We start from the raw sequence: 144,179 nt of genomic DNA, 5'->3' as shown, positions 1-144,179 counted from the left end.
CTGATGGCTTTGGGAATAACTGAGAAGGAATTACATGGTCACGGAGTCTGTCACATGAGAATGACCTCATATATTGATCCTGAGGGGATTAGTCTCAGGAGTGTGATGAAAAACTTGCATAATTCAATTGTCTTGCCGCATAATGAATCTCCTTTTTTATTGAGACAGAATAATCAAAACATTAAATTTACTATCCTATCTGGTTTTAAGTGTTTGTTTCAGTGGCAGGAAGCGAGGCATGCTATTGTACAAACATCATCACTGTCTATTTCTGGAACAGTCTCATTTCCCAAATTGAAACCCCACCCAGTCAGTCCCTGGACCCTGGAGAGCACCACCTTCCTTTCCCTTACCCCCTTACTGCGTGTGTGCATATGTATGTGTGGACACTCACGTTTGAGTGTGGGTGCACACATGCCACAGTGCACATGTGGAAGTCAGAACACATCACCAGGTACTGGCCCTGGCCTTCCATCTTGTTTGAGACGGCCTATGAGCTTCCAGGGAATCTTCCGTCTCCTTCCATCTCTCTGTAGCAGTACTAAGATTATAGATACAAACTACTGTATCTAACTTTACATGGGTTCTGGATATTTGAACTCAAGTCTTCATACTTCTTGCAGGGCACTTTATCCACTGAGCTGTCTCCTCCCTACTCCAACATTCCGTTTTGTTTGTTTGTTTACTACATGGGAACTCCATTCAGAGAAAGCCCTCATTTAGCCTTTGAGTAGGGAATAGTTAATTTAACCTAATGCCCTCAAGTTTCTTGTGCCAAAATCTCCCTTTAAGGCTGTTCATTTTTGCCTTACACTATCCGGTAGATAAGCTGTGAGTATGTGGACTGGAGAGTTCAAGCTGAGACAGCAGAATCCCTGGTACTTGATACAAGCTGTCTCAGAAGCTGTCCCTAAGCACCTATATCCAGACTGCTCCAGACAGTGTGTGGTTCCAACAGTAACAGTGAGCACATAGTAGGGACTGCCAGTCTAATAACTTGAAAATAGTTGAGTATAAAATTGGGCAGAAAAAGCTCTTTTGTTGTTGTTTCAGAATATATTGTTTTCTAAAGTGACGTTCTGAAACCAAGGATATGAGAAACCACATGAGTGTTATTAGGCTAAAATTGGGCTAGGTAGCACATGCACGTGCAGGCACGCACACACACTCACATTGGCCACAGCACAGGATGGACTGAAACTAAGAGCTGTGTGAACAGGGACTGTGGTTCTTAATTGACCACAAGCTCAGTCTGAGTCAACAGCGGGATGTGGTCACCAAATAATTGACGAATGTGATCCCGGGGTACATTAAGAGTTGCAGCATGCAGGAAATAGCTCCTCTGTACCCTGGATGTCTAGGCCACACCTGGAATGCTGCGTTCAATTCAGAGCCCTGGGTTATGAGGGATAGCCAGCCAGAGGCTACTTGGCAGAAGGTGAATGACATGGCAAGTATGTCACCTGAGGTACAGGAAGCGAGTCTGGAGATCCAGCACCATAGCAGAGGAACAAGGGAGATGACCTTGAAATCAGTGAAACTTGCTTTGGTGCCATGTCAGAAATCAGAATTATAACTCAAAGACTGAAGCTGTCAGATGGGACCTGTCTACTTAACAAAATAGAGTGTCCTTATCGTTACACTTCTGAGACAATCACATGCTGCTTCAGAGTGAGTTCCCTATGAGTTGGGACAATTAAGAATTGTTTTAGGGATGGGCAAACATAATTGGCACATGTCTGTAAGTCCAGTATTCAGGAGACAGAGGCAGGCGGATCTCTGTAAGTTCAAGTCCAGTTTGGTCTACATAGTGAGTTTCAGGCCAGACAGAGCTGCATAGTAAGACTCTGTCTCAAAAAAAAAAAAAAGTTGTTTTAGGGGTCTGGGGAAGATGACTCAGTACTCAATGCAAAATCATGCGGACCTGAGATCAGATTCCTAGTGCTCATTTAAAAGGGTAGACAGCAGCAGTAGCAGCAGCAGCAGCAGCAGCGTTGGAAGGAGGAAGCAGGAGGATCCTGGGGCTGGTCGGCTAGTCTGACTCTAATTAGTGAGTTCCAGGTGATAAAGGAAAACACCCAGTGGTGACCTCTGGCTTCCACAGGCTCGTGCACATTTATACACATGGGCAGGCATGCATGCATGTGCACACATGAGCACACACAGAGTTGTTTTAGAAAGGTGAGTCTGGGGGGATTTTTGCACACCTCTAGAGGGTATTTGCTAAGGTCTGCAGACATTAGTGACTATTTAAGGAAAGATGCGTTTGGATTGTAAAAGGAAGAAGCCAGGATATTGCTCAGCGTCCTACAAATACAAGGGACAAAGAATAAGCTCTTGGGCTAGTAGAAGCTCTAAAGAAACTTAAAATCCAGTAGGTGGAACTTCCCAATAGTCAGATAATGTAAGTGGTCAGATAGGTAGCTCTCTCCAGAGAGATCCTAACTTTGCAATATTTGAAATGGGCAAAGACTGAGCCAAAGCAGCCATGCCTTCTTCTGAGTATGAATAGGCATTGTGTGGGGGGCGGGGGATGGGATGAGCATTCCCAAGTGCTCAAACCTAGGTCCCTTCCTGGAAGACCATAGTCCAGTCAAGCCAGGTGGAGGCTGAGAATGTGTTAGTTAATTTTTCCTCCCAGATGATACTGGCTTGTGCTACTACGGAAGAACCACGGAGTGAGCTAAATGACCTCTACAAGTCTGAAACCTCAACCTTGGCAATGACTCATTCCTGTCCTCAAAACAAATCTATGTAAATCCTCAAATATGCACTGAAATAGAAACAGATGACCTACCCTGGTGGGATGGGAACAGCTCCTTACGGGCTGAGATGGGGTTATACTGAAGCGGCAAGCTTCTCTGATTCAAAGGGGAAAAGGAAACAGGCTCTAGGTTCCAGCTCTTTTTTTTTCAGACACAGTCAACATGTGATGTTTGCTTAAATAAACCCAGAAAGCAGCTTATGTGCTTGTGTGAGAGTTCTTAGTGTCCAGCAACAGATACCAAAGCAGCCCGTCTAAGCTCGAAAGAAACCTATTAAGTGGATACTGGGACAGTGTAAGAAGGTTTGAAATATGCCTGCCTTCTGGTTACATCAGTAAAACGACTTATTCGACAGCTTTTAGGAACTATCAAACAGATTAAACTTGTATTAAGACACAAAATATAATATATGTTTATGTATATTATAGTATATGCTATAACCTTATATTGTATATCTAAATATAAATACTATATATAATATAGTATAATAGGCATAGTACAACTATAATATAAAGGCTTATGAGAAAATTAGGTTAAGCAACAGGACTGAGGTGTGATAGGATTTATTTTTCTAATATCATACATTTATATTTATTTGTATGGTTAGATAAAAAATAAAAACAAAACAGAACGGAACACAGCTTTAAATATCAAATGTATTTTTACCTATAAAACTCTCAGAAAAATATGAGTTCTTAGACTCAGCACTGTCAAAACATGGTCAAAGGAATGACCATGCTGACAAGGCCTTGGGGAACTGTAAGAGACGCTGCAGGAAAGATGGCACAGGGGCTTTTTCCTTAGGTGTGTTTGGTTCCCTGGATTGTTCCTGGATGTGATCTCGTGTCTCCTGTGACAAGCATTTACGTTCAGTTTATAAGACATGTTTATTCTTGTTAGATGTCAGATCATAGCTACAGAACCCAATCCGGTTAGCATGCCCTGAGCCTGGATATGGCCTCTGCCTGGCTTTCATGCTTCCCAGATACAATCTATAGTATGTTCCAGGCAATTGTGTTTAAATTGGTCTGTCCCGAGAAAGTTCTGGGAAAGGGATGCTCAGTCAATATCTAGTGTATGTTTATTGGTTTTTAGTTACATGTTTTTCTGATCATGTCTTTCTGAACTCAAACAGCCTTCCTTGGAACATTGCTTTCTTGGCTATCTCTGTGTCTGAAAGTAAAATGGAAGCTGGTTTATAGCAGTAGACTGCAGGCTGCTCTGTTCCTTCCGGTCCTCAGATCCCAGGTCCTGCAGACAAATCTGCACAGCTTCATGAAAGTCAGCAAGCACCAAAACCCATTTGTCTATAAAAGGAAAAGTTGTTAAGTTTGACCTGCCCTGATGTCTATTCCTGGTTGTCAACTTGACTACATCTGGAATGTACAATCCAGAAATGGAGGGCATGCTTGTGACCCAGATCTTGAGCCTGAAAGACACAGGTTTCTGACCTGGAACTTGACATGGAGATCTTGAGGCACAAGACCATGAAAAGCTTAGGCCCAGACAAGGTAGTACACACCTTTAATCCAAGGAGACTGAAGCAATCAGATCTCTGAGTTCGAGGTCATCCTGGGACAAAGCAAGTTCCAGATTTAGGTGTGATGGTATTCATCTTAATTTGGGCCACACCTTCTGCTGGAGACCTACATAAGGACATTGGAAGAATAAAGATTCACTCTTTTTCAACTGCTTGCACTCACTTGTCAGCACATCTATTGGAATCTACTGTTATAAAAGACCAGTTTAAGTAACTAGCTAGCCAGAGGAACACTCCCCCACCACTCTGGAAATCAGTCTGGCGGTTCCTCAGAAAACTGGGCATGGCACTTCCAGAGGACCCTGCTATACCACTCCTAGGCATATACCCAGAGGATTCCCTGGCATGTAATAAGGACACATGCTCCACTATGTTCATAGCAGCCTTATTTATAATAGCCAGAAGCTGGAAAGAACCCAGATGTCCCTCAATGGAGGAATGGATAGAGAAAATATGGTATATTTACACAATGGAATACTACTCAGCAATTAAAAACAATGAATTCATGAAATTCTTAGGCAAATGGTTGGAACTGGAAAATATCATCCTAAGTGAGGTAACTTATGGAATGCAGTCACTGATAAGTGGATATTAGCCCAGAAGTTCTGAATACCCAAGACACAACTCACATATCAAATCATTCCCAAGAAGAAGGAAGGAGAGGGCCCTGGTCTTGGAAAGGCTTGATGCAGCATTGTAGGGGATTGCCAGGACAGAGAGTGGGAGCGGGTTGGTTGGGGAATGGGCGGAGGGAAGAGGGCTTATGGGACTTATGGGGAGGGGGAACCGGGAAAGGGAAAATCATTTGAAATGTAAACAAAGAATATAGAAAATATTTTAAAAAATTAAAAAATAAAAAAATAAAAATAAAAATATCATTAAGAAGAAAAAATAAAAAGTAACTAGCTAGCCTCATGGGACCAAACAACTACTAGGTTCTTGGACTTCCCATTCACATCTGCCCATTGTTGGGTTAGTTGGACTGCCGACTGTAAGTCATTACAATAAATTCCCTTAATATATAGAGACATTCCATAAATTCTGTGACTGTAGAGAACCCTGACTAATAAACCTGTCAAAGTTTAAAAGTCTTGTTCTTCAAGAAACTCTAGGAAGGAGCTGGAGACATAGCTCAGCACTTAAGAGCACTAGCTGTTCTTGCAGAGGACCTGGGTTCAATTCCCAACACCTACAATGGTGTCTAATAATCATCTGTAACTCCAGTTCCTGGAGATCAGATATCCTCAAACTCCTCTGGCCTGCTCCACCCCCAGGTATACATGAGGTACTCAAGCAAAACTCCCATATACATAAGATATAAATAAAATTAATTGTCCTGTAAAAAGACAAATTGCAGACATGAAGAGACATTTGTGGGCCCCACATGTCCAGCAAAGGCCACTAAAAAGACTGTATAATGACTTCTTAACACTAAGAATTTAAAAATCAGATCAGAGAATTTGTGAAAGACATGAAGATACGTTTTTACCAAAAGAGCATAAATTGGGAGAAGCAAGCACAGGAGAAGACACTAAGCATTGTTAGTCATGAGGAAAATGTGCCCTGACAGTAAACGTGTGTCCCTACATACCTGCTAGAACTGCCAAAGTTTAAAAAAAAAAAAAAAAGACAAAACAAAACAAAAACAACAGTGGCAACAAAGTTGTGGACATGGAGACATTAGATTGCACGCATGCTTTTGAATGGGAAAGTCACTCTGCAGGAGTCTGCCTGCTTCTTTTGAGGTAAACATTCAATCACTATTTGATCCATAACTGAGCTCTTGGGCTTGTATTCATTCACAGAAATGAAAGGCTATCTCCACACAAAAAGCTCTACATGGACTCGTGTGGCAGCTTCATTTGTAATTGGCAAGGACTGTGACTAAAGAAATCACAGGGTAACCATAACACAAACAGGACCAAACTGCTGACACATGTAACGTGAAATTATGCTGAGTGAAAAGGGCCAATTCCTTGTATGCCACGTGATTCCATGTGTGCCATAGTGCAATTGGAGAGTGTGTTGCTTGTTAGGGTAAGGAAGGCGTGGCAGAGAGGGAGGAAGGCTCATTAAGAGAAATGAGGACACACTGCTAGGATGCAGCTGATGGGCTTTACTTGGGTAGTGGTGGTGGATAGCTGACATATAGTAACACATATACAAATAAATCCACACTCAGATGAGCACAGACAAAACTGGGGCAAGGGGTCTGATTAAAAATAAGGAGACCCCAGCCCAAAGGATGATGATGCCATATTCAGAGTTAGTCTTCTCACCTTGATCAGATCTCTGGAGGTGCTTTCATAGGTGTGCACAGGTGTCTGTCTCCTGCGTGACTCCAAGTCCAGCCACGCTGAGCATTCACCAAAGTCCATCGCTTGTCATCTTGACACCCAAATGAATCTTGTTAAGCCATAGTCTTGTTCCTGGAGTCTTTAAACCAAATTGTCTCTTCTCTTCCTCTTCCTCTTCCTCTTCCTCTTCCTCTTCCTCTTCCTCTTCCTCTCTCTCTCTCTCTCTCTCTCTCTCTCTCTCTCTCTCTCTATCTGTCTTTCTCTCAGTGTGTATGTGTGTATATGCACACACATTCAAGCCACATGTGTGGAAGTCAGAGGCCAGCTTGCAGGAGTTGGTTTTCTCCTTCTGCCATTTCAGTTCTGGGGACTAAACTCAGGTCATCAGGCTTGGTGGCAAGAACCTTTACCTGTTGAGCCACCTCCCTGGCTCACAATAGTTTTTAACAATTGCCTCTGCCACTCAAGACAATCCTGCAACTGTAAGTCCTTGTAAAATAAAAATGTACATATATATTCTCATACCAAGAGTAAGGAGCAGGAGTATGACAGGGAAAGAGCAAAGAGCAAAATCTAGCATGGGAAACGCTAAAGCCTGAAGTTCCACCTCCACCACCTGAGGCTCAAGATGGAGTCATCTGGATTCCAATGGCCTTGGGCGCCCCCACCCCTCCATCTACGCTGTTTATGATCTGCCTCCACTTTGGACTAACTCCACTTGATCTGTAAATTTCCTGTGGCCATCCAACATCTGAAGTGGAAGTTGTGTCATGTGATGCCGACTAACTCAGTGTTTTGCTAAGGCAGACTCACATGGTGTTTTTCTGAGGCAAGACCCATGAGAGGACACGTGATGTTTAGGGAGAATATAAACAGGACTCAATGGACAGTGATGGCGGTCCGGGGGAGCTTGCATAGCTAAACTTGCAACACTCTGTTGGTACTGTATCTTCACTGATCTTCACTTTGTTGAGAGAAGCATGGCCGAGAACTTCTGGTTCTGAAGCACTGACTTGTGCTGATTCCGTGCAGACCTAGCTGTTTCTGCTGGATCGTGCCATCACTGCTGATTCATGTTTGGTATCCTGAAATGACTGAACTGGACTCCTTTTATCCTGACAGTCCTGAAGACTGGAGGGTCCTCAGGACTGAGACTGGAATCACCCCCCACCCCAAAGAACTACTTTTAAACAGGTCCACATCCCCTTGTCCTATTTACCATCTTTTCTCCTCTACCTTTGGACAATGGGCCAGAAAGGGGAGAAGGTATCAAAGCATTTGAGAATCCTTGTTATTCGAGAACCTTTATTAAAAGTAGATTTCAAAAAATCAAAGCCTACAAACATCCTTGGGTCTCCGCTGTAGCATAAGCTTCACCTTTTCAACTTTGTGTAACGTCACACTCTAGGAGCCTTCATGACCCCTATACCTCTTGAATTTTACATGACTGCAAAACCGGCTACATAGGGCCGATGCTGTCAAGTTCTGCTGCCAGCTTCAGCAATAGCCTGGCTCCCTTCTACCACACCTGTAACAGCCTCTGAGCAACCTGACAAGGGAACCCAGGGGAACACCTTGCTGTTGTCAAGCATGGACTTCTTCAAAGTGGTTCTCGTTCACCTTTCTTCCGAATTTGCATTTCTACAAGTTGAACACACTAATGGGTGGAGCCCCACCCTCAGGAACCTTTACTGTTCCAGTGCAGAGCAAACTGGTTTCCTCTTAATTTTGCTAATCTCCTTACCAATTATTGCTGCTTTTTGTGTGTGTGTGTGTGTGCCCATTTGTCACTCCATGCAAAACAACACAGGAAAACTTTTGAGCGTTCCTAGTTACAAAGGAGACCAAGAAAGTGAAATCTAACACAGCCCCCTTACAGGACCGGGTGGATTTTGTCTGCTGCCAACACTCATTGTGTAAGGAAGTCCATTCTTAAAGCTGGCCAGCATGGAATTAGCAGACATATCCACTGCCATGGCATAGCACTTAAATATTATTTGTGGTTCACTCAGATTCATGAATAGCAGTGCTGATAGTGACACCTGGGGGCTAAGCATTAGCTTCTGCCAAGCACTAGGCAATCTCTTGACATCCATTCTTATTTAACTTTCATAACAATTCCAAGATGTAATCCTCATTGCTATCATTACCCCCAACAGAGATTAAAGCCAATGACCTAAGAGACCCCATTAATATGGCTAGGGTCACCGGGGGAGTAAAATCAGACAGATTCTGAGCTCAAGTTGGCCAAGCTCTGCTCTGATCTATAGGCAGGAAGGTGGATTGGGAGATGACTTTGGTCCTGAACATCAAAATTTATGTCTGTCCCTGAGTAGGAATCCTGACCTATCATGACACAAATGCCAGGTCTGAGCTGGCTACCTGTTAGGAAGTCCACTGCATGGTGTGTCCTTGGGGAAGGTAGTCAAGACAAATTCAAGGTTATTTTAACATTGCTGGCCTGGCTGCTTTCTTCTCACCAGGACTTGATGATGATGATGATGATGATGATGATTCACAGAGGTCACATTTGGAGAACTAGAGCCAAGGAGTCCCAGTGAAATGGAAACAAGCATGGCAGAGACTGGAAAATAATGGCCCGTGCTGCTGTTAGGTTAGAGCGAAGGCTTCCCTCCCCTCTCTTCTCCCTTCTCCACATCTTGCGCATACATTGAAGGTCAGATCTTTCTTGGGGTCGTTATTCTAGGGAACACTTTTCAGTTGCCGTCATTTATGGTGGAAGTGCTTCGGACTTATTTGATCTCAGTTATTTCCTCATCTCTGTGACCAAATCCCTCAAAGAACCCAAAGGGACAGGGTTTCGTTTGTGGTTGCAGAGTTCAGCCCATGATCGTTGGTCCCATGTACTCGATGCTCTTCTCCTGGCAGTGGGACTGTACGGCAGAAAACTTCGCTTTATGATGGACAGGCAGCAGAAGAGGATACAGGAAGTGGCCTGAGAAGACACGCCCCCAGTGACATACTTTCTGTAACAAGGCCACACCTCCTACCTTTCTGCCACTACTTTACGATATTATCGTAGGAATGCAACTGTGGATGAATCAGCCCTTGGGATCTAATCGACTCTGGAGATACATCACAGGCATTAATTTTGTAGTTTCTCAGTTCCGTGGAGTCCTCTAATCATGACTAACAGTCCCTGGGGGGTCGGGGGGGGGTGGAGGGTTAATCCAGGGACTTCTGGGAGTGGTAGAGATAACTTATTGCTCACATTGGAATGCCTAAGAGAGCAGGTGCCTAGCTGGTCCTCACAGCAGGGTATTCTTTAGAAGCTCAGCACTGAGCTGTGATCCAGGCCTGCTGAATTAGAGCATTTCAGGAAGAGATTTTTGGTGCTAGATGACTGACTTGGCTGAAAGGCAAAAGAATCCCAAATCACATTCAAGCATACTTCTGGGAACAGCTAAGCAAGGGGATGGGCAGGTAGAAGCTCTAACTCGAAATAAAAGCAACCATTGGGCTGGCTTCTCCAATTGCAGAGTGTGCTTAGGTACCAAAAACAAAAACAAAAATCCCAGCTGTCTCTCTCACAACTAACTGCAAAGAACGTTGCTCTGTTAAAAACATCTTTCAGTCCTTGATTGCTTCACAAGATATTAACCTGGTACTAAAATATCACTTCTTTTACCTCTTACCCTTATTTACCTTTTAACAAAGAGAGCTGGAGTCTTGAACTCTGTGCCTAGCAGGCAGCAGTATGACAACACTGTTTTGTCTGTTTTGTCTGTATCATATATTTTTTTTTTAAAACTTACCTTAAATTTTGGGAAATGTCACTCGTCTTTTGCTTTTAGTAATACACACATGTATTAGTCCTAATCAACTGTAACTGTCAACTGGATAGTTTAGAGTCATCTGAGAAGGGAACCTCAGCTGAGAGAGCACCTATATCAGATTGATCTGTTGGCATGTTTATAGATGATTGTTAATTGATACAGAAGGGCCCAGTCCACTGTGGTCTGTTCCATCCCCTGGGCAGGTAGTCTTGGGATGTATAAAAAGCAAAAGGAAAGAAAAAAAGTTAACTAAACAGGAATCTCTGGACAAGGCAGCAAGCAGGTCTTTTCAAGTTCTTCCCTTAGCTTTCCTCAATGATGAGCTAAAACCTATAAGCTGAAATAAACCTTTCCTCCCCTCATTGCCTTTGGTCAGAGTCTTTTAGCCCAGCAACAGAAATGGAGCCAGAACAGTAAGTATAAAGACAAGACAATTGCTACAGTGGCATATGCCTGCAATCCCAGCACTGCAAAGCTCGAGAGAGGAGTGCTATGAGCTCAAGGCTGTCTTGTGCGACAAAATAAGGCTCTGTATCAAAACGAAAACCACAGATACAGAGATGGAGAACTGTTACAAAAACAATCACATAGCTGGTCCACAGGTGGGGCAGATAGGAGGCGCCCCGAGAATGTCTGAATTTTAGGAACGCTGTCTTGGGAACCTGGGATCCATTTCCTCTTTATTAAGGGGTCTTAGTGAGATGAAGTGGTACAGAGACTTAGATGCCACAATCAACATTATGTATATATCCCCCCCCCTTCTTTTTTTTAATGCCCAGCACTGGGCTCTACATGCTAACACACCCCTTCTTTGTTGTGATAGTAGCATCTGAAGAGAATCACAGTCTCCAGCTCACATCCATACACAGGGAAAGCAGGGTTGGAGAGCAGACAGGGATTATGGAATAGATAGTCACGGATGAGAACAGAGAAGCATTTTCAAGGTCTGCAGCTAAGCCTCAAGCCATCACTATGTGAGCAAGGGGGAACAAAAAGTTGTTTGTGTGAAATGGAGTGTAAACTGCCAACTTGTTATTGAGGTGGAGGAGACAGCAGGGAGGGTAGACATAGCCTACAGGGACAGAAGGAGGTACCCCCTTAAAAAGCAGTAGCTCCCCCCCCCCACCAGTGGGAGACTCTGGAGGAGTTTGTCTGCCTTTATTTATACAATACCAGATAACGCAGTAGCTCACGCTCTGTGTTTGCTGCCGCCGCCCCCATCAACAGATGGAGGTAATAAAGAGGCTAAAAATGGAAACTCGAACTGGTGTGGAGCTTCGTTATGGCAGTTTGTCACAGAACAGTCAAGAATGCCTCTCTAGTAAGTGTGCCTGTCAAGGTCACCCATGACCCTTTCCGTACTAAATCAAACAGACACTTGGCTGGTGGCACACTAGTGTATCCAGGGAAGCCAATCTAGTAGGGCATAAGGTTGGCCACTGACCATTTCTGATCAGCCAGGCTCAAGAAGTGGCCTGCCTTCCCTGGGGTTTCTGAAGGGCTGGTATTTTTGCAGTGTTGGTCAATAGCCTGTATAATTAATCAGCTTAAAGGCAGTTCTGGTTAGCAATGGATCTTGACCCTGGCTGCACATAAGAATCATCCAGGGAGTTTTCAAATGAAGACCAACTCCCCCAGGCCTCATCCAGGACCAATTGAACCAAGAGCCCATGGGACCTGGGATGCAAGTGGATTTTTTAAAATCTCTGCCGGTGATTCATAAATTAATTTCTCTTTTTTATCTATCTATCTATCTATCTATCTATCTATCTATCTATCTATCTATCTATCTACATATACAAGAACGCCAGCACTCCAGGCCCTTTCTAGCCAGTTGTAATGTGAATCTAGGACTGATAACCACTCTGCTGGCCTATTAATGGGACAAATTCAAATACACATGTCGAAAGAAATACTGCTCTTCTTTTGTCTCTAATCTGTGATCTGTCTGTTCCTGGCTGACTCTGAGCTTAAAGAGAAGAGAGCAAGGCTACAAGGCAGTGGAGTAAAAACCAGAGTGCAGCTTTGCATTAAGCATTAAGATGGCTTCTGATTACATATGCAAGCACATATGACCTGAGCAACCACCCCTTCTATAGGCAAAGCTTCTTTCATGTTTAGAATCTATTTTCTTAGTATTATTTTCTACCCTGGGGTAAAAAGTTGCAGATGTTTTGGTTTTTTTTTTATTCAATATATTCTTTATTTACATTTCAAGTGATTTTCCTTTTCCTGGAGCCCCCCTCCCCGAAAGTCCCATAAGCCCTCTTCCCTCCCCCTGTTCCCCAATCCACCCCTTCCCACTTCCCAGTTCTGGTATTCCCCCACACTGCTGCACTGAGCTTTTCCAGGACCAGGGGCCACTCCTTCCTTCTTCTTGGGCACCATTTGATATGTGCATTGTGTCTTGGGTAGTCCAAGCTTCTTGGCTAATATTCATTTATCAGTGAGTACATACCATGGGTGTTCTTTTGAGATTGGGTTGCCTCACTTAGGATTATGTTATGTTTTCCAGTTCCATCGATTTGTCTACGAATTTCATGAATTCATTGTTTCTAATGTCTGAATAGTACTCCATTGTGTGTATATACCACATTTTCTGTACCCATTGCTCCGTTGAGGGACATCTGGGTTCTTTCCAGCTTCTGGCTATTATAAATAAGGCTGCTATGAACATAGTGGAGCATGTACCCTTATTACATGCTGGGCAACCCTCTGGGTATATGCCCAGGAGTGGTATAGCAGGGGGCTCCAGAAGTGTCATGCCCAGTTTTCTGAAGAACCGCCAGACTGATTTCTAGAGTGGTTGTACCAGCTTGCAACCCCACCAGCAGTGGAGGAGTGTTCCTCTTTCTCCACATCCTCACCAGCACTTGTTTTCTCCTGAGTTTTTGATCTTAGCCATTCTGAGTGGTGTGAGGTGAAATCTCAAGGTCTTTCTGATTTGCATTTCCCTGATGACTAAGGATGTTGAACATTTCGTTAGGTGCTTCTCCACCATTCGATATTCCTCAGGTGAAAATTCTTTGTTTAGCTCTGTACCCCATTTTTAATGGGCTATTTGGCTCTCTGGAGTCTACCTTCTTGAGTTCTTTGTATATCGTAGATATAAGCCCTCTGTCGGATGTAGTGTTGGTAAAGATCTTTTCCCAATTTGTTGGTTGCCATTTTGTCCTTTTGACAATGTCCTTTGCCTTACAGAAACTTTGCAGTTTTATGAGGTCCCATTTGTCAATTCTTGATCTTAGAGCATAAGCTATTGGTGTTCTGTTAAGTAAATTTTCCCTGTGCCCATGTCCTCAAGGGTCTTCCCCAGTTTCTTTTCTACTAGTTTCAGTGTGTCTGGTTTTATGTTGAGGTTCTTGATCCACTTGGACTTGAGCTTAGTACAAGGAGATAAGAATGGATCAATTTTACATGCTGACCTCCAGCTGAACCAGCACCATTTCTTGAAAAGGCTATCTTTTTTCCACTGGATGTTTCCCCCTCCTTTATCAAAGATCAAGTGACCATAATTTTGTGGGTTCATTTCCAGATCTTCAATTCTATTCCATTGATCTACTTGCCTGTCACTGTGCCAATACCATGCAGTTTCTAACACTATTGCTCTGTAGTATTGCTTCAGGTCAGAGATACTGATTCCCCCAGAAGTTCTTTTACTGTTGAGAACAGTTTTAGCTATCCTGGGTTTTTGTTATTCCAGATGAATTTGAGAATTGCTCTTTCTAACTCTATGAAGAATTGAGTTGGGATTTTGATGGGGATTGCACTGAATCTGTATATTGCTTTTGGCAAGATGGCCATTTTTACTATATTAATCCTGCCAATCCAAGAACAAGGAAGATTTTTCTATCTTCTGAGGTCTTCTTCAATTTCTTTCTTCAAAGAATTGAAGTTCCTGTCATACAGATCTTTCACTTGTTTGGTTAGAGTCACACCAAGATACTTTATATTGTTTGTGGCTATTGTGAAGGGGGTCATTTCCATAATTTCTTTCTCAGCCTGTTTATCCTTTGAGTATAGGAAGGTTACTGATTTGCTTGAGTTAATTTTATAACCAGCCACCTTGCTAAAGTTGTTTATCAATAGGAGTTCTCTGGTGGAGGTTTTTGGGTCTCTTAAGTATATTATCAGATCATCTGCAAATAGTGATAGTTTGACTACTTCCTTTCCAATTTGTATCCCTTTGACCTCCTTGTGTTGTCTAATTGCTCTAGCTAGAACTTCAATTTTCTAAAGCAGGTGATACAGCCAAACTGTCTTCAGGAAGCACTGTTCTGATGTAAATGCTCATGTTTAAGCCCCACCCTCACATGCCTGTTGCTTGCCTTTTAAATGGTATTGCCCAGCTTGACAACTGATAAATTCTAGTTAACATTTATTTTGTAACTTCAGTGCTCTGTTTCCACTCATGCATTAGTCATTTCAGCTTTTCCAAAAAAGCTATTCCTGTGTTTTGGCTAATTTTTCTCACTGTGGTTTACTGTTTCTTATTTGTTCTTAAAGTGTTTATATCTTTAGGATATTAGAGCTTTGTTTGATAAGCGTGGTTGATATTCTCCTTGATGCTGTGGTGGTTCGGATATAAAGTACTTCCACAAAAGGCTCAGGTATTGAAGGCTTAGGCCCCTGCTGGAACTTCGAAGGTAGAGATGAGGCTGGAGTGTTTTATATCAGTGAGGAGAGAGGGCCATCCAACAGTCGATCTTGGACATTTGGTAAAGAGAGATAGTCATTTGTCAGTTGATCTTGGATAACTGTTTATCCAATTGGAAACAATTGAGAGAATTGTCTCAGATTACATGAAAACATAAATTTCAAGAAAATTGGCAAAGTCAGTGAAGAGAAAAATTTTAGGCAAAAATTTCCAAATGTTTAAAAACATATAAAAATGTTCTCATCCTTATAAATAGAGGAATACCAATAAAAACAGCAATTACATACAAACTTTTTTCTACATGACTGGATTTGCAGTTTGATTTTGAGAATAAAACCCAGAATCACACACATCCTTGGAAAGATCACCACCATTGAGCTATGTCAGGAGGCTTTGAGGTTCTGAGTCCAGGATAGCCTGAAACTTTCTATGTAGCCAAGGATATCCTTGGCTTTGAGCTCTCCTTGTCTCTCCTGCTTTGTTGTTGAGCTGCAGACATGCCCCCCCCCCCATCCAGCTCAAAATTATATTGTAAATCTAATCTCTTAATGTTCAGAGCTGAGATTGGATGGAATTGCTGGGGGAGTGTGGCTTGACATAGTTAACTTTGAGAAAAATTATTTTTAAAAACCATGCATTTCACACTTGGAGCTGGTAAATGCCCTTTACTGGGGAAGATCTCCTGCCGACTCCCAGGGTAAGCAGGGATGAGCAGCCTGGCTTCTCTCTGGTTGGCACACAGCCCAGCCCTCAGGAATGTGTTCCTGAGCTTTGTGTCCCAGGTCACTTCCCCTCAGCCTCAAGTCTTCATGGAAGCAGCCTCTGTGTTAGTGACCTGCACACAGGGAGTTCAGTGCTCAGCAGGGGTCTGGCCTCACTGGCTGAGAGTGCTTGACTGATCTGTGTGTCAAAAGAGATTCCCCAAAGCCTCCCAAGAGTTAGAATCGAAGAAACCAAGGCCGAAACTGCCACTTGCCTTCTAAATGTCTACTGTTTTTATTTAGAGAAAACAACAACTAAACCAGTTGATATTTTTGTGCTTCAAAAGTGGCTATGTTCTAGCCAGGAAGTGGTGGCGCACGCCTGTAATCCCAGCACTTGGGAGGCAGAGGCAGAGGCAGGCAGATTTCTGAGTTTGAGGCCAGTCTGATCTACAGAGTGAGTTCCAGGACAGCCAGGGCTATACAGAGAAACCCTGTCTCCAAAACACCAAATCCAAAAAACCAACCAAACAAAAAAACTGGCTATGTTCTAATATTCAGCCAGGTGTTGCTGTCTAATTAAATTCTTTAAATTAAAAAGTACATTTATGTAATCTATGTTTTTATCATCTATCTTTATATGCATCTATAATCTATGTATGTGTATATGAATGCATATATGTATGTATCTATCATCTATCTATCTATCTATCTATCTATCTGTGTGTGTGTGTGTGTGTGTGTGTGTGTAGGGACACAAGTACCACTTGGCAACAGTCACCTTTACCCACAGAGGCCTCTTTCTGGCCCTTACATGATTAAATTCTAACAAATGAAAAGTATACAGACACTTTTCTTCTGAAGGAGGTGACACTCCTTTTTCCAGCCTCTAAGTCATTGTTGCATTGGAGACAAAGCTTTTGGGAACCTTAGCATCTGTCTTCTGCTAGCATGGGATGCATCCAAAGCTGCAGAGAGCTAGAAGCAGCTTAGGTGGCTGACACCTTCACCAGACTCCACATGGACCCAGTCTGCCTCCTATTGGACAATCTTGAAATGAGGCAAATTTATATCTTAGTCAAACTGCTGTTGTGGTGGTGGTGTGTGTGAGGGTAGGGATGGGAGGGGGCGTTCTCAGTCACATGCAGCTAAATTTCATCTCAATTGTAATCAGCTAGAGGCAGCAGTTCTGTGGTAGAATGTCTTTCACAGACTGAGTTCGGTCTTAAGCGTCATCTGCAGAGAGCCATTGCAAGTGCGAGTGTCCTCCACTCTGTCCCCAAGCACAGAGACAATGTCCCATTTTTCTATATATGAAATTTTTTTTTTAAAAAGAGCATAGTTATCTTACCCAAACTGTGATGATATTAAAGAGTTCAAGGGACAATAAAGAGAATACATGAAAAAATATACCGGGAGGGTCAAAAACCACGTTTTCACTTAAGGAATGACCCATGGTGTGTTTGTACAGTGTAAATTAACTGGGTCTCCCACCTGCCAAACCCTGACCTCACTAGACTGTTTTCATGCCTGCTGCTCGCCACCTGTGGAGCCCCCAAACCACCAGGGCTGGAGACCTAGATGTGAAAAGCACCCTCTCTGGCAAAGAGAGATAGCTTAAGAAGTGCAGTTTGCTGGCGAAGTTCATGATTCCTTCAGACGTCTTTTGTCCTGCGCATTGCATTTTCACAAGACACAGTGTCTGCAAAAATGAAACAGAGGCATTAATCTACAGGGAGGAAAACTGAGCGGCACAACAGCAAAGACAAGATCACAACAGAGAGTTGGAAGCAGGAAGAATTGGAAGCCCAGCACAGCCAACAAAGCTGCCACTACAGTCTGGAAGAGAAGATATTTCCTCAGACAAGCCTCTGAAAGGGTCTGTGCCAGGAGGTATCATTCAGGGTAGAAGGCAGAAGAGATGTAGGCTGAGAACTGGGAGCCCACTTTAGCCATTTTTGCAATGTTGTGACCAAAAGAACCCAGGGAGGATTGTTTATTTTGGTTCTGGTTCCCATGTGCTTGGGCAGAGCACAGTAGTGGCCTGAGTCACAGAGGCACATGGCAGAGGCTGCCCCTCACTTAGCAGAGGACAGAAGCAGAGAGAAGCAAGTCCCAGTGTTAATCTCACGGTCTCCCTTTTCTCCTTTTATTGTATCCAAGTTCCCAGCCCATGAGATGGCACCACCCACATTCATGCTGGGTCTTGCCCTCTCTAGAAACATGGCAAAGACTCAGCAGAGGGAGCCTCACTAAGGCCCTGGGAGACAATGAGAAGCAGCCATCACAGTCCTCCCCACTCCCATGTAATCCCTGCCATGTGCAGTCACACGCAGGATGGCTTCCTCTCTAGTTCCTTATTCTATAGGAATGTAAGATGATCCCATTCTGGGTGACCCCAGACTGGTAGTAAGGGTCAAGTGTCAACATAAAGTGAGGGAAACTAGTTTATCATCATGCTTTGTATGATTAGAATTTTCTCAACATAGCAGGGGTGGGGGAAATTGTCAAGACAGCAAGCAACCTCATCGCAGTACTAAATGGTTTTCTTTTAGTTAAAATGACCAGACCTGCCTTTAAATTGGACAAAGTATTAGTTAAAAAGCAAACTCATCAAAATTCAGAGTGTCATTTTTTTTCTTGATACTTATGGCTACCTTTCAATTTGTGCAACGCTTTATTGATTTTAGCTGAGCAGGTAATATTTAGTTTATATAATCTGAAATAAAAATATCTTAAAGTGTCATGTGTGTGTGTGTGTGTGTGTGTATGGATGAGTGTGTGTGTATGCAGCTGTATGTGTGCATGTGTACAGGTGAGTGTGTATGCAGGTGTGTGTTTAGGTGTGTACATTTGCAGGCATGTGTCTCTCTGTGTGTATGTGTGCAGGTATGTAAGTGTGTGTGTTGGGGGTTATAGGTTAAAAGCCAAATTCAACTTTAAGCGTTGCTCCTCAGAAGATGTGCACGTTTTTTGTTTGTTTCTATCTTTTCAATGAGACTGAGTCTCTCACTGGGATCTATGGCTTTTAGATTAGGTGAGGTTGAACAGCCTACAAACTAAAGGAATCCTGTTGTCTCTGTTTCTCTAGCACTGGTCTGAGAAACACATGGTAGTACACCTGGCCTCTCAAAAAATTATTACATAACTTTGTTTAGTGTGTGTGTGTGTGTATGTGTATGTGTGTGTGTGTGTGTGTGTGTGTGTGTGTGTTAGCACGCAAGCCATGACACATGTGGACAGGTTACAGGACAACACTTGAAATTTGTCCTTGCCTTCTACCATGTAGGTCCTGGGCACTGAACTCAGACGGTCAGGCTTGGCTGTAAGTGACTTCACCTGCTGAGCCCTCTTGGTTGCCCCTCCCCTGACTTTTCACATGGCTACAGACAGAACTCTGGTCCTCACACTTGCCTGGCAAACACTTTACCAACTGAGCTGCTTTCCCAGCACACACTTTAAGTGCTTTCTGTATTTGTGTAATTCTATTAGATCAGTCAATTTGGTCTTCTTAAAAATAAAAGGAGAATCATTCTGTTTACTCTTGGGTCTCATGGCAGATGTTTCTGTTTTGTTTTGTTTTAATTTTTTGATGTAAATGCTTCTGAGTCTGCCGGTTGTCTGGGAGACAATTGGAAGTAGAGTGTGGAAATGACCTGGGAGTCAGGCAGTCCATTTGGCTTATTGTATCAGAGGACTTTGAGCTTTACTGGCAAATCTTTAGCCTCAAGAATGAAGTTTCTGAGTAAGCTCAGAAACCACAGACAGCTTTGAATAGACAAACCCACCTTGCTTTTGAAACTGGACTTAAGAACTCCTGGGGGGCACTAACAACATCTGTCCAGAAGACAGAACTGCTCTGGGTATTTCAAACAAAAGAATTCTGTGTGGGGAACTAAATTCAACAATGATGGAAAGGTCGGAGGAGTGGAAAGGAAAGTTACTTTATAAACATTCAGCACTGCAGGAATTACTCTTGGGCTGTGGGAACAGAAAGGATGGTGATGTTAAAAGCCCACAGTTGGTGTAGGATGTGATTGCTGGAGGATACACTACTGTTACCATGGTCACATTGTCTAAGAGAGTGTTACACTGATGGAGCAAAGCCTGTGAATTCTATATGGCTGAGTCTAAAGGTTTGCCCACTCCAAGTACCTGCTGTGTGACCATGAATTATAAGCCCAAGCCTAATCACCATTGCTGTTACTGATGATGTCACATATAAGCAAGGCTTCTCTTCTCCTGTCTGCCTATTTTCCTGTCTCTTTCCAGGAGTTTCTTTTAGTGAACCTAATTAGAGACCTCCTGACAGTAGAGTCTAGGAAATGCAGCAACTTTCAAACCAAAGGGCAGGGTGGGAGACTGGGAAAGGAAGAGAGAGAGAGAGAGAGAGAGAGAGAGAGAGAGAGAGAGAGAGGTGGTGAGGGTCAGCTATGTTTTGAGGGAAGAATAAACAGGACTTGTCAACAGATTAGATGTGGGGAATGAGAACTAAAAGATTCAATCCTGACTGGAGTTGTCTTGACAATGAAAAGATTATAGAGTTTCTGTTTACCTAGATGAACACAACTGGGACACGTTCAAGTACTAGATGATTAATAAGACCTCAGTTTGGGACTTGCTTAGTTTGAGATGTCCATCAGTCACCCAAGTGGAGAGCAGAGAAGTTGGCAGCTCGGAGGGGTTTGCTAAGTACAAAGGTGGTGTATCGAGCCTGGGAACTTACCATGTCACTGGGAGGGTGAGCCTAGATGGAGAAGAAATGGTGCCTCAGATGCAGTCTCTAGGATGCTCCACATTAGAGGTTGTAGAAACAAAAGGAAACTGTTGGAGACTTGAAAGGAGAAACAGGGAGGATGTCACAGACTGTGTATTCCAGGGGACACAGCTGGGAGAAGAGAGTGCAGGTATGCCAGATGTTGCTTATATGTAGGGTCAAGAAAGACCAATGACAGAGTGGAGACCTGGGTAAAGTGCTTGCCTAGCATGCGTGACACCCTAGAGTGAATCTCTACCTTGCACAGTAGCATTGAAAGGGAAGCTAAAAAGAGTTGAATTTATCTTTAGAAGACTCGTGGGTGACCTCAATGAGAACAGTCTTTTCAGACAGGCAGGAGCAGTAAAAGTCAGACTAGACTAGGCTCCTGTGTCAAGGGCAGGAGTCAGAGAGCAGGAGATGAAGCTTGAGCCCTGAAGGGAGAAATATCAACGGAGCAGCCCCAGGAAGGAAAGGTGAGGTCAAGACAGGCTAGTTTCCTTTTAAGATGCAATAAATAAATTGTATGCCATTGGGAACAGTCCAGGGCCAACGGGAAAGATGATGATGCAGAAGAGGAACAGATGTGGCTGGGGTCACATCCTTGGGAAGACAGGAATAGATTGGCTGTGTGCGCAAGCAGAAGAGTCTTATTTTAAAATACACAGTAAAATCACATTAGCAGCACAGAAAGTATCGTTTATGGATGTAGATGCTGGCAGGTGGAGAGAGGTGAGGGAGGAAGCTCTCATCTGATTGCTCTGATTTCCCAGTGAAGTAAGATCAAGGTCCTCAGCTGCGGAGCATGGGGAGGAGGTGTCAGGGCTGTGGGAAGGGGGTGGGTGGTCTTAAGGGATGTTCATGGGAGGACTTGAGATTGAATGGGCTAGAAAATGTAGCGTGATTGTGAGGAAGTGTGGAGGGGCCACTTGAGTGGAAATGATGAATGTTAAGTGGGACTAGTCAGGGCTCTTCTATTCTCGCCTTATTCAACGATGTTGCTGAGAGCACCGAGTGGGAAGAGAGATGACGTCAACCAGGAGATCCCGTCCAGGGAAAGAGGACCAAAGGACGCCACAACACAGGCAGCAAGATGGGCATCCTGTTTATTTCAGGTTTATTTATTATCCAGACGTAGTAAAGAGAGAAGAGGCTATAAGAGAAGAGACTGACGCACAGGCAGTGTGGTTCTTTAACGTAAGTGAAGCAGGTCCTGTGGCTAATGCACTTGTCCTCCCGACAGTGGGCTGTTTGGGGTATTGTCTGCCTCTTTATCCAGGAAGCACTTATTGAACACTTGCCATGAGCTGTGTCTAGGGAGGGTGTCTGGTTACTTCCATGGGGATATTAAAAGTACAGGGGTTGAATGGACCCGTGGAAGGAAAGATATTAGGTGATTTTGAAAGTTGAACTTGATTTAATTTTGTTATTGGCAAAGTTTTCAGGTTGGCTGAAAGACGCATAGCTCTCTGAAAAGTGTGTATGTGTATCAATCAAAATACCTCGAGCCAAAAAGAGTATTTGTCGACCTATGCCCCTGGCAGCTCTCAGTGCATTCATGGCCAGTATTAACTGAGGCTGTCCATTAGCCAGATTCCATCTTAAAGGCACTACACTGGTTGTTTTGTTTAACCCAGAAAGCATACGCACTCCGTTCTCAGAGAACACACCCCTAACCACTGGGCTCTAATGCCTCTTTAGACATCAGCTTCAAGCAAAGCTGGATCCAGGGGTCTCTACTTTCTCACCCAGACTTCTTTCACTTTGTTTGGTGCATGTACAGCTGAGGTTCCCTCCGCTCACATCAGCTGTGGGCTTATGCCAGCCCCACACCTTGTATTTCCCATAGAACGTTTCCTCTCTCTGATAGCCTTGTTACATACATCTGTGTTTAATGATATGAAAGGGATTCAAAATGCTATGAAGTAAAAGAGAAACACTTTACAAAGCAGCAGAAAATACCCAATCCATAAGCAAATAAACCGTTGATGGGAAGGATACAGACAAAATGCTAACAAAATTAACAATATACAAAATATTAAAAAATGTCTGTGTGTTGGGATGGTTTTCTTTGAGTCCCAGTATTTTTATTTGTTTCTACATGAAGAATGCATCACCTAATAAAAAAAAAAATAAGATGAAAGAACAGAGGAAGTTAGTTAAGCCAGGAGGACCAGCGTGACACTGAGGCAAGCCTGGGCTACACAGAAAGTTCAAGGCCACTGTGGGCTCCATAGTCTGACCTGGTCTCAAGAGGGGCTGGAGAGGAAGGGGAGGGAGAGGAAGGGAGAGGGGAGGGGGAGGGGGGAGGAGGGGGGAGGGGGAGGGGGAGGAGGAGGAGAAGAAGAAGAAGAAGAAGAAGGAGGAGGAGAAGAAGAAGAAGAAGAAGAAGAAGAAGAAGAAGAAGAAGAAGAAGAAGAAGAAGAAGAAGAAGAAGAAGAAGAAGAAGAAGAAGAAATTGTTGTTAAAAGAATGTGTTAAAATTCAATACAAACTGACAAGTGAGATCTTTGTTTTTCCCTGGAGTTACCCCACATTCATTCCTCCTGTACAACTGAGGTCTGTGTTTTGGGAAATCAATAATCGATGGAGTGAGACCTTTACCAGGAGTGGTGCCGTTCCCATCTGGTTGTGGGTAATGAAAATGGCCTTTCCTAGTCAGCTATACCACACTATTGAACAAATGAGCAGACAGAGCCTAGCATCTTCCCTGACATTACACTTCAGATACATTTTAAGATAAAATATTTCATTGTTGGAAGCCTGGACAGGAGCCACATTTAGTTTTTGATCAAAGGAGAAAAGACATGGAGAAACCAAGAATACCTTAACATGAATATACAGCCCAAATTCTGAGTACCAGGTGGAGCTGGAAGCGGCTGCTTAGTCTCAAGAGAGGAGACAAGATGAAAGAGGTTAAATAATGCAGGACCTGAGCGATGGCGCTGAGTGGCTGAGAAAAGATGCTCAAGTGACTGAGTCCTGCCCTCCCCACCCTGCTTAAGTTGTTTACTCCCCTGGGAGGCTGCACCTGGGAGGACATGGAAATTCAACTCCTTGGAGACTGCCTCTGTACTTTTAAACTAAGGGTCTTAACAATGCCTAAGGTATTGGTTTATTGAAAGGATTAAATTGGGTAATGCATCTAAATGCTTAGCCTTGTTCCTGGCAACAAATGGTGTCTATTATTAGGACTGTGATTGTCGCCAATAACAAAAGTCATGGACATGAGGGAATAGAGAAGGGTTTAGAATCTTAGTGCTTAAAGTCCTCAGGGTCCCTGGTCTTCTGGATGTCCCCCCTGTTTACAGGATCTGGAGCATCTTGAGCTGTTGGGTTTATCCAGACAGTGGAGCCAGACTGAAAGTTTCTCTTATCTGCATTCCCCACCCCCTTCTAAATGTGGAATATTTATGCCCACCCTCTGGGCTCAGATGTGAACTTTGTGTCTCCCAGAGAGGAACTGACAGATCACATGACTCTACTTTCCTGCCTGCTGCTGCTTCCTCCTAGGAATCACTCTCTTTGGGGATGGAGACACACACACACACACACACACACACACACACACACACACACACACATATATATATATATATATATATATATATATATATATATATATATATATATATATATATATATATATACATATATAAAATTTTAAAGAATTCAGCTCCCAGGAAAAGATTTGAAACTTACTCTCAAACAAAACTAAATAATAAGACTTGATTAGGTCCAAAAATGTAAGGGGAAGAGAACTTCCTTATTTTATAATTTCAAATTCAAGGTCCTCAGTTCAGGGCATTAGAGCGGGAGGGAAGGATTCTTCCAGCAGTGGTACAGAAGAGACAGAGGGAAAGACCGCCTTCTGAGGCTGGGCTGCCTCCACTCACCAGCCCAGTGCCCTACCCTTCTACTCCTTCCTGATAATGGCCTGCTCTGGAGTGGGTGTCCTGCGTGAGTTACTCACTTCTATGCTTGTCTTAGCCAAAGTCTGCTTCTGTTGCTCACGCATCAGAAACTCTTAAATTTCTGGACCTATGATGATTGATTGTCTCCAATTCATGACAGTTTCAGGTTTGTGGGGTCCTTAAAACTAAGTCCCTCTCAATTTCTGTTGGTTTTCACCAAAGCAGTCCCCAGATCTTAAGTGATTAATGGCGGAGATCGGGGATGCAGTTCACTGGTGGTGGTGTCACCCTTGGGCACATGGTCCTGGGTTACCTAAGACATCAGTCTGGACAAGCCATGGGGGAAGCAAGCCAGTAAAGGTTTTGCCTACGGTTTCTGCCTTGGCATCCCTTGATAGTGGACTATAATCTGTAAGATGAAATATTCTCTCTTCTCCCGAGTTGCTTTTGGTCATGTTGCTTACTGCAGCAATAGAAATCAAGCTACCACAGCCCCCTCGGTAGCACATGAGACTATTGGAACTGAAGCTCTTTTTGTCTCATTTGTTGTAAAGAAGGAAGAGTTTCCATAAAATTCTGTGACTAATTCTCACTGGAAAATTTTAAATTGTTTAGATTCATAGAAATGTAATTATAAGACATTGGGCTTGGTCACACATCTGGCTTTTTTTTTTTAAACCAGATCAATCCCACGCAAGCTACACAGGGGAAAAAAAAGATTTTCAAGGAAGTAGACATGATTATTTGTCACAACTGCTGTAAATTCTTCATTGGAACCAATACTTTCAAGTTTGTAGCTTGGAGAGGGATGTTTATTGCTCTTGTAGAGGACCTGAATTCAGTTCCCAGTACCCTCATGGTACCTTACAACTGTCTGTAACTCCAGTTTCAGGGGACCCAGCAAGGCCTCTTCTGTCCTCTGAGGGTATCAGGCATGAACACAGTCTCTCTCTCTCTCTCTCTCTCTCTCTCTCTCTCTCTCTTCCCAGGGGAAACACCCATACATATAAAGTAAAATAAACCTAAGAGGTGATTTCACGATTTAACTAGGTATAGTCACCTAGGGAAAAAGGTATCCTGATGCTATCAAGCACATGCCCAGGTCACTGCTCTATTGTGAAGAGACAGCACAGCCAGGGCAGCTCTTGTAGGAAAGCATTGATTGCTGTTCAGAGGCTTAGTCTGTTATCTTAGCAGGGATCATGTTGCATGCACAGAGACAGATCCAGTGCTGGAGCAGTAGTTGAGAGTTATATCCTGATCCACAGTCAGAGAGCAAGACTGGGTCTGGCATAGGCATTTGAAACCTCAAAGCCCACCCTTGGGGACATACTCCCCCCAACAAGGCCACACCTCCTAATCCTTCTAATCCTATTAGACAGTTCCACTCCCTCGTGACTAACCATTCACATATATTGTCCTACGGGAGGCAATCTTATCCAAACCACTACAGCACCGTGAGGACAATGATCAATTATTAGAGGAAATAATGCAGATGGTCCCGGTAGAACTGTCCTCACAGGGAGCTGGCATGCATCCTCCTGCTCCTTTTTGTCCTGACTATTGATCAGAATATGAGCAAGCTGACAGCAGGTAGTTATTACAGAACATGGGATAACTTTATAATGGAGAAGACATGACAAAGCACACGGCTTCCTGGGGCCACACCAGTGAGGAGTTTCCATGTCAGCCCCAAGCCACCTTCATCTGGTCTTGCATATGACAGAAAGCCAGCTGTTTACCTTCTCTAGGTGAGTATCCCCTGATGAACCACGTGACTCAGCATGATCTTACCAAGCACTTCTGAGGGAGAACGGGCACTGCCTCTCCCATTCCCTAAGAAATTTGTCTGTCTGTCTACTGGGCACTGCCTCTCCCATTCCCTAAGAAATTTGTCCGTCTGTCTACTGACTGCCATGGTCATTTTTCTGGTTAAGATTTGAAGAAGAAAACTTGCCTGTTTCTGATATGACTGAACTTTTAGAGCTTATTAAAGAATAAAATAATTTGAAAGTGGAAGCAGACTCAAAATGACGAGGAATAACAATGTTCAGGGCTCCTTTTTCCTAAGGAAAAGGCATGCCGTGGTGGATCACACTACATTCAATCTGGGATGTTAACAATGGAGTGCAGAAATAGCAGGCTGGTGTCATGAAGAACTGTTGAAAGCCTGCATTAGAACTCCTTTCAGCATACCTGTTTTGACATTTTTATTAACAATTTGAACAAAGAATTAATTAAATTGTAATGAGATGTGGAGGTGACACCGTGCCAGGAGACAAGCTCCTGCTTTGGGAAATGAGATCATATAACTACAGAATTACAACAGTAGGGCTAAGAGGCTTTTGAGATTGTTCATAGCTCCCCATTTTACAGATTAAAGAAACCGAGGCTCAGAGACAACAAAACACTTGTCCAAAATACACAAAGAATCAAAAATAAAGCCAAGAGCTAAAAATGTAGCTCAATATTGAAGTATTTTCCAAGCTATACAAAGACCTAGGTTCGACCCTTAAGACCCTTAAAAAAGTATGGATTCAACCTTTCTATCTTTCAAGAATATGAAAGCTAAATCATGACTTGAGATTCAAGCAGACATTTGAAAAAATATAACTGAAGCCATGAACTGATGAGAGGAGATAAAATTTAATCAGGTCAAATGTTACATGTTAGGTTTTTTTTTTAAGTCCACTGCTCAAGCACAGCAGGGGGTAGCTATGCTCCAATCATCAGCACTTGTAGGGAAACACTTAAGAGATCCTACTTGGCTTCCAGCTGGAGATGTTGGCAGCATGATGCTGCTACAGGCAAAAGGTGGTGGGGTCTTAGGTGGCATTACTAAAAACAGTTTATCAAAGCTGTGTGTGTGTGTGTGTGTGTGTGTGTGTGTGTGTGTGTGTGTGTACGTGGGTCCTGTTGAACTTTATACTCTATACCTAGAATTCTCATCCACTGCTCAGTATCAGATTTTCAGCAGCCATTGAGATAAATTCATCCACATCCCAGAGAAGAGCCTGCGATGGAGTCATGTGAATAATGCTCAAAGAAAGTTCGAAAGCTTCAGAGCTCTGTAATTAAAACCTTGAATCTTGGAGCCAGACTGTCTGGGTTTAATCCTGGCTCTGCCAATTACTGAGTATATGTTTATTTAACCTCTTTTCACTCTCTGTAAATTAGGACTTATAATAATGCCTATAATACCTATCTCCAAAGATAAGTGAGGTAAAGCCTTTTAAGTAGTTTGCACATTATGACACAAAACAAGCACTTGATACATGTCAGCTATTGTTAGAATTAAGATTCTAATGCAGAGATATAGGCATCGATTTGTGTGCTTTTCAACCTTGGTCAGAGAAGAAGATTCTCTCTCTCTCTCTCTCTCTCTCTCTCTCTCTCTCTCTCTCTCTCTCTCCTGCCTTCCTCCCTCCCTCCCTGCCTGCTTCCCTCCCTCCCTTTCTCTTTCAGTAGGCAGGGATTAATGCAGAGACTCAAAACTGTTCAAAGCATTGAGAATAAGTGACTGTGAGTGGCCAGCCCTAAAAAGGACATCTATAGCGCATGCTTCCCAAGGCCAGGGAACATTAGAAGATGGGGAAATACGAAAACAAGAGCTGGAGGATAAGAAGGAGAACTGTGAAGTGATGCTTTATGAACATGTCCAGGTCATTACTGTCACGAACTCACAGTAACAGTGGCACAACATCCACACAAGGTCAAGACAGTCAACCTCCTGGCATAAACTAATAGGGAGCTCATGAGGCCCCATTCCTGGCTGAGGAGCTGCTGGCAGTTGATGGCTGCTGGTGGAGTCCATTTTCTTTGGAGGAGTGACAACTGGTAAGTCGCTCATGCTGCAGTGGATGGACCCACACCCAATAAGCTATGGGAATTACTAATTGAATTTAGCAAATTGTTTTTTGAAGAAGAGGAGGAGGGAGAGAAGGAGGAGGAGGAAGACAAAGAGGAGTAGGAGTGGAGGAGATGAAGAAGAGAAGGAGGAGGAAGAAGAGGAAGATGAGAAGGAGGAGGAAAGAGGAGGAAGGAGGAGGAGAAGAAGAAATGGAATTGAGAGGCAACATGTTAGAGGGTTCTTGGAGTCACTGAGATTGGAAGTGACGTGAAATTCTCAGAATAAAGAAAACATTTTAAAAAAATAATCCAAAGAAATATGGAGCACTGGTAATATGATAGGCTTTATCAAATTACTTATCACATATTAATATGTATTAGAAACTAGTCCCTACAGTAGAGAGTTTGGCCTCAGTTTTCTAGGATGGGCTTGGTTTGGAAACAGAATGTTATTTCCAAGTTTGATCAAGAAGACATGGACCTTGTCCTGAAGTCATCATCAGCCTAATGGAAGCTGAGGGTGGTGGTGGGGTCATCCAGCCATCTTGTGAGGGTCTTAACTTTGGGAAGACTGGTCCAAGTTTTAGGGGATGGAATTCCCACTTGGGATGCAAGGTTCTAACCAGCTAGGGTTGGTCACTGGGAGCTTTTCTGCGGACAACCTCTTGGCAATCCTTAGACGTGGAAGTGCTCTGTCTTTTATTTCCTCCTGCATTGTCACTGTGAAGAAACCAGTTACACACTGACCCTTATAGAGCGTCTGGTACCCTGGACAGCTCCCTGGGGAGCAGGCCACCGCTAGGGGGCGGCCGCCTAGAGATAAATAAATCTGCGGCTCTGGGGCTAGCTTGATTTCCAGGTCAGTAGGGGGGCTCGAATGGAGGGTGGTGTGTGTGTGTGTGTGTGTGTGTGTGTGTGTGTGTGTGTGTGTGTGTGTGTGTGTGTGTGTGTGTGTGTGTGTGTGTGTGTGTGTGAAGTGGTGTGTGAATTGGATGGAGGTTTGTGCTCCATGGGTGCGAGACAGAGCGAGCCGCCTGGGTGTGAGTCAGTGCGCGGGTGCTAGGGGGCTCAGTAACTAGTCACAGAATCTCACTCTCGCTTCGTTCCTCCACCCATCCATTTTGCACTGTGCGCCCTGGTCCCAGGCGTGTGCGCACACTGCACGGAGCCAGATTCCAGGCTGTGTGTATTGGTTCGGCGAGATGGCTGGGGATGGGGTGTGTCCTTGTTGTGCTCCTATCCTCAGGTTAGGGGTATTCTTCTCTCCATCCTCTGTGGGGTGTTGAGGAGTGTCCGGATTAGAGTGAGCTTGCTCCTGTGTTTGTGTATGTGTGATGCATGTATGGGTAAGTGTAGTGGAACCCAGTATCAGGGTTGGGTGCTTGCATCAGCACCCGGGTCGATGTCTAGGATGGGTGTTGGCGTAATCTCGACTCAGGTGTCCAGAGGCCGGAGTGATGGGGATGTCCAATCTCCCGCAGGACTACACGATATACCTGCCCACCCTCCCCTCCCCTTCCCAGGCTGGCCAAGGCTCCGTAGGGAGCAGCCCGCAGGGGGAGGACCTGGGGCAGTGTTGTACCTGAGAGGAATAAGTGAGTCAGGGTGCAAGGGGCGGGCCAGGTCCCCGGGCGCGGCGCGGGCTCGGGGGACCCGCGCGGCTGACGTCAGGCGACTCCTTAAATAGAGCCGGTAGCGCGCTCCACTCGGCATTTCCCGAGGAGCCAGAACGCGGCCGGCACCAGCGCCACCGTCCGGTCCGCGCATCCTCCCGCCGGCACTGCCGCGCGGCCACAGAGCGTCCCCTGAAAGGCGCTCGGAGCATCCGGAATGGGGCTTCGGGCACTGGGCGCGCTCCGAACCCGACGCGCGTGAGAGTCGAACAGTGCCGGGAGCCGCCCCGCTGTCCGGAGCCCCCATCCATCGCTTAGTACCGGGAGATGCTGGCAATGCAGCCACCTGGTCCCCGAGGAGCCACCGTACCCGGGACCCCCGGGCACGGGGCTTGCCCAGGCCAGCTGCCCCCGGAGATGATATCCCCTACGCCCAACCCGAGCGGCGGGGACAGCGCCATGCGAGTCCTCTAGGCAATCGCAGAGCCACGCAGCAGCTCCGCCGCAGGTGCCACCTCGGAAACCATGACCCCCGGCGCGGGCCCATGGAGCTATGGCCTATAGGGTCCTGGGCCGCGCGGGGCCACCTCAGCCGCGGAGAGCGCGCAGGCTGCTCTTCGCCTTCACACTGTCCTTGTCCTGCACTTACCTGTGTTACAGCTTCCTGTGCTGCTGCGACGGTCTGGGCCAGAGCCGCCTGCTCGGCGCGCCGCGCTGCCTCCGCGGCCCCAGCGCAAGCGGCCAGAAACTTCTGGCGAAGTCCCGCCCGTGTGATCCCCCGGGGCCGACGCCCAGTGAGCCCAGCGCTCCCAGCGCGCCCGCCGCTGCCGCGCCAGCACCGCGCCTCTCCGGATCCAACCACTCTGGCTCCCAGAAGCCAGGCACCAAACGGCTCCCCCAAGCCCTCATTGTGGGCGTCAAGAAAGGGGGAACCCGGGCGGTGCTGGAGTTTATCCGCGTGCACCCGGACGTGCGGGCCTTGGGCACCGAACCTCACTTCTTCGACAGGAACTACGGGCGAGGGCTGGACTGGTACAGGTAAGAGGGTCACCTGAGCTTTGGGTTCGCTCCATCCTTGGAGCAATTCCTTGCCTTTCTTAAGCCGGCAAGTGGGATGTGGAGTGATTACTGTAGAGGGTCCACCCAGAACTTCTCAGAGTCTGGCTCTTCATGGGGTTCTTTTGAAGCACCAAGGAAAGGAGCAATCCCGCTTGTCCCCGGGGTCCCTGGAAGGAAGGGGACATTTCCAGTCAAAACCAGGTGCTGGCTGAAGGGCTGCCTTCTCTGTCCAGTTTTTAGGGCGGATGGGGCTGGTTGTCTAAGGCAAAAGGCTATCTGACCACAGCTCTGTCCTATCCCTAAGCTGATCTTCCCTGGCCTGTGTGGCACCTGGTGTTGAGAAAGGGAAATCACCACAAAGGCCCTCTGTGGTGATTTTTGCCTGGGTAGGTTCCCATATTTAGGGCGAAATGAGAGTGTGTCCTGAGTTCTTGAGGAGAATGCCAGTCTCTGCTGCAGATATTCGAGATTCTGGTCTGACACCTTACATTGAACAAGTTCCTCAAACTCTTCCAGCATGTCTTCCACTATCAGTCACAAGAGACTGGAAAAATAGCTCTTGCCCCATTGGCCTGCCCAGTCTTTTTCAAAGTGTTTGAAAGATGTAAAAATGACTGTTGGAGGTGCTTTTAAAATAGTGGCCAACAGGAGGGATTTGGAAGATCGAGGGGCACTTCAGGTGAAGGCTAGGTAGGATCCCAGGAGTAGTCAGGCATGCCCAGAACGCCACCCTTCCTTTGGACTTCTGCCAGCCAGAGTCCCTCCCTCCCCCCAGAGGGTGGTGTCTGGACCTACAGTGAGGCTTCATTGGGGTGGCAGCCTTCACTCTGCAGTGCCTCTGGTGTCCACTGGCCTTTACACCTTGTGTTGTGCAGAAGTGCAGGATAGGTCCACAGAGGGATTGAGTCAGGGCACCGCTGGGGCTAGAGTATAGTGTGTGAGCCTCAGAGATGTCACAGAATCTACCTGAAGACATTCTAGACAGTTCTGAACAGTAATGCGATTCTGGAGGGATACCACGGTAACTGCCACAGTTGCTGAGACTATTTCTTTTACTTTTCATATTAAAGGAGACCCTTTACTCACTAGAATCATAAGCATACCAGATAAAAGGATAATCTCATTGGAATGATGACCCCAATTGAGTCATAAGAGAGTGTTCTGCATTTCCGAAGAAAGGGGATCCACAGGAATGTCTTGTCACCTTTCTCAGCTAGCCCTGGCCAGTAGCAGCTCTGACTGTTAGGAGCAAGGAATGGGAGGTGCTCTCCCCAAGAGGCAGACACATAGTTTGCAGTGGAGCCAAGCAAGAAATTGCTGGCACACAGTTAGGTGTGGCTTCATGCCAATGCTGATGGCCCACTATGCTTTCTGGGCTGTGACCCGTGGGTGTTTCACCTAGTTATGTGCAAAGACTCTTTGAACCAGACCCTGGGGTACGGGCTGCGGGAGCATCGAACACCAGTGCCCTGCCTGAGGTTGTCCTGAGCCTGGCTCATTGCATGCCAGGGTTTCCTCGATGGAAAATACGAAGATCGTTATGAAACCTTTCCCACGGTGAAGTGCTTTTTAAGTGCAAAATAGCAGAATTCTGAGCGTCAAGCTCTTAGGTGGTGCTCCCTTCCATAAACACCTCTATGTTGAGCCCGGGCTCTTCTCCCCGTTTCTGTTTCTCCCTCCTCCACCAAGCAGCATACCTCAGGCTTCCTCTCTGGAGCCTGTGTCATTCAGGGATGACTGCTTTTTATTTTTAACCTTGGCATGTGTGATTCGAAGCCAGCTTAGCTGTGAACCTTGGAGATGGGAGCCATGCCTTTTTTTTTTTTTCCTTTCCTAGCACATTTGGATTCTGCTAAAATTCTCAGCTGAATCTTGGTAGGTTTTATTTAACATGAAGCACACTGACAGCTCCACTTCTTTCTGTCTCTCCCCTCCCCCTCTACCCTTTCCTTCTTGATATTTCTAAAGGAAAGATTAGCCTGGAGGTCTGGTCATAACTATGACATCTATCAGTTTTCCAGGAAGGCTGGGAGGTCTATGGCACTCAGAAAAGGACAGTGTGGTCTGTGCTTTTGCTGGGGGGAGGGGAGGCGCTGCAAACCAGCACCATCTAAAGTCAGTATTTCACACAGGGATTGCTATTTCCTCAAAAGGTAATGTACTCCCCTACTTGAGCACTGTTTCTCTATGTTTTGTCCTTAATCATCACTTGAGTAACATGCAGCAATTGCACAAACTACGGGGAGGCCTGGGATTCTTTACACTCTGTGGTCATGCCCACTGCTGTGGCTTCAGTTTCCCAGTGTGGAGCCCATGAATGCAATGGAGTCCATGATACTCTGCCCATTTTGAAGCCCTGGAACACTTCTTAGGCCAGACGGTCTAAATGCAGATAGGCAATGGGAAAATAAGAATTACCATCCTCAAGCGACAGGTGAGACTTCTCCATGAAGGCAGTTGATACAGCCAGAGACTCCATCAGAAAAAAGGAACAAGCCAACAGAGCCCTCCTCGTTGTCTTCTTTGTTCCTGGATCCTAATCCCTTCTTGGGAACCACCAAGCCAAAGCACCAGCAGAGAACCCAGCTCTCTGCAGAGGAATCCCTCTGAGTCTCTTCAGTGATCGCACCTCACCTGTGTGCCCAGCCTGAGTTCCTCTCTTCAGTCTTCAGATTTCCTCCCAGATGCAGCATGTGGACCTGTGGGGGCGCCGGGTACGAGCACTAGCTGCTTGGAAGAAAAGGAGACAGCATACATTGATGAGGGTCCCAGGGTGGAACCCACTGTGTCAAAGACCAGAGATGACCTCTTTAGATGCTGTGTGATTTGGAAAAAGACAATCACCTTGAGTCTCAGCTGCCTTCTCATGGGACAAAGGCCATAATTAATTATGGTCTTGGGTTTGAAGAATGCATGGAACATTGCATAAGAAAGTGCCATGGGGGGGGGGAGACTTGGGTCTATAAAGATAAGCCAATGACATTACTATTGTTGCCACAATTGCTGCTGTTCTGCTGCCAACACTCCTGTTATTGCCACTAATACTACTACTGCTAACACAACTGTTAGAGCAGTGCCTGCTGCCACCACCAAATGTGGCCAAAGAGTGCATCGCTAAAGAAAGAATTTCATACTCCCCCTTTTGCATGTATGTGATGTGTGTGTGTGATTCGTATGTCTGTGATATGTGTGTGTGATGCGTGTATGTGATGTGTATGTGTGGGGGGGTGCATGGATATGTGTGAGCGCATGCATTGAAGGCAGAAGTACAGCTGTTCTCCTTGCTTTTTGCAACTGGGTCTCTCCCTGAACCTGGAACTCGGTGAATTCTCTAGGGAGCGTGACCAGCAAGCTCCAGGGAAATGCTTCCTCAGCTAAGAGATTAAAGACACTCACTACTGGGTTTGGATTTTATGTGGGTTTTGGGACCTGAACTGAGGACCTTCATGCTTGTGGGCACTGCAAGCACTTTATAAACTGAGCCACTTCCTCAGTCCAATATCTTCCTTTTTCTGATTTCCTTTCTGTATTCTTCCCCCCTCCCTCCCTTGCTTCTTGCTCTCCCTGTCATCTTCTGTTTCTTAACTTTGCATTGATAGAATTTTGCCTCATATTTTTGACTATCTTTAAAAATGAGAACAATGCCTAACCTAATCTTTTACATCATATGAAAAACCATAGTGGTGGTGCATGCCTTTAATCCCAGCACTTGGAAGGCAGAGGCAGGCAGATTTCCGAGTTGGAGGCCAGCCTGGTCTACAGAGTGAGTTCCAGGACAGCCAGACAGAGAAACCCTGTCTCAAAAAAAAAAAAAAAAAAAAAAAAAAAAAAAAAAAAAAAAAAAAACCACCCCCAAAACAAACAAACAAACCAAAACCAAAACCAAACAAACAAAAAACATTTAGGACACCTTATGTGGAAACACACAACATACCTAAGATTTCACATAAGATACTGTTGTTTTATGAAAGTTTGCCTCTGATCCACCCTATTTGAAATGTTTGTCACTTATAGAGAAATATAAATGGTATCCTGTCCAAGTGTCTTTAGGGTTCAAAGGTTCTGTTTCAAGTGTCTCAATTCTACTAGCCCTATGGGTTGGCAGAGTGTATATATGGAGAGGAAGGGACTCTTTTCTAACTGAATTAAAATGCAACTGGAGCAAGTTAATACAGGATAATCGACTCTACACTAGTGTCCAAATGCTGATAGATGAACTTGTTACAAATTCTAGACATCATCTCTTATCTCTGCTTACTCTCCTGCTTAGTGTTGGTGTGTTCCTGGGACTGTGTAAGACAAGCAGGAACAGGATTTGCCCCAGAGGTGATGCTCTAAGTAAGAGAGGGAAAGGCACAGGATGAAATCTACCACAGTATTAAGCTCATGTAAATCAGTGACTCATATGTAACAGCAAAGCCAAACTCTGGCACAGCAAGCCTTAGGAGAAAGCCCACAGGCAGGAGACAGGGCCCTTCTGCATGAAGAAGAGAACACAGAAGGCTTCGCCATCTCATAACAAACTGAACCACACACAAAACAGACCAACCTATGCTCACTGTGTGTACCGGTGACCTGTGACCTGTGACCCCTGCCCCCATGTGTGTGGTCTTCTGTATAGCATCTTTGCAGACACATCTTTATAAGGAGGTTTTTTTTTTTTTTTTTTTGGTTTTTGTTTTGTGTGTGTGTGTGTTGTTTTTTTTTTTGTTGTTGTTGTTGTTTTGCATGGTTCCACAGGAGTGTGACACACAGGAGTGTGATACATTGAATCTGGAAACCCCACCCCACATCTGTCAACCTCACAGCACACTGAAGGTATATTAGTTAGCTCCGGCTTGTATACCGTTCTTCTCAATCACTGAAGGGGCCAAAATCACTGCTGGTACTCAGGGAAGGTTTGGGGGCGGGAGCTGGTCTCACTTCTCTTTGGAGCTTCTAGGGACTGGATGATCTGGGAATGAAGAATAAGATTTCTGCCAGAGATCTTTGCTTAAGGTTGTTAAGAAGACCCTGACAGGCCCCGAGACTTTCACCGAATACATGTTGTTAATACTGTTCATGGTGTTAAAATAGAAAAACAAAACACTTACTAGAGAAGTAAGAAGCATAGCTGTCTTTTGTTTTTGTTTTTGTTTTGTTTTAATTTTCTGAGGTGAGAATGTCTTACCATGAATGATTGATGCCCTGGCTTCCATGAAACACTGTTTCCACCTTGGTTGCAGAATCACACTCCTCACCAAGCTGTCCTTTGCCTTGAGGATAGATGCTTTTCCAGTCACCCTGAAATCTATCAATCTTCCAAAGAACCACCGACTAGATGGAAAAATACACAGCATGGAATCTCTGTATCCAGCAGTGGGGGTGGGGTGGGGTAGGGTGGAGGCAGAATTGGGGGAAGTCACTGTTGGGAGCTGTACTCATTTTGAAATTTCAAGTGTTACCCATGCCATCTCCCTGAAAGCATCTACTTTACTACGGGGGAGGGGGTGGGGTGGATGCCCACCAGAGACAAGCTGCTGTGATGTTCTCCATGGGCATCTGTAAAGAAGCACTTACATAGATTGGGAGCAACATCCCAAGAGCCCCTATCCATTCTGGTACACAGTCAATGCCAATAGGTGCCATTTCCTGAGGTATTGTTAATGCTCTCTGCATCCCGTGTTCAGCAGTGTTGAATAGTGTTCTTCCCTTGGTTAGCCCTCCATGAATCATTTCTGAATGATTGAGTGACGGAGTGGGTGTGGAGGGGCGGAAGCACACAGCTCCCTATTGATCCGGATCTGCTGGAGGACTTGGGAGGGGAGGCCAGCTCTCTGTGCGATGGCTCACAGCCAGTGGGCAAGGAAGAGGGAGGCAGATAAGCAGACACTCACAGGCTGTGAGTCAGGCCGAAGGGGCCTAAAAGGTCTTGCAGGCAGGCTAAGTCTGTGGCACTCACCGTTTCCCCAGGAGCTAACTCTGAGGTGGGTTAATCCATTTATTTGTCAAACGCCCACCATTGGCCAGGCTCAGTGCCAGGCTGCTGTGGGCTGGCTCTGCTGCCAGTCTTCTCTCCTAATGGGCTGCACTGATGGGCTGGAGAGCTTTGTAGTCCACGAGCAGTTTGACAAGGTGGGTAAAAGCCACCAGTGAGTGGAAATAACTTAGCATTTCAGAGGTAATTGCTGCCTGTCAGGCTACACAGCTGGGCTGTTGGTCCAATGCTTTACTCCCCAGAGCTTTCTCTGTGGGATAACGGGACGGGGTGGGGAGCTGAGGGCTCTGCATGAGCCCACTCTCCTAGGAGACATGGCCAGATGGGCTGGTTTGGTTGTGGGGGCTTTGGCATCATGTAGGGTTCCTATGTACACATTAGCTGTTGTGTCTTCTCAAACTTCCATCCGGAAGACTCTGACAATGGATTTTGCCCAGCTCCTGTCTCTGCTCTCGGTGGGGTCTGGAGAGATGTCCTCTACCATCTCCCAATCCATGGCAGTGCTCCTGTTTTTGGAGGGATAATGCCAGCATTTTCTAGACTTCAGTCATTATAGTGCACAACCTCTATTGTCATTTCTTAATATTTGTATCTCAGTGATCTCATTTGAAATTGCAAGGATGTTTAGCTGAGACTGAACCAAGTGCAGAAGAAAGAGACTTGATCAATGAGCACTAAGTTGTAGACAGGAGCACAAGGCTCTGGTGAGCTAGTGCATCAGAGTGAAGAGAGATAACACCAATGCAGTCCAGTTCAAAAACAAACAAACAAACAAACAAACTAGGAGAATCTGAGTGCGCCACTAAAAAGAACTGATAAATGTTTGAGGAGACATATTTAACCTGACATATGTGCAGCACATTGTGTGTTGAAATATCAGGTGCAATTAATCCCTTATGTTGGGCTTTGATTACTGCAACAGAATACCAGAGACAAGCAACTTTACAAAAGGAAAATGATTGCTTGGGCTCATAGTTTGAAAGGTTTCAACTCACCATTGCTCCATTCTTACAGTATGTGCCAAGGCAGTATACCATGCTAAGTGGGTGGGGGGAAGCCCTAACCTCATGGCTGGGAACACAGGAGACAGAAAGGGTCTAGATCCCTACTAGTCTCTCTAAGGACACATGCCAGGGACCTAACACCTTCCACAGAACCCAACCCCTTTTTAAAAATATATTTCTTTTATATTTTGAGATTATACTATAATTATATCATGTCCCATTCTTCTTTCTCCCTCCAGACACTCGCACGTGCACCCCTTGCTCTCTTTCAAGTTCGTGGCCGCCTCTTTCATTATTTGTTGTTATATACATATATGTATATACATATATATGTATGTGTATTACATAAATATAAACTAGTCAGTCTTTATAATATTAATTTTATGTATGTTTTCATGGCCCACCATTGGTATTGGATAACAAATTGGTATGCTCTTCCTCAGGAAGGAAGGCTATTTCTCAGCATTCATTAGTTGCCTACAGTTCTCTGTGTAGGGATGAGGCTTCCTGGGCTTTCTCCAATCCATGCCAGCATGTCTACTGCTGTTGTCCTTGTTGATGCCATGGTTAGGCAGTCATGCTGGTGAGACTTCATGGATGTAGCTTCCTGATGTTGTCAGGAGACACAATCTCACAGTAAACTGAGTCTACTGTAAGACTGGAGTCAAATGAATGAACATTGGTTTTGAATTTATGCCTCCTGGTTGATTTGGGAGCCTCAAAAAAGAATGACTAGACAGACAGACAGACAGACAGACAGACAGATAGATAGATAGATAGATAGATAGATATAGTGTGTGTGAGAGACAGAGGTAGACAGAGAGACAGACAGACAGAGAATCAGATTTAAGGGGTATATGCGATGAACTTAAAAACAAGAAGGAAACAGAAACTACAGTGTCCCCCCAACCCCTTAATGGCAGACTTTTCCAACACACCCTGTAGGTGCCCAAAACTATGGGTAGCGTGAATATATACATTATGGTTTGTCTCATACTCAAATATATAATAAAAATTGATATATAAATTAGGCACAGTTAGAGATGACTAGAAATAACCATGAAAACAACATTGGTAACAATGTACTACTGTCACTACGTGTAAGCTGTGTTCTCTCTCCCTCAGCATCTTCTTGCACCTTAAGTTTTTCATTTAAGGAAGCACTTCACAGCTTCTCCTTGTCACCTCCAAATCTCCAGCCCCACTACCCTTACAGTCTAGGCCTACGATTAAGTAAAATGGGGGTCACTGGAACACAGGTACTGAGAAACCGTATGCATTAGTTACCTTTCCTATTACTGTGACAAAATCCTGAGAGATGAGCCTAAGGGAGGAGGGAGGTAGTTTGGCTGAGAGCTTTAGAGGCCATTTGTCCCCTATACTTGGGCGGAACATCATGGTGATGCGAACATGGGCAGGACAGAGGGACTCCTTACCTCATGGCAAAAGGAAGCTGGAAGGGAGGGAGGAAGGGACCAGAAGGAGAGATTGAGAGAGAGTAAGAAGAGGAGGAGAAAGACAAGGTAGGGGAGGAGAGGAAACAGGAAGTGTCCAAGAAACTACTTCTAGCATCTGGGTTTCACTTCCTATAGCTTCCAGATCTTGTCAAATCAGTGCCACAGGATAAAAAAACAAACAAACAAACAAACAAAAAAACCCAAGCATTCAACATCTGAACCTGTGGGAGGCACTTAATATTCAATCAATAACTTTATTTTATTCCACTGATGACTGAAGCATTGACTGAGTGATGGGTAGGTAACATACACAGTGTGGCTACATTGCATAATGGGATGATTCATTTCCAAGTTGGAATACATCAGGATGGAAATGCCACAATGTTATTCATTGTAACAGACAGTCAAAACTAACAAATTATTTTATTCTAGAATTTCTTGTTTAATAAGTTTGGATTATACTGCACCAGAAACTGCAGATAGCTAAATTATAGACACAGGCATGGGTAGCTGTGAACAGAAATCAAAAGCTCAGACTCTGAAACTTGGAAGACTGTTGGCATCTCTGCTCCACCACCAGCTTGTGTGTGTCCACCGACCACACCAACCAGTTGCTTCTCTTTAGCATGGTGCTCTGCATGTGCCCTGGGGCTCAATCATACCGACTATTGGGTAGGGAAGCAGTGAAGATTCAATGGGCAATAAAAGCACTCCAAGAATTTCTTATACAAAACCTATCCAACAAGATTATCCAATAATCCACAATATTAACTGTGATTATTGACAACTGAGTCCTTCAGAGAGCTTTTGTTGATTTCAACACTAATGACACAAAGATGAACAGAGCTCAGGTCCTGCCTCTGGGACGTGCCCTCACTTGTTGATGGGTTTTGAGATGTTCGTGACACTTGCATACACAAGTCAGGAAGCGCCATGATAGGGGGACGCGGAGAACAAGAGTAGAATGGAAAGAAGATGCAATCTAGCTGGAGGAAGGAAGGCTTCCGGGAAGAGTCAGTGTGTGATCTGAGCCCCAAAGAGCAGACAGCCAGAGACGCTGTCTTACCAGCTGATGAAGAGGTGTCACTATGGGGACATGGTACCTAAACTACCCATCACACAAGTTCTCTTTTGGAGACAGCAAAATCAGAATTTAAGTGGCCTCTGCTGAGTGACTGGTCATTTGTTATGTGTCAAACACACATTAAGCCTCAGAAAGAAGGTCTTGTTTTAAGGAGCTGACTGGGGAAGACAAGCTAGGAAGATCTGAGCAATAGAAACCCCCAGACAGACCCTGTGTAGTCACAGAGGAGAGGCCTCCAGGCAGGACAGGGCAGTGAGAAGCTTCCCAGCTGAGGGAGTTTGCCGCAGCCATCCCTCTAGTGGGATTCGTCCTACATCCATGGCTACCAGATTTGGTTCTTTTTGTAACACAGGTCTCGGCTGATACACATGACATAAAAGCAAAGGAAACAAACCCTTGTTTCGCCATCTGCTGGAAGCCAGGTGACCTTCCTCATCCATCGGTGACTTCCCTGCCTGACTTTGTCTACTCCAGGATTCTTGCTACAATCCAGATGATCGCGATCACTCTCGTTTGACGTTGAAAGCTCCCGCTGTGCAGAGACCTTGCCTGTTTCATCTGCTTGTATCCCGGGAGCTTAGAGCTGGAGCCTGGCACACAGTAGGTTTCCACAGTCGAGTGTTAGTATTCTCAGGTGTGAGGCATGGCTGAGATCATGAGTTTGATCGGAGGCCACTAGCAATTTACATCTCTTTATTTGCATTACCTTATGGGCTCTGATGGAGTGTGGAAATAAAAAATTTACATGTTTGGGGCTTGATCATCATGTCATCAGATGCCTGTTGTACACCTACTATGTACCAGACTATCCAGTAGTCACAGGAAAGAGAGAGGTAAAACATGCAGAAAAAGCACTTGTCCTCTCTGGTCAACAATAAGATATGTCTGTGTCAGCAATAGTATGACAGAGAGAGTTGGGGGGAAGAAAGGTGTTGGTGGGGCAAGGTATTCAGCTGTCAATGTTAGAATAGACTTCTCTGGAATGGCGATATTTGAGCTAAAATGTGAAGAAGGCCCCAGGACAAAGAATATTGCAATTTAATGGAAAGAACCTTTGATTAAGAGAAAAACAAATGCAAATTTTGAATGGCATCAAGGTTAGTGGAGTGATGGCAATAACCCTCAGGACCAGTATGGCCAGAGTGGATCTAGTAAGGAGGAGAAACATGTCATTAATCAGTTCAGGGAGCCGCAGGAGAGCAGATCACACAGGGTCTTAGAGATCTAAGCCTTGACTCTGGCTTAGTCAATGAGAAGGAGCTGGGATGTCTGGAGCTCTGGAAGCCTGTGATCTGACTTCTTGCTTCTTTTTGCTCAGACAGACTCTCATGTGTTTTAGTCTAGCTTTAAACTTGCTATGTAGCCAAGAATGACCTTGAACGTTGGATCCTCCCACCTCTATCATTTGAGTACTGGGGTTACCGGGTCATGACACTGTGTCTGTCTTTAATGCAGTGTTGAGCACAGAATGAGAGCTTTGCATGCTGGCCAAGCACTCTGCCAACTGAGTTATATGCCTAGCTCCTGCCTTGTTTTAACAGGCTCTGCTGAGCTGCTCTGTAGAGAGGACAAAGCAGGAACAGGAAAGCAAGCCTCTGCGATGGTGGCAGATGCCCAACATGGTCTGAAAATGTGACTGCAGGATTGGTTGATGAGGGCAAGGTGTGGGGGACGAGTCAAGCAAGATGATGGCTGTGGCAGTTAGGGTGATGTAGGACATGTTGCACAAATGACTGAGCTATAGTGAATTTGTGGCTTCTCTCTGTTAAACTTTTAAAGTCCATTGCAAGTGACAAGCTTAGGTTTGAGCCTAACCCTTCCAAATCCAACCTCTTGTCTGACCTTTCAAGCATTCATCTATAAGGGTGGCTGCTATGTTTAAAGAACAAACAATGCTATGTTCAACGGTAACCGGGATTCTTCATTCCCAAATAGGTGGATGGTGGCGGAGTCACCCCAGGGGTATTTGGGGCCCATTTTAAAACATAGACTATTTGGATAACTTTTTGACATCCTTTGAAGGATCTTGTCCAACCCTAAAAAGACACATGTCACTTCTGTGAGTCACCCAGCTTCTCCTCTGCTCTAGCCCATCCCACAGGTATCAGGTAGCTGTCATGATGGCAGATTGGAGACCGATGCTTGTCATTTCTTTCAGCAGAACTGAACACTAGCATGGCTCGAAGATAGTTGGGTTCCAACTCCCAGGACTTCCCCCAAGCTGCCGAAGCACAGGGGTGTCTCTGCCTTGGCAGCCTCTTTGCAGTGTGTTTCTGCTTTGATGGCTTTAATGAAGATATGAAATCATCTAACAGCTTTCATTTTGCTCAGGCGAGATGGCTTAAAGTGGAGGCAGCGTTTCCCAGGATCAATCCCCATCTTCAGAAGTGGTTGGTTAAACTCTGCAGTTACAGCCACTCCTCACTGGAACGGTGTGGGATCTGAATTATTAATTCTGTGAAAAACGAGTTAAATCTCCCCAGAGCTCTGTAGTGGCACCAGCCGTGTTCTGGGTACCTTTCTCATATTTCTCTTGCACAAACACCTCAGTTAAAACCTAGGAAGCATGCTACATCTCTCTCTCTCTCTCTCTCTCTCTCTCTCTCTCTCTCTCTCTCTCTCTCTCTCTGTTAGTTATTTTGCTGAGGGAAAGAACTTTGTCAGGTTTCTAAGAGACAGGCATTTCTGTCAAAGGCACTTACAGGAGACTCATTCTAATGACAACTGTGCAAATAAGGTCATGCCTAAGCAGATCCGCCCCTCCCGTTTGACTGAAGCCAAGAGAAATATGTAGAAGGATTGGGACACCCTGAGCTATCAGAACATGGCATGAGGAGCTGGAGGTGGGAACTGAGCCTCACAGAGTTGCTAGTCCAATACTTCAAAAAATGGGCTATTTTGGCTCTGTGGGTCATAAATGAATGAATGATATTGTCCCAACAAAAATCAGGGACTCATCCCAAAGACTTAAGCCACATTTCAACCACTAAATCCATACTTCTCTCTCTTCTCCCCTCCCTTCCTCCCTTTCTTCCCTCCTTCTTTTCTTCCATCCTTCTATTTTTCTCCCTGCCATCCTTCCTTCCCTTCCTTTACTTTAAAAAATAATAGATATAGTGGTGTACATCTATAACCCCAGCACTGAGAAGGCTGGTGCTAGAGGATCATAAGTTACAGGCCTGTCTAGGCTAGGTAGCAAGTTCAAGGCTAGTCTGAACTGCACAGTAAGACCTTATCTCAAAAAACAAACAAACAAGCAAGCAAAGAAATAAAACCGATGGTTAGCTCCCTATTTGTAGTTGTATCTTACTGATTCAAAACTTATTAAAAAGCTAGTGTGTGGGCAAGGTGTTACTGGTCACATGTCTTTCAGCAACTGGGGGCGTGGCTCCAGAAGCAGACACCCCTGACCTTCTGCTACTGATACTCTGTGATGTTAGGACAATGTTGATCCACTGTCCTAAGCCTTGGGTTCTTTTATAGGAGATGAAGGTCTCAAGGGCTCTCACCACATAGCTCTCTGAAGTAAACTGATTAAACACAACTGTGTTAGACTTTACTGTCACTCCCATTGGTTCTTGTTCTAGAGTTATGTGTGGTTGAAGTAGGTATGATTATTGGTTACTTGTGGCCTTGCCAAGAAAAAGGAGTAGACTTTCACTGTCATGATGTGGACCTTTGTCAGTATGTGGAAAACTACAGTCTTCTTAGTTGGGCCAATGAAGAAAAGAATAATCCAGAGCCAGGATGATACCCTTGTCAGTTGCGTGCATGCTCCAAGCATCCTTGGTCACTCCTCAGGCTCATGCTGCGGTGTTTCCAATACCTGAGTTTCTCCATCCTTCCAGACTTCTCCTGGCACTAGCGTCTGGATGGCACGGGTGCTTAGAGGTTCATATTTTAGAGATGATCTTGCTTGTGGTAAATGTCAGAGTCCCTCTGATTCTGGAGGCTTAATATATGGAATCTATCCAGGAAAGGGAGAACTTCTCGACAAGAAGGGATGGGGACTATGCAGGGCAAAGCATAAAGATTAGCCTAGAAGAATCTCTGTTGACCACTGCTCAGTGTGCATGGGAAGATGGAGGAGCATTTGGGTTTAGAAGGGCAGATGTGGATAAAGGAAGAAGAGTCATGACAAGAAAAGCCGCCCACAGCTCAAGAACAGATGGCCTGCCAAGGTTACACATGGGCCTCATCAAAATCAAGTGGAGCGTTGGTGCTGAGGATGGGGTTGTGTGTTTAGCACTAGGAGCCAGTGATGGACAAGGCAGAAAGTCATCAGTCATTCTCAGAGGCAATGTCCACACATCCCCCGTTCTTGGGGCTTTCAGCAATCTTTCTAAAAGCTAACACCTTGTTTCCCAATCTTCAGCCATTTCTCTACCATCTTCATGACTTACTTTTGCACATGCCTACAGACATCATTTACTCTATTAAGGACTCCTCATAATTTTCACTCACCTACATTTACGGAAAATGAAACTTCAGGAGGCTGAGGAAAACTGTTGGCTACACAAGTATGAAGGCTTGAGGTCCAGCCACAGCGCTATGTAGAAAAGACACATAAAGTGGCATGCAGCCGTCAGCAGTCCCAGCATTAGACTGACAGAGACAAGAGGACTCTGGGGACTTGCTGCCCAGTTTATATGGCCAACTTGATGAGCTCCAGATTCAATGAAAAGCTGTGCCTTAAAAAATAAAAATAAAAAAAGAAGGTAGGGGCTGGAGAGATGGCTCAGTGGTTAAGAGCACTGGCTGTTCTTCCATAGACCTCAGGTGTGATTCCCAGCACTCACATGCAACTCAGAACCATCTATAGATCTAGTTCTAGAGGATCCAGTGGCCTCTTCTGGTCTCTGTGGGCACCAGACATGATCATGGTGAGCAGAGATACATGCAGGCAACACCCATATACATAAATAATAATAAATTTTAAAAAACTAATAAGGTGGAGAACAATTAAGAAAAAATACATGACATTAACATCTGGTTTTTACATGCACATGACCCTGTTCTGGTGTACACACACACACACACACACACACACACACACACACCCCGTAGAGTGTATGTGTATGTGTAGAGTGAAACTTTATGATACCATCCTTAATGACATTTCTTGCTTTTGCCAGAAATAGAAAGTAATTGAGAAAATAAACACAGTCATCACCAAATAGTGAGCTCTGTGCTATCCCAACCCCCCGGGCCACCATGCTCTGCTGGCTGCTAGGCTCTGCCTGAGGTGACCCTGCTCTGCTGAGGAGGAAAATAAAAAAACCAATTGGAGGTCTGGGAATATAGCTCAGTGGTAGAGTGCTTGCCTAGCACATATAAGGCCTCAACTTAGTTTAGTTTCCAGCACTCTCTCCCTCTCTCTCTCTCTCTCTCTCTCTCACACACACACACACACACACACACACACACACATACTCACTCACTTAGAGCTTTCAACACTATTCTAACAACTAAGACTTTCTCCATGATGCAAGTAAGAGACTCAAATAGAGTGGCATGGGAAAGCGAATTATTTGCTAATGACAGGATGGAGGGGTAGTGAAGTGACTGTGTGTACCATCTCATTCTTTAAGCCCTGGTGCTGCATCTCCCACACTTTGGGGAGTTCTAACCCACCCCCACCCTCTGGCTTTGGTGTCATTGTATTACTGTATCATATTTAGTTGTCATGGTCCATCAACAGCTTGGGAGGGACTGGCTGACATTACCAAGTCTGAGTGGTTTAAAAAGCTGTGATTCTGATTTAAATTGCAAATGGATAGGGCATCATGGGAAGGCGAATGCAGACGTGAAAAATGGGAGGAAAAGCTCCAGCTCAGCAGTATTTTTAGATCTCCCCCCGATCGGTTTTGCATAATTTGTATTTGGACTTTGGTTTTGATAAGTTCTGATCTTCACTCGCCAAGGGCTAACCCAAGGTTTCCTTCCAATCTCCCACAGCCCCTGAAATCACCTGTGTAAAACCTTTATGAACCGCTCCTTAAAAATACAGTGACTTGGATGGGGCTCAAAGGCATCACACCATGCTGAGTGAGAAGAAGGTTATGTACTGCCTGTTTCCAATTATACATGACACTCTCAAACAGGCAAACCAACGTGCTAGTGAAAAATCTAGTGCTTGCCAGGGCTTAGGACAGTAGAGAGGGGAGCCTAGAAACAGTCAGACCTGGGAGGCATTCTGCAGGGTTGCCCTGAGACAGTGGCTCTCAACCTTCCTGATGCTTCAACCTTTTAACACAATACCTCATGTTGCAGTGACCCCCCAACCATAAAACTATTTTCGTTGTTACTTCATAACTGTAATTTTGCTATTGTTATAAATTGTAATGTAAATATTTGATATACAGGATATCTGATATGTATCCCCTGAGAGAGGTTATTGCCCACCCCCACCCCCAGAGGGTCACGACCCACAGGTTGACAAACACTGCCCAAAGTGACTGACTGGGGTGATAGTCAAACAAACTGATACATGAGTTAAAATTTGTACATGTGTGGATGGAAGCAGCACTAAGGTCTAAGTAGGTAAGGGAACTGGTGGTCAAGAGGAATACCTAGGGGTTTGGGAAGATGTGCATGGGAGGGAATGGGGGTGGATTTGATAAAACACATTGCATACATGTGTGAAATTCTTAAACAATAAATTAAAAAGTATATTTAAAAATGCAAACATCAAGGCTTGGGGCATAGCTCAGTGATAGAAACATTAGCTAGCATGCACGAAGCCTTGGGTTTGAACTTAGCATCACAAATCAAACAAAATCACAGCGTAGAATACCCACAAAAGTACATTTTTCAAAGTATGTCATTTTCAAGATAAAATTATAAAAGAAAATATTAGCAGTGTCCCTAATTTAGGACTCAGAGATTGGTGGACACTCATACTCAGAAGAATGGGAATTATAATCGTCAGTGGAGTAGGTTTTCTCCTTCTGATTTCCAAGTTTCCTGACCTTTGTCCTGGCTATCTATTAGTATCAAAGCTGCAGGTGGCATTTAAATCTTCCTCTTTATTCCACTTATAACACAGAGCTGTGCAGCCAAAGCTGGGGTGAATCTACTGTGGTGAAGTCTCCTAGGCAGAGAGCCTAAGGGCTGAGCTAGAAGCATCCTCCTGCTCAGTCTATCTTCTTTCATGAGTCCGCAGAGCAGAGACCAAAACCTCTATCAATCTGACCTCCTGGCCAAAGCACTCCACAGCTAGGAAGGACATTGATTTTGTAGTGCAACCTTCCTAGAGCCCTGAGTACAGCCTAACTTCTCAACCCGCCTTTAAAGTGCTCACACAAGGTGCCCCGCACACGTCCAGCATCCCGTCTGTTGAAATGATGTCTTTGTTGAAATAGTTTGCTTTTCCTTAGAGGACTAAGCCACCATTCATATTATTGTCACTCCCTTCGGTGACGTGATTGTGCCCAAACTACCTAGACTAGAGGCAAACAAACTAACAAACAAGTATAAAAACAAACAAATAAATGAATGTATGAATAAAATATGGATGTTGTCATCTAAAAGGCGATAGTTACTCGGAAGAGTGGCTACAGTGGCCCCGGGAGTCTGCACAGAAAACAAGGGCAAGGTAGGGCGTGTCAGGAAATAAAGTGAGGAAGGGATGGGTGGAGGAGCAGGAAGATGATGTCACTTCTTAAAATATGGTGGAGCAGACTGAAGGTGACCAGGCATGGTGGGGTACCCACCTCTTCAGGATATTTCATCCCATGTGAATGTCTGTGGAAAGGCACCACGTGATTTCACTTTACTATCCCCTGTGCTGACCCCACCTACCTTGCACCTTGGGCTCTTGTAGGGTGTGGGATTTGTACATTTTAAAAATGATCATCATACCGGGTATCGAGACATCTGAGCCCTGATGCTGCCCTCATCGCTGTCCCCAACATAGAACTGCTTTCATTTACATGGGTTAAAGAGAAATTGATCTTATAAGTAAATGAATAAGTAAAGAACAGCATCCAGATAGAACTCAGCACAGCAGATAAAGAAAATTTACAAACACTCGCAAGATGTATTGCTCAATTACAAGAGCAGCGTGGGTTGTGGGCGTAACTCTGCAGTGGAGTGCTTGTCTTGCATGCACAAGACCCTGGGCTCCAGCCCCAATGATGTACACACACTCACCCCAAGGCAGCAAAGTGAAAAACATATGTTATCTTTTGTGCGAAAGAAGAAAAAGGGATAATATATTCAAGTGTTCTTATTTATGCATAAATTATGAATGATTATAGAAAAAAAATCTAACACACTAACAGCATTTTCCTAGGGGTAAAATTGGGTGGATGGGAGACAAGAGTAGGAGAGAGACTTTTGATCAACCCTTTATATGTTTTATGCTTTATGATTTCAGCCTTGGAAGAACTAAGGTGGAAATTGTCCACTGTGGGGAAAAAATAGGGAATGAATAAAAAGATTAAAAAGTCACCCAACAGTCCTTGGGGTTGCACTCACTGTTAAAATGTTGCTTTTTGCTGTTCTGGATAATCATTGTGTGTGCTATATGCCATTTTTCATGAGCATGCGTCTGTGTGCACATACACGCACCCCCGTGTATACAATGAGCTTACTGTGCTTCATAGGCCATTTTATAAGTCACAGTTTCATTTAACAACGTGACAAGGGTTTCTTCACACCAGGAAGGACAGAGCTGCAGAGTCCTATTAAAGTCCGTGCGGCCGTTGGTTGTGTACAGACTGCTGCCTACTTAAATAAACCACTGCTGAGCTCTTCAATTGCCTCCCACCTTTTGTTACTGAAAATTTAATACAAGGGCAGCAATGGGCTCTTTACCCAGTTCTCCCTCAGGATAAAACCTCTTTGGAGGAATTTTTTATCTTTGAAAATAAGTATGCTAGAAGATAGAAGTATCAATTTTAGTATCAATTTCCCATTTTTTCCACCCCAGGCTCTCCACCTCAGCAGAGGTGTATTTCTTCTCTGGGGATCTGAAGGAGGCCTTTGTCCTGTGTCAAAGATCGACTTTCTATCTTGTTAATACTCTAATATTGCCAACCTAGCTGCTCTTTGCAAATGTAATGTGTGGAACTATATCTTTCTAATTTGGAAGTTTTTGTAAGTACTACAAAACCACTTTAGTCCATCTGCATTTTTTCCTTACAATGTGGTTATGTTTACCCATTAGTTATTTCTTCATTTGCATTGAGAGAAGATACTTCATGCTCAGTGCCAGGCTGACCTCTGAGCTCGGTCCAGCTTCTAATGTGCTCCTGGTCGTTGGATCTGAATGCTTTTGTCTTTATGTTAAGCCTGGTGATGCTTTTCTTTTTTCTTTATTGAAATTTGTGTGTGTCTGTGTGTTTGGTTGTTTATTGTTTTGTTTGTTTTGTTGTTGTTTGTTTTGGGTATTGTGGGTTGAGCTCAGGGCTGGGGTCTGCTGGGTAAGCACACTTAGCCACATGCCTCATCCTCAGCGATGTTAACTCTTTAATTTGAGAGTCTTTCTAAATTGGCCAGGCTGGCCTTGGACTTGCTCTTTAGTATTGGCAGGCCTTAAGCCTGTGATCCTCCTGCCTCAGCCTCCCGAGTGCAGCTGGAGTTATATCCCCATGCCTGCAGGTTTGGCTCTATCTTGATAATTTTCAGCTTCAAATGTAAAAGCTTCACGTTTTAAGCTCTCTGGTGATTAAAATACTTCTTGTGACTCATTGTGTTCTCTGCCCTTTTGTGGCCTTGTTTGTTTTGAGTCAGGACCTATGTAGCCCAGGCTAGACTTGGCCTTCAAAGAGATCTTCCATCCTCCTCGCCCAAGTGCTGGGAGTACACGGATGCCTCTATGCTCAGCGTTTATAGCCATCTTCCCCATCCGCCTGCCTCTCCAGGTTAGTCGGGTTTGCTTTCTCCTTTTCAGGAGTGAAGGTTAGGTTATCTGTTTCTGGATTTTTAACTGGTGCCTTTATAGCTGATCAAACACTTGCTGAAGAGTAATACACAAGAGAGAGTGCAGGGAAGTGCAGCCCCCATGCTGTCCATTGCCAGCACTTGACTCCACTTTGCTTTTGGGATGTTAACATTTATGAGAAACATTGTGTCTGCAAAGTTTAAATAGTTAAACAAGGGCATGGCCCTTCCAGGACAGCAGCAGCCTGACCTCTGCGGATTCTGATTTCTGGTAATAAAAGCATTCCATTTAGGATTCTATGTTCTGCATATCACTAAATAACATGTTTATGTCACTGTGTCTTATAAATCATATACAAACTAACCTTGGGAATTAAAATAGCACCTGCTAGTCACTTAGTTAAAAACAAAACAACAACAACAACAACAACAAAACAACAACCAGTGTCCTAACTGCAGAATATGGAGCAAACAATGATAATATATACAATATCTGCAGAAACCAGACAGACGCGGCCAAAGCACCATCCCACAGCAGCTGGGCTTCTTTAGTAACTGGAGCAAATGCATTTACTGAGAATCCAACCCAGGTCTAGAGGAAGGAGGAAACAGCAAAAGGAAACCAGGAAACCAACCGAAGAGGCAAAGAAATTAGCAAATGGAGAAAAACAGTAGCATTGACTAAAAAATAAATCCAAGAGTTAACTATTTGATAAAATTACAAAACAGACAAAAATAGATGATGGGAAAGAAAGGATATAGCTTCAAGAATTCCTAAAAAAAAAAAAAATCTGTGAAGGGCTCAAACTTTATGATACTGAAAAAGAACTGTGTAAAAATCAAATATTTAATCCTCTCAAAGCATCGCAAAAGCGCTAAAGATATTTTAAAAGTATGGTTTTGAAAATGGTTTTCAGTGAAGAGGGCCGTGGGTGGGATCAGAACCAATGCGAGTGGCGACATCCACACCACTGTGCTGATAAACCCTAAAAGGACTGCTGAGTGGTAGAGACAGACTCCCACCTCTGCGGAGACCCACCGCCATCCTCCATCACTGTGTTCTAAGCCCCACAACCATGTTTTTATTTGATTGTTTTTGTTTGTTTGTTTGTTTTTTGTTTTTTTTTTCTTGATTACTTTTTGGGACAAGGCCTTACATAGCTCAGGCTGGCGTTGAACTCAGTGTGTAGGCAAGAATGACCTTGAACATCAGTACCTCCTATCTCTGCCTCCCAAGGGCTGGAATTACAGGTGTGGGTTACCCGCATTGGGTTTACAGGGTGCTGAGGATTGACCCAGGGCTTTCTCATTCTACCAACTGAGCCATAGACAGGCCCTCGAGGACAGTCATTAGCACTCCCGTCTTTGTTGGTGTGATTCTCAACATTCTCTTCTAATCCATAATTTAAAAAAAAAATGGTTTTCATTTTTTTTTTGGGGGGGGGGGTTTGAGACAGGGTTTCTCTGTATAGCCCTGGCTGTCCTGGAACTCACTCGGTAGACCAGGCTGGCCTCGAACTCAGAAATCTGCCTGCCTCTGCCTCCCAGAGTGCTGGGATTACAGGCGTGTGCCACCACCGCCCGGCTGGTTTTCATTTCTTAACCATCTTTTAAAAGATTTATTTTAAATTTCGTGTGTGTGTGTGTGTGTGTGTGTGTGTGTGTGTGTGTGTGTGTGTGTGCCTTTGTGAGTTTCTACCTACCATGTGCACGTAGTTGTCCTCAGAGGCCTGAAGACTGCATTTGATCCCCTGGAACTGGAGTTACAGGAACAAGTGAGCTACCTACTGCTGGGAACTGAGAACAGGTCCTCTGCATGAGCTAACCCCTTCACAGCTGAGCCCTCTCTCCAGCACCATGTTAGTGTTTAGTCTGAGCCTCCGGCAGACTGAAAAATGTTTTTCTGTTTGTTGTTGTTTTGTTTTTCATATAAAAGTTTGGCTGGCTTGGTTGGAATTCTTAGGAGAACAATCTTTTTTAAAATCTCTGAAAATATGATCTGATTGTCACAAGGCTTTTGCGTGGTGTGTGTGTGTGTGTGTGTGTAGCAGAGCAGAACCTGATGTCAGCTGGATCCTTTTTTCTCTTTGTAGGCACACTTCTTTCTCTTTGCCTAGGTCATGTACATGAATTTTCTCCCTTACTTAAATTAAAAATACGGGCTTGGAGCCAGGCTGCCCTGAGTTCAGGTACAGACTCCTTCACTCACAAGTAGTGTCCCTTCGGGAATCTCGCTCCCATGCTCTCTACTGCATTCTCTCCTGGGTATCACAGGTGTGGTGTATGTACTGACTGCACAGGGACAGCATGAGGCCCAGCTTGGATTAATGCGTGCATTGTGTTTAGAAGAACAAAGCCCAAAGTAAGGACTGCATGGGGATTTCCGTTCTAACATTATTTTATTGTTATAATTACTACTACTAAATATTTAGGTCTTCTCTTGCCATTAATTGTATTTTCCCCTATAAGTAGTCACGATTCCCAGTACCTATAAGGGAATTTTCCGTAGTTCTCTGTAAGCATATTACCTCCCAAGTTGGTTTATTCTTTTTACTTTTGGGACAGACAGGTGGCTGTCTCTGTACTTGGTGCAGACACCTATTGCAGCAATGTATCTTAGATAAGCGTTTTGTGGGATCTTTGTTCTGGGAGGCTTCCAGCATCTGGAGAAATCCCCCTGGACATCATAAGCTCAAGGTTTGCAGAACCCCAATCTGTGCTCAGCAAGTTCTTCCTCCACCCCTGTTTCCAAATTCTCGAGCGCTCCCTGGTCCCACTGAAGTCTTTCCACACCCCCCAGGCACACTGTTACAGCCATGCTGTGATTTACAGGTCGGCGGGGTCTTCCCTCTGTATGTTCTCATCTTTTATCTTGTAAAAACTTGTTCTGTTTATGGAAAGTCAGCTCAGTGCATCTCTAGTCTCCAACACAGATGCAGGTCTCTGCTTGTCACTACTGAAGGGAACCCAGGAGGCTGGGCGGAGGAAGCTGTCGGCTCAGGGAACCCTTTTAATCTGAATCTGGCTCGTTGTTTGAAACAGGGTCTCATGTGGCCTAGGCTGGCTTTGAACTCCACATGTAGTTTAAGAGTCTTGAACTCCCGATTCTCTTACTTCTACCTCTCAAGTGCTGGGATTGCACATATGCACCTGCATGTCCAGTTTACGTGGTGCCAGGGCTCAAGCCCAAGGCTTTGAGCAGGCCAGCCAAGCACCCTATGAGCCAGGCTGCAGCCCTGTTCTTGATATCCACTTTATCATCATGGTCACTTCAGAGTGGAATCCAGATTTTAAACCTAGGCCTCTTTGTCCAGTCTATGGTTATCTTTGTATTGCTGTCCATTAGGATGTTTTGTCTCCAGGGTAGGGCATGCCTTGTTGAAAAGCACAGGAACTTGTCCTCTAGTCATTCCCTAATACTGCAAACCCCTCCAATATTACATGCCTCTGGGCTATATCTAAATTGCATGAGATACTGACATATTTAATTTTCCTACATCGTGACGCCAAAGATATACAGATGTCTGCAGGCTGTTTATTTTTTTAGTTTGTTTGTAAAAGCAAGGGAGAGAAATGAGCTAGCAGAGGCTACTTGTCACCATGGTGAGTCAGATTCAATCCCGCTGGAAAGCCTGGGAGATCATGTAGAGCGTGGCCTGTTGGGAGAGGGTATTTCCAAAGGGTGATTCCACCCTACTCCTTCAAGTTTTCCCACGTGAGAGAAATGAAGCATGTATCTTTAGATAAAGCCCTGAACAATCAAGAAACTCCATCAAGTTTTGAGGGGTGCAGTTGGGGATCACAGGAATTGCTCACAACTGTATTTTAAAATGGACTAAGCTGGGAGTGTGTCTGTTCCTTATGTACAAGAGCTTTCTTCATCAGAAGGTTAAAAAGAAGTCTCAGTCTCTGGCCAGTCATTTCCTCTCCAGGAGCCCAATCCCTGGAGAAGATAGACAACAAAGTCTAAGCCCCACTCCAGGACCTGATCCACTGCCCGGTATGGGTAACTCAGCTATAACCTTCAATGTTTCTGTTGAACTTGATCTGAATCTGGAGTCTTAGCACCAGCCTTTAGTTCTGTTCTTGCTGTCTTGGCTAAAGTGTGCCTACGGGGCCTTAGTTCACTCTGAATCCTTCAGATCAGGCCATCTTCTCCAGAGTAGGGACTGGAGAGGCACCTGCGACAGAAGCCTGCCATTTCTAGGGCACTGGCATTCAACGGTGTTGATGAGAGCTGTGACAGATGTGTGAGAGATATCAGAGCTTCAGTAGACTGAGGAACTAAGCCTGCTTCTCCAAAGGGAATTGAACAACGCTCAGGGATCTTGAATGGGGGTGGGGGAGAACAGATGTCAAGAGCTCTGGTCCTGAGTCAGGAAACTTTCACTTTAGTTCCGGGAAGGTCATCAACTTACCTTTGACCTTTGGGCATTAACTTGCATGTTCGTGGGATCTTTGTCCCCTTTCATTTATAGAATTTGAAGGCTTCACTAATAGCTCTTCTACAGGAACAACAGTAACAGTCTAGTTCGAGTTTAACCTTTGTAGTCTTTCTCTGTATTTGCTACATTTACCTACTGTTAAAGGTAAGAGGTGTTGAGTTTCCAGTTACACTTCTATCAGAGTTTTAGAAGGAAAACAAACTTACATAATTACACACAGATTTAAAGAGTAACCCAGAGGGGAAATGTGTGCAAAAATGTGGGGTTTGGGGAGTTGTATGTGAATGCTGAACCACAGGGAAATGAGCTTAGAGATTCTTTGTCTAGCTCTAGAATCTCTTCCAGGCCAAATCATCTGCTCAGTCAGGGTGGAGGCTACACTGTTGAATGACTCAGAATTTTAAAAGATCCCTTTTGGAACCCTCCTGCTGTAGGCTCCTAGCTGTTACTGGGACCAGCATCCTTTGAATGCACCCTTTCTGGGATGCTGTATCATCAAGGAAGCTTTTCCTACAGTTAGGGGAGGCCTCTTTCCTGCAGCAGCCACAGAATGAGTCCGTAAAAAATCATAAATGACAAATTGCTTCTGTGGCTGCCTTGACGTCCTTGTTCAGTGTGGTCTAGGTGTGTTGTAGCAGAATAGTTGGTCTAGCGTCCAGGCTGGGGAGAAAATCATTATGAAGAGCTATCGATTAGGTGTCCACGGCTGTTGAAGCTCAGCGGTGGAAGCTTCTGGAGCTGCATTTATGAAAGGGCATGAGGTCACGGAGAAGGGCAAGGATGTGAGGAAGTGAGGAGGCAATTTGTTTAAAGGACAATGGCCTGTGAAGACAGGCAGACCTGGGTCCAGCAGTTCCTGTACTGGGGCACACCATCCAGGCGTCTGCTGGCCATGTCTTTCTCACTCCTGAAGCCAGAAGAGTTCTGCAGGTGCTGTTTCTTTCCTGAGAAATCTTTCTTTGACTCTCATTATTTTCTGTTTTCTTTCTGTGTCTGTTGGGTTATCATGTGGATATAATTACATACATGTGCATATGCATACATAGACCAGAGGACAACCTTGATTGTCACTCCTCAGGTGCTATCTAACTTGTTTTGTTCATTGGTGTTTAAAAAAAAAAAGATTCCTTTTTCACACAATATGAAAGAAGCTTCCTCTTTTCCCACTCCTCCTAGCTCCTCCTACCTCCTCTCTCCCACAGATCCATGCCCTCTCTGTTTTCTTTTCAGAAAAAGGCAGACCTCCAAGAGACAACTGCAAACAGGACATGCCATAAGACAAGACAAAAGCCATCATTTAGAGTCTGGACAAGACAACCCAGTAGGAAAAAAAAGGGTCCCGAGAGCAGGCAAAAGAGTCAGAGATATACCCACTCTCACTGTCAGGAGTCCTCCCCAAACACGCTAACAGCTATAACATACTGAGGAGAACCTGATGCAGACCCCTGCAGTTCCTGGCTTTGCTGCTTCAGTCCCTGAGTCCATGAGACCTGCCTAGTTGATTCGATGGGCCGTGTTCTGGTGTCCTCCATGTCCCCTGACTCCTATAATCTTTCCTCTACTTCTACAGGGTTCCTGGATCAGAGGGGGGGGGCTGATGGGGACATCCAAATTAGACTCTCTCTCTGCATAATGTCTGGTTGTGGGTCTCTGCACTCACTCCCATCTGTGGCCAGAGGAAGCCTCTCAGATAATGACTGGACAAAGCACCAATCTATGAGTGTGAATATCATTACAAATCACTAGGAGATAAAGTCTTTCATTGGCCTGGAACTAAATAACTAGGATGGACTGGCTATCTGGCTGAACCTAGGGCCCAACTGTTTCAACCTCCCTTGCACTGGGATCATAAGTGTGATTTCTTACTTGTGTTCTGCTGAGTCAATGCAGGTCTTTGTGCTTGTAAGGCAAGCACTTTACCAACCAATCTCTCCCTAGCCTCACATTCCTTTTTATTAACATGTGTGTGGATGGCGTGTGTGCATGTGTATTCTCATATGTATGCCTGTGTGTACAGATGCTGTGACCATGCATATGCTAGAGGTTGATATTGAGGGTCTTCCTCATGTACTCTTCACCTTCTACACTGAGGTTGAGTCTCTTACTTGAACTTAGAACTCACAAATTTGGCTACTTTAGCTAGCCAATTTGCTTTGGGCATCACCTGTCTCCACTCCTTGGGGTCTGGGATACAGGCAGGCTGTTATGCCTTCTAGCATTTATGTGGATGCTGGGAATATCCCCAACTCCCTATTTTCACCATGAGACCTCAGCTCTGCCCCACGCTGCCCTTTACTACCTAGTCACAAATATCCAAGCTCACAGGGCTTAGCAGAGCTCAGCCTGCAGAGCACAGGCCAATGTTGCTTCCTCATCTGTGAACTGTACTAAAGAGTGATTACCACGGTCCATCAGTGGTTGCCATTGGCAAAGCTGTGTAACCCGCATCTCACTGTAGTGAGCACTCTCAAACACCTGTGTGTGGCTATGAAATGAAGTACAGCCTTGTCTGGGCTTCTGTCTCTCACAAGCCTTGGAAAGCATCTGGGCACATAATAAGATTAATAAGTATTTGTTGAATGAATGCACAAGGGTTTGACCACCCAAGATCAGGGCTCAGAAAAGTTCGTGGGCGTCCACTGAAAGCCCTTTGGACTGTTGGCTCCCAGCTGCCAATTCACAAAGAGAGTGAAGCTGTGCTCAGGAAACCTGGAAGGAGCTCTTGACGAGAACAAAAGTATGAAGCACGAGGGAGGGGTATAACAATGTCCCTTCCTGCCTAGGGCTTTGAAATAGTTGTAATTTAGAATGATCTGTCAATCACACTTGATAAATTAAATCATACCTTTAAGCAGCACTTCTCAATTTTTCTTCTTGGCACAAAAGCTGAAATATAGGTAACTTCTGGGACTTATGGGACTTTCCTTTCCCTGGTAGCTATAATCTCATGCCTTTTTCTCAATGCAAGGTAGCATACTGTACTTTCTCTTAAGAAGACATGCAGTCTTCCCCCCTTTTCAGCTGAGATGCTCCTGTCTCTCCTTCATCATTATCGTACCCACTACCCTTGCTGGAACTAATGCCTCAGGTGCCTCTTGCTCTTGCTTCGTGTTCAGAGTCTTCTGATGAATACTTTCCCCAGACCCTCATGTTTACAGAGCCACACACCTCACAGTTTTCACAAAGCTCATCTGATTGCAATGGGTGCTTCAAGTCCATATAATATGGATGCGCTCTTCAATAAAGAAGAATTAGGCCTTCTCATCTCACCTTATAAATACAATTTTCTGGGGAAATATAGAAACCTGAAATTGTGCAAAGTAATAAAAAACAAAACAAGCAAACAAACAAAAAAACAAACCTAACTTTTAACTTGAGAAGAAATGTTAATAATGTCCTAATCATACCACACAGTTTAATGCCATCTTTGACAGTAGCGGATTCTGATGTTTGGTTTATTTGGACACCTAGTCACAAGGGCAAGCTGAGGCAGATGAGATGCGTCTGTAAGCTGCCATGGGTAGCTTTAGTTAATGAGGTTGGCCTGAAGTCAAGGAGAACATGATTTCTCCACTGCTCCCTCAGTGAAGCTCACACACTGTTATGCACTTGAACTGGCTACCACAGAGGTCAAGCTCATCTGCATATCCTGTGCCTGGTGGAGAACCTTCATTAAGTCAGAGGTACTGTCTGCTTTTGCGATTCACCATAAGACACTTTCAAAACTCGATGGTCAGTGTGCATAGAAGAGGAGAACAGGATGGCCCTGGATGACGGCAGCAGTCTATCTAGTAGCATGCTGGAGTGCACGCCGTCGAGATCATGTTCCTATGATCCATCACCAAATAGAGGAAGGAAGGTACTGCTGGTGATGAGGACATGTTTTACAACATCCACAGAGGCCCTGTTGACTGTCCTAATCTGCCTGGAGCCACAAGCCAGCTCACCAGCCTCGTGGACTGTGCAAGTATGCTGGCTGGCTTACAGAGGTTGTTCTTACAATGAAGCTGATTTGATCTAGAAATCATCCCCATTTTATCTTTTTCCTGAAAAAGACGATAACTGTATCCAAAAGTATTCATCACCAACCACCTGCCACGCAATTGTCTAGTATTTGAGTTACACCATGGGTACCACAACACAAATCACACAATCACCTTTTATTCTGTTTTAAAAACAGCATTCATGCCACCAAGAGCCCCAGAGGCCAGATAAAATTGCAGGACTTGGCATTGTTCTTGGAATGTTTTAGTGTTTCTTTGGTTTCATCATTCCTTGCTGTGCCTTTTTGTGCCCTGTTCCTCCCTTTGGTAATGGGGACATTTACTCTGTGACATTGAATACTGAAAGCATGTAAGTTGTTGTTATTGATATGTTCTTTATTGTATAGGTCCTCACAGTTGACAGATCGCCTTGAGTCTCAAAGGCGACTCAGGGCTTGAAGACTTTTGAAGTTATGAGCTGGCTACAAGGCTAAGGGGAGCAAGGTAGACATTATGGTAAAGTATGGCTAAGTTTACCAGGGTTATGGTAAAGTAATGTGTTTGGTTATGAGACTTACAAGGGGAAGACTTGTGATGGTTAATTTTAGTTGCCAGACTGACTGGATTAAGAATCACTTAACGCTTCAGTGGTGGATACCTCTGGGTGTATCTGTGATGCTGTCTTCAGGGAGATTTGACTGAGGTGGAAAGACTCAGCATGAAGTGAGTGTCACCATAAACTGGGGTGCTCGCCTGATTAAGAAGGGAGAAAGGAGAAAGGGATGTAAGAGCCGGCCTCCCCTTTTTTCTGCTTCCTGGTGGTGCCATGAATGAAGTGGCTCCCACCACCATGCCTTCCCATAATGAAGGAGCATGGTCCTCTGAACTGTCAATCAAAATAAAACATCCATCAATGAAAGCAGTACAGCAAACTTGTATAAAGTTAACGGGAGGGGGCTAGAGAGATGACTCAGCGGTTAAGAGCACTGACTGCTCTTCTCAAGGTCCTGAGTTCAAATCCCAGCATCCACATGGTGGCTCATAACCATCTGTAATGAAATCCAATACCCGCTTCTGGTGTGTCTGAAGACAGCTACAGTGTACTTACATATAATAAATAAATAAATCTTTTTTAAAAAAAAGTTAACGAGAAGTTTTCCTAACCCATTCGTCACAGATCATCCTTCTGAGTTTCCTGTGCCCATTGTTAAATCTTTACAGTTTGTTTTCAGTTAAAGTGTTGCTGTCTTGGACTAAGCACATAGCTCAGAGGGATGGCACAAGCCCCTGAGTGCAAAACTCAGCACCAAACAAAGAAACTTGTTATTTGGTGTTCGCTTTCAATGAAGATTAATTTAGGACAGAATTTTATTCCAGTGTCTTCTAGAACATTTTAGGTAGGATGACTTACTTTGAATGTGAACTCTCTTTTTCTCTCTGATTCTTTTCTACTGTATGTTTGATGTTCTGTAACTTCATGACAACGTTTATAGGGAGATTTGATTTTTCTTTTTGTTTTTTCACGTTTTGGGGATTCCATGTTTGGCTTCTACCATGGTATGCTTATTATGTTATTTTCCAGATGCTTAGAACTTATTCTTCCCACTTAACTGAAAGTTTATACCCCTAGCTCACTATCTTGTCAAACTTCCACTGAGCCCCAGCCTCTAGTTAATCACCATTTTCTTATTTATTTGTCCATTAATTATTTATTCACTTTATATCCTGATCACTGCCATCCCCTCTTCCCAGTGCCCCCATCCACAGAGAACCTTCCCATCTTCCCTTCCCTTTCTCTTCTGAGAGGGTGGAACCTCCCACTGAGGCAATATCAGTTAGGGGTACAGGTTCCACAGATAGGCAACATCTTTGGGGACAGCACCCCACTTCAGTTGTTGAGGGACCCATGTGAAGACCTAGCTGCACATATGGGGGGCCTAGGTCCAGTCTGTGTATATTCTCTGGTTGGTGGTTCAGACACTGAGATCCCCAAGAGCCCAGGTTAGTGGACTCTGTTGTTCTTCCTGTGGCGCTTGTATCCCCTCAGGGGCCTTCTATCCTTCTCTCTTCCATAAGTCTCTCTGAGCTCTGTCCAATGTTTGGCTGTGGGTCCCTGCATCTGTTTCAGTTAGTTGCTGGGTGGAGCCTCTCAGAATATTGTTACGCTACGTTTCTAACAAAATATCATTACTAGTGTCAGAGATTGGTGCTTACCCTTGGGATGGGTCTCATGCTGCGTCAGTTATTGGTTGGCCACTCCCTCAGTCTGTCCTCTCTCTTTGTCCCTGCATTTCATGTAGATAGGACAAATTTTGTGTCAAAGATTTTGTGGCTGGGTTGGTGTCCTTATCCCTCCACTGGGGGGGGGGGGGTACTGCCTGGCTACAGGAGGTGGCCACTTCAGGTTCCATGTCTCCACTACTAGGAATCTCAGCCAAAGTCACCCCATAGACTCCTGGGAGCCTCCTCCATCCCAGGTCTCTGACAGGTCCTAAAGATGCCCCCCTCCCACATCCCCACGAGCCAGTGATTTCTCTTCATTCTCTTGGCCCTCTGGCCCTCTTTCCTGTTTCTCTCCATACCTGATCCTGACATTCCAGACCCCCTCCCCCTCCCCCTCCCCTCTCCACCCAGTTCCCTTCCTCTATCTGCCTCTTAAAACTATTTTATTCCTTCCTCTAAGTAATATTCAAGCATCCCTGCTTTGGCCTTCCCTCTTGTTTAGCTTCTTTGGTTGTGTATGTAGAGTGTAGTATGCGTATTCTGTACTTTATGGCTAATGTCCACTTATAAGTGAGTATATACCATAAATGTCCTTTTTGGGTCTGGGTTACCTCACTCAGGATGATATTTTCTAGCTCCATCCATTTGCCTGCAAATTTTATGATGTCCTTGTTTTTAATAGCTGAGTGGTATTCCATTGTGTAAATGGACCACATTTTTGGTATCCATTCTTTGGTTGAGGGGCATTTGGGTTGTTTCCAGTTTCTGGCTATTGCAAATAAAGCTGCTATGAACATAGTGGAGCATGTGTCCTTGTGGTATGGGAAAACATCTTTTGAGTATATGCCCAAGAGTGGTATAGCTAGGTCTTCAGATAGAACTATGTCCAATTTTCAGAGAAAATGCCAGATTTCCAGAGTAGTTGTACAAGTTTGCGTTCCAACGAGTCATGGAGGAGAGCTCCCCTTGCTTCACACCCTTGGAAGCATGTGCTTTTGGTTGAATTTTTTTCTGATTGTTGTAAGGTGGAATCTCAGCGTTGTTTTGATTTGCATTTTCCTGTTGACTAAGGACATTGAACATTTTGTTAAGTGTTTCTTGGCTATGCAAGATTCCTCTGTTGTGAATTCTCTGTTTAGCTCTGTGCTTCATTTTTAAATTGGGTTATTTGGTTTGTTGGTGTCTAACTTTGTGAGCTCTTTATATATTTTGGATATTAGCCCTTTGTCGGATGTAGAGGTAAAGGTCTTTTCCCAGTCTATAGGCTGCTATTCTGTCCTATTGACAGTGTCCTTTCCCTTACAGAAGCTTTTCTTGAATTTTAATAACCCACTCTTGTGGTAACTAATGTACTCACTTAGAAAGTTATTAATCTCTTTCAGGGGTCACCCCACTCCACCATCCAGTACCATTACTTGGCAAGCAAAGATTCAGCCCAGGGCTTTGGATGAGAAAACAACATTGCAGCCATAGCATGATTCACAGAGGGTGGAGTTACAGTGTTACCAGAAGGAATGAGGGTTGACATGGGTTTATGTGAGGTTGTTATCTGAGATTGAGATCCAGCATAAAACTTGGTATTTTACAAAATCTGCTATAAATGTCAACCTCTTTCCTATCAACCTATAAAAATAGCTGGGGTTATGTTTCAGGGGGCTCTATAATTCTCTTTAATCACAGCAATGTGTGCTTCCAGGCACAATAGACAATTTAGCAGGATTTTAAGGGTAACTTGCAACTTTTAGGTAAGTTCCTGTCTCTGCAATTTGAGCTTTGGTCTTATTAACAAAAGATCCTTATAGTCTAATGTCATTTCAGAGTGTTCAGGCATGAGTTGGCCCTTCAGCTAGGTTGTTGTGTTGGACCAGTTAATACTTGGGCATGATCCTGATCTTTGGGTGATGATGTTGTTAGCAGAGCTCACTGCTAGCCCTGTGTGTGGTCTTATCTTTCATTTTCTCCCCATCCCACCCCCTTATAATTTGGCTACTTTGTTTCCTCCTGTAAGATTACTGAGGGCCCAGACCAAGACAGATAACTTGCCTTGTAAATCACTAATGCTGCCAGCACACAGTAAGCACACTAATAATCTACATATCAGAAATAATAAACTGAACATCCTGGGACATTGTTTCTTACCCACTAGGCAGGCAGAGACTCTAAGTCAGTGCTCAGTTATGAGAAGGTCAGAGAACTGACATGCAGTGCTGACGACAGGTGGGCTCAATGTATTGTCTAACAAGGCATATCCAATCCCAGAGTTCTTCTCTTGGGTAGGTAGCCCGAGGTATCTGTGGTGCCTAATCTTGGATGTCGACTTGACAACATCTGGAATCTACTAAAACCAAGCAGCTGGGCACACCTGTGAAGGAGTTTCTTGGCTGGATCATCTGAGGTGGGAAGACCCACCCTAAATCTGGGACACACCTTCTGATGGTAGCCCACGTAAAAAGATGCCGGAAAAGGAAGCTTTTTACATTTTGCCTACTTGCCCTCGTTGTTTCTGGCAAGTTCACCTACCCTGCTACAGAGGCATTCCTTTCTTGGTGTTAGAGCCTACCTCTTCAGGATTCCAACAGAGACAGATCAAAGTGCAGCCAAGGGATTCAGCCTCATGGACTGAACAACTTCAGGACAGCCATTATTGGACTAGCGGGACCACATCCTGTAAGTTTTGTAATAAAGGCCCCTTTAACACATATGCACATGCATATGCACACACATTTTCTTTAAGTTATGTTCCCTTAGAGAACCCTTACTAATACAGCATCCTCAGAAAACTTCCTAAGAGTTCACGGACAAAGGCAAGCACTACAGAGTACAAAATATTGGGGGTCATCTAGATCCCCACTCATCTCTGGCCATGGGTGGGCCAAAGGGACAGTACACAGCCCCAAGTTCTCTGTAGCTCCTGTGTCAGAGCCCACAGAACATGAAAAGATTGTAAAAAGCACAGCACTGAGTTTAAAAATGCACAGAAGGGAGAGCTGTAGTACAATAACACTTATGTAAATTTTTAAAACCCACATGAAGAACAATATACATATTGCAAGAAGCGACTCCAGCCAAAAGATAAACATTAAATACGTGAGAATGGATTCCCTGTGGGATAGGGGAAGGCCATAGACAAATACATTAATTAATAAACACGTAAGAGAGTTGTTGTGAGACATCCAACATTGATGACAAGCCACAAAGTCAGGAGGATGATTAACTATGGATGTGTGATACTGAAAAGGCACTGAGAAGCAGGCCAGGTGCATGGGTGCACACCAGTGATTTCAGTACCCAGAGGACTGAGGCAGGAGGACCATGAGTTTGAGGCCAGTCAGGTCTACCCCTACACCAAAACAAACAAACAACCCAGATAACAGAGAGGTCAAAGGAGATTTTGTTCAGTTGATACACATAACAGCCTGCAGTATAGAATCCTGTGCTTCTTACTAAGTAGCATCACATTCATGGTTGCTTGGGTGACAGATCAAGATCCCTGAGGATTGTCTCAGGAGCAAAAGGAGGAACTACAAATTATGTGCAGGACTGTGGTGAGTGTTGATAGTCCACGAACAACACTGTCCTTTCCTTGATTATATTGCCCACGGTCTCAGTCTGTAATACATGGTGTTCAGTCAACATTTCTTGAGTTGAAATTCACTGATTTTCAACATAAACTGGAGCAAAAGGTACTAATGTTGTCCCTAGCTTTAAATATAACTTTGACGCAGCATTTTTAAAAGCACCAGGGTTGTGTCCAAGCGCTGTGAAATACTCTCCCTTGAATACCTTCAAGAAAGGCTTGTCGCACCCCTCCACCATCCCCTCCCAGCTGTTTCTCTGCCTTCCTTCTGGAGGACTCTGTGACTTCTCACTCCCCTCCCTGTCTCAGGGAGAAGTCCCCTTAGTGCTCAAGTTGATTTCTCTTGCTTTTGTCCTCCGCTGTCTGTTAGAGAGACCATAGCTTACACCAGGCTGTGTGATTATCCCCACGCCTGCTGCCAGTGAAGAAACCCTGACATTGTCCCATGGACTGTGGTGATTTTCTGAGGCCTTTAGATTGATTGCATTCATCTTAGCAGCAGGTTATATGCACTATAAAATTATCCAGCTGTTTCCTGAAATCTCCCATTCAACCTAAGAGTCTTTAAAAGCTTTCACATTCTGAACATTTTCAATCCAGCAGACTCGGACAATGCAGTCGCCTCACTACACTTATTTAGAGCCTTGTTTTTCTCATCTAGGAAACGGGAATGATCTTTACACGGTGTATTTAAACTCCAGAGGACAGTGGAGCAGGTAATGGTCCTAAATAGCTGGGTTTGCATGTGTAGCCACACACGGGCAGAATTGGCTTTCCTACCTTCTAGGGAATATTTCCACACTGTTACTACTGTTCTTACTTATGATAGAATACAGTCATCTTCTCGTTAAAACTGGCCACCCCAATCAGAATCTGGGAGAATCAGTTACAGAAAACATAGGGATTTGGCTTTGCACCCAGTTGGTGGCACTGTTTAGGGGAGGTTGTAAGAATGTCCAAAGATGGGGGCCATGCGGGAGGAAGTGGGTCACTGAAGGCAGATCTCATGGTTTATTCTCTAGCCCTGATGTCCCATTTCCCCCAACCCTTGCCCCTGTTTCCTGATCCATAAAGATGTTAAGCAAGCAGCTTCCTGCTCCTGCTGCAAGCAGCTGCTGTGAACTCTGCTATGCCTTCCCTTGCAGTGACATACTGAACCCTCTCAAGCTGTGAACTAGAATAAACCTTCTTTAAAAGTTGCTTATTTTGTGTGTTTTAGCACAATGAAGAGAAAGTTGACTGATACGCATTCTTTACTAAAAGGTTCTTAGTGTAGATGTTACAGCTCAATCCTTATGTGTGGGCTGTGCTGCAGTAATAAGCAGCCCCAGTGTCTCAATCACTTAGAACTGTAAAGGTTTGTTCTTGTTTCTGCTACAGATCCCTTGAAGTCTGCAGCAGATGTGCATTGGCTGTGGCCAATCAGCGGGTGCAGCGGATAGAAACCATGTTGCAACATCTGCTTTCCAGCTCAGCACAGGTGTGGGAAGGGAACCCGGTGAAGAGTTCAATCACTCCTAACCTTCCTGCAAGGAAGGGCCCAGCATGCTCCTTGTAAATCTACTTTCTCTGGCTTACCATTCTCAGAGTCTGCTTGGCTAATTCAGCAAAGCACTCAATTCAAAGAGACAAGTCTCTACTTGAATAGTTACCACATAAACCCAGGGGTTTCGGCTCCCCTGACATTTTTAAGTGCTAGCCATGGGTCAGGGACTACAGCACATTACTGGCTTAGTAGGAGTCATCCCTACTCCTGGAAGTAGAGTCTGGGAGCAGAGTCACTCCTCCACAGTCAAGTGAGGATTGCCTATTAAGTTTGAATTTCAATATATGTAGTCTTAGTTAGGGTTTTACTGCTGTGAACAGGCACCATGACCAAGACAACACTTATAGAGGAAAATATTTAATTGGGGCTGGCTTACAGGTTCAGAGGTTTAGTTGATTGTCAGGGTGGAACATGGCAGTATTATGCAGCTAGGAGTAAGGTCTCTCTAAGCCTATTCCCACAGTGACAAACTTCCCCCAACAAGGCTACACCTCTTAATATAGTGTTCCTCTTTCTGGGCCAAGCATATTTAAACCACACACACACACACAGTATTATACATAATATATGCAAATTATTATTCAGTCATAAGGAATTAAATGTGAAAATCCAAAAACACATTGAATGAAAGTAAAGGAGAAAGAGAAGAAAGAAGGAAGATTGACTTAAAGGAAAAGAGGGATTACTAGGCCCTAGGAAAGGTTCCCGGACTTGATATGTGGGTGGGTGTGGGGGAGTTAAATAAAGAGTGTGTTGGGGTAGGGTTAGATGTACATAGACAGACAGGGCCAGTGCATGGTGTATATTTGTATTGAAATCTCATTGGGAATCCCACTCATCAGCACAATTAATAATACGAATTTTTAGGGTGGTGATTCATTTTGATTTCCAATTTGACAGGATCTAAAGAGACCAGCCTCTGGGTTTATTTTTGAAGTATTTCCTAGAAAATGTTAATGAAGGCAGGAGCACCTACCATGATGGGGGGGCACCATCTCCTAGTCTGGGAACCCTGAATTTAAAGGAGAAAGCAAGCCAAGAACAGCATCTCTCTCTGCTTCCTGAGTGCAAGTGCAATGTGACCAGCCACCTCATACTTCTGCCTCATGATCCCCCTGACCATAGTGGATGTATCCTCAAACTGTGGCCCAGGATAAACCCTTCCTTCCTTACGTAGCTTTTAGCAGGTATATTGTCACAGCAGTGAGAAAGGTATCTTAAAAAATAGCAATAAATTCTTTTTAATATTTTAAGTAGACAAGACAATATGTTTGAATTTTCTACAAGAAATACCTTTTAGTGTATTTCTTGTGGAAAGTTAAATTCTTTCTACAAATTTCTGTAAATTAGTTAAATTCAAATTTTTCATGTGTTGTACTTACACTAAAAATCTATTGCTTATCTGAAGTTCAAATTTAACTGGATGTCCTATAATTTTATTTGAAAAAAACAAACAAACAAAAAAAGCCAACTCCTTTCTGGAATCTATGCCCAAACCACATGCAGGGAAAAGCTGCTTTCTCCAAGCTGGAATATAGTTTTTTGTCAACTTGACACAAGCTAGAGCCAAATGGGAAGAGGAACCTCAATCAAGAAAATTCACCCATCAGATTGCCTGCTTGTGAAGTACTTTCTTGATTAAGGATTGGTATGGGAGGGTTCAGCTCACCGTGGGCAGTGCCACCCCTGGGCAGGTTGGACGAGAAAGCTGAGCAAGTCACAGGAGCAGGCCATAAGCAGTGTTTGCCCATGGACTCTACTTCAGCTCCAGCCTCCAGGTTCCTGCCTTTAGTTCCTGCCTTGCCTTCCCTCAGTGATGGGCATGTAAGCCAAATACACCCTTCCTTCTCTAAGCTGCTTTTGGTCATGGTACATATCACAGCAATGTAAACTAAGACAGATGTTGTATTCAGAGATGGGAGAGCAGTATCTGAGTGGCACAGACCACAGTTGTTCATGCTGAGGATAAAAGGGTGTGCTATTCCTCCCTGGTGTGACCAAACCCTAGAAATATCAGTGGGCAAAGACACGGCAGTGTTCTGGTTTTCAGACACCAAGCTGCCTCAAAGCTGCCTCAAAGCTTAGCTAAGTTAACCAATAATTTATCATCTCTCATGACTCCATGGGGTGCATGAGTTCACTGAGGCAATTAGTTCTTGCTGAGTCTCGCTCCTACCACTGCAAGGGAGATGTTAGCTGGGCCTGTAACTCCTGAGCTCTCCAATATGGCCACCCCTGTTTCCCTATTTTCCTGAGTGTTACACATCTCATACTTTTCGTGTGTGTGTGTGTGTGTGTGTGTGTGTAAAAGAACATGCATTTGTGCATGTGCATGTGGAGGCCAAAGGTCTTTTCAGGAGCCATCCACTTTGTTTTTAGGAGCAAGGTCTCTCCCATTGGCCTGTTGCCCACCAAGTAGGCTGGGCTGGCTAGCGGGGAATCCCGGGGATCTGCCCTCATCACCTCCCAGCACTGGACTTGGAAGCCTTCACTGCTGTGACAGGCTTCCATTCTCTCCTTGGCATATTGCATTTTCAGAGTTCCACCTATGATGGTTTAAGACTAAAAATAAAGAGCTACCCAGACCCGTGTTATTTAAGGTCAGGTATAATGTTGATGGTCTGGTTGTTATCCAACAGTATTGCTCACTATCCCCCCTCCTGAGGGCTTTACTGGGCTCCCTTGCTCCATCAGCACAGGCCTTGTCCATGTAGCATACTTTGTTTAAAGGATGATGGCTGGTCATGCAGGATCAATGATCTATAATATGTCTGGATAGCATGTTTCTCTGAGGCCTCTGAAGTTGCCCATGAGAAAAGCACATCTCAGGTAACTAGCTTGTTCAAAACTGATGAGACATTAGGAGCAGCCTGAGCCCACCTGAGCCCATCCCAAAAGTAGCTTGTCACACCAGTGGCTCTCAGTCAAAAGAGATTTATTTTCCTATTGGAGAAAGTGTGACACTGTCCATATAAACCTTTAGTTGCCACAGCCACAACCTTTGGAAGCTATTTTAGTCACCCAGTGTGTAGAAGGCAGGGATGCTAATACATATCTTCCACTGTGCAGGACAGTTCCCACAATGAATACCTATATGACCTCATATGTCAGTAGTAGGACTGGGGAAAGGTCTCTGCCAGTAAATTGCTTACCATACAAGCACAGGGACCCAAATTCAATTCCCAGCATCTGCATTAAAAAATTCTGGGTAAGGTGGTGCATGCTTATAATCTGAGCTTTGGAGAAATGCAAATAGATCCATGGAACTCTTTGGACAACCAGCTTCTCCTATTTGAGTTCTGGGACAGTGAGGGACTCTGCATCAAAGAAAAATGAAGGTGGATAATGTCTAAAAAACAATACCCAACATGGTCCTCTGACTCCCACATGCATGAACACACTTATGTGCACCTACATACATGTGGGCATGCCATACATGTTCAAACAAAAACTGTCAATGGTACTGAGGGTGAGAAAGCCTGGTACACATCAGTAAAACTCTAGTCTACCTGGAGACACATGAGCGCAACTGAGTGATTGCTGTTTGAAGCCTGAGTTTGTGGGAGGCTTTAAATGCAGCATTACTGTGGTAGTAAACGGCAGTAGTAATGGCAGCCGTGAGAACCATGCTTTATGAGACAAGCCCAATAAAACAGTCCTCCCAGCTTAACACTGCAATCTCTCTGCTGGCTCTGGTCCCTGGTCATGCTCCCTGGAAAAGGGAAAGCCTGTAGATTCTCTGTAGTTCATAATCTCCTGAGAGAGGAGACCTCTTAGACACCAGCATTCTCTAGTTTTCTCGTGTGTGTGTGTGTGTGTGTGTGTGTGTGTGTGTGTGTGTATGTGTGAGTGTGTGTGTGTATTCTATCCTCTCTCTCTCTCTCTCTCTCTCTCTCTCTCTCTCTCCTTGTGAAGTTTTGTTTTAGCTACTTTTCCATTGCTATAATTTTAAAAAAAAATCCCTGAAAAAGAAAGCAACTTAATGGAGAAAGGGTTTGTCTGCATTAAAGGATTTATCTGGCTCACACTTAAGGGTACAGTCCATCATATTAGGGAAGCCAAGACAGCAGTGTCTTGAAGTCGCTGGCCGTAACCCACCCAACCCCCTGAGCCATGTAATGGATGGATGCATTGCAGCTCAGCTCTCTTTCTCCACTCACCCAGTTCAGGATCCCAGCCAGGGAATGGTGCCACCCTCGGTGGAAGGATCTTCCCCTCAGGGAATGCAATCAAGATAATCTCCTGCAGGAATTCCCAGAGGCCCATCTCCCAAGTGATTCTACCTTCTGTCAAGGTGACAGTTAACTGTAACCACCACACACACTTAATGAATCTCTTCCTTACAGGGATGCTCCTCCTCCTCTCTATCACATTCTATTTAAGATTTTCTTCCAGATGGTTATAATGATGGCTTTTCTCCTGCAGAAAGCATCACATCTCCTCTCTGCAGCCCAGACTCTCCAGCACTGAGGGCCACCTGCTGCGCTGGTAATGGTGTTCCCAAAGGAACCTAATCCGGTTCTGTATTTTTCCAGAGCAGATGACAAATGTTTTGTGAAGCTCCTTCACAACCCCCCCCCACAAGCTTCCCATCCTTTTTAGCATCTTAGTTCCCAAACTGAGAAAAGAATCAGGTTTTGACTAATTGACACACAAAAAATTGAATTAAAAAAAACCTACATATGCTATTATATTTTATATCAGATATGTTTTCATACATCATGGAAGATTTTTAAAAACTGACGTGTAACTGTTCAAAGTATAGACAATGAGTGTCTACAGAGTGTTTGGCCACTAATGGGACCTCAGTATCACACCCCTCTCACCAAGACTCAGGTATCGTCTTTAGTGAGGGAATGAAAAACTTTAAGAGCCAGTCAGAAGGGCTGGAGAGAAACAATTGCTCTGGACAGGACAGAACAGTTGCACGCAGGAGCTTATAGCATCTGCAGTTGCCTGCACAAGACCTGCACAAGACCTGCACAAGATCAAGCCAGCCAAGGCCAGCATGGAGGGCAGAAGAGCTCATGAGGCTCCACTCTGGGCTTCCACAGGATGCCACAGGATGGGGAATCAGTGTTCTTTAAGGGTATGGACCCTGGTGGGTCAACCATGCTCCAGTGAATGGCTACATAACCAGGACTATGTAAGCAGCACAGATTGGAATCAGCAGGCTATGAGAGAGAGAGAGAGAGAGAGAGAGAGAGAGAGAGAGAGAGAAAGAACATGAAGGTGGGAGGGGTGGTGATCGGTGGTGAACCTACCAGTGGGTGTTGGATAGAGGGGTAAATATGACCAAAAGACACTGTATACATGTATGGGATTCTCAAAGATTTAACCAGCATATATATTTTTTAAATGGTTGTGTAAATTTTCAATTATTAAAATGTAGAAGTCTGAAGCACAAAAGCCTGATACATTCTTATATCTGTAATGGTTTTTCAAGGGAATCCATTCATGTTCCATGAATAGAATATTCTACTGCCTCCAGGAACCCCTTGTAGCCATTTCCACTCCATCGCTTTCTTGACAAAGCTCATCTCTAGTGTACCTTCCATCACCGTTAGCTTTCTGTTGGGAGAAAATACGTGAGTTAAACAAATTAAAAGGAGGAGAATTATGACGCCTTGTGATTTCAGAGGTTTTAGGTTGTAGTAAGCATCTGGTGGAACAAAAAGATATTCAACTCATGACAGCCAGGAATGGGGAGGGTAGGGAGGAGGAGGAGGAGGAGAGAGAGATAATGGATAGATGAATAGATAGTAGATAGATGGATGGATGGATGGATGGATGTGTGGATGGATGGATGGATGTGTGGATGGATGGATGGATGTGTGGATGGATGAATGGATGAATGGATGAATGGATGAATGGATGAATAAATGAATGAATGAATGAATGAATGAATGAATGAGAATACACCTTTCAAGGGTAAACCCTCAATATCTCATTTGCTCCAACTGGGCGCCACCCTCCCAAAGTTTCCATTGCTTCTCAACACCCTGTCCAGTTATAACCAGTAGATTAATGGTCTCCTGCTGCACTGGGGGCTGAGCATTCAATACATGACCCTGCTGGGGATATTCATATCCAACCAAAATAATCAAAAAATGATTAAGTTTGCTTGCTACTGAACATTACAGAGGGTGGGTCTGACCAGTAAATCACCCAGGGTGCCCTCATTTGTTTCTTGTTTTTCCCCCTAGACTTGTTTTTAAATCTACGTTGATAGGACTGTACATTAGAGAGTTCTAAATGGCCTGTTCCACAGAGAAGGGGAAATATTCTTTAAAATTTCTACCATTCCTAGCTCATGAGTCCATGAATAAATGAAAAGGAGAATTATGGACTTTTGAGAACAATAACCATTTAGCACAGGCATCTGTGTGTTCCCTCTCCCTCCTATCACTCCCTCAATAAGAATCAACTTAGCATAACAGGAAAACCATGTTCGGGGGGGTTAGACATAGTTTATGTGCATGGAGGGAGGGGTTAGACATAGTTTGGGCATTCCTAATCCAAAAGTCCCAAATTCCAAATGCTCTAAGATTCAAAACAGTTTGAAGGCTGACCCCATGTCACAAATGGAAGATTACATATGTGACCTTATATTAAGAGTGACAATCAAGGACTGATGCACTGAGAATACTCTATAAAACTATTGTCCTGTTTTGCAGTAAACTGTATGTGAAATTTATTATATCGTGTTTAAACTTGGGTCCTGCCTATAAAATATCTCATTATAAGTATGCAAGTATCCCATAACAAAAAAGTAAAAATCTGAAATATTACTGGTCACCAGTACTTTGGATAAGGAAAATTGAACTTGTACTGTCAATGGATTCACCTGTATGACAGATATTTCAGGTTACATAGGTGCAGTGATACACTGATGCAATTCCAGTCACTCAGGATGCTGGGGCAGAAGGACCAAGAAAGAACGAAAGAACAAGGAATTTGTGCTAGACCCAGGACAGTCTAAGGCTGCCAAGATCACAGGAAACCCTCCCATACTTCCCTTCTCTCCCCCGCAACCCCCTAGAGCCCGAGATGAGCACTGGGCAGGCAGTGGAACTAAAGCAGGAGGTAATAAGGTGACTGGGCTTCCTCTAACACAGGGAGGCTTACACACACACACAATAATGGAAAACTCTCCCTGTCCACAGCTCCCAGAGCCAGAAGCAGAAGCCAAAATACTCCCCCCTACACACACACACACAGACACACACACACACACACACAGACACACACACACACACATTGAGATGGGGCTTCCTCCAAAGCTGTTTTTTTTTTTTTTTTTTGTCTGATCAAGCAAGTTCACTAGTCAGTTTTGATCATTTTTTTCTCTCTAGAAAACCATCTACGTTTTCAGTTTTCATCTGTGGGCGTGTGGTCTCACGACTGTGTTCTGAACCAGCTGAGAGATGGCCGCCATCTGACTCCAATCCTGTAGAGTGTGGGTATTGGAATTGCTGGGCTGCTGAACCCTAGAGGATTTCCTCCTGTGGCTGGAGTCGGTGGAACAGCAGTGGGGTTGTGCATGGGGAGCCCTGGGGGTGCACGCTTCAGAACCCTCAAATCATGGTGTTGTCTTTGATGTCTTCTGCTGCCTTGGATGTAGGATGTGAGGCAGGGCGCCCCCCTTTCCTTCATAAGCTTCCCCTCCTGGGTATTTATAGAGATCTTTTCCTTGAAGTTAGAGCTTCACCAGGATGCGGGACTCTTTTCATGAATTTTTTTCTGATTTGATTTGTATTCTGAAACACAGACCCAGGTTTTTTGTTTAACTCGGGAACATTTTCCCATCACATTGAATATTACTATTTCTATTACATTTATTCCATCTCATTCTTGCACAACACATACATTTCCTCCCACTCTCTTTTCCTTTCCCCCCATGTGCCCCCCATTTCTTTCTTACTCTTGAGGTTTAAACCCAGGGGCTTACACATGCCCGTCAAGCTCTCTAGCACTGATTTATTTCCCAAGTCCTTGGGTATTCTTTTCTTTCCCTTTTTCTTTGTGATTTATCTTTAAATAATTCTTTGAGCATTCTACACATATATTTTGATTATTTTCATCCCTCCCCATCCCAAATTCACTTCTCTTTCTCACCCACCCAATTGTATGTACTCTCCAAGACAGACAGACAGACAGACAGACAATCCATCTGTGGTCTCCAATTCATTCTGCCTGTAAACTCCAGGTACAGAGCCATCTGCTGGAGTATGATCATCTCACCAGGGACCACACCCTTCAGAAAACTGACTTTCTCTCTCCTAGCATCTGTCCAGTAGCTTCTCAGCTAGGAGAGGGTCTTCATGCCCACCTCCCTCCTCCAGGATGGAATTTTGTCTGGCTTGAGCTTGCACAGGTCTTGTGCATGCTCACAACTGCTATGAGTTCATATGTTGTGTCTGGAAAGCAATTTTGTTGTAGTCATCCACCCCCTCTGGGTTGTATAGTCTTCCTGCCCCCTCTTCTGAAGTGATCCTTGAACCTTGGGAGGAGGGGTGTGCATAGATGTCCAATTTAAGACTGAGGACTCTGTAGTCTCTCATCCTCTGTAACTTGACCAGTTGTGGGTCTCTGTGTTAACTTCCATGGACTGGAAAAAAAAAAGCTTCTCCTGTGAATACTGACAAATGCATGGATCTATGGGTGTAATAATAACTTGTTAGCAGTTGTATTATTGTTTTTCTATTTATCAAAGCAATAGTAGTATGTTCTTCTTTACAACCTATGTATGACCTGTCTAGACACAGGCTCTTGGCTCTGATAATGGTGTAAGGTATGAGTTCCTTTCTGTGGGGTGGGCTTAAATCCAACCAGAAGGTAGTTGGTTATTACCATAACATCTGTGCCACAATACACCATTGGGCATGGCTTCCCAATACACCACTGGGACTGGCTTCCCAAGCCAGTTGTGATTGTAGTTCATTGGGTTCACAATCAGGTGAGACTGGTGATTATTTTTCTCCTTTCATGGTTTTCTTCAGCATTCAGGTCTTCTATCAAGCTCTGCAGTGTAACCAAGAGGAACACCACTAGCCTATAATGTTGGGGCCTCGATGGCCAGCATCTCCAATAAAATTAACCTATTTTTTACACTGGGATTTTTATTTGTTAGCCTGTGATGTCTAGAGGCGGCATTATCTTATGTTATAGGGTACTCCATTTAAACACACACTCTGTTTCTCATATGTGTGTGTATGTATATATGTACATATATCTATGTATATGTAATTTTTAGATAGCTACTGCAGTAGTAAGTTTCCCCGTGACTTTGATCTCACACTCCTTCTGCTCTGACTTCCCCAGTGCTGCAACTATTGGCACATTACAACCCTGAGCCACCAAACCCAACCACAAATGTACACTTCCTCTGTTGTATCACACCATTGGCCTTGCACATGTCCTTGTGACCCTGTTCCTCTGGGTCCTGTGGCACTTGCTTAAGTTGGCCGACATCCTCTAAGTTGGTTTCCTTACTTCCCTAATTTAGCTGTTACTGTATCAAATGCATTTTAAATAGTTCAATCTCTCTACGGCTTAAAAGCATAATTATTTTTTCTCTGTCTTCTCCTCACATCTATATTTTAGTTTCATGGAGTCTGCATTTCTTAAAGCAATTTTTTTGATAGTACAAAGAAATGCTGTTGGAATTTGTTTCTGCTTCCTGCAGTAGATCTCTCTGAAAAGAACATTTTTTCTCTTCCCTTTTATGACGGATGTTTTTCACAGACTTTATTTTTTCCCTTTTTATTGCTTTTAATTGATGGAACTTCCATTACAGTTTGGTAACTTTTTTTCTTTTTAAAAATATTTATTTTGTGTATATGTGTATGTGCCTGATTGTATGTATGTATACTATTGGCCTGTAGTGCCTGTGGATGTCAGGAGGTGTATCCGGTCTCCTGGAACTGGAGTTATAGACAGTTGTTAACCTCCATACGGGAGTAGGAACTGAACCTGGGTCCTCCTCAAGCGCAGCAAGCTCTCTCAGCCACAGAACTGTTTCTCCAGCCCATTTGACTCCCAGGAATTTTTTTCCTATTAGTTTTCCACACATGGACCTTAGTGTGAGAGATTTTCCAATTTAGAGACTGATGGTTGGAATGAAAATGCCCCTCACGCGCTTGTGTGCTTGAATACTTGGTCCCAGTGGGTGGTGCTATTTGAGGAGGTTATGAGACCTTTTGGAGGAAGTGTGTGACTGGAGCCAGGCTTTGAGGGTTTATGGCCTTTCCCACATCCCCCCCCCCCCTGAGAACTGCATAAAAGTAGGATGCAGACTGGCAGAGTGGTCTTACCTTGTAAGGGTCCATGATTCACTGAAGAATGATACCCTGGACTCAGATGGTATGTAAAAGCAAAGAGTGTTTTAATCTGCAGAAGTCCAGCATGCTGGGGCCTACCATCTACAAAGATGGAGATGACCAGGTGAGCTCGCAGGCCTGATTTATAACACATTGGGGAATTCTGGGGTGGGTGGTAGTGATCTCTATCATTGGCTCTGTCTCTAAGGACATTCCAGAATCATTGCTGGGGGAGTCTGGAAACTGCACTGCTGACCCACTGTCCTTGCCTCAGGCCAGGTGGTGGGCAGCTTCTGAGGCCTTGACTTGCCTGGACTTACCCAGGTCTTAGAGACAGAGATCTAGGCCTCTTCTCCTGAACTGCCAATTTGAAGCCTGCCATGGAGTCAGCCTGTCTCAATCTCAAGGTGGCTTGCTCATGGTTCTCACTGCCAGCTGCAGTGGGTTCCCTTGGCTGTCAGTCTTGATACAGTTTCTTCAGACCATTTCATATATTTAAGTTTTAGGTCTCTCCCAGAAATGGAACCCTGTTGCTAACCCAGGACTGACCTCTGGCAGCCCAGGGCAGAAATCCACACCTCAGGCTCCAGCTCTCACCATCCCTAGCCATTTCAGTGTGAGCGTGGGAAAGATGGTCTGAGGAAGACAAATAACTCACAGTTCCCTTGATTCGTGGTTGGCGAAACTTACATATTCATAAAATACCATTATTGGGGTTGGCTAGATGGCTCGTTGGGAAAAGGCGTTTGCCCTCAAATTGATGACCTAATTAATGTTCAAGTCCGAGGAACCACACATTAAAGGGAGAAAACCAACTGCCCCAAATTGTCCTCTGACCTACACATACACACACACACATACACACACACACACACACTGATGAATATAATGTAAATAAAAACCACAGAAGCCAAGACTGAGAACAAAACCGATGACAATGGATGGATATGGGAGACGGGGGACCGAAGTGAGTGGTGGGGTTTGGAAGGAACACGCTCAAAGTACATTACATACATGCATGGAAATGGCATTGTGTAACTGTATAATAATAATATGTTTAAATCACTTGAAAAATCCAAAACCAGTACTAGAGGGTAAGATCGTAGACCCTAGAAGAACAGGCTAGACTCATCTCTGCTTCCCTTTGGTTTCTAAGGGCCCGATAAGTTGGCAGTGGCCTCAGAGAGCCGAGGGGCGTAGCCTTCCCTGAGTAAGTGTCTAGGCTGAGAGTTCTCTAGGTTCTTATACTGACTGTTCTCTCGCCTTGTGTCTCAACTCTCCTCCAGCTCTTTCCACGGTAGAGCAGAGCGGGGCCATTTACCATGGCTTCACTCTCATATCAGAGGCTTGAAGGTGTCCAGTGGGGAGAATAAAAACACACCAATCAAGGTTACACCATATCCAAGGATGCCCTGTGCCTACTTCTGAGTGAAATCACAAGAGGCACTGTCCAAGGCTGTAAGCTGATGTCACAGCCCCCAAGTACACACAGTGCACTGAAAATATCAGTCAATAATGCATGTGCCACTCTTACCCTTCTGAATAGCCTGGCTTAGCATCCCAGTGTACTGTAGTGTTCGCTGTGTCTCCCCGGCTGTGAAGACACGCCCAGCTGAAAGCTGTAGGTAGCTGATGCTGGCTGTTGCTGCCCAACATCTCAGGAAAAGATGGATACGTGCAACACTAGCCCAGAGCAAGGTCAGAATTAAAAGTGCAGTCCCTACGGAGTAAAGACCACTGTCCTACCACAGTAAAGTTGAACAATGATAGGTTGAGCCAGCATTAGTTGGGGCCTGTGTATGCATCCTGCTCCACTGAATTCCTACAGCACCCCAGAGTGAACGTTACCAAGGCCTTCATTTTATCAGTGATGACCAGGAGACTCACTGGGCTAAATGACTCCTCATTCAAAATTTAGCAATCAGGGCTGAAGGCCTTGCGGAATAACTCAGTTGGTAAAGTGCTTGCCTTGCAAGCATGAGGGCCTGAGTTTGATAACCAGGACCCACATTTAAAAACCCAGGCATAGAAGCACACACCTGTAATCCCAGCACTGAGATCCCGGGGATCCCCTGACTAGCTAGTCTGCCTGAATCACTGTGGTCAGATTCCAGTGAGTGTCTCAGAAGACAAAGTGGAATGACTCCAGAGGTAGTTCTGTGATCTCCACACTCATGTGTGCACACACATGCACCTGCATAAACCTATAGAGGTGAAACACACACACACACACTCACATACACACACACTCACACACTCTCTCACACACACACACTCGCACACATACTCTCATACACATACTCTCTCACACACTCACATACTCACACACTCTCACACACAAACTCACACACACTTTCTCACACACACTCTCACACACATACTCACACACATACTCTCTCACACATACACACACTCACTCTCTCACACACACTCTCACACACACTCACACATACTTTCACACTCTCACACACACATACTCTCTCACACACATACACTCGCACACACACTCACTCTCTCACATACACTCACACACATACTCTCACACATACACTCACACACATACTCATACATACTCTCACACACTCTCACACACATATTCACTCTCTCTCTCACACACACATACTCACACACACTCATACACTCTCTCACACACACTCACACATACACACACACACTCACACATACACACTCACACACATACTCTCACAAATACACACTCTCACACACACACACTCTCACACACACACATTCTCTCTCACACATACACTCATACACATACTCACACATTCTCACAGACACTCACACACACTCACACTCTCTCTCTCTCTCTCTCTCTCTCTCTCTCTCTCTCTCTCACACACACACACATACACACACTCATTGCTGAGCATTGCTTCATGCCTACAAAGCAAGCACTCAGGAGTCTGAGGCAGGAGGATTGCCATGAGATGTCGCTAGCTGGGCTACTTAATGAGATGCTGCTCACCCATCCTCCCCTCAGACAAACAAATGAATAAATAAGTAAATAGGTCAGGGTCCCACTCTCCTGAAAGATGTGAGAATTCCAGAGTCCGTAATAAGGAGAGAGAGGAAGATAATATTGTGAATTTCCACATTTTAAACCTCTTACGAAGGAAAGATGATCTCCATTTGTTTCACAGACACTCCTGTGTCTTCCCATAAGGCTGTGAAGCCCCGGCTTCCTCTTTCAAATGAGAAGCCATCAGAGGGTTGCTTTTAAGGAACTGCCCCCATCCATAGCCCCTTGATGGGTGTTTGAGGTGGGTTTTAAGCATAAACAGTGGAAAATTCATTAATATAATTTCTTTTCCAGCCCCAATGTAAAGGGAAAGGGAAATATATTTAGAGGGGAAAAATTCACTTACAAGTTTGGCCAGATGCCCAAGTGCAGAAAGGCGTCTGGTGAGCTGAGCAAAGTTGAACTCTCGCTAAATAAAATTTCCCATGTCTCTCCCGGTTCTGTGCTGGGGGAGGGGCTTCCAGAGACCCCTCTGCTAATGATAGCACTGGCATCAATAATGGAATGTGAAAGACAATCTTCTAATCAATTCCTCTTTTTTCCTGCTGGTTTAGATTAAAGCACAGAAAATGCCCAAACGCTCCATCTGCTTCCTCTAAGATTTCTGGTAGGCTGGAGCCCAATTATGTCTGCCTTATCCATTTTTAATAATCTACTTATGATCATGCAAACATAGGGTGTGATTATACCCACATCAGCTTCTGTTTCAGAGCTTCCAGCCTCATCCATAATTAATGAGCCCCTCGGTGCCTTGGAGGGGAGCTGAAGGAGAGAGGAGGTATTCCTCGGAGCACAGCTCTTCCGTGGCTGTTCATTCATTCACTTTTACAAACCTTTCCTGGTGTCTACAGGATGCAAGAGCCTCACTAGACCCAAAGGCAACAGAATAACCCATGCTTTTACAGAGAGCCCTCAGCTGTAATGGCAGGAACGCGTATACGCGTGCACGCACGCACACACATACACACACACACACACACACACACACTGGTGTGGTCTATGCTTGCGTGCTAGCAGCAAACTTCATCTGCTTCAACAACCCAATGTTTTCTGTTCTCGAACGCTGAAGAATGGGATAATTAGATCAGTATGTTATCACAAATATAATCTTAGGAAGGCCTGGGTGGGGCTGGTGCTTTTGTCTGAGAGAGAAGACAGAGAGCTATTCTGGGGAGGAAGTCACTTCAGTAAGGGGCTTGAGAAGAAAATGCTGAATTTGCACAGACAGCAAGGGTACAAGTCCCAACTTTGTACTGTGTGACCTTATACAAATCGATTCATGTCTCTGAGCTTATTTCTATGTTGGGAAATGACTCCTTACAGCAGGAGCTTCTCTGGGACCACTCGTATGAACTCACCGTGTGGATGACCAAGCACTCTTGCCAGCGGCAGAGAAAATTCAAACATTTCTCATCTGAAATACCATGAGACCAAGCTACCCTTGTCTCTCTATGCAGCCCCCTGTCCCCACCCCCACAGACCCCCACCCCCCACTCCCCATTCTTCCAGCTACTGCCCACATGAGACAGGTCGGAGCTTTCACATAGCCGACAAGCATGGAGTATTTCTAAGTACCCACAGGGTAAACTGTTCTTGTTTGCAAGCAATGCAAGCTGCCTTTAGTGATTCTCAACACAGAGGGGACATTCTGGAGAAGATGCCAGGGGACACCGCATACCCCATTTTTCAGAGGCAGGATACCTGAGAGTGGTATGCACTCTGTCAGTATTCATAGAAAGTGTTAAAAATTTACTGTCCATTTTCATTCTGGCATGCCAGCTGCCAGGTCCTCTCATATCTCTGTCTGTCTGTCTGCCTCTCTCTCTCTCTCTCTCTCTCTCTCCAATTTAAAGAACAAATTTACTGAATATCTGAAAAACTACTCCTTCAAGATTGACTTTTCCATAAAATGGGACTCACCTCCAGACTGTACTAGGACCACCTATGTATGGTCTCAAAAGCTTCCTCAATGAGCCAGAAAAGTTCACAGTCCATGCCTGGCCAATCCTGGAGGAATTGTCTGCCTTGAAAACCTCTACTCTTAATCTTGATGGGAAACTCCCCACATCTACAACCCGTGATTTCCACTCAGGGAAACCTGCAAACCTTAATCTGCAGCAGGACTCGGAACCAAGTGAGGACACAGGCCATAAGCATTCTGCTGAGGGTGGAGGCTGTGAATTTAAGCTGGTCTGGCCCAAGAGTGTCTGCCAGGGAAGATGGCAGTTGAACTGAGGCCCGGTGGGCAGGGAGCATTTGGGTAGATAGAGAAAGAAGGGAGGAGGTGGAGGAGTGCAGAACTGCACAGCTCCGATCATGTGCTCTGCAGCTCCACCAGACCTCTTTCTAACTACAGGCCATGTCACCCTCCCTCAGTACACTGCCTTGAATCTGCCACACCCACATGCACATGTCTTGCTAGATCCCCCCAGTTATCACCGTGGCTTACTCCTCGGGTTTACAAAGCCCGCGCTTCAGTGTCTACTTAACCTTATTCTACTTAAAATTGCAACCATCTTCCCCTCTCCCCAGGACACATCAGAGCCCCTCCTCACTGGCGTTTTTATTTCCTTGACCCTCATGGGTGCAGTGATTTTCTTTCCCTGTACCATTTGTGTTCTTGAGGGACGTCAGCGCTCCCCACCCCCTCCCAGACAAATTTCTATTTTGATCACTCCTGCAACCCTTGGCACCCAGGGACATCTCAGAATCTGTGAGAAAAGTTTGTGAAAAACTGCGACAGCCATGTCCTGTACTTACAGTTTGCTTTCATACATCATGGATACTCAAGTATATTTAACTACGATGTGTAACAGATACATGTGTTATTGTGACCCAAACATCTGGGAGGAGGACACCTGCATTGAGGAACTGCCTCTAACCAATGGCTTGTGGGCATGTGTGTGTGTGGTGGTGGTGGTAGGGGTGGGGGTGTCTTGACTAATGTGTCTCACATGGTTGATGTGCGAGGGCCTAGTCCACTGTGGGCAGTGCTCCTAGGCAGCTGGGCCTGGTTATATAAGAAAGGCAGTGGAACATAAGCGTGAGGGCAAGCCCGTTAGCAGTCTTCATCTGTGGCTGCATGCTTGAATAACTGCCCTGGTTTCCCTTCATGATGATTTAAGCTAGAAACTGAAATAAGCCCTCTCCTTCCCAAGTCGCTTTGGTCATGGTGTGTATCACAGCAATAGAGGGCAAATTAAAATACCTGCATCTAGGGCGTGTATGAAGAGTCGGTCCCAGGACAAGCTTTGACCTTGCCCTCTCCTCCCCCATAGGCCTCTGCCATCACCTAAACAGTAAATAACAGTAAGTAAATGCAAACATCTTGGCAACAAGAGGCTTTTAAAACAAGATTAGAAGTACGTCTTTTAGCCCAAAGATGAAGTTAGGGTCACTTTCTAGATTCATGAATGAATATAACGTCATAAAATGGAGCTGCCAGAGACAGCCCAAAGGTTAGGCACTTGCTGTACCTGAGTTCTGATCCCCAGACACTCACATAGATGTCCTTTGAGCCTGAAGATCCACATGGAATTCCAATCTCAGATGTGGAGACAGAGGATCCCCATGTCAGCGAGCTCTGAATTTGATTGAGAGATTCTGCATCGATGCATAGAGAGGGAAATTGATCAAGGATGATTCCCGATTCCAACCTAGGGCCATTGCATCTACACACACACACACACACACACACATTTGACAACAGCATAATAAAACACAAAGGCTCTAACAGTGGCCTGTAGGATTGTTTGTAACAGACTCAGCTATGGGGACCACTCTGCCTCAGGGCCTTTGCACTTATTTCCTAGAATTCTCTGTTGCCTAGGCTTTCTCTTCATTCAAACCTCAGCCCAGTGTATTCAGGACAGAGACCTTCCTATCTGAGATAGCCATTTCCCCCTTACTAAGATGTCAAACTATCTTGCTCCATTCCCACTTTAGGAAAGTGTGAGCTTTGTGTGAATGAAGTTAACCTTCCCCTGGTTCATCAACCTCAACAAGGAAGAATACAGTACCCTGGATTGCCCGGGTGCCCACTGTGCATTTATTGAATGAATAAATCAATAAAGGCACCAACATGCCACCAGGCATCACTGTGGCATGCCTGGCACATCCAGAGGCAACTGTGTGGGTGTCTCTTTCCCATGGCAGGCTTCAAAGAGAATCGGACTGGGAGGCGCTGGGCTCCAAAGAGGCAGCAGACCTGTGGACGTGGCTTGATTGGCACCCCGTAGTGATTTAAAGGCTTGCCAACCAGGCACCTGTTAGGCTTACGCCCCAGCTATTCAGCACCGATCACCTCTACCATGCCCACTCTACACACCTCTGTAGCCCATCTGCCCCTGTAGCATGACAGATCACCTACCCTGGACCTCTATAGTGTCAGAACTCAGAAGAAACTTCTGAGTGGCTTCTGACACTGTTCTTTTCAGTCCATTTGTGGGGATCTGGCTGAAGAATCAGCCGTCTCACGCACCCAGGCTGCCAGCCTCGGACATGAGTGTAGGCTCAGGGGGCAGGCAAGACATGGCTAATGAGTCTAGACAAAGGAAGCCCAGGCCAAGAGTCAAGAGGGAAGAAGACTATGGTGGAAGATGCAGCTCCAGGAAGAACCAAAGGCAGCCCATGAAGATAGAGGCAGGTCTGTTTAGTTTGCTGCTTGTATCCTTAGTATCCAGCAAAGATGACACCCAAGTGGCCACTGATGACAGTTTAACTCCAATGCATCTGCAAAGACTTGTTCTTAAAGACACAGCTCTCACGGGGTTAAAGCCCAGGCATTGGGAGGCTACCACCCTGGCGACTGTGTGCAGTCTTCATCATGCTTGGAGTGAGATTTGCACTAGAAACGGAGAAACCTTCCACATGGAAGGATCTTCCAGGTCTTCTGGTAGCCTCACTGAGACCTCCAGAAGCATTGAACTCATTAGCAACTGGTCCCCTCCCGGCCATAGGACGTTCTTGTGCTCATGGATGCATCCATAAGAGTAGTCATGCTGCTTGCTTTAATCATTCTATACAGCTCTCCAGACTCTATACCACTCATCCTCAAAAAACAAATCCCTTATCAAAAAACAAATGACCTAGATGTTGGCGAGATATCTCCACTTAATTACCATCTCTGATTCGGAACTCCGAGTTGCCAGGAGATTTGGTTTGGCTGGTATGGCTTAAGGTGGGTGTCCATAGCAGAGCTCACCCAAGTCCGAACTTTTAGGTTGTTTGGTAGAAGTGTGGCTATAGGGGACTGCTCCTGAGGGCAACAGGCCTTCTCACAGAAACCTATTTGAATGACTGACTACATACAAGTCACATACTTACCATGCTTCTAGGTCCATGAGCCTCAAGACAGACAGACAAACAAACAAACAAGACAGATTCCCCCCCCCCCCAAGAACTGCTGTTTTCAGAAAAAAAGAAAAAGAAATGGCTGCCACTCTCTGCCTAGGTAATAAAAGGAAAGGAGGGAGGGACATGGGGAGGGACGTGGGGAGGGAACGTGGGGAGGGGAAGGTAGAGGATAAACTCAAAGATATAATATTAGAAAGACAAAATGGCAAAATATTTTAAAAATTATATTTACCAAGCAGTAAAATAGTGTTCAAGAAACCATTTCTAGAGAAGTTTATGAGAAAAGACCACGAAATTAACACCCCAGCAAAGATGGGAATATTCTAGAAAAACCTAACAGTCCAAAAAGATTTTGTGACAAAGTTTAATCATATCATCAAGCAGCTAAGTTGTGTATGCTATTGAAGACATTAAAAACACATACATTCTCCCATCCCCATTTATTTGGCTATCAGGTGACTGTATTCACACTGATTATACAGATGGAGAACCTGAAGAATCCTGGAGCTGAAATTCAGCAAAATTAGCAAAAGGATATACACATCTAGAGAATTTAGGGGAGATGTGCTCTACCGAGCCCAGCAAAGCTTCTCCCAAGAGTGTTTTGCATTTGGGAAGCTTGATCAAACAATTAAATCACTGCAGTGGCCAGGAGAAGGGAGAGTGCACCATCAGCTAGCAGCGTCTAAACTGGGCACTGATGGAAGTCAGTGGTCACATCTATAAACAAAAGACTAAATTGGAAATGCAGGATAATGTTTCATATTATAGAGACAGCTAGCTACCTGCCTGTCATTACCTTAACACAGAATTTAGAGCTTGGAAATGCCAGCAACTCTTTAGTGTTGTTGTGGAAGGGATAGTGAATGCAATGAGAGGGGGGCAAAGGGGAGAGGGAGACAGAGAGAGGGAGAGACAGAGGGAGAGACAGAGAAAGAGATGGAGAGAGACAGAGAGACAGAGGTATATATAATATGAATTCCAGAAAGAGTCATGTTTGTCCATGACTAACAGAAGGGTAGCACTGCCTGCTCAAAACCTCAAGGAAATGAACTAGTTAGGAGGAACACACACACACACACACACACACACACACAAATACACACACAGACACACACTCACACATAGACACACACACCAACCAACTGGACCATGTGTGGGGAGGGTCACAAGAATATAACAGCTACAAAAATCATAAGTACTTTTCAGAAGGGATTTGTGTGAAGAAAATGCTAAACTGTTACTAGAACACATATATAGAATCCCTGAGTGGTGGTAGTATGATATGTCTCTGAATGTGAATCACCTTCAAGGTCATCTCTTTTTATATCCAGTTAAAAGGAAGCATTTGAAGTTTGGGGACCAATTAGAATGACAGTGAATATTTATTTGAACACAGAGATTAAGAATATTGCATTAAATACAGTGAAAGTGTATTAATGAGTAAAATAGTGACAATAAAAGAAAAAACAACAAATAAGAGAAAAATGCATAGATATGTTTAGAATTAATATGTGATATGGTGTCATTTAAGTTAGTAGGAGAAACTTATTTAGCTGGTAATGTTGAGACACTATCTAGTCATTGGGAAAAGAATTGCTCCTCAGTTATACCAACAATCAGTTTTAAAGTGACTGCAGATCTACACGTTAAAAACAAAACCATTTTACATTAACAGAATTGTGGGAAGATGTAAGTTCAGTGTCCATGACAGAGTGTATCAAGAAAAAAATATAATAAATTAGGCCAGAGAAACTAGACCTATATAATCTGTTTAAACATGGGACATCTTACATTTTTTTTATATCTTACATCTTAAAACTTTTAAACATTTTAAATTTTTAAATTTTTTTAAACTGTAAAGAAAGAAGACAGTAATATTAGCAGCAGGATCCTAAACATGTCAAGTCAGGGATCAGCACCTTAACAAGTAAAGAGTTATTACATACAAACAAGAAAATTTCATAGTACACATTTATAAGGGGATTCAAGTAGAAAACCAACAAATCAAAAGAGAAACAGTCAACTCATTCCTCATGAAGAATGCAGTGAGCCAATAGGAGAAACTTTCTACCTCCAAAGACAGAGCTTCCAGGAATGTCCTGTGCTGACTGGACCAATAATCTTCTGGAAGGAGATTTGGCTAACTTGACTAACTCATGCCAGAAGCTTCTTTCAGAAAAGAATTTCAAAGATACAAAGTAAATACAGCTTTTTGATACAGCTTTGCTGAACATAATGCCAATGGGAGAGATTAACATGGAATACTATACAGCTGTTTAAAAAGTAAGTGTAAAGAGAGAATATTATCTACAGTGCACAATCACATGTAAAATAATTATGGAATAAAGCAACCATTTAGCTTGTTTCTGTTTCTCTTTTTAAAATTTCTATTTTAAAATTCTATTTTAAAAAAATGCAGGGGCACCAAATCACATTCACAAATGGAAACATAAATGTCCAGGAGGATATGCAACACACTTTTAATAGTGCTTATCTGTGCGTGCAGGGATCATATAAGATCCTTTTCCTCCTCTCTTCTCCTTTTCAATGTGGTGTGTCTATGCATATTAACCAGAGGATGCAAAGTTGGGAAGTATTTTAAAGTCAGCAGAGATTAAGTTTTAGATCTGTTTCCGAGGCTGACCCTGCTCGGGACTGCTGTTCATCTCCGACGAGTTCATACACACTCGTGCTCTGTCTTCTGCTCTCAGGCATCGATCCATTTCCTCTTGAAGTTAATTTTGTTCCTGCTCAGGTCCCAAGAACTGAGGCACGTGCGTGACTCCCAGCCCTCTGTGTCCCTCTCCAGATCTGATCAGTGATTTCTCAAGTGTTTTTCCTAATTGAATATAACTCATAATTTCATTTTTAAAATACATGGAGCCATTAGTGTCAGTAATTAGACATTAACAAGTATAAAGATGGCCCATTAATGAAGCAGAAGCCTTATGGACTTCTGATGCTAGACTCTGTTGGGGAGAACTGCTTATAAATGCCGTCCCTTGAGGATTTATGATGGACCTGTTTGTGAACATCAGAACAGCTGTGGGACCAACAATGATATTAGCATCTTCCTAACAGGTGCAAAACCAAGGGCTGCACGTGGGATTTATGTTGTTGCACAAACAGCCCAGAAGCCCAGGCAAGCTGGAAAAGGAGGCTTCTATAAAACTAATCCTAGGAGACAGAGCTGCTTCTGATGACCCCTCCTCAGCTGGCATCATTTCAGCATATCTATGAGGAAGGGGAAACCCAACTGTTGTGATTTGAGATGTAGCGTCAGCATCGGGCTGCTGTGAATTCAAGTCCCCTCCCTAAGTTGCAGCTATGGTATCTTGGACAGGATTTTGTTGTTGTTTTAGAAACAGTAAATGCATTTATTGATTGCTGATCCAGGCTATCAACAAAGAAAGCCTCAGACTGACAGAAATAGGAGTTGGTCAAGTTTTTGCAAATTGCTTTGCCACGTACCATTTAAGATCTTCAGTCACTTGTTACTTTAGACCAAGAATTCAAAAGAAGCCCTTGAGTTGTCCTGTGCCTCAAACCAGACTGAAGCCAAAGACTCAGAGCCACAATCTTGCTGGAGACACACTCCCGGAGAAGACAGTATACGATCAGCCATGTACACCAATCGCTCACCTTATCGGGAAATGCCGGGCAGTCATAATCGGAAATGCTGGCACTGATTTAGAAAGCGCTATGATTGTGGACCTTCCTGAACATTGCAGGTGGGGGAAACAAGGAATGCTGGGAGCATGGAAAGTTTGCCTGTGCTTATGGAGAGCTCACTCCAACAGGGAATGAACTTGAGCCATTTGCCCACACCACACAACTATTGCCCTCGGGGATGGTGTTCTGCCCTGCTCAGGTCTGAGTCGTAGACATCACAGCACTTTGCTGGCAATGTCAGTGCATCCACGAAGCCTGTAATGGTTAATATTGATTGTCAACCTGACGGGTTCTACGATCACCCAGGAGAGAGGCTTGTATGTAGATAGATTATGTATGCGGATATGTATATGTGTATTTCCCAACAAGATGGGAAACCCGCATTAACTGGACTGGGGTCCTGGACTGAATAAAAAGGGGAAAGTGAGCTGAGCTCCATCACCCACCCCTCTCTGCTCCCTGGCTACAGATCCGATGAGACCAGGTGCCCGGTGCTCCTGCCCTGCGGTGATGGACTTGACTCTCAAACTGTGAGAGAAAACAAACCCTCTCTTTGTTAAATTGCTTCTGTCTGATGTTTTGTTGCAGAATTAGACAAGTTAACACAAAGCCTCCTGGGAAAGCCTAGACAATAACGTTATGCCAGCAGTAGTCAGGTGTTCAGGGATGACAGTCAAAGCCTCCTAATTGATTCCTCCTTCTGTCCTTGCCTCCCTCCTATCTTTCCCCAAATAGCATCCCAAAGTACCCCACAGCATCTGTAAATCAGATCACAAGGAGAATATGGAATCCTGACCTCTCTCTGCATCTTGTCACATTTGGCATAAATACTGAGGTTTTTTTCATTTTTGCTTTGGTTTTGTTTTTTGTTTTTGTTTTTTAATTTCTCCTACAACCCTGTCTGTCCCTCCCAGCAATGGTGGCCTCCTTGTTACTGGGGAAGCACACTGGAACACGCCTAGGGCATCATGTACCTGTCCAGACCACCACCATCTCCCCCACTTCTGTAGGCTTCTACTCTAACATCTCCAGAGTGAAGCCTTCTTTGACACCATTCTCAATATCTCAACTCCCTCCTCCCCTCTCCTGCCTGGCTTAGTTTCCTGTTTAGGACTTGAGCCCTCTAAGGTGGCTTGCCTGTCAGACACATTCTAGGCCCATCTCCATTTACCACAGAATTTGGCTTTTTCAGGTTAGTCTATGTCTGGGCTTCAGACCATCACCAAGCACATAGTAAATGATCAGTAAATATTTGATGGATGTATGACTTGGGCGCATACCCTTTTATCCACAAGGGTCTGAGATTTGGTGGCCAAAGTCCTAGGGAACTGTGTAAGACTACATCAGTAGCAACAGCTAGAGATTTGTCTTATAGGCTACCAATGTGTGTGTGTGTGTGTGTGTGTGTGTGTGTGTGTGTGTGTGTTTTCACTGATGTTGGCAGGAACAGGGGATACATTTCCAGGGCCAAGGTAGTCCTAGCTTGGAGGTATAAATAAACTGAAATTGACCCATAAGGAATTGACCAGGCATATAAACATTTACTTGGGTATCAGCCATAAAAGCTACAGATGTCTCCTACTCTCCAGACTGCATATTGTTGATAGAAATGAGATCTGTGTACTGTTGTGCCCAAACAAGCCAGCAGCAGAGCAGACACTCTGAGATGAACGGTTTAGAAGCTGGCCTGTAGATCTCTTTGCACAGAAGGGGGCCAGCCCTGTGATCTGTCAGTAGGGCATCTGGATGGCAAGTAACAGCCTGGAGATAAAGCCAGGAAGGAATTACTTAATAATCTACCCTTCACTTCTCACATCGACCCAAACGATGATGACTTCCGACTTCCTTTCCAGGAGATAAGTTCCCCTAACAGCATCCCGACTTTGACTGTCATTTGACCCATGCTTCATTTCCTGTGTCAAACACAGTCGATGAGGCTCCTGGGCTGTTGTTACCCCACAAGTTTTGTTTAACTCATATGGTATTTTGATGAAAAAATATTGGATGCTTACTTAAAAATGAAAACATACCAAAAATAACACTTATGATTTATCTTGAAAAGTGGGAGATTTTGGCAACAAGAACCCTCATTCCTGTTTGTTAACAGTCAGCTGGAAAGCAGTGGGATTCTTCTGAAATGGAGTGCATACCTTGTGGGAACCTCACTCATCCTGGCCAGTCACCATTGCCTGTATGATCATGCAAATATTTGAACTAGCAAACCTGACTTGTACCACTAGGTGGTGGCTACTCTGCTGAGAAGGAGGGGGCACCCCTGTGTCCTACAAGGTCCCACCAACTGTGTCTTGAAGTCCTAAACATGAATCTATTGGAGAGTCTGCTCTCTTGACCAGCCCTGCAGCTCAAACCACAGGGCTTGTACCTTATGGAAGTCAAAATGGGAAAGAAGTCTTTTATTTTAATGTTTTGAGATAATTGCTCACTATGTAGCCCAAGATGGCCCCAAACTCATTAAATAGTCCAGACTAGCCTCAAACTTTTTTGATCCTCTTACTTCTGCCTTCTCGGTGTTGGAATCATGGTCAACTGGAAAGGAGGTATTTATATAAAGCCTTCAAGAGCTAGCTGTGCTTGTGACCTCAACCATTAGGAAGATGAGGCAGGGGGATTGTTGAATTGCAGGCTAGCCTGGGATACACAGTAACATTTTGTCTCAAGAAAAGAAAAAAAGAAGACAGAGGAAGGGATGGAGGAAGGAAGAAATGAAAGAATGGGGAAGGGGATAGAGAAGAGCTTTTGAGCTAGCAGAATGGAGTTCAAAGCCTGACCCCATTGTTCCTTCAAAACACCACTCCTTTGGCTCCACTCCCCCCACTCCCCCCCCCCCCCCCCCCCGCCCCGGTCTGGAAGCAGAATCTGTTCCAGAGACCATGGGATGGAAAAGGCTAACATAACCTGCTACCTCTAACGCAGCAAATTCAAAGCCTGGAACACAACAGATATTTAAATATTCATTAAGTCTCATCTCAATGTAGTGGTGAGTGCCTTGGACCATTTCCTGTTGACCTCCACTACATATCCATCAGGAAATGTTAAGGGACAGATAGCCCAGGCTGGAAGAGAGAAGTGGGAGATGGATGCTTTTGTCTTGCACACCTAATTTTGAGCATATAGTCCCTCTCTTTGAGGCAAACATCTTATTTTAAAATGTATTTATTAGTTCTGTGAGAGGCTGCAGTTATCCAGGTCTTGTTGGATTATGGTTGTGTGCGTTAGTTGGCTCTGGTACAACAAACAGCTGCGACACTTAGCTTAAAGCAGTCAACAGACAGTGAGTCTAACTACTCTCCATGGTGCTGGCTTGGTTCAAGGTTGCCTGGATGGTTCTTCCAGTCTGGGTCAGACCTAGCTGAACTCAGATGGGACTCATCCCTACATCTGTGGCCATCTTGCAGGTCTGTCACGTGGGCTGGCTTACACATGGCAGCTTGGTCTAGAAATCATGACAGCCATGTCTCCACATGGCCAACCATTCTCCAGAAAGATGTTGGTCCTACTCAGTGATAGCCAAAGGTTCAGGATCCACAGGAGGGCAAGTGTTGGCACCCAGCAGTTTCAAGGATTTGCATGTGTTACATGTGTTAAAATCTATTGGTCAAAACAGGCCACATGGCCAAGTTTGAGTCAGTGTGAGAAGGCATCACCAGGAAGGTCAGGAGCAGAAGGGGGTTTCTTTGGACACTTTTGCAAGTGACAGACCCTATCTCAACCATAAGCCAAGTTAAGAAACTTCCATTACCCAGCAGTGAGTTGTCCTCCTCCATAAACTACTTGCAAATCTGGGGACTGGTAAGGAGTTTGCTTCCAAAAGATCTGAGTGCAGCTCTTCTTCAGCCTAGATACAGAGATTCTCACCTGAGTCCTCCAACCCTTGCTTCTCCGTGTGACCTGACTTGACCACAGCAGCTTAGGCAGCAGGCCCATATGGCTGTGTCTCTAGAACACCAGACTCTGCCAGTGCCATATGCTGTCTGGGAAAAGCCATTGCTCACCGAGCCATCAATGCTGAGAACCGGCAGAGACATCTGCTGGGGCTGGAACCTGTCAGGGCCTGGTGTACCTCCAGACCCAGGGGACACTAAAGCAGCTGAACTAATAGATGGTCTCCTGGCTTTCCTGGCATCTCCTTTCTGGGTCCTGGTTCTGTCACTGGTACCAAAAGCAGCCAGGCTTCTATGTCTCTCAACTTCTCAGAATTTAAACCCTAAGACTTTGCAAGGGTCTAAGTAGATTGGAGCCTGTCTGATCCTTCTCCAGTATAGGAAAATACGAGGGGCTACACCATCCTGTCTGCCAAGGCCCTTCAGAGCTGGGTTACTCCAGTGGGATGGACTCTTAACTGCTATGAAGCATGGAATTTAAGAGTCATACCAAATTATATGTAAGAGGCTGGGGGTCAAGCCTGCAGAGGCAAGACTGCATACAGCAGCAATCAGCACAGAGAGGGCACTTATTATATACCTAGAACTAAGTACTGAACCCTATGAGGTCTGTATTACTATTGATATTATTGTTATCATCCTTAAATTATTATTAATCGTTCTTTAAGGAGCCCATAGGAGTCTCTTGAACTAGCTCACAGAAGGGTAGATGGAGAGATAATGCTGACAGTCCATCCATGTGTCTCACTCCAGGGCTCACATTTTTAATTTTTGACACAAAGTCACTAATGTTAGGGAGCTGGTATAGCCATTAGAAGTATGAATACTTGGACTTTGACTGCAAATTCAATGCCGGTCCTGCACTCTACCTAGATAACCCCAAATCCAGGCTCTGCTTTCTGAGCAGATAACCAGTTTGAACTGTTGCCTTCTTGGATGCCTATGAGTCCACCCATGTATTTTGGTGCCTTGCAGATCATCTCCAGAGATGTCTAGTCATCCTGCAGGAAGGCCTGTTGTAATGAACTCTCGTGTCTTTGAGAATACTACTACAAAGTTCAATCAGAAAGCAGGTGAGCCCCTGGACACACTGTGATCTTGTCAGATGTCCTGTGTCCTTGAAAAGGCAAAGACAGATGGCAGATGAGTCATGAATTTCAACACCCTTTGCAGGCGTGGCAGCCCTCTTGGGAAGCCACCCCAGGGACCTGACATTGTGAACACATGGCCCGAGTGATATGGCCCCATTTTGCATGAGATTAGCTGTGTCTGAGGTGTGATGAGGGTCAGAGAGTGACTTGGAGCTAATGAGCTGAGTTCAGGACAGCATTAATGTGGCTGCACACCCAGCAGACATCGCCATCCATCAGTCTGTCGGCCCCTCTGGGGGATTCTGTGGTGTAAATTAATCTGAAAGTAGCAACTCCACCACTGAATTCTTCCTTTAAGTCCGCCTGTATCTGAAATCTTCCTCTGAGTTCCTGGAGAGGATAATGCAGTCCACCAGCCTCCTCCCTTCAAAGCATGATGGGATTTTCCAGACAAGGCTCAGGGGCCATTGCCCAGGAAGAAACCCCTAATTGTCAACCAGGGACTGTGTGAGCCGTGGTGATGACTAGGAAGCCTCTAGTGGCCCACAAAGCTCTGTGAGAATCAGAGTCCAACCTGTGGGAAGGTTAAGGACTCTCGGCTAAGGTAAGTATTAGAGAGCAGTCAAATGACTGGTTGAGGAATATATCTGATTACATTGCTTCCATGAAGTTGGACCTGTAGCCTGGGCTAGCCAGTCAGGAAGCTTCTTGTCTGCTAGCCACTGTGATTTGTTCAGAGATGGCATGGAACTCAAAGCTAGTTAATCCCAAATTCCCTAACATTTGGAATATAGGAATGCTAGTAGAAAAAGCTGCTTTTCTTTGAGATCTGAGGCTGTAAATATTATGTAATAAAAGTGTGGATGGACGTCTCTGCCAAACACACCAGGGAAGTAGTCTTAAATGTAAGGCCCAGACACAGAGCACAGCAGAACCAAGGCCAAGACACAGAGCACAGCAGAGCCAGCCAAACATGGTGGCATATGCCTACGGCACTCAGAAGCCAGCACTCAGAAGGCCAAGGCACTACATGGTCCTCTCAGTCCTTCTGTGTGGGGCTAGTATAGACTCCAGAACCTAATTAGCAGGTGAAAGGCTTTTTCAGAGAGGTTGATCATGTCCCCTTGATGCCTGGTTCAGACACTGGTACTGTTGGAAGAAGACACGGTAGAATCCATGTTAAAACAGAAAATGATCACAAGTTCAGAAGCAGTCTAGGCTATATAGTGAGTTCAAAGCCAGTCAGAGCAACTTAGAGATAATTTATGTCGAAATAAAGCAGAGCTGGCTGGGGGCACAGCTCGGCATTTGTTGAGCATGTGCGAGGTCCTGGGGGGACATACCAGGTATTATACAGAAAAAAATGAGGGTAGGGGGAGGAAGAGGAGAAGGGGAGAGGACCACTAGCTGATAAAGACAGAGGGTACCAAGGACATGATTTGATCCTTGGTTCCAAAGGACTCTGAGACTAAACGAATCCCCGAATTTCCAGACCATATTTGACAATCAACTCTATCGTTAGTTTCTGTCACTTGTGACCATACGGCTAAACTCAACTCTAACCTTATCTCTAACAACTTCTAGTTCTATGGTCTTTGGAAAATATCTAAATTCACTTTCTGAAAACTTCCATAATACTAGCACATGCCTTGTGTGGCCACTGAGAAGACTGACAAGGACACCTGTGAAGGTGCCTGACCACTGCTTGTCTTGACCATGTGTGTGCTCCGCCACACACCCATCCTTCCCTATGCCCCCTACGGCCTCTCGACACTGGGAGAAGATCGAGTCAGATCCACGTCAGCATAGCAAGCCCCAAAGGCTACCCTCAGGTCTTACTTTTCACACTTTCTCTCATTTCCTCTTTTCCCCTCTGTTCACTCACCAGCCACTTCATTCTCTAGAGCAGGCACCAGAATTCACATGCAGACACTGCAGCTGCCATGTTGGAACTGTTGAGATTTAAAGGAAGCCAGCTGAGAGAAATGGAAGCCTGAAGGGTATCGGTGGGATTAGGAGCCAATGGGCGGAACAGATTGTGAATTGTGGAATGGTATGGAGGGATATGTAATGTCTATAACAGAAGCCTAGCTGCCTTGGCAAAACTAGACACAAAGGTTTCCAGTGGACTCAGAAATCTAGAGAATGTACTTCATACATTCAAAACAAACAACAACAAACTTGTACTCTCCTGAAAAGATGTCTCACTCAGTAAAATGTCTCCCATAAAAGCATGAGGACCTGAGTTCAGATCCCCCAGAACCCACATAAGAAGCCAGGTGTGGCAGCTCATGCCTGTAGTGTCTGTAGTGCTGAGGTGAGAGTTCTGCAGGCCAGCTAGTCTACAAAGTTGTCAAGCTGCAGGTAAAGTGAGAGACCCTGTGTATTAGTCAGTGTTCTCTAAAGGTAAAGCACTGCTAGAATGATGTATATGTATATGTATATGATATGTACATGTATATGTATATAATATGTAAGTATATATACATATATTCTTTGAGTGACTTACAGACTGCAGCCCAAGTCGTCCAGCAATGCCAAGGTTTGGGTCTGGGTGTTGTTCAATTCATGAGACTGGATATATCAGCAATCCAGATCTGGTCCTAGAGTCCCAGAGATGTCCTAGAGAGCAACTAGTCTTCAGTCTATGTTAGAATCCCAAAGCAATGGTCTCTAACACCAGCAAAGGAAAGACTGAACCGCAGAGTGGATGAACTTGCCAGCCATAGTGACAACAAGCAGGCAAAGGACAGATGCTTCTTTCCTCTTTGTCCTTTTCTGTGAGCCGCCATCAGGAGGAGTGGCCCAGATTTAGGGTGAGTCTTCGCTTCTCAAACGACCCACTCAATACAACCCTTCACGGACTTGTCCAGTTGCTTGGGTTTTAATTTCAGATTTAATCAAATTGAAAACCAAGCTTGGCTGTCATAGTGGGTCTCAGCAGATACTAAGGAAGGTAAGGAAGAGAGCCAAAGAGCACATGTGATAGGACAGAGGAAAAGAGGCTGAGGGTTAAGTTACAGGGACAATGAGGGTGGGAGAGATGAGGGGGAGAAAGAGGATTACTAAACACACTGTTCAAAGTGTCATAATGCTATTTAATACTGTGTATGCTAATTCAAAAGTAAAGCTAAACATTTAACAAACAATATAGAGAAGTGATTGAAGAAAGCTAATATCTACCTCAGGTCTCCACACATAAGGGGAAGTAGAGGAAGGGGGAGGGGAGGGTGGAGGGGAGGGGAGGGACGAGGGAGGAAGCTTACACTAACAGTTCTCAGCCCCACTTGTTTGTGAGCTCTTTAAGAGCAAGCACTGGGTGTCCTGCTTGGTCCTCTTCCAGCATCTCCACAGGTCTCAGGCACTTCAATAGTAATTAATAAACATCAGCAAAAGAAAAAATAACTAAGTACAAGTGTCATAGACACCCAGGCTGCCCGCTCTCCGCCAGGAGGAGGCAGCAGCCCAGGCGTTTTCCCTAGAGCCGTATGTGTTTTGTAGCTCTTAGTGATTTTTTGTTTTTGTTGTTTTTGTTTTTTATGAGAATGTTTTAAGACAGAAATTTCACATGGAAAAAAATCTTTTTTTTCCTTATTTCATAATTAAAAAATAACATATGCAGGGGTTTCCAAAGAGATGCTTTGAGATCGGTGAAGGAGGTGAACGTAGCTGCTCTGGGATCCTCAGGCCACAGCAATATTCCAGAAATCCAGATGCTCCATTTGGGGAAAAGCCAGACCTCCTTATGGTAACATTGTCAACGTTAAATAGACTCCAGCTCCAAAGCACACTGGCCAGTTCCACTTCTGTCGGTCACAGGACAGAGGGTGACAGCTGAGGAACTCAGAGTGTCCCCAGCCGAGCTGTACCAGTGACTGGCGTCCAGCAATGCAGCCTGAAAGCCCAATGCCCCTTAGAAGAAGGTTAGAGAAATTGGAGAGGCCTAGAAAATTAAAGAGATTGCGTGAAGGGCAGAAGTTGAAGGGATGGGAGCCATTCTGCCAGGACAGGCCCTAGCTAAGGTCTGTGCTATGTGGCATGAATTGGAAGTTTGGGAACTCACAGACAGCACCATCTAAACTAATGACAAATGGTCAGAGAGGCACTATAGTGTGTGTGTGTGTGTGTGTGTGTGTGTGTGTGTGTGTGTGTATTTGTATGTGTGGTGTGCCCAGTGGGCAGTGTGTATGTATATGTATGTGTATGTGTATTTGTATGTATGGTGTGCCCAGTGGGCCGGGGCAGTGGGCAGCAAGATGGCTCAGCAGGTAAAGGTGCTTGGCACCAAGTCTGACAACCTGAGCTGTGTTCCGTGTGGTGAAGGAGAGAACTGGCTTCTGCAGGTCACCCTCTGACATCTAAACACATCTTAGTATGCAGGAACCCAACCAGTGCACCCTCCCTGACATAATCGATCGATCAATTGATTGATAAATGAATAAATGAATGAATGAATAATAAATAAATAAATAAATAAATAAATAAATAAATAAATAAATAAAGGCGACGAATCTTTAAAGAAAGACACCACTAATGATAGCCGAGGTGAGGTCGGCCTTTTGTTTGGGTTTTGGTTGTTTGCTCATTTGGTTGAACTGTATCCGTATCCTTATCCCCTTTACTGGGGTTATCGATTAACTGCAGCCTTCCTCCCCTCCTGGCTCTAAACTCTAAATTAAGGAAAAATACAGATGAAGGGAGAAATTAAAACTCGACTTCTGTTTGTATTTGTGGTCATACTAGACTGAACTGTGATCTTGAACATCAGCCAACAGTGTCGTGATGCTGGGTCCTGCTTTTGTGGAAAGTTGGGGCACCCTCCCCCCCTGCAAGCCAGTCACAGGGGAACATCAGACCATGGGAAAGCTGGGCACCCACACAGGGGACATCAGGCTCTATTACATCTATTGAAAGAATGCCAGAGGGCGACTTCCATACCTGCTCTAGGAACCAGGGCAGATCCTGCCAAAGGGTCTGAAGTTTACCTGTGATGGGCATGTCACAGAGACAGAGGGAAGCGGAAAGATAGTAGAGGGTCAATCAAGGAGCATAGATGCCCTTGATCCAAATCCCACATTGTTAGCTCTGACATCATGCTTATTCTATATCGGGGATCACTCTGTAGGCTTCATATCATCATTTTATAGACAAGAGACCAAAGGAATGGAGGCTTAATCAGCTTGCCTACGAGCACACTGGTAAGAGGATGAACAGACCCTCAGGTCCAGGTTCCCTTGTCTCAGGATGGGAGAGAAGAGACAGCAATGGTCCTCAATGGCACTCAGAGAGTGTGCGAATGCTCACACAGATCCTCACACCCTGCTGTCCAGGACAGTGTGGATCATCACACCATGAATCTCCTTGGGTCCTGGCGATCATTCTGGGGTGTCATATTCCAATACAGGTGCTACAGGAACAGGCTCCTGGGTTTGAACCTATACTTGGCCATGTTTAAGTTGGGTAACCCTGGGTACCTTCCTTATCATCAGTTTTCCCATCTGCAAAAGGGAGGAAGGTATATTCACCATCACTTTTATCCCCTACAATGCTAGGCAGGTTCTGATCCAATCTGATCTGACATAGACGCCTTTCTCAAGCATCATCTGCACCAAACCATTGCATTTTTTCACTCTTAGACTATGCACCTCTGACATCACAAACTCCTGTACAAACAGAGCAAAGGACAGACAGAAGGATGGACAGAAGAAGGATTCCCCTCATGAACCTCCTCCAACCTCCAATACCTGAGGACAGCCAGCCACTAAGAAGCCATAGTCTTTGGAGGTGAGGTTGAAAGGAGTCAAGACAATCCCTCCCTGAGAAGAATCTGAACTTAGAGCTACTGCTCTCAATCCACACTTCCTTGGCAGGTGTCCCTGTGAATTCTTTCCTGTTCTAGGATGTTTGTTTGTTTGTTTGTATGTTTGTTTAAATATCAGAAATGCCCCTCTACCAGGGCGAAAACAGGCTCTCTTTCCCCAGATAAATACTTTCATGGAGATCTTGCACATGGCACTGAGTTGAAGTGAAGCACCTGGTTAGCTGTCATCCTTGGCTGCCTGAAGTCTATGGCATGCAGATTTCCATAGGCCTGACCAGCTCTGAGAGTGAACACATTAGGAATCTATATTTAGGGCTAGAGAGATGTCCAGTTGGTGAAGGGCTTGCTGTCCAAGAATGAGGCCCTGAGTTTGGACCCAGCACCAACATTAGAAACAAGAGTGACGTCGCCTGCCTGTTATCCCAGCACCAAGGAGATGGAGACAGGGGGATCCCCGGGGCTCATTGATCAGACATTCAAGCCAGTCAGGGAGCTCTGAGTTTAGTCTTATGAAATTAAGGTGAAGAGTAGTTGTTGAGGACATCCCATGTTAATCTCTGGCCTTTATGCATGTGTGCATGAGCCCACACACATCCATACATAGAGAAATCATCTTTCATGTCTGGTGTGATGCTGCATGCCTGTAACCCCAGCACTTGCTTACTTGGGAGGAAGAAGCAGAAAGATTGAAAGTTCAGCATCAGCTTGGCTACATCACAAGACGATGTCTCAAGAGAAACATATGCAAGAGAGAAAGGCAGAGGGCGAGGGAGGGGGTGAAAAGGGAGAGGGGAGGAGGTGAGAGAGAGAGAGAGAGAAAGAGAGAGAGAGAGAGGCCTTCCTTTACCAGCACCTTTCAGGAGCAGACTCCCTTGCATCCCAAGATGGATGGCTGGATTTGCATTGCTTTCAGGGGGTGCAGTTAACACTTGGATTTTCCTCTAAGCAAATATGTCCTGTGGGTTCGTTTGCTTCTCCCTCAAACTCCTCTCCAGACAGCCACGAATTCTGCTTTATAGCTCCAGTTAGCTGTACAATTAAACTCAAAGCAACCCGTTTATGAATATGAGACGCCAAGTTTCCTTGCAAAACATAGCAAAGTAACAGCTGCTTCCCGCAGTAAACAAGTTGATATACAGCTTTGTGGTTCTCACAGCAGAGAGCCTTCCCAGGAATCACAACTCAGGGACAAGGTACTGTAAGGTGACTGTGTCTAGGTCACTCCACTGCGCACAGGACCTGGATGACCCACTTCTGAAGCTCCTCATATGAAGCTCAGGACTGCTGCCAGCCTTGTGCAGAACAGACAAATGTGCCTCTTTGGGGCAAGCCCAGGCCCAGGGGAGACCAACTGGTAAACTCCATGGACACTTGGTTTGGTCTCCATTTTTTCTTGACTGCAAGGAAGACAGTTCACACAACTTTAAATAGAGTGTCCAAGATGGATGTTTTTCTTTTACCTTTTGCAGAGCAGAGGGTCAAACTCAGGGCTTGGCATATACTAGACAAGCACACAAGTTCTGATCCACATTATATCACACAAAAATCAGCCTCTGCTTCATAGGCTAAAGGACCTTCAGGGGAAGGCATGCGACCACTCACACTGCAGCAGGGTTCTCACTTTGGAATAATAAGTCCTGGTTCACCCAACTCCCTGGTGTTCTTGGGAAGTTTGAGGTGGAGGAGAGGGAGAGAGGGGGAGAGAGAGACAGACAGACAGAGAGAGACAGAGAATAGAGAGCAACAGGGAGGGAGAGGAGAGAGAGAGAGAGAGAGAGAGAGAGAGAGAGAGCCTCTACTCATCTTATACATCCTTAAAACCATTTCTTTACCGTAAATATTTGGAGCTACTCTTGAAAGCCCTTTAGCAGACAACCTTGCTCTATAAATCTGTTACTAGCCAATGTCATAATCTATTCAAATTGATACAACAAAATACCATAACTGGGTGAGTTATGGACAGACATGCATTGCTCACAGTAGGACCCAAGTCTAAAATTAGAGTGCCAGTTTCCAGCCCACAGATCTGTCTTCTCGCTGGTGTCTCACATGTGTAAAAGATGAGGGGACTCTGGGAAGACCCTGAAAAGACACTGATCCAAGTCACTCAGACTGTGACCTTGTGCCCCATCACTTCCCTGTCCCTTCTTCCACTTGCCATCAACTTGGAGGTCTGTGTCAGCATCAGTGCATTGGGGCAACACAACCTTTCAATACACATACATCCCGACCTGTGCACACATGTCCCTGAACCTGTAGCAGCAGGCCCTCTGTGCTCTGCTCAGAGCTGCCTCCATCCTTACTCCTACATACTGATGGCTGTCACTTGACAGTAGCATCCCTAGCCAAAGTTCTGGGGAGTTTGTATTTCTAGAAACTACCTTGGACTTGAAGATTGGGAGACTCACTAATGCCACCGATAGCAGGCATGGGCTCATGGACGGCTCCCACAGACCTCTTGGTTGGGACAGCTCTCACTCAGCCTCTGCACTGTCTCTACTGGTAACTGGCTTGGCAGCACAGCTCTGACCTGCTTCCTTTCTGTTCATACCCTTGTCTGATTTCTAAGAACACCTTCCAAAAAAGCAATTGCACAAAAATCTTGTCTCAGAGTCTGCCTCTTGAAGAAGGTGATTAATCTAGACTCCAAGCCAATCCCTGGACTTCTGTCTCAATCGGAACTGATGCTCAGACCTGAATCCGTATACCCATTTCTCTCTCTAGGGCTGCCAATGATCTCATCAGCATAGGGCTAATTGTTGGGAGCCTTTGGCTTGTCTGCAGCATCAGATACCACTGACACTTTTGGTGCAGACTAGCAAATACACTCTCCTTTCTATTTCACAGTGTTAAGATACATACGATATCCAAGTAACACCGGCTCCATGAACACAGCCTTGAACTCTCCAGAGTCAAGTTAGGTGCCTGTTGTCCTCACACCTAAAATACATCTCCATTTTTAGCATTTCTTCTTCCTTTGTAGTCATTTGCCTTCTCTGTTGGACTATAGACTCTTTAATTAAGACTTTAAAAAATATGGTTTCGGCACCAAGGGTAGTGTACAGCCCTGGTATCGAGTGAACCAGTTGACAACGTTGTACAATAGCCACTGTATCATGAAAATCAATACCAACCCAACTTCCTCTATGTTCTAGCTACACAAGGATATGGCTAGCTGAAAAGACAAAAGCAAAAAGGTGGTTTGATGCAGATCCAAATCTTTGTATAAATTCTTGGAATTAAACAGAGGAGTGAGCCCCGAGAACAACAGAATCTTCTGGCTCAAGAATTTTGGTGATAAATGTACAATCAAAATTCAACTTGGTTGCCATGACAATAAGTAGAGATGGAGGCGGTGCAGGGTATCATTCCATCATCCATGCGCAGGGCACTGCGCTGACACAGCCTATGTATTTTATTTAAACCCTGCAAATACTTGTAGAGTGTATTTTCTTTCTTCATCTCATAAACATAGGAACTGAGACTCAGAGAGGTTGAGAGTTACTGAGTACCCTAATCTTCAAGTGATGAAGACTGGATTACAGCCCAGGTCTGTTTTCCATACACTTAAACAGTGCAGTGGGGGAGGGGGTTGCATTAGAAGATCTGAAAAGGTTTGAAAAATACCCTTATGAAGACCATGAGAGAAGGGGTTACAGAAAGATGTATGTAGCTGAGATCTGTCTGCTACAGATGGAACTGTGTCATGTGTGTATGCATGTATGTATATGTGCATGTGTGTATGTGTGCATGTGTATGTGTATGTGTATAGGCATGCATGTGCATCCGACTTTTTTGTTTTGTTTTTTACCACAATCAGGACGTAAAACTTGAGGTTTGGGGAGACCCCTATTAGTTTCTGGGAAATATTCGATTTTTGAGGAAAAATGCAATACTTGCTTTGAAAGCTGGCAGAAGGTTTCAGCAGTTAAATTCATTCCAAGAGCCTTGAAGCAATGAGGAAGATCCTAGGGTTTTTGCACGCCTTGTTCAACTAGAAGAGAAGCCAATGCCCCTCCTTTGACATTGTATCTAATCAGAAATTACTTTCCATACAAGGTCGTAGGGTTAAGATCTACTTACACTTGTATAACAGCCTTGGGGAAATGTGGGCCTCTGTGACTCTCTCTGCAGTAACTGCACCATGTGTGCGGGTGCTAAGGAAAATCCCTTCCTAAAAGAGAACTCATTTTTGTGTGTGTGCAACCCATTGAAATGTGTTTACCTTAATAGAGCCACACTTTTAAACAGTTATTTTTACATCTCTGTTCTAGAATACATCTAATAAACCAGTTATTTATATGATTAACATGAAGAACAATGTAGACATCCTTTGACATTTTTTCTGGTTGTTAAAGTGTTTCTTAAACCTTGGTACATGGCCAGGAAGGTGGCTCAGTGTGTAAAGTGTTCACTGGACTAGCATGAGGACCTGAGCTTAGACCCAGATCCCCAGGCAGAGCCCCCAACACCAGCCAGGCTGGACACAGCTGGGCCCCACCGGCCAGCCAGCCAGCCTTGCTGAAATGGAGCGCTCCAGACACACGAGAGGCCCGGGGAAGAATAACTGAGGAAGGCATCCTGATGTCAGCCCTTGCCGTCACATTTACACCTGCATGAACAAGAGCATCTGTGAATGCATGTGTGTGAATACACATACACACATGCACACATACACACATACAGACATACATGCACACATACATACATACACACATACACACACATACATACACACACATACACACATGCATACATATACACATACACACATATGCATGCACACATACATGCACATACATACATTCACACATGCACATACATACATACACACATACACATGCACACATATATACACATTCATATACACATGAGACAACCCCATGATAACAGTCAGATCTCAGCTACATACATATTTCTGTAACCCCTTCTCTCATGGTCTTCATGAGGGTGTTTTTCAAATCCCTTCAGATCTTCTAATGCAAATGCTTGAGTATCTTTGGTTTTGTTTTGTCTTAGCAGTGGTAGAAGTGAAATGGTTTCTGTCTGTTTGTCTCTGTCTCTACACACACACACACACACACACACACAGGGGCGTGGGGGAGGGCAAGCAAGTGTTCTATAACTGAGTTACAACTGTCCCCTCTTTTGACCTTCTGACTCTCTCATTAAGTTGCAAAGCATGTCTTGAATTCACTCTGTAGCCCAGGCAGGCCTTGAACTTAGGGCCTTCCTGCCTCTCCATAGACTTAGAGCTGATTGCAGGTGAACACCACCTGGCCTGCCTGTTACCATTGTTCTCAGGACCCTGCAGTCCCCAAGCACTACACCACCTACCTTTCCTCTAGTAGCTCTCAAGCTCTTTAAATCAGTTGTTACACTCATCAGTTATTGCAACAGTTCCATTTAATAGATGGGGAAACTGAGGCCTGCTGAGGTTAAATAACTTACAACCGAGTACTCAGTCAGGATGTAAACTGGATTGGATGCAGTGTCAGACAGATCTCCGAATCTGTAGAAGATATGTGTATATACTGTATACTGCGCCTTCCTGATTTAGAGAGCCATCAAACTGACCTACCATATCAGAAATGCCTGCCAAGAGGACTGAAAGTTACCTTTAACTGCCCAATTCCCTGGCACTTGGTGTCTTGCGGGAGGCGTTGTTATGTCAAGAAACCACCTGTGTTTAACAGGAGACGGCCTGCTTAGTTTAGAGAATCCATACAGACATGGCTGATTGGGAGACTGGCTAATTAGTTGTGGAATTTATTTTTTTAAAACAAGCAGCTGTGCCACGTGAAATACCGTTTACTTCGCAAGCCCGGGGAGCACGGGATGCTCCTCACTGTGCACGCTGGTGTCTTGGCTGATCACTCAGCTGTGTGTTTTGCAGCGCAGGTATCCTGGCTCTGCTCCAGGGTGGATAATTGCATTCTGCCTGGGTTCTCCCTCCAGTCCCAGGCAGGTTCAAGGTTACCAATAGTAACTACAGCTAATGGGCGCCCACTAAGCATGGAATCAGATGGGGAAATTTCCACATACCGCTCCCAGTCTTTTCCACAGCCCGGTTTTATTCTCTTTAATAGGGAAACTGAGGCTTGGAGGTACAGTGGCTTGCCAGTGGCTACGAAATGGTAAAGAGCAAGACAGAGATTGAAACTTTCAATTCCTACATTCATTTGGGGAAGTACTTGAGGAAAAGTTACAAAAAAAAAAAAGATGTAATTTGTATTGCAAAGATGAAATTGCGAAGTGTTTTTAAGTTAAATTGAATTTTAATCCAAGTAGTTTAAATTTAACTATAAAATTAAAATTACAAGGAATTTAACTTATGTTTCTTTGCAACTAATAAATTTGAGTACTGTGCCGATCTTAGATCTTCCAGGAGTTATGTTTGCTAATGAGAAACGAGTTTCCTTCCAGCCCCAAACCACCAATTTCCTGTCCCAGAGGCTTCAGCCTAATCTCTCCTTACACCTCATCCAATGTATTTTAGGCACATGCACCTTATTTTCTATTTGAAGTTGCTGTTATAACTTGTTTGGCAGAAATGGACTGTAGCTCTGTTTTTATTTAGAATTTTATAAGTGTGTTGGGAGTGAAAAAGTGGAGAATTTCATAAGGATATCAGACAGGGAGCAGCATGTTCTGCAGAGAGCAGAGAGGATGTGAGACTAGGATACCATGGGGTGAACTGGGTTCTTCGTTTGGGTATCCAGAGACACTTGGGAGTATGTATCAAGTATTTTCTAAATCATTTTTTAAATCTAGTAAACACCAGCCTTTCCCATCTGAAACATCTACTAAAGCGCAGCTTGAAATTGTAGCATAGCACTTTATTAAAACGAACATACCAGGACTGGATTCCTTTAGGCTATCTTTATTATTTTTAACCACTTGTATATCCTAAGTGGCCTTGAACACCATTTCACAACTATCTCAGTACTTTGACAGGATACATTCCAGTGATTGCCTTCTATAAATTTGAACGTATTTGTAGCCCTGATAGTTATATAGAGCACACATTTCTAAGTACAAGAAATAATTTTTAACATTCTGATAGGTCAGAATGTTATTTTGGGCTGGAGATATGTCTCAGCGGTTAAGAGCACTGGCTGTTCTTCCTGAGGTCCTGAGTTCAATTCCCAGCAACTACATGGTGACTCACAACCATTTGTAATGGGATCGGATGCCCTCTTCTGGTGTGTCTGAAGAAAAACGACAGTGCACTTATATACATGAAATAAATGAATAAATCTTTTAAAAAAAGTTATCTTATTTGGATTTATTTTGTATCACTTTAATAGCTACTGAATTTGAATGTTTTGCCAATGATAATATCTTCTTTGAATAATTACATATTTTCTTCAGTTTTCTATTGGAGTGTTTTTTCTTAATATTTAATTTTATGTGTAGGGGTAAAAACCTGAGTGTGCATCTATGTGTTAGGTATGCACAGCGCCTGAGGAGGCCAGGCGAGGATGTGGGAGGCCTGGGGACTGGAGTTGTAGGGAGCTGTGTGGGAGCTGAGAACTGAACTGAGGCCTTGCACAAGGGCAGCCAGTGCTCTTAGGAGCTGGGCCATCTTTCTGACCCTTGAGGTGTTTCTCTTAATGATTTATAAAGATGCCATGTGCTGGCATATTAGCTGTGTGCCTGCTTTATATGAAGCAGAGCTGGTCTTTCCCCCTTACTGTCTCTTTATGTTTTGTCACTATTATTATTATTGTTTTTCTACTGTAGTACTTTGGAAATTTTGTGGTCAGAACAAAAGTCCCCCTTTCTGCTTTTTTTTCATGTAGTCTGGTAACAAGTCTTCCCCTATTTGCTAGTATAGGGATTGGATTGCTGTTGTCTATGCTGGTGTGTGTGTGTGTGTGTGTGTGTGTGTGTGTGTGATTTATTGAGGAGGAGATGCACACTGCATGTGGAGGTCAGAGGGTAACTTGCAGTAGTCAGGCCTCTCCTTCCCCCGTGTAGGTTCTAGGAATCAAACTCAGTCATCAGTCTTGGCAGCAAACTTCTTCACCCAGTGAGCCATTTCAATGCACCCAGGGTTTTCTTAACATTGAATGAGTTTGGTCATTTTTGACTTAATACTGAGATAAACAGTGAATAAAAAAAATCTGAGCCCACCACCCCACAAATGACTTGCTGATGATTACTAAAATACCCAATCACTCAGAATTTTTCAAGTAATTGGAAACACTACCCCTGGAGCTAGGAATGTAGCTCAGTAGTAGAGTACTTGCCTAGTGTGCACAAGATCCTGGTTGTTGATTCCCAAGACTGGGAAAAAACAGGAAAGGAGAGAGAGGGGGAGGAGGAGCGGGAGGAGGGAAGGGAGGGGAAGAAGGAAGGGGGAGGGGGGGAGAGGGAGGGAGGAAACAGAAAGAAGAGATAGAGGCTATAGTAAGAAGAATACAGTAAGGAAAATATCGAGAAGAAAGAAGAAAAGAAAAGGATATTGTAAGAAAGTTCTAGGCTGTTTTTCCACTGCTGTGCATCTCTGACCGGACTTTATTCCTACTCCATGGCTCTGCTCCCAAACCACAGCCACACTGTTTTAATTACGACAGCTTTATACATGCATTCATATGGGATGTGTCAAGTCTGCCTCTCTCTCTCTCTTACTTCTAATAAAACGAACTGGCTCTTTTCATTAATTTATTAATCCAATAGAAACTTTATAATTATTTTGTCAAATTCAATTTTTAAGTCCTTTTGGGATTTGGGTTGGAATTACACTTGACTTATAGATTCATTTGAGAAGAATTGATGTCTCGCTAACATTACGAGTTCCCATCTCTCCATTTATTAAAGTTTTAATTGAGTTGTCCATAAATTATAGAGCAATGTTAAATATTAATTGTGTTAGTGGGCATCTTTGTCTTGCCTAGCTTTAATGAGGCTCGTAGCCTGGAGGTGCCGAGATGGAGGGGGCCGAATGGCAGAGCTGGGGTTTCTGTGCCTGCTTCCGCTTTTCAGTACCTTAGGCGGGTTCTTTTTTTTTTTTTCACCTAATTTCCTAAGTGAAAAATAAGGTCATAAAGTTAATAGTGACGCATACCTGGTGCTGTTGAGAGAATTCAAATGAAATAGCGCTTGTGAGGTGGACAGAGGTGGACAAGGCATCACGCTGCAGTGACGATCTCAGCTTGCTTCCCGTCTGCTGCCTACGCTTTAAGATGGCCGCTCTGTTTTGCGATGGCTGTTGGTGAAGATGCAGCTTTCTGCCTTCTTAAGCCTTTCTCGATTACTAAGTACTAATCTATGGAGATGTTAACTTTCTTGTGACCTATTTCCACGGTGAGTAATAACTCGGTATTCGATGGAATTATACCGAACTCAATGCAACTCGCTGGCTTTTATACTGTGCTTTGGGGGCTAGGATTTGAGGGCTTGTTTATTTTGAGGGGGTCCTCCCCTGTGGCCCCAAGTATATCAACATGCCTGCTGCCAGAGGTCCAGCCCAGTCTTCTCTGCACCCGACATCATCCAGTCTGGCAGTCCTGTTTATCATCCACAGAGGACAAGCTCCCATTGTCTGCGCTGCTAGGCGGCCTCTGCTGCCTTGGTCCCCAAGCTTCTGGGAGATTGTGTTAAAACCTGTTTGCTGCTGATGGCGTAAGCATGTGACAGTTCCACAAAACAAAAACAAATAAACAGAGAAAGGGAAGGAAAGAAAAAGGAAGGAAGGAAGGAAGGAAGGAAGGAAGGAAGGAAGGAAGGAAGGAAGGAAGGAAGGAAGGAAGGAAGGAAGGAGAAAAAGAAAACTATGTTTTCTCCTCATTATTGCTGCCCCTTCTGAAGCCACCATCTACTTGTATCTCTCTCTTTGTATTCAGGGGTTCTTTGAGAGGGACCCTCTATTTGACAGTCCAACTAGGTAGAGCTTGCTGCCAGTGTCCTGACCCCTTGTCTCAATCCACTCCTATGCACAGGTTCATTGACTCTGGAGGTCCTGTTCACCATCTGCAAAGAATAAGCTCCCCTCTCCTCCTATCTGAAGCCTCTATGGTGCCTTTAAAAACACATGGCTGGCTGCTGTCTTCCTTGGTCAGATTCACCTTGAAGCAGAGGAGCCCCTACCTCTCCCATCTAATCACATCCCTGTGCCAATAGGAACCCTCTCCCCCGGCCCCTCCCTACCCCTGGTACCCACCATTCTACTCTCTATCCTGTAAGACCTGTTAGTTTTTAGCTTCACATGTAAATGAGAACACATGGTATTTGTTAGAAGAATAGTTTTGACAGTGGAAGCTAAAAGCATGACTTATTGGCTTCCGTACAGTTTAACACCAATTACTGTCCTTTTATGCACAACTTCTGTCGTCTCTGGCTCTGCCACCCGGTCACTTGGGCAGCTGTTGTCCTTTGCAGGATGCTCTCTGGAGGGTGGGATGTGGTGTTCTTTGAGCTGCCGAATGCTTTACAGTGCTTTGCTTTTGCTCTCATGAGCAAACTGACAACATAATAAATATGAGGAGACATTTTTCTCTACAAACTTCTACAGATGGTAATCTGTGTTTTTGCTTCGTTGCTGTTGCCTGGAATTCGATGCAGCTAAGATGTCCTTATTCCAGCTTGACTTTGTAGAAATGTTTCTTTTACATATGCTGGATACCTGTGATACTTAACAAAAACACTTGCTTTCTGCCTGTCATTTAAGATATTTGAACTGATCTGTTTCTATAGGATAGATGCCCGGTGAGTGAATGATTGGATGTGAGGGTGCATAAATCTGTGGTTTTGTGGTTTATTTCATTAGGAATGAGTAGCCTTCAGTCTATCCATGTATCCATCTTACCTCCTTGGTAATGTCTGCTTAATGAAATTTTTTTCATTAATTCATCCATCCATTTACTCCACATCCTGTTTGCAGGCCCCTCCCCACTCAGTCCCACCCCTACAAATCACCACCCTCACTACACCCTCCAGAGAAGGGGAAGCCCCTACCCCTACCCCCTACCCCCCACCCCCCATCTTGCCTGACATCTTTAGCCAATTGATTTGAGGTCTCTCTTTTAACTCTACCTACACACCATGTATTGCTGCAACTACTGTCTCTTGCTCCAGTGTCCCTCAAGTCAGTTCTTTTGTGGATTGTGACACTAGAATTAAAATATCAGGTTCAAGTTTGTTCTGGTCTTACTTTCTGCATCAGTAACACTTCTCTTGATGGCTGTTGATTCGGGTGCTTGTGTACTTTTAGATTCTATACAGCGATGTCTTATCTCATCCCAACACCATCCACGTGTGTGTGTGTGTGTGTGTGTGTGTGTGTGTGTCCAGGAGCATGGCATGTCCATGGCATGACACATGACAACCTCAGATGTCAGTCCTTACCTTCCAACATCGTTTGAGACATGGTCTTATTATTCACTGTATGTGCCAAGTTAGCTGGTCCCAGGCATTCTGGGTGTGGCTGGCCTTGCCCTACCTCCATCTCACCACAGAAGAGCTGGGACTACAGACACTACCACCACATAAGGCTTTCACATAGGTTCTTGGATGCTTGCAAGGTGACAGTGCCCGCGCTGCCACAGTATCGAGTATTGGGCGCAGGCCTGGGGGATTAACAGAAGATACAGCCACGGGTCATTCAGTGAGGAGAATGCCAAAGCTTTACAAAGGGACCAGCAATATATACTAGAGTCTGGATGAAAAACAATAGGAAAAAACATCACAGCCATAGGTCAGGCCCCTGGGAAGTCCCTACCACACTGGGTGGGAAAACAGGAATCAAGCTAAGCCTCAGGATGTTTTGCTCCCAGGAAACTTGTGCAAACAGCTCAGCTGGGGGCATTGAGCTAAGCTCACTGGTTCCCAGCAGCCAGGCAAGCACTTCATGCACTGGACCATCTCCCCAGCCTTACCCTGCCTTTCCCTAGCCTCTCATCGTCTTCATGTCTGCCTCTAAGCATGTGCTAGCTGCCTGGCTTTCTGGCCCCGTCAGGGTTTCTGAGTACTTCATTCCCTCATCACATGTTTTTTCCTTTTCCTTTTTAACAAATTGTAATGAAAGATTTTCTTTTGCCATTTAGTACCCCTGCCAAACCTATAGCTTCACCAGGGCGAGTCCTGTGTCTATTTAATTATAGCCATGACCTCAGAGCTGGCTGGCAGAGAGTAGGTACTCAGTAAGTGACTATTATATAAATATTATGCCATATCCTCATTATGATGTTCTGGTGATTTCCTAGAATATGCTAAAATAAACAATTAATGCAAAAAAAAGTTCACCTCGTCTCTGAATCAGTGTGCTATGAATAATATATAAACTGTGTGTGTGTGTGTGTGTGTGTGTTGTGAAATCCTTTGTAAGGATCTTCAGCAGGCCTCTTTCTTGCTCAAGGAGCCCATGTTGTCTTGATTTAGGCCTAGCTCCTTCCCATCCTATTCATTTGACAAGCGAGATATTTGGTGGCTATGATTCATGCCCGTCTGCTTGCCTGTGATGAGATTGGCTCTGTGACAAGGATTAAAGATACACAGAGATGAGGCAGACACCATCTCCTGCTGATGGGGTTTAGTGAGGGGGGTGTACTCACAGGGGAGAAACAATATATAAACAGATATGCAAAGTCATTGCACTCCTGTGCTTAAATCTATGAGAGAAAGAAATGATGGGACGAGAAAGTCACGTTGAAATGTGGTGGCATTTGATCTGAGGATGAGACAGGGTAAACTATGGAAAGAGCTAGGGTTAACTATCCTGGACAGAAAGAATACTACGTCTTAGGATGAGCAGGTGGTGGTGTTCTACTCCAGCCAGCTGAGAATCCTCACTTGTACAATTTAGGCAAGTCTTGAACCTGGTAACAAGTGCTGGAGACCCAACAGCCACATGTGCAGCTTCAAGCACACCAGAGCCTGGACACTATGTGGGGTACTGACCGCTCAGTAGGCTCAGTACTTCTCCTCACTCCCCGTATGATCAGAAAGCCAACTCTGATGACCTCTGCAACCGTGAAGCTATATGCAGGAATTGTTGCGCCTATAGCTTTGGAGAGTCAAGACAGAAAGGCCCTTCTTTTATCAGCAATCAAGTTCGGCCAAGGCAGGAGCCTGGTATCTGGGGATTTGCCTGTGTCTACTCTGTCAGCTGTATCAGGATCGTGCCCCACTAGGGGGCACTGTTGCGCTGCAGGAAGTTAGGCTGGCTTGCAGAACTCATCCCTGTAAATCCACCCACTTCTCCTGGGACTCTGGCTTGTGAGGTTGTAAAGCTTGGTGGGAAAAGAAAACACCCACAGAACTTACTGATTCATCTAGTCATTGGCTGGAGAGCTTGCAAGTACCTGGGAACACTTAGAGTTCTTGGGACTGATTGGTCCTTATTCGGTGGATCTGAGTACACACAGCGGCAGGGGAGGGGAGCTGTGTGGAAAGCTCAGGTAGGGAACACAGTGGTGAAGGTTGGATACTCAGACCGAGGAGAGTGGCATCCAAAGCTGCTGGGTTGGTCGGCTCCATTCTCACCTGACCCCAGAGGTTTCCATCCCCTCTGGAGTACGAGCCAACCTCATCTACAAATGGCAGGATTTGGTGAATTGAAACGTGTGGGAAAGTGGGAAACGTGTGTATGGAAGAGGAGTTCGTTGGCCAGAGGAGCATGACAGACTAGCCATGTATGCTAATGTCCTTCATGTTCACAGCCAGGAGTCTATGGTGGAAGCCACCTGCTGACTAAGATGCCTTCTGACAGAACCCCCTCTTCAGATGGGGAGAGGGTGAGGGCAGCCAGCCTCAGACTCCCAGTGCTGCTTGCAAAGCTCTGTGGTGCTTGTCTCCTTCAGGTCCTTACAGATGATCTGCCGTTCTGTAGGAAGGAGGGGTTGTCCAAGCTGTGAAAGGAGGGGAGAAGGGCTCTCCTGGAGACGGTCTGTATACTGTTTCAGGCTGACTCATAGCAACCACAAAGAGGATAATGATTCTTCGGCGCCTCTTGGAGCATCACTGCCCCCATGAACTCTCTTGTTTCCTGGATGCTGATGCCATTGGGAAGTATCATACAAGAGTAAGCTGCATCTAAATGAGTTTGAGTGGGTCAGTCCTTGCTAGAGAAAGATGATGAAAGGTTTGGAAGGTGGGCTGAGACAGTTCTGAGCTGGCCATGATGAAGGTCAGAGAGGAGAGCTTACTCGTTAGACCCACTCATCGTTTAGACCTTGGTGTGGCCTGACAGCGGGTCGATGAACAGCCATGCGAAGACCAATGCAGAGTCCTGGAGAAATTCGTGTGAAATAGGCCTGGGGCTCAGGAGCAGGCGTGCCCAAAGCCAAGAAGAAAAATTTTAGGGAGTAAGGAGTGAGTAGACACTCCAGATGCCACAGAAAGGTGAAGTAAACCAGGACTAAAGTCGAAAGGGACTGAGATGGTGCCTCAGTGGGTAGAATGCTTGCCTGGTCCAATCCATGCCTTCAATAAATTGTGACATGTGCTTGTGATCCCAGCACTCAGGGGTGGAGCCAGGAGGATCAGACATCAGAGCCATCGCTGCATAATGAGTCTGGGGCCAGCAGGGCTTACACAGGGCCCTGTCTGAAAACGAAATAAAACAAAACCAAACCTATAAACACACACACTAGAGGGAGGAGATGGGCTGGAAATCGGAGGCACCGGGATGAGGAAGAATGTGACTAGTTGGAGGAAGTGGAAGCTCTAAACTCTGCATCAAGGTCCTCAGCTGGAAAGAGCTGCAGCCACGGAGGACTGCAGCAGGAGACAAAGCAGGCATCAGGCTCCCCAAAGAGACTTGAGTCCAATCAGAGAAACCCGATAGAAAACAGGAAGCCCATTCAAGGACGGGTGTGGTGTTTTATGATTGACACAGGCTCTTACCTGTCTACCTGGCTTAGACTTGAGGACAGCACAGGAAGTCTGAGCCATCCACCTGTTGCTGGTGAGGAAGCTGGTAGGAATGTCACAGAGCCAGGAAACCTAAATCCTAATTCTAATTCTAAACCCTTTACTAATTCTAATCACTCACAACTCCTTACTTGACATCAGTTCATCTGAGCCTTCATCAAGTGCATGCCTTGCACCATTATTAACAGGGCTGCCTTGACACCTGGCTACTCCAATAGCAAAGCCCAGTAAGTCAGCTTCCAGGTAGAGCCAGACAGATATGTAGACACCTACTGTGTTTGTGCATTGATGAATCCAGGAAGATTAACCCAGGAAGAAGGACAGAGGGAAGAGGAAGAAGATAAACCCTGAGGAAACAGGCAGATATGCAGTTATCTTCAGTTAGTGTCCCCAAGCTCAGCCACAGATGGAGCCTGAGAAATGGAGGTCCAGTTGCCAGGAAACTTCTCAGGGCTGCTCAAGCACTCGCAAAAACACTTAACACCCACAGTTCCTCAGCCTCCTATCCGGGCCAGCATCTCGAGGAAGGATGCCTGCCACGCCCTCGCCACCCACCCACGCTTCAGCCACTGCAAGCAACCTTCCTTCCTTCAGTACGCAATGCAATGCAGGCATTTGTCTTCCTAAACAATATCAATGGAGACCTTCACAAATAGCATTTAATAAGCTACACTTTCTTAATGACCAAGAACACATGCTCATGGCCAAGAAGAGAAGCAAGACCATAAACACATCAAACTAAAGGTGAAAATGAATTCCCAGTGTGCACACCACCACCATCGGCTGTGCATCTCCCAAGGTCATTCTCCAAAATAAGCACTGCTAAGGACACCCTGTGCATCCTTTCAGAAGAGACACAGGCACATACACTCCAGCATATGTGTGTGGATTTTGAACGCAAATAGGGTCATGGTAACCTGACGGCAACTCGCCTCTCCCACTTAACAATACCCTGGACTCTCTTCCGTGTGTATCTTTAAATAGATCTTTCTTGCTTTTAACAGCCGCTTTATAATCTACGGCACAGCCTTGTTAGAGTTTATTTAACCACATCCTACTAATGGCCACATGGCTTGTTCCTAGTCTCTAGCTTTAACACATAACGTGTGGTAGTTAGGTCCATGTTTGCTAATATAATAATAAATTAAACAAAGCAACAAACAAACAAAAATGCTTGTTCCTGGATCCCTCTCACTCAGGGAAGACATTTCCTAGTTGTAGGAGGACCCCAGTTCTTCCTTGTACTTGTTGAACTTGCTCTGTTCTAGAGCCACGGAGTCCTCTGCACTAGAAAAGACAGGGAACAGGATGGATCCGTTGTACACTCACACTGGCCTTGAAGCAATGCATCCCCGCTTGTTCTTCCCGTCAAGGCTCAGCCAGGGCCCTCAGTTGGATGTGGTAAGGAGAATGGTAATCCTTTGGAACTGTAAGACCAGTACAAGTAGAGTCACCGAAGAGAGGACATCTCTGTTGAGTGCCTCTCCATCTCTGCCACAATTGCAGCAGTGAGTGTCTGTATCCCCCACACAAGTCTTTATACCTTTGTGTAGATACATTTCCAGAAGCGCAGTGGCCATGTCCAGGGGATGTGCATTTTAGACATTGTGGGTAATGTCCAACTGCCCACCTAAAGGCGCATTGGTTTGTGCTCCTGCCTTGTCAAGAAGGCTTTCCTCCTTCACACCCATGTTAGAATGTGTATATCCTAAGGCTGGGAGACAACTCAGCAGGTGAATGGCTTGCCAAGCAAGATTGAGGACCTGACTTTAGACCCTGAGAACCCATGTAAAGCCAGACACAGACGTAGTGGCATGTGTCTATACTCCTGTACTCCATCCAGGAAGGATGGAGAGTAGAGACAGGAGACTCCCTGGGAGCAAGCAAGCTGGAAGTGAAGCCTGAGGTTGTCCTCTGACTACCAAGTACAAATACATCGGGGCATACGTGGATCTCTCTCTCCCTCCCCCCTTCTGCATCCCTCTCCTTCTTCCTCTCTGTCTCCCCACCTACACACACACACAGACACACTCACACACACACACACTCACACACACAACTTCATAAGTGGATGAGTGATCCCTGTTACAGGTGATCATCACTTTAATTTGCATCCCTTTAAATGAGCATGTTAAGAGAGACTGAGATTATTTTCATGTTATTATGTTCTGTCTGTGGCTTTTCCCGTTAGTTCTTTTCTAATGACCCGCATCCCTTTCTTCCACTGGCTCTTTCTTCATTGCTTACTTTTTGTGAGGAGTCAGAGAAAATACATAAACTATGTACATGACAATAGGCGAAGCTGTCCCTCCGAGGTCCCAGTTAACATGCTACAAGTATTTGCTGCTTGTGTTACCTCCCTCTTACTTGTGACACTGTCCCGTTGCAGAGACGTATTTTTCTAATGTGCTTTAACTTTCCATGGTTTTTGTCTCATGCCTAGAAAGGCTGTCCTAGTGCCAAGATGAATTTTTCATGTTCTCACGTTTTCCTCTAGTGCTGAAGCCGCACTTGCATCCAGACTGCAACAGTGTTGCGTTGGTGATTTCCCTTGGTCCTCTGCGCCCTACTTTCCACAGCCCCCAAACAGGAACTGTGAGAGCCTGCTAGGTAGGGATATTGTGAAATTGGAGCACAATGATTGTGTCCTTAAGCTTAGAACAGACATTCGCTGAGATGCAGTATGCCGAATGCTAGCTATCTGATTGTTCCCATCTAGGTTTGTGGTTAATGACCCTGTATACAGCTGATATATATATATATTGAGCAAGTTATGGAAACCTTGTAAAAATAAATAAATTAAAAAATGAAAAGTATCTTGAATTCCAAAATATATGCATGACTTGTCGTTAAAAGGACCCATTGTTCTCTCTGTGGCTCAGTCATGTGTGTCTACCTCTACAACGGAACCCAAGACAAGTCCCACAACACTCAAGGTATGGCTTTACTAGGGATCTTTAAAAACTGAGAGTCCCGCAGAAGGGAAAGAGACTAGAGCAATGCTGTCTTCTCATGGGAACAGGAGGGACCTGCAAAGGGCTGGACCTCCTGAGGTGACCCAGGGAAGGAGACCTCAGCTCCGCACCTCCACCAATTTTCTTTCTTTTAAGAAAATAGTATTGGTACTTGGAGAATTTCATACAGTGTATCGTATTTATCCTTCCTCCAACTCTTTCAAGACCCACCCTGCTTCCTTTCCCACCCTGCTTCCTTTCCCACCCAACTTTGTGTCCCCTTTCCCCTGTCTTAGATGTGTGATCTCCCACTGGAGAGTGGTTGGCTTTCCGGGGCCTGCACTCTTAGGGAAAACTCTCTTTTCCCTTCCCAGCAGCTAACAATTTCTATGAGCTCCATGGCTAGCACGGGGCTTCATGCCCAGTGCCCCTCTCCACACTGGGATTGGTTTGGCGTGGGCTTGCTTAGGTCCTGTGCCTGCTTTCACAGCGGCTGTGAGTTCCTATGTGCAGCTGCCCTGCTGTGTCTGAAAAGCATGTTTCCTTGACATCGTCCACCGTCTCTGACTCTTATGCTTTTTGTGCCCCTCTTCTGAAACAACCCTGAGCCTTCGTATGAAGAGGTGAGGTGTATGGAATCCTCTTTAGGGCTGAGCACTCCACAGTCTCTCACTCTCTGCATCTTAGCCAGCTGTGAGTTTCTATACTGAGCATTATCTGCTGCCAATAGAATCGACTTCCTGTCGTTACAGCAATGAAGAGAGCAGCTTTGTCAGTTCTGAGGTAATCAGATGACTGGTTGATGGGTTTTGAGTCCCAACAAGAGTTAGCTAGGGACTTTGGAGACCTACAGGAAATTGATTTTAGACATAGACCCTTCTGCCAGAGAATTAAGTGGCCAGTTTTGTGGGAAGCTAAGTTCCAATGCAGCCCCTCTCCAATCCCTGTTAACTCCTTAAGGGAAAAAAATTATGGTTGGCATATCTTTGTAGTCCCTGGAATATAGTAGGTGCTACACAAATACCTGCTTAATTAATGAATGCTTGAATTCACAACAGCTACAGAACTAGACCTTGTTGATGCAGAGATGCGCCAGGCACAATTCCTAACACTAGGGGATGCTCAGCTGGGTAATGTGTCAAGAGGGCACTGTGTCTACACCGGGTACCATGGAAATCGTGAGGGATGAAAACAAGTGCCTTACCTCTCTAGGCAAAGGAAACAACACATCAGTAAGGGAAGGCTTTGCGGTAGAAGCAATAATCTGTTAGACAGGCTAAGAAATGCTTCGTGCAGAGGGCACCTATCAGAGTCCTCTCAAGATGAAAAACAGCCTACAGAAAGACAGACTGAACTTTGAATAGTCCACTCTGACTGTAGCCTAGCAGTGGCTATGGCCAGGACCAAATGCGCCATAGACATGCTGTCTAGTTCAATATCATCTGGGCAACAGAGAGTGACTGGTGGTGGAGTTTAAACTGGATTTTAGCATTTTGCTCCCGGGTCACTTAACACTCAGGGTTTGCTGCTGTAGAGGTGGAAGGAAGCGGCCTCTTGACAGTCTGGGCCTACCTCAGCCAAAGGGTAAACGGCCACAGGTGTCTGAAGCTTGGCTCCGAGTGGAGATTTAGCAGGTTTGCTTTCAGAATCAGCTCTTTGCAAAAGGCCTCTTTCCTCCACTGCGGCTGCTAATTATCCCCCTGGAGACTGCGGTGCTTTTCAAGGAGCCTCGTTGCCCACTTAGGAGCTAATAAATCACAAAGTCCCCCAGGCAGCTGGGCCTTCCAGAACACAAGTGCAGAACACACAAATTTAGCAAAAAGGAAGCCTTGCACAGACTCTGTAATAATCAGAGGCATGCCCACTCTGTGTTCCCAATAATGCCCAGCTCCAGCACATTCCTGTGTGTGCGGGATGTACCTTGTGTGGACAGTGGATGTATCTGTGTTCCACTGGGTGACCAATGTGAGTCAGAAATGTCATTTCCAGAGAGCCCCAGGATGGCGAAAACTTATCATGGTTTGGATAGAAGTATCTCCAAAAGGCTAACATACTGAGGCTTGGTCTGCAGATGATGGTGCTGCAGAGTGGACACAGAATAAAACCAGAACTTATGCCATCAACAAGTTTGTTAGTTCATTGTTAAATTCATACTGAATGGCTAGAAGTTCACTGAAGACCTGAAATATTGTTGGAAAAAAAAACTTTCCACTTTCCTAGAAACAATGTTGAAGGTCCTATCTTGTCTCTGCAGCCCCTTCTCCATATATTCATTGGAGAAGCATTTATTTAGCACCTACTATACGCCAGATATATAAAGATATGTGAAGTGCTTTCCTTCCTTATGTAGTAACAGCTTTGTAAGCCAGCTAGGACTTAAGGGGTAACATCTCCCACTTCCCATATTGTGATCTGCACCTGAACTGAGCTTCCCACAAACAGCAGTGGCTTCCTCTGCTAGAAGGGTCTACACCCTAGTGGGAGTTTCCTATAGGTCTTCATGGTCCCCAGAAGCTCAGCCGTTGAGCAGCTGCCCTGCATGCATTCCCACACCGTGATGCTTCTGCCGCAACACAGGCTCAAGAGTTGTGGAACCAGCTGGTCACAAAATGAAACTTCTGGAATCATGAGCTAACATAACTCCTTCCTCTCTCCCTTAGAGGTGGTCTTCCAAAGTATCTTGTCCTATCTGGGAAATTTTTTTTTCCTCTCTAGCAAGCTCTGCAGGAAGTCTGAGTTCTTCCCCTTTAGATGACACAACACAGAATTCTGAGGTGTGGGACAACATAGTAATGCCTGATCCTCCCACATCATTCTTCCCAGATGAAAGCCTCCACTGTCTCCTGCTCTCCTCAATGGGTATTTTCAGAAACCCACTGAGAGTCACCTCCTCACCAGAGCTGAGAATACGGCACTGAACAAAGACAGCCATGCACACTCCAAGAGTTTATATTCCTGTCATGGTGGCCAGGTCTCTAAGCACACTATTAAAAAGGGACTAGAGGCTAGGAATATGACTCAGTTAATGGAATGTTTGCTTCACATGCATGCACACCATGTTCGATCCATAGAAACACATAAACCGCATGTGATATCACAAATCTGTGATCCCAAACTTGTCAGTTAGAGGCAAGAAAATCAAAAGTTCAAGGCCATCCTTGAGCACAAATGAAGTTTGAGGCCAGCCTGGAATATGTGTAATTTTTGTCTTAAATACATAGATACACACACACATACACCACATACACACCACACACAAACACACCCCAATCTATAGACCCTTACCAAAATCCCACTGAGTAGGAATGGATAGGGGAGGAACATGGGGCACATGGTAGCCATTACTCATGAACAGCTCTAGTGAAGGCTGTGAGGTACAGGAATGCATAGTCCATACCAGGAGTTCCCAGCCTAGGGACTGAGACCCCTTTGGGGGTCGAGCAACTCTTTCACAGGGTTCGCCTAAGACCATCAGAAAACACAGATGTTTACATTGTGATTCATAGCAGTAACAAAACTAGAGTTATGAAGTAGCAGCAAAAATAATGTTATGGTTGGAAGTCAGCACAGCATGAGGAACTCGATTGAAGGGTCACTGCGTCAGGGAGGTTGAGGACCACTGCCCTAAACCATCCTTCTTTGCTCAATAGAGTATACATAAGCTTTCTCATGGAGGTCCCGGACTATGCTCAGAGTTTCGAGTTGAATTAGTCTGGCTTGGGATTCAGGTGAAGCACTTCTCCCAGAGTTCCCAGGGTGCCTAGGAACAGCACTGAGCCTTGGTGGGGAGCACAGCACGTGCAGAGAATAAGACAGAGATGCTGTGGAGGTGCTCCTTTAAGCCCCATTCCCCTTCCTGCTTCCGGAGTGAGTTGTGGAAGCGGAGTTTGGAGTTCCAGTTCAGCCTATGGAACCTATGGCCACAATAACATCTTTAGAACAACAAAAATACTGCTTCTGTGACTCTGTGTTTGAGACAAAAGTCACACAAATTCCAGGCTGGAATCCTAAGTACTTAGAATGCTAAGTACTAAGCTTAGAAACCAATGTTGGTTGTTGAAGACTCATAAGCCACACTATTTACAAACATGTCCTCCAAAAGCCAAACTGTTAAGAATTAGTCCCCAGCCTGTGGTGCTATTGGGAGGTGGTAGAGCCTTCCAGAGGCAGGGCCTATTGGGAGGCCCTTTGGTCATTGGAGTGCGCTCTTGAAAAGCGTATTAGAGGCAGCTCCTTTTGTGCTTCCTGCCTGTGAATTAGCTACCTTCCTCAACCATATGTTCTCCTACATGCCCCCAAGGCATGTGGGCTCCAAGAAAAGGAGCCCATTACCACAGACGGGATCATCCACTACTGTGCCAAAATAAACATGTTTCTTTGTAAGTTGATTGTGTAGGGCATCATGTTGTTACAGCAGCAGAATGTTGGCTGACCCGGGCTACCTCCCAACAGGCTTGTTTCTGGGATTGAATTTGGATCCACTCACTCACTGAACAATGATGGTGGGCAAAGATAAACAAGAGACATCTCCAAATAGCTAATAATCTTTAGTCATAAAACGAGACATAAGAGGTAATTACCAAAAGATAGGATGATGCTGATAAATATAAAAAAGGAAGGGCCAGAGATGTGTGACTTCAGTTTGGGTTTGTAAAGATGCGAAAGCATTCATCAGGGCAAGCGAGAAGAAAAAAAGCCAGTGTCAAGTGTTGAGAAGTTAAATATCCAGGAGTGTGAAGACAGCTCGGCCAGCAAAGTGCTTGCCCCACAAGCGAAGGGAGTTTCAGCCTCAGAATCTGCATAGAAAGCTGAACAAGTTGAGCATTCAACTAATCCCCACAAGGGAGGCTGAGACGGGCGGATCCCTGGGCCTCAAACGCCACCAGTCTAGCTGAATCTGCAAACTCCAAACCAATGAGAGACCTGGTTTCAAAAAACCAAGGCAGACCCATGCATGAAGGATGACACCCTAGGGTGACTCCTGGCCTCCACATGCAAGTGTGTGCACACACAGATGCACATGTACCCACAAAAAAATAAATTCGGGTGAAGGAAAAAAACATATATGAAAAGACACTTGTGTTTAGAGAGTGGGTTTTATGTTCAGTGTGGCATGACTGTCAACTTACCAGAAGTGATGGGAATTAATTCTAGAAAGGTAGGCAGGGAACTCATATTCCACGGAATACCGACTTTATTCTAAGGAGTCGCTGAGGCTTGCGTTGATTGGATTGGCTTTAGAGTTTCCCCTGGTGGCAGAATGGATTGAAGCCAGTAGAAGCATGCACATCAGAGAGTAAGCTACAGCAGGAGAGCCCTGTAACTAGGCGAGGAGCACAAAGACTTGGGCAGGTTAGGAAGACAAATGTTCCAGGGGGGAAAATGACAGACATTTTGCTGTTGTTGTTTTGTTTTTCTGTCTGTACAGCAATTACAATTTGAGAAGGAAAATGGGGAGTTGAAGTGTTTGGCCCACAGACAGTCAGACACTGGCAGTTTAAAACACAGGGAAGCTGAAGTGACAGCTTCCATTACCAACTTATGAATCACCCCCTAGGTGATGACTAAAGGCTGGGGAGGAAGTAGATCCTTCAGGATGGTTGTGCAGTCTATTGGGAAGGTCCAGAATAGACTGGAGAAAGTCAGGAATTTGAGAGAGGCTGAGGAACTCAGAACATACCTGTATTTGAGGGCTTGTGGATTCCATTAAGACTCAAAGAGGGGCTGAAGAGATGGCTCAGCAGTTGAGAGCACTGGCTGCTTTTCCAGAGGACCCAGGTTCAACCAGCACCCACGTAGGGGTTCATAACCATCTGTAACCCCAGTTCCAGGGGATCCGATGCCCTCTTCTGGACTCCATGCAATTCTCCTGTCTCAGCATTGGGGTTACATGCATGCTCAACACACCTGGCTACTTTTGTGGGTACCACAATCCAAATTCAGATGCTCATGTTTTCACAGCAAGAACTGATGCCTACTGAGCTACCTCTCCAGCCTGTAATCTGGTCCCTTTGTTTTAGCTCTGGCCATACAACTGATGTGCCCATTAGGAATTAGAATGGTAGAAACTCTGTTAGTGTCCAATTGGGGAATGCTATGTTACTCTGAAGGTCACCAGAATTGATTGAAAATTTCCAAACTAGCAAAAGGGGAGATGTTAGTGGATGCTGTGGGCACAATCCTACTAAGGCTTGGGAAATGCTGCCTCCTGTTTTCCTCTCAGATATTCCTTATTGCACCACAGGATATTGCAAAGAAATATATTTAATGGCTAGTCAAGCACCAAGTCATTATGCCTGGGAAGACCTTTGCATCAATAATGCCCGTGAAGTTTGGAAAACCTTTAAAGGAGGTTTAAGTATCCTACCCTATACATGCAATTGTCTCTATTCTCATCATAAACCCCCCTAATTATCTAATTATAATGTATACAAGGTTCTGTCTAAGAAACTCCAGCCAAGGAATTCAATCAAAATACATTTGGACTTGTTCTAATTCTCTTTTGAGACAGGGCGGGGGTCTCCCAGGATGCCCTCAAATTCATAATCCTCTTGCCTCTGCCTTCCAAGGTCTTGGATAACAGACAAGCTACCATACCTGACTTGATATCCCACATTTTAAAATATTGCCCATTCCATACTAATAACCCTATTAAAACTTTCAGCCTAGGCAATTTGACACAGACCTTGGGTTTTGAAACAAAAATGTCAGCTGCATCAGCACTCCTGTGCAGTGAATGTGGAGCCTACAGATGGATATTCAGAGAATCCTGAGGAAGTGAACTGAGCCAGGTGGACCACAGGCCCAGCACACCTTGCTCTCACAGGTGGCCCACAGGCCCAGCACACCTTGCTCTCACAGGTGGACCACAGGCCCAGCACACCTTGCTCTCACAGGTAGACCATAGGCCCAGCACACCTTGCTCTCACAGGTGGCCCACAGGCCCAGCACACCTTGCTCTCACAGGTGGACCATGAGCTCAGCAAACCTTGCTCTCACAGGTGGACCATGAGCCCAGCATACCTTACTCTCACAGGTGGCCCACAGGCCCAGCACACTTTGCTCTCACAGGTGGCCCACAGGCCCAGCACCCCTTACTATCACAGGTGGACCACAGGCCCAGCACACCTTGCTCTCATAGGTGGACCATGAGCCCAGCATATCTTACTCTCACAGGTGGCCCACAGGCCCAGCACACTTTGCTCTCACAGGTGGCCCACAGGCCCAGCACACCTTGCTCTTACAGGTGGACCATGAGCCCAGCACTCCTTGCTCTCACAGGTGGACCATGAGCTCAGCATACCTTACTCTCACAGGTGGACCACAGGCCCAGCACACCTTGCTCTCATAGGTGGACCATGAGCCCAGCATACCTTACTCTCACAGGTAGCCCACAGGCCCAGCACACTTTGCTCTCACAGGTGGCCCACAGGCCCAGCACACCTTGCTCTCACAGATGGACCATGAGCCCAGCATACCTTACTCTCACAGGTGGCCCACAGGCCCAGCACCCCTTACTATCACAGGTGGCCCACAGGCCCAGCACCCCTTACTATCACAGGTGGACCACAGGCCCAGCACCCCTTACTATCACAGGTGGACCACAGGCCCAGCACACTTTGCTCTCACAGGTGGACCATGAACCCAGCATACCTTACTCTCACAGGTGGACCACAGGCCCAGCACACCTTGCTCTCACAGGTAGACCATGAGCCCAGCACACCTTGCTCTCACAGGTGGCCCACAGGCCCAGCACCCCTTGCTCTCACAGGTGGACCATGAGCCCAGCATAGCTTGCTCTCACAGGTGGCCCACAGGCCCAGCACACCTTCTCTCACAGGTGGACCATAGGTCCAGCACACCTTGCTCTCACAGGTGGACCATAGGCCCAGCACACCTTGCTCTCACAGGTGGACCATGAGCCCAGCACACCTTGCTCTCACAGGTGGACCATGAGCCCAGCACACCTTGCTCTCACAGGTGGACCATGAGCCCAGCACACCTTGCTCTCACAGGTGGACCAGAGGCCCAGCACACCTTGCTCTCACAGGTAGACCATGAGCCCAGCACACCTTGCTCTCACAGGTGGCCCACAGGCCCAGCACACCTTGCTCTCACAGGTGGCCCACAGGCCCAGCACACCTTGCTCTCACAGGTGGACCATAGGCCCAGCACACCTTGCTCTCACAGGTGGCCCAGAGGCCCAGCACACCTTGCTCTCACAGGTGGCCCACAGGCCCAGCACACCTCGCTCTCACAGGTGGACCATGAGCCCAGCACACCTTGCTCTCACAGGTGGACCATGAGCCCAGCACACCTTGCTCTCACAGGTGGACCATGAGCCCAGCACACCTTGCTCTCACAGGTGGACCATAGGCCCAGCACACCTTGCTCTCACAGGTGGACCATAGGCCCAGCACACCTTGCTCTCACAGGTAGACCATGAGCCCAGCACACCTTGCTCTCACAGGTGGACCATGAGCCCAGCACACCTTGCTCTCACAGGTGGACCATGAGCCCAGCACACCTTGCTCTTACAGGTGGACCATAGGCCCAGCACACCTTGCTCTCACAGGTGGCCCACAGGCCCAGCATACCTTGCTCTCACAGGTGGACCATGAGCCCAGCACACCTTGCTCTCACAGGTGGCCCACAGGCCCAGCACCCCTTGCTCTCACAGGTGGACCATGAGCCCAGCATACCTTGCTCTCACAGGTGGCCCACAGGCCCAGCACACCTTGCTCTCACAGGTGGACCATAGGCCCAGCACACCTTGCTCTCACAGGTGGCCCACAGGCCCAGCACACCTTGCTTTCACAGGTGGAGCATGTATACAGAATACCTTGTTCTCTGAAACTAGTAAGAGGGCCTGGGGACAGGTTCAGATAAAGGTCAGTTTCAAGACTGAATGGAAGAAGACTGAAGGATTAGGATATGAGCTCTTCTACCTTCCCTATGTGGAGGAGACTAGCCTCACATTAAGAGTGGGTAAGAGAACAAGGGTTGGGAGCTTACAGTGAGAATTTGAAACACCAAAAGATGGTGATGCTGTAAAGACACATGGCTGATGAGTCAACCAAAGCTAGGACTGATACTGTCCTAGGCTCAGCAATCCTGTCTACTGGCTAGAAACCTGGGTACAGAACTGGAAAGAATAAAAACTGGAATACTGCATTGTCAGAGACTGAGAGAGCAGGTGGTGCGTGAGGATGGTACTGGAATTATTGTCTGCTAGGTCAAAAACAAAGGAAGAAAGTGAAATCCAGAGTCTCGTAAGTAAACCTAAGGACAGGTGTGAGTTTGGAACTGTGCTAAAGGTGAAGGGGACAAAGATGTAACCTGTCATTTCCTGAGGCTGTTGTAACAAATGGCCAGAAAACCATTAAAACAGTAGAAGGTGATTCTTTCCACAGTTTTGGAGGTGAGATTGCTAGCAGAGTTGCAATACATACTGTGAAGAAACATTGCTCTATGCCTGTCTTATAGCTGCTGGCGACAGTGGCGCTGTTCTAGGCCCTCGTGCTCACCACGGTACTGTCTCAGCCCACCTTCTTCCTGCATGTCTCAGGTTACTGCCATGGATTTGAGTCACACATGTCCAGGATGTGGGACTTCACCTTTCCATCTGCATGGATGCAGTTCCCAACAAAACTACACTTGGAGGTTCTATGCCTGATCCTAGAATGAGCTTCAGGGTGAAACATTTTAATTGTGACTGAAAGGACTTTCAGCAGCAGGATGAAAGGGCTAAAAGGGGGGAGTATAGGGGGTTAGGTGAGTGTGGCTAGGCGGCGTGGGGGAAGGTGTCCAGGTGGGCCCTTGCCTGGGCACCTCTGCCCCTGAGGGACCACACACACAGAGACATGGTATAGAATAGAATTTATTCAGAATAGGGGATGGAGTTAGTGGTAGAGAGAGAGAGAGAGAGAATAGAGAGAGTGGAGGCCGTCCATGACCACGTGGAGGGGGGAAGAGCCCCAGGGGCAGAGAAGTGAGAGAGTGTGGGAGAGCGGAGAGCAAAAGGAGAGAGTAGGAGCAAGTAGCCCCTCTTATAGTGGGCCAGATCTCTGGGGCGGGGCATACCTGGCTATTGCCAGGTAAGTGTGGGGTGGAGCTTAGACAAAACCCCAACAGTGACAGCTTTGATGACAAGGCCCAAAGGTTGGCTGTGAATAAGTGTAGAGGAAAGAAAGAGAAAACGGGTGACAGAGTAGATGCTGGGAAGCTGTGGGGACAGGTGGAGATGGCAGGAGGTAGGGAGAGGGCTGGGAAGGGCGAATTTGTGTATTAGAGAAGCGTGAGGACGGATGCTTTGGGAGATGGTGATGAGCACTGTGGGAGGGACATAGGCCTGGGGGAACTGTTTGTCTTAGCACAGCTTCCTTGTCAGCCTCCTCTGATTCCCTGTGAACCTTAAAACTGAGCATTAAGACAAAATAGCCCAAAACCTTTATAATTAATTGGTTTAGGATAGAACCCTAGATATCTTTATTTTAATAAAGATGTGAGAGAAAAATGAAACAAACTAACAAAGAAAGAACCAGAAAGGAAGAAAGAAAAAGTTACATCCTCGTGTAATGTTCAGACCCATGCTGCCAGTGACAAAAAATCCTGGTATAAAGACAAAACAACGACCTTCAGGAAGAAAAGCAGTGGCTGGGAATCAGGCGTGTTCTCCATCCAGGCTGGAGAGAGAGATCTGGAAGGGACACTGCAGAGACCTTCATCCTTGGGACCTTCATCCTTTGAAAATTAAAAAACAAAAAAGGGAGGGGCGGGAGAAAGGGTTGCATTGCCTGGCTCTGACTGAGGTTGCTGCCATCCAGGGGAGGTGTGTGCCTGGTGCAGCCCTACACAAAGGATGTAATTCAGATTTAAAAAAAAGACGTCAGAACTCATTTCTCTAACAGTTGCTATTCTTGCAAAAACAAGCCTTTTGCTCCTCAAAAAAAAAAAGGATTTTAATATATATGAAGAAATATTTTTGGCCAGGATAATACTCCACAGCTTACTTTGTATTTTTGAATACATAATAAACACATTAAAAATTTCAAACAGCGTAAAAGATTATACAATCAAATGTAATTCTCATTTATCCCCGATTGCCTAGTTCTCCCCTCCCACATACAGAGCCCTCTCCCAGCACTAAGTACAGTCACCAGAGTCCTGAGTCTCCCTCCTGAGATAAGCTACCATATGGGCTTTCTTCAGTATACAGCACAGGCTCATCCTTGGTGTACGTCCCCACAAAACCAAACTCTGCAGATGTTGAAGTCTCCTATAGAAATTGGTATAGTATCTGTGCTGCATCCTACACTCATATAATCTTCAAATCATCTTTAGACGGCTGGTTATGGTACATAATTCAGTGTTAATATTGTATACAAAGAAACATATGTATGTATTTAGCACATATGCATTTTCCTAAAGTGTGTGTGTGTGTGTGTGTGTGTGTGGCATGTCATGTGTGGAGATCAGAGGACAGTCTCAGGTATCATTTCTTATCTTCTACCTCGTTTGAGGCAGAACGTTTCTCTGCTGCATATACCAAGTTAGCTGGTTCGTAGCCTCCACAGGCTCCTCTGTACATCTTGTGTAGTTGGTGCTGGTATTTACAGACATACAAATACCCATCTTTATGTGAATTCTGGGTATCCAAACTCAGGCTAACACACTTGCTTGGGCTCCTCAAAGTCAAATCTCTGGCTGTAGAACCCATGGATATGGAGGCTTACTGTATGTTGGAGATCATTTGTTGCATATTAATACTGTGTGTGTGTGTGTGTGTGTGTGTGTGTGTGTGTGTAAAACAATGTTAGTTGAAGTGAGTTTCTGACCAAGTAAGAACCTCAAATGGGATAGGAAGAGGGGCCTACATGGGTCACCCAGCAAGGGAAACTAACAGCAGCACCCCCAAATTAGCCACACTCTCTGATTACGTCTTGCTTCTGCCCCCACCCCCCAGGAGCCTGATGCCAAGGACCTTGGAAACCCAGATCACACTGGAGAAGACACCCAGCTATTTCGTCACTCAAGAAGCCCCTCGGCGGATCTTCAACATGTCACGAGACACCAAGCTGATAGTGGTGGTGCGGAACCCAGTGACCCGAGCCATCTCTGACTACACGCAGACGCTATCCAAGAAGCCAGACATTCCCACCTTCGAGGGCCTGTCCTTCCGCAACCGCAGCCTGGGCCTGGTGGACGTGTCTTGGAACGCCATCCGCATCGGCATGTACGCACTGCACCTGGAGAGCTGGCTGCGGTACTTCCCACTGGCCCAGATCCACTTCGTCAGTGGCGAGCGCCTCATCACCGACCCAGCTGGTGAGATGGGGCGCATTCAGGACTTCCTGGGCATCAAAAGATTCATCACCGACAAGCACTTCTACTTCAACAAGACCAAAGGATTCCCTTGCTTGAAAAAACCAGAGTCGACCCTCCTGCCTCGATGCCTGGGCAAATCAAAAGGGAGAACTCATGTACAGATCGACCCTGAAGTTATAGACCAGCTCCGGGAATTTTATAGACCTTATAATATTAAATTTTATGAAACTGTTGGGCAGGACTTCCGGTGGGAGTGAGTCTCCAAGACACAAGGGCTCTCTCTACTCTTGTCCAGTTAGCGAGGTTTGCTCCCTGAGAACCCGATCCTCATCTCCAGCCGCTCTTCCCATCTTGAACCTCGTGCTAGATCATCTTGGACCCAGAAAACTGAGTAAAGACCAAGAGACTGGTGGTTCCTGCTCTGTCCAGGAAAAGTCTGTCTGCTTCTGGCGTGCCCATCCAGTTCTAGAATCTGCTCCCATCCGCCCATGAGAGGTCTTGAGGAATTACTGTGAGAAGAGAGGATCCCCCGGTGTTGGGGGATGTTCTGAGTGGAGATGGTTCTGTAGAGTGAGAACAGCAGTCCATCCCAACACTGTACACTCAGTGGCGGGCTTCTTAATTCCAAGTGGCATGTACCTTCCCTCTGAAATTAATTTTCCCCTGCGGCCCTGAGCAGTAGGATGGGGTAACCCTTCCATCCTCCTCAGCCCTGAGCGGTGGGGTGGGGGAACCCCTCCATCCTCCGCAGCCCTGAGTGGTGGGGTGGAGAACCCCTCCATCCTCCTCAGAACACAGCAGTTCATCAACAGTGTGTGTGCAGAGCCCAAAACCCCTCTCTGGCCACTCCACTGTGCTCGGAGGACGATGTCTTTGAAAAGCACTCTGTGACTATCCCTGCTCCCTGTGGACAAAAGCACATAAATTCTGCTGTTACGGGTACTTCACGCAAGCTTTCATGTTCAGCATGCACGGGATCATGCTTGTCCATGTGAAATAAATATGGCTCTCTCGTGTCCTTAACACTGAGTGTTTCTGTCTAAGGCAGGCCTTCGTCAGTAAATCCCAGTGTAAGAAGTGACCAGGGATGTGGAGGACTTGGAAGAACAGCTAGAAGTGGGTGTGGGTATGAAGACTGTGTCAGGAGAAGCCAGGGGCTACATAGGGGATGGTGGTTTCCAGCTGTGAGAAACTGGTACTGAAAGATCACATGGGATCTGTAAGGAATGTGTTTATTGTGTTTCTTTATCTTCAGCTCTAGGCATTGAATCCAGATCTTCGTGCATGCTAGACAAGTGTTCTGAAACACATGTATTTTCTTTCTGTGTTAGCGTATAGTGTACATACATGGTGGAAAGTGTGCATATGTTTGTGTGGATGCACATGTGTGCGTGTGTGTGTGTGTGTGTGTGTGTGTGTGTGTGTGTGTGTGTAGGACAAAGGTCAGTCTCAGGTGTCACCCATCAAACAGGCCACCCACACTGCCTTTTGAGACAGTCTCTCAGTAGTCTCAGGCTTACCAATTAGGAGATTGCTTCTCAGGCAGATTGTCCACCTGTTTTGTTTTTTTAATTGCTGTTGTTGTGTTGTGGTTTTGTTTTGTTTTGTTTTGAGGCAGAGGCTCTCACTGGCCTGGAGCTTGCCAATTAGGCTTAGCTGGCTGAAAGCCCCTGGGATCTGCCTGTGTTTGTCTGCCCAGGGCAAGGACTGCAAACTCACAATACTGTGCCCATCTTTTACCTTGAGTGCTAGGGACCAAACACAGGTTCTCATGCATACTTGGGAAGATTTGCTGACTCTGCTATCTCCCTTGCCCTTATATTTTTAAATTTTGAGTAGGGTCTTACTGAGTTGCTCAAGCTGATCTTGAGCTTAAAGTTCTCCGGCCTCAGCCTCCCAAGTATCTGGGATTAGAGTCATGCACTACAGGCCCAGCTTCTCTGAAACATGATCTTGGGATCTCTGCTTAAGATACTTTCAACTTAAAATACCAAACTGAAGGCCCAAGGACTGAGGGAGCATCAGATATATATTTTTGCTTGGCCAGCATAAAGCTTTGAAATACTGTCAGTGTTTACAAACTGAAAGTATTTGCCTCAAAATGTAGGGCTTCAGATATTCTTTTAAAAAGGGAAGAAAGAAAGAAGGAAGAAAGGAAGGAAGAGGAGAGACAGAGAGAGAACTTTGGCTATACAAAGCCTATACTCTGACATGAGAATTGACGACCACGTTTGGATCAATGGTTGGCTGCCATTTTTGGATATGGCCATGCCCTCCTGAGCTTCCCAGATCCCACATAGCTCCCTTCCTTGATGTGCATAATCTGCTTGGCCCTTGTGGGTATTTTCCAAGTCTTGCCTTGAATGTCCCAGACTCTACCGATGGTGCCTAGTCTGTCCAAAATGGCACCCAATATGATCCCATCATCTGGCTCACCTCCTGCGTCTTTCTCATCTTCTCCAGTTTTCTCATCTTCTCCAGAATCACATGCTTGCGGGTGCCCTTTTCAAGTCCCCACACTCTGGTCCCTGCCCTCTCCTTTGCCGGTGAGACCTCATTCAAGTGTGCTGGCTTAGCATTGGTAAGGGAACTTCCCTCTGCTGACAGCTGCCCACTCTTCTATCTTCCTTTGTCAATAACACGTTTTTTTTTTTAATTCAATGTATTCTTTATTTACATTTCAAATGATTTCCCCTTTTCTGAGTCCCCACTCCCTGCAAGTCCCATAAGTCCTCTTCTCTCCCCCTGTTCCTCCATCTACCCCTTCCCACTTACCTGTTCTGGTATTCCCCTATACTGTTGCACTGAGTCCAGAACCAGGGGCCACTCCTCCGTCCTTTTTGGACATCATTTAATATGTGGATTATGTTTTGGGTATTCCAAATTTCTAGGTTAATATCCACTTATCAGTGAGTGCATACCATGATTGATCTTTTGAGACTGGGCTACCTCACTTAGTATGATGTTGTCCAGCTCCATCCATTTATCTAAGAATTTCATGAATTCATTGTTTCTAATGGTTGAATAGTACTCCATTGTGTAAATATACCACATTTTTTGTATCCATTCCTCTGTTGAGGGACACCTGGGTTCTTTCCAGCTTCTGGCTACTACAAATAGAGCTGCTATGAACATAGTGGAGCATGTGTCCTTATTGCATGCCGGGGAATCCTCTGGGTATATGCCCAGGAGTGGTAGAGCAGGGTCCTCCGGAAGTGTCATGCCCAGTTTTCTGAGGACCCTCCAGACTGATTTCCAAAGTGGTTGCACCATCTTACAATCCCACCAGCAGTGGAGGAGTGTTCCTCTTTCTCCACATCCTCGCCAACACCTGCTGTCTCCTGAGTTTTTGACCTTAGCCATTATTACTGGTGTGAGGTGAAATCTCAGGGTTGTTTTGATTTGCATTTCCCTAATGATTAATGATGTTGAACATTTCTTAAGGTGTTTCTCAGCCCTCCAAAGTTCTTCATGTGAAAATTCTTTCTTTAGCTCGGTACCCCACTTTTTAATGGGGTTATTTGGTTCTCTGGGTTCTACTTTCTTGAGTTCTTTGTATATATTAAATATTAGCCTTCTGTCAGATTTAGGGTTGGTAAAGATCCTTTCCCAATCTGTTGGTTGATGTTTTGTCCTTTTGACAGTGTCCTTTGCCTTACAGAAACTTTTTAGTTTTATGAGGTCCCATTTGTCAATTCTTGATCTTAGAGCATAAGCTATTGGTGTTCTATTCAGGAACTTTTCCCCTGTGCCCATGTCCTCCAGGATCTTCCCCAGTTTCTTTTCTATTAGTTTTACTGTGTCAGGTTGTGGATGTCCTTGATCCATTTGGAGTTGAGCTTAGTACAAGGAGATAAGAATGGATCAATTCGCATTCTTCTGCATGCTGACCTCCAATTGAACCAGCACCATTTGTTGAAAAGACTATCTTTTTTCCACTGGATGCTTTCAGCTCCTTTGTCGAAGATCAACTGATCATAGAGGTGTGGGTTGATTTCTGGGTCTTCAATCCTATTCCATTGATCCGCTTGCCTAACATTGTACCAATACCATGCAGTTTATATCACTATTGCTCTGTAGTAAAGTTTGAGGTCTGGGATACTGAATCCCCCTGAAGTTTTTTTACTGTTGAGAATAGTTTCAGCTATCCTGGGTTTTTTGTTATTCCAGATGAATTAGAGCATTGCTCTTTCTAGCTCTATGAAGAACTGGGTTGGGATTTTGATGGGAATTGCATTGAATCTGTAGATTGCCTTTGGCAAGATGGCCATTTTTACTATATTAATCCTGCCAATCCACGAGCATGGAAGATTTTTCCATTTTCTGAGATCTTCTTCAATTTCCTTCTTCAGAGATCTGATGTTCTTGTCATATAGGTCTTTCACTTGTTTGGTTATAGTCACCCCAAGATACTTTATGCTATTTGTGGCTATTGTGAAGAGTGTCATTTCCCTAATTTCCTTCTCAGTCTGCTTATCCTTTGAGTATATAAAGGCTACTCATTTGCTAGAGTTGATTTTGTAGCCAGCCTCTTTGCTGAAGTTGTTTATCAGCTATAGAAGTTCTCTAGTAGAGTTTTTTGGGTCACTTAAGTATACTACCATATCATCTGCAAATAGTGATAGTTTGACTTCTTCCTTTCCAATTTGTATCCCTTTGACCTCCTTATGTTGTCTAATTGCTCTAGCTAGGACTTCAAGAACTATATTGAAAAGTTTATATTCAAAGAACTATATGGAGAAAGGAGGCAGCCTTGTCTAGTCCCTAATTTTAGTGGGATTGCTTCAAGTTTCTCTCCATTTAGTTTGATGTTGGCTACCGGTTTGCTGTATATTGCTTTTATATGTTTAGATATGGGCCTTGAATTCCTGTCCTTTCCAAGACTTTTAGCATGAAAGGATGCTGAATTTTGTCAAATGCCTTTTCAGCATCTAATGAAATGATCATGTGGTTTTTTCTTTGAGTTTGTTTATGTAGTGGATAGCATTTATGGATTTTTTTAATATTGAACCATCCCTGCATCCCTGGGATGAAGCCTACTTGATCCTGGTGAATGATCGCTTTGATGTGTTCTTGGATTCGGTGGGCAAAAATTTTATTGAGTATTTTTGCATTGATATTCATAAGGGAAATTGGCCTGAAATTTTCTTTCTTAGTTGGATCTTTGTTTGGTTTTGGTATCAGCGTAATTGTGGCTTCGTAGAAGGAGTTGGGTAGTGTTCCGTCTGTTTCTATTTGGTGGAATAGTTTGAAGAGTATTCAAAGTCTTCTTTGAAGGTCTGATAGAATTCTGCACTGAAACCATCTGGTCCTGTGCTTTTTTTTGGTCAGAAGGCTATCTATGACCCCTTCTAATTCTTTAGGGGTTACGGGTCTGTTTAGATGAGCTATATGATCCTGGTTTAATTTAGGTATTTGGTATCTGGCTAAGAAATTGTCCATTTCATCCAGATTTTCCAGTTGTGTTGAGTACAGGCTTTTGTAGTAGGATCTGATGATTTTTTTTTTAATTTCCTCAGTTTCTGTTGTTATATCTCCCTTTTTCATTTCTAATTTTGTTAATTTGGATACTTTCTCTGTGCCCTTTAGTTAGTCTGGCTAAGGGTTTATCTATCTTGTTGATTTTTTCAAAGAACCAGCTCCTGGTTTTGTTTATTCTTTGTATGGTTCTCTTGGTTTCTACTTGATTGATTTCAGCCCTGAGTTTGATGATTTCCTGTCTTCTCCTCTTCCTGGGTGAATTAGCTTCTTTTTGTTCCAGGGCTTTCAGTTGTTCTGTTAATCTTCTAGTGTATGCTCTCTGGAATTTCTTTTTGGAGGCACTCAAAGCTATGAGTTTTCCTCTTAACACTGCTTTCATTGTGTCCCATAGATTTGTGTATGTTGTGCCTTCGTTTTCATTAAATTCTAAAAAATCTTTGATTTCTTTATTTCTTCCTTGACCAAGGTATCATTGAGTAGAGTATTGTTCAGTTTCCATGTGTATGTGGACTTTCTGTTGTTTTTATTGTTATTAAATGGCACTTTTACTCCATAGTGATCTGATAGGAAGCATGGGATTATTTCAATCTTCGTATATTTGTTGAGGTCTGTCTTATGACCAACTATATGATCGATTTTGGAGAAGGTACCATGAGGTGCTGAGAAAAAGGTATATTCTTTTGCTTTGGGATGAAAAGTTATATATATATATATATATATATATATATATATATATATATATATATATATATATATATATAAATCCAATTGGTCCAAAGTTTCAATTAGTTTCACTGTCTCCCTGTTTAGTTTCTGTTTTCCTGATCGGTCCATTGATGAGAGTGGAGTGTTGAAGTCACCCACAATTATTGTGTTAGGTGCAATGTGTGCTTTGAGCTTTAGTAAAGTTTCTTTTATGAATGAGGGCGCCCTTGCATTTGGAGCATAGATGTTCAGGATTGAGAGTTCTTCTTGTTGGATTTTTCCTTTGACCAGCAAGAAATGACTTTCCATGTCTCTTTTGATGACATTAGGTTGAAAGTCAGTTTTATCTGATATTAGAATGGCAACTCCAGCTTGTTTCCCGAGACCATTTGCCTGTAGAATTGTCTTCCAGCCTTTTACTCTAAGGTAGTTTTTGTCTTTGACCCTGAGGTGTGTTTCCTGTATGCAGCAGAATGTAGGGTCCTGTTTACATAACCAGTCTGTTAGTCTATGTCTTTTTATTGGGGAATTGAGTCCATTGATGTTAAGAGATATTAAGGAGTAGTGGTTATTGCTTCCTATCATTTTTGATGTTAATTTTATATTGTGTGGTTATCTTCTTTTGGGTTTGATGAAAGAAGCTTAATATCCTGCTTTTTCCAGGGTATGGTTTCCCTTGTTGTAATGGTGTTTTCCCCCTATTATCCTTTGTAGGGCTGGGTTTGTGGAAAAATATTGTGTAGATTTGATTTTGTCATGCAATATCTTGGTTTCTTCATCTAGAGTGATGGAGAGTTTCGCTGGGTATAGTAGTCTTGGCTGGCATTTGTATTCTCTTAGAGTCTGCATGAGCTCTGCCCAGGAACTTCTAGCTTTCATGGTCTCTGGTGAGAAGTCTAGTGTAATTCTGATAGGTCTTCCTTTATATGTTACTTGCCCTTTTTCTCTTACTGCCCTAAGTATTCTCTCTTTGTTTAGTACATTTGGGGTTTTGATTATTATGTGACAGGAGGTAGTTCTGTTCTGGTCCAGTCTGTTTGGGGTTCTGTAGGCTTCTTGTATATTCATGGGCATCTCTCTCTTTAGATTAGGGAAGTTTTCTTCCATAATTTTGTTGAAGATATTTGCTGGCCCTTTAAGTTGTAAATCTTCACTCTCACCAATGCCTATAATCCTTAGATTTGGCTTTCTCATTGTGTCCTGGATTTCCTGGATGTTTTGGGTTACAAGCTTTTTGCATTTTGCATTTTCTTTGACTTTTGAGTTCATGGTTTCTATGGTATCTTCGGCATCTGAGATTCTTTCTTCTATCTCTTGTATTCCGTTGTTGATATTTGCATCTATGGTCCCTGATTTCTTCCCAAGGTTTTCTATCTCCAAATTTGTCGCCCTTTGTGCTTTCTTAGTTGTTTCTACTTCTGTTTTTAGATCCTGGAAATTTTTGCTCAGTTCTGTCATTTGCTTGTTTGTGTTTTCCTCTAATTCTTTGAGAGATTTTTGTGTTTCCTCTTTCATGACTTCTGCCTGTTGATCAAAGTTCTCCTGTATTTCTTTAAGTGATTTTTGCATTTCCTCCTTATTGGCTACAAACTTCTGACCCATATTGTCCTGAATTTCTTTAAGTGATTTTTGTGTTTCCCTTGTAAGGGCTTCTAGCTTTTGATCATTTTTCTCCTGAATTTCTTTAAGAGATTTATTTATGTCCTTCATGTGTTCCCCCAAAAGCATCCTTACCAGTGCTTTTAAATCCAAGTCTTGTTTTTCTGGTGTGTTGGGGTATCCAGGATTTTCTATTGTTGGAGAATTGGGTTCAGATGCTGCCATAATGCCTTGGTTTCTGTTAGTAACATTCCTATGCTTGCCTTTAGCCATCTAGTTCTCACTGGTGTTAGATGGTCTTATTGTCACTAGCTGGTGCTTCAACCTACTGTAGACCTTTAAGGCTATTTCCACAGCACTCGATGACTGGGTTTCCTCTGGCACAGATTACTGATATGCTGCCTTCCTCTTTTGCGCCTTTGGAGCCCTGCTCAGTCTTGCCTCAAGAAATATACTTGGGTTGTCAAGGTGAACCAGGTGTTCTCAGACTGCTCTGTTATGGAGCAAAGATGGTGTGGGGGGTGGTCACTCCCTCTGTTGATTCTCACGTAGGACACAGGCTTGCAGATAAACTGCCTATGTTCTCAGGTCCTGAGTGCAGGCAGACCCCTGGAGATTTGCACCCCCAGAGATCTTAAGCTCAGGATAATACAGTACCTAGTGATGTTTTTCTACCCTGGCAGGCCACGAAGATGGCCACGGGGAGTTGCTCCCTCTGCTGCTCTCCAGGCAGGACACAGGCCCCATGACCTACCAGCTGGGAGATGAACCACCTGTGTGCTCAGGTCCTGGGCTCAGGCAGATCTCTGGTGGTTTGCACCCCCAGAGATCTTAAGCTCAGGGTGATACAGTACCTAGTGATGCTCTTCTGCCCCAGCAGGCAGCGAATATGGCTGCGGGGATTCTCTCCCTCTGCTGGTCTCCAGGCAGGACACAGGCCCCATGCCTGGCCGTCTGGCAGACGAACTGCCTATGTGCTCTGTTCTTGGGTGCAGGCAGACCCCTGGTGGTTTGCACCCCCAGAGATCTAAAGCTCGGGGTGATACAGTACCTAGTGACGCTCTTCTGCTCCCCTGAGTTTTTCATCTTAGCCATTCTGACTGGTGTGAGGTGGAATCTCAGAGTTGTTTTGATTTGCATTTCCCTGATAACTAAGGATGTTGAACATTTCTTCAGGTGCTTCAGTCATTGAGTTTCCTCAGTTGAGAATTTTCCGTTTAGCTCTGTACCCCATTTTTGATAGGTTATTTGACTCTCTAGAGTCTATCTTCTTGAGTTCTTTGTATACATTGGATATTAGCCCTCTACCAGATGTAGGATTGGTAAAGATCTTTTCTCACTCTGTTGGTTGCTGTTTTGTCCTATTGACAGTGTCCTTTGCCTTACAGAAGCTTTGCAGTCTTAGGTTTCATTTGTTGATTCTTATTCTTAGAATATAAGTTCTATTTGGGAAATTTTCCCCTGTACCCATGTGTTCAAGGCTCATCCCCATTTTCTCCTCTATAAGCTTCAGTGTATCTGGTTTTATGTGGAGATCCTTAATCTACTTGGACTTGAGCTTTGTACAAGGAGATAAGAATGGGTCTATTTGCATTTTTCTACATGCTGACCTCCAGTTGATCTAGCACCATTTGTTTAAAATGTTGTCTTTTTTCCACTGGATGTTTTTAGCTCCTTTGTCAAATATCAAGTGACCAAAAGTGTGTGGGTTCATTTTTGGGTCTTCAATTCTATTCCATTGATTTACCTGTCTCTGTACCAACACCATACTGTTTTTTATCACTATTGCTCTGTAGTAGAGCTTGAGGTCAGGGATGGTGATTCCCCCAGAAGTTCTTTTGTTGTGGAGAATAGTTTTCACTATTCTGTTTTTGTTGTTGTTGTTGTTGTTGTTGTTATTCCAAATGAATTTGCAGATTGCTCTTTCCAGCTCTATGAAGAATTGATTTGGAATTTTGATGGGGATTGCATTGAATCTGCAGATTGCTTTCAGCAAAATGGCCATTTTTTTTCTATCTTAATTCTACCAATCGATGAGCATGGGAAATCTTTCCATCTTCTGAGATCTTCGATTTCTTTCTTCAGAGGCTTGAAGTTCTTGTCATACAGATGTTTCACTTGCTTGGTTAGAGCCACACCAAGGTATGTAATATTATTTGTGACTATTGTGAAGGGTGTCATGTCCCTAATTTCTTTCTCAGATTGCTTATCCTTTGAGTAGAGGAAAGCTACTGATTTGAGTTAATTTTATATCTAGCCACTTTGCTAAAGTTGTTTATCAGTTTTAGGAGTTCTCAGTGGAAGTTTGGGGGTTGTTTAAGTATATGATCATATCTGCAAATAGTGATATTTTGACTTCTTCATTTCTAATTGGTATAACTTTAACATCCTTTTGTTGTCTAATTACTCTGACTAGGACTTCGAGTATTATATTGAATAGATAGGGAAAGAGTGGTCAACCTTGTCTGGTCCCTGATTTTAGTGGAATTGCTTCAAGTTTTTCTCCATTTAGTTTGATGTTACCTATAATTTGCTGTATATTGCTTTTACTATGTTTAGGTATGGGCCTTGAATTCCTTATCTCTTCAACGCTTTTAACATGAAGGGATGCTGAATTTTGTCAAATGTTTTTTCAGCATCTATGAATGTAGTGTGTTACATTGACGGATTTCTGTACATTGAACCATCCCTGCATCCATACAATGAAGCCTACTTGATCACAGTGAATTATCATTTTGATGTATTCTTGGATTCGGTTGGAAAGAATTTTATTGAGTATTTTTGCATCAATGTTCATAAGGCAAATTGGCTTGAACTTCTCTTTCCTTGTTTAGTCTTTGTTTGGTTTAGGTATAAGAGTTATTGTGGCTTCATAGAATGAATTGGGTAGTGTTCCTTTGGGTTTCTATTTTTTTTGGAGTAGTTTGAAGAGTATTGGTATCTGGTCCTGGGCTTTTTTTTTTTTTTTTTTTTTTTTTTTTTGCTTGGGTGACTGTTAATGACTGCTTCTATTACTTCAGGGCTTATGGGACTATTTAGGTTGTTTATCTGATCCTGTTTTAACACTGGCATCTGGTAAGTGTCTAGAAAAATTGTCCATTTCATCCAGATTTTCCAGTTTTGTTGAGTATAAGTTCCTGTGGTAGGATCTGATGATCTTTTGAATTTCCAGTTTCTGTTGTATGTCTCCCTTTTCATTTCTGATTTTATTAGTTTAGGTAGTTCCTTTGTGCCCTCTGGTTAGTCTAAGTGTTTATCTATCTTGTTGATTTTCTCAAAGAACCAGCCCCTAGTTTTGTTGATTCTTTGTATAGTTCTTTTTGTTTCTACTTGGTTGATTTTGGCCCTGAGTTTGATTATTTCTTGCTATCTACTCCTTTTGGGTGTATTTGCTTCTTTTTGTTTTAGAACTTTCAGGTGTGCTGTCAAGCTGCTAGTGTAAGCTCTCTCCATTTTCTTTTTGGAGGCACTTAGAGCTATGAGTTTTCCTCTTGGCACTGCTTTCATTGTGTCACATAAGTTTTGGTATGATGTGTCTTCATTTTTATTAAATTCTAAAATGTCTTTAATTTCTTTCTTTATTTCTTCCTTGACCAAGTTATCATTGAGTAGAACATTGTTTAGCTTCCATGTGTATGTGTGTTTTCCATTGTTTTTGTTGGAACTTAAGACCTGCCTTAGATCATGGTGATCTGATAGGGTGCACGGAATTATTTCAATATCTGTTGAGGCTTGTTTTGTGACCAATTATATAGTCAGTTGTGGAGAAGGTACCATGAGGTACTGGGAAGAAGGTATATTCTTTTGCTTTAGGATGAAATGTTCTATAAATATCTGTTAGAGACATTTGGTTCATAACTTCAATTAGTTTCACTGTGTCTCTGTTTAGTTTCTGTTTCCATGATTTGTCCATTGCTGAGCATGGGGTGTTTAAGTCTCCCCCTATTATTGTGTGGGGTGCAATGCACACTTTGAGCTTTAGTAAAGTCTTTTTTATGAATGTGGGTGCCCTTGCATTTGGAGCATATATGTTCAGAATCGAGAGTTCATCTTGGTAGATTTTTCCGTTGACCAGTATGAAGTGTCCTTCCTTATCTTTTTTGGCAACTTTTGTTTGAAAGTCGATTTTATCCAGTGTAAGAATGGCCACTCCAACTGGTTTCTTGGGACCACTTGCTTGGAAAATTGTTTTCCAATCTTTGACTCTGAGGTAGTGACTGTGTTTGTTACTGAGGTGGGTTTCTTATATGCAACAAAATGTTGGGTCCTGTTTACATATCCAGTCTGTTAGTCTATGACTTTTTATTGGAGAATTGAGTCCATTGATGTTAAGAGATAGTAAAGAAAAGTGATTGTTGCTTCCTGTTATTTTTGTTGTTAAACGTGGAATTATGTTTGTGTGGCTATCTTCTTTTAGGTTTGTTGAAAGATTACTTTATTGCTTTTCCTAGGGTGTGGTTTCCCTCCTTGTGTTGGTATTTTCCACCCATTATCCTTTGTAGAGCTGGGTTTGTGGAAATATGTTGTGTAAATTTGGTTTTGTCGTGGAATATCTTGTTTTCTCTGTCTATGGGAATTGAGAGTTTTGCTGGCTATAGTAGCCTGGGCTGACATTTATGTTCTCTTAGGGTCTTTAAGACATCTGCCCAAGATCTTCTAGCTTTCAGAGTTTCTGGTGAGAAGTCTGGTGTAATTCTGATAGGTCTGCCTTTATATGTTACTTGACCTTTTTATCTCACTGCTTTCAATATTCTTTCTTTGTTTAATGCATTTAATCTTTTTATTATTATGTGACAGGAGGACTTTCTCTTCTGGTTCAGTCTGTTTGGAGTTCTGTAGGCTCTTGTATGTTCATGGGCATCTCTTTCCAGTTTAGGTTAGGGAAGTTTTCTTCTGTAATTTTGTTGTAGACCTTTACTGGCCCTTTATTCTAGAAATCTTTGCTCTCTTCTATACCTATAATCCTTAAGTTTGGTCTTCTCATTGTGTTCTGGATTTCCTGGATGTTTTGGGTTACAAGCGTTTGCATTTTGCATTTTCTTTGACTATTGAGTCAATGTTTTCTATGGTAGCTTTAGCACCTGAGATTCTTTCTTCTATCTCTTGTATTCTGTTGTTGATGCTTGCATCTATGACTCCTGAATTCTTTCCAAGGTTTTCTATCTCCAGAGTTGTCTCCCTTTGTAATTTCTTTATTGTTTCTACTTCTATTTTTAGATCCTGGATAGTTTTTTTTTTTCAGTTTCTTCACTTGTTTGTTTGTGTTTTCCTGTAATTCTTTAAGGGATTTTTGTGTTTCCTTTTTAAGGACTTCTACCTGTTGACCCACATTCTCCTGTATTTCTTTAAGGGAGTTATTTATGTCCTTCTTGAAGTCCTCTATCAGCATCATGAGATGTGATTTTAAACACAGATCTTGTTTTTTCTAGTGTGTTGGGGTATCCAGGACTTGCTATTATGGGAGAACTAGGTTTGGATGGTACCATGTTTCCTTGGTTTCTGTTGGTAATATTCTTGCATTTTCCTTTTGCCATCTGGTTATCTCTGGTGTTAGCTGGTCTTGCTGTCTCTGACTGTGGCTTATCTGTCCTTTGATTCTGTGTGTCTATACTCCTGGGATTCCCATTCTCTCTGTGCACACAGGTATGTAGGCACTCTTGGGAGACCAGCTCTCTTGTGGTGGTATTTGTGTATGTGGCTCTGTGGCCCAAGATCAGCTCTGCACTCTCAGGCCTCTCCACAGTCCTAGGAGGTTACTATCTCTCTCTGGATATGGCTCACTGTGGCAGAGGATGGTCACCAGCCAGAGACAGAAACCAGAAGGCTCCAGCCTGAGTGTTCCAGACGGAACGGAAGGTGAGTGGTATTCAGGAGGGCAGGGGTTTTTGGTGGTTGATGGGTGGTGAGTCTGTCAGGTCCCCATCAGCAGTTCTGGGGCTCCAGAGGTGGGCGGGAGTTCTTACCAACTGGTCTGAGTGCAGCAGGTTCTCTAGGATGAATCAGGAGATGGTGTCTTCACTGGAGTAGAGCAGCCAAGGGTCTGCCCCAGCAGAAAAGACAGGCAGCAAAAACGATCATGAACTCTTTGAAGATCAAGACTCTCATGCTCCGTGGAGTCATGCAGGAAGCATACTGTAGAGTTTACTTCTCTGGCATGACATTATATGAGGCCCTGTCCTTCAGCACCCACCCACACACCTACACATCCATCCGTTACAGTTTGCAATGAGACTACTGTAGGTTCACATGCTTTGCTAGCATCAGAGAGTTGTTAACAAAGTTTCAGGGCAAAAGTCCCAGCATGTTGAGCTCAGCCTCCTGTCCCAACAAACCAATTAAGAAGGTGAATAATGATAAAAAAGCCAAGAGAGGTCTTTTGATCCATATTTACACAGGGAAGTGGAACAGATAAAGGGACCACATGACTCCAAATCCATCTTTAAGGAACTAACTAGACCTTTAGGTTTAAACAAAGGAAGAATTGTCCCAGGGGGCAAGAGCTAGATCATAATTAAGCCGCCCTGGTCAGGGTGTGGTCTGGATGCTTTTGTCCAGTTTGGTTCTGCAGGATGGTCCAAAGAAGACCTCATCACTTGGAGAAGCAACCTAGTGACCATGGGATAATCACCTCTGCTCCAGGACACCTCCCATTGATAGGTAATTTTCTTCATCTGGGACATGGTGCTCTGTCGGTGCAAGGCTCTGCTCTTCCGGCAATCAGAGGTAACTGCAGACTCTTTTTTTTGGTTTGATTTTTTTGTTTTTTTTGGTTTTTCAAGACAGGGTTTCTCTGTGTAGCCCTGAATGTCCTGGAACTCACTCTGTAGACCAGGCTGGCCTCAAACTCAGAAAGCTACCTGCCTCTCCCTCCCTTAAGATAATGATTAGACTTTGAATG

At 44.6% G+C, this 144,179-nt stretch overlaps 1 protein-coding gene across 1 annotated transcript; it reads left to right on the top strand.

Moving 5' to 3' along the window:
- Positions 1-30,442: 30,442 nt before the first annotated feature.
- Positions 30,443-130,312, top strand: Hs3st2 (heparan sulfate-glucosamine 3-sulfotransferase 2). Its single transcript, XM_052174865.1, has 2 exons — positions 30,443-30,927; positions 129,135-130,312. The coding sequence occupies exons 1-2, from the start codon at positions 30,443-30,445 to the stop codon at positions 129,751-129,753; spliced, it is 1,104 nt and encodes a 367-aa protein (XP_052030825.1). The 3' UTR covers positions 129,754-130,312.
- The last annotated feature ends 13,867 nt before the right edge of the window (positions 130,313-144,179 follow it).

Source organism: Apodemus sylvaticus, chromosome 1 (assembly GCF_947179515.1).
Source record: "Apodemus sylvaticus chromosome 1, mApoSyl1.1, whole genome shotgun sequence".
Classification (NCBI taxonomy): Eukaryota; Metazoa; Chordata; class Mammalia; order Rodentia; family Muridae; genus Apodemus; species Apodemus sylvaticus.
The sequence above is the reverse complement of the archived record's forward strand: the minus strand, read 5'-3'. Positions and strand labels throughout refer to the sequence as shown.

Coding starts and splice junctions, on each gene's coding strand:
- Hs3st2 (XM_052174865.1), top strand. CDS start 30,443: ATGGCCTATAGGGTCCTGGGCCGCGCGGGGCCACCTCAGCCGCGGAGA. Junction 30,928..129,134: donor CGAGGGCTGGACTGGTACAG/GTAAGAGGGTCA, acceptor CCCACCCCCCAG/GAGCCTGATGCCAAGGACCT.